This window comes from Coregonus lavaretus (assembly GCF_964263955.1).
Source record: "Coregonus lavaretus genome assembly, chromosome: 11".
NCBI lineage: Eukaryota > Metazoa > Chordata > Actinopteri > Salmoniformes > Salmonidae > Coregonus > Coregonus lavaretus.
Genome location: NC_139998.1, coordinates 47,177,796 through 47,307,157, shown reverse-complemented (window position 1 = coordinate 47,307,157; position 129,362 = coordinate 47,177,796). Strand labels below are relative to the sequence as shown.

General features: G+C 43.6%; 2 protein-coding genes across 2 annotated transcripts; both read right to left on the bottom strand.

Moving 5' to 3' along the window:
- Window positions 1–3,493: 3,493 nt before the first annotated feature.
- LOC311136800 (uncharacterized protein) lies at window positions 3,494–19,076 on the bottom strand. The gene is made up of 5 exons (XM_084171080.1): window positions 19,007–19,076; window positions 5,474–7,934; window positions 4,598–4,860; window positions 4,288–4,326; window positions 3,494–4,173 (listed from the first exon to the last, which is right to left on the bottom strand). Exons 2-5 carry the CDS (start codon window positions 7,791–7,793, stop codon window positions 4,084–4,086), a joined length of 2,712 nt encoding a protein of 903 aa, XP_084027206.1. The 5' UTR covers window positions 7,794–7,934; window positions 19,007–19,076; the 3' UTR covers window positions 3,494–4,083.
- Window positions 19,077–28,757: 9,681 nt separating this feature from the next.
- LOC311137114 (paralemmin-1-like) lies at window positions 28,758–88,436 on the bottom strand. The gene is made up of 10 exons (XM_084171453.1): window positions 88,350–88,436; window positions 64,994–65,039; window positions 51,175–51,255; window positions 40,522–40,643; window positions 38,443–38,551; window positions 35,054–35,075; window positions 34,859–34,936; window positions 34,302–34,379; window positions 31,233–31,364; window positions 28,758–29,433 (listed from the first exon to the last, which is right to left on the bottom strand). Exons 1-10 carry the CDS (start codon window positions 88,352–88,354, stop codon window positions 28,829–28,831), a joined length of 1,278 nt encoding a protein of 425 aa, XP_084027579.1. The 5' UTR covers window positions 88,355–88,436; the 3' UTR covers window positions 28,758–28,828.
- Window positions 88,437–129,362: the final 40,926 nt, after the last annotated feature.

Here is a 129,362-nt window from a genome sequence, read left to right as displayed (position 1 = left end):
GGAAGGGGAGGACCATCCTCAGTGAATTTCATAAAAATTGTAAAACATTAAAAAAGTTAACATTTTTTAGAGAAAACTATACTAAATATAATCACGTCACCAAATAATTAAGACACTATTTTGCAATGAAGGTCTACAGTAGCCTCAACAGCACTCTGTAGGGTGTAGCCGGAGGACAGCTAGCTTCTGTCTTCCTCTGGGTACATTGACTTCAATACAAAAGCTAGGAGGCTCATGGTTCTAACCCCCTTCCATAGACTTACACAGTAATTATGACAACTTCCAGAGCACGTCTTCCAACATATCAGAGCTCTTACAGCATGAAATGAAATGTTGTCCACCAAGTATCCGAGAATGAATCTAGTACTGAAAGCATAAGCTACAGCTAGCTAGCGCTGCAGTTGATACAATGTGGCGAGTAGTTAATTCAAAGAGAGAGGAAAACAATAGTTGGAACGGTTTTGAACAAATTAATTTCTTCCAAAATGAAGGGGGAGCAAGAGAGAGAGAGAGATTTCACTTTCAGTTTAACTTACTTAGCCAACAAATGCTACTCAAACACCCTGCTCAAACAGAGGGATGCTATGTTGGCTAGCTGGCTATGACTATCTAACACAACACTGGAACTCTTCCAAGTCAATGTAAGCTTTTGGATTTACTAAGTTATTGCCACCAGGGCCTGCCAGTGTAAGTGCTAAACTGCTGTACGCTAACGTTACTGCATGATTGTAGCGGGTTTACTAACGCGTTAGTTATATTAGCTATGTTGACTATGATGTTACTTTAGCTAATATGGTGACAACGATGTAGGCTCTGTGTAGCGGTTATGATATGGTTTGGCTTGGAAAAGTTTTTTTGCCTGGTCACAAACAGCTGATGTGTTGTGCATTGAAGTCCACAAGCGAAGGGGCAAGGTGAGAGGAGGAGAGCACATAGATGCGAGAAGCAATACAACGTGGCTGCTATGAAAGTTAACTGTGTTTATGCGTGATCAGGGGTGTATTCATTCCGCTGATTCTGTTGAAAAACATTGTCTTAAACAGAACAAAATTGGAATAAACATACCTGAATTTCTCCAATAGAAACTCTACTTTGCAGCTGTTGGACTAATGATTACACCCTATATCAGCTAGAAGCAGGCAATAGTGTGCAAGGTGGTATTGAATGTGTCACTGTCTGTCCATGTGTCAATCTGTCACCTCAAATTTTTCTCTCGACCTGTGTGCACCTACGTTGTAAACTTTCATTCATAGGCTAGGTTGTAGCAACCTCATGATTGGTACAGGGACAATCAGAGTATCATGCAGTAGCCTAAAGCTATCGCTGTTACATTGTACTGGGTGAATGGAATATGAATGACAGTCATCCAAAATGCTGTCATAGAAATAAGACCATGCTCATAAAAAAATATAAATCATCATCTTAAACGGCACTGACCCGCCACTGCTTTCAACTGAGTAAAGAACACTTTAATTTTATTTCAACTATGAAAGCGAGGCAAGATTAGGACCTGTGACCTTCTGGTCCCTTTCCCAGTGCCTAGTCCACTGCGCCAGTATGGGGATGGGCGCCACTCTTTCTTTTCACATATATAAAGCTGTTCAGTCATTCAGAATGTCAGTAGATTAGAAATGTGATTAGTTAAGCATGTTGGATAAGGTTGGGGGAAAAAAGCCGCACTGGTATTCAAACTGGCGACCTTGTGCCCTCCAACCTCCCTCCCTGAGAGCCTTTTCTATATTTGACTCTCACCTGTAAACTCCACATACTGACCTGTCACTCTTAGCTCTGCACAATGAGCTTTCATCCAACCAATAACATTCGTTCTGCAAGTGCCCTGGAGGCGGGGTTGCCCTCAGAAAAAGTTTGAGGTCGGGACTCTATCCGATCGTGGGTTATAGGCATTGCAGCTTTTTAAAGGCAATGTTCCTGCGTTCATGGAGATAATATTCACGGTCAAAGCTGCATATGTCGGCATTTACCTTTGTGGTCCTCTGTAGCTCAGCTGGTAGAGCACGGCGCTTGTAACGCCAAGGTAGTGGGTTCGATCCCCGGGACCCCATACACAAAAAAGAAATATATAATAAATTATGCACACATGACTGTAAGTCACTTTGAATAAAAGCGTCTGCTAAATGGCATATTATTATTATTATTTAAAAGCTGCATTGTCGATCGACCATACACGGTCGGATTGAATCCCAGCCGGGAATGAGGAAAAGTCAATTATTGGCCGTGTTCGAGAGCATCAAAACCGTGATGTATCATGGGTAAATTATGACTGATGGGTCAAAAATAAATATGTTGAGTAGTTATTTATGATGCAAGGTGATTTGTAGAACCATCAGTCTCGACTCGCTTAAAAAGTCGGCTGCAATGTTGAACGCGCCCATTCGTTCCTCAATTCCTTGTGTCCTCTGTCCTCTTTCTCAAAACAAATTGGAGGGGAAGGTCTCAAGGGGAGAGGGTTTGGATCTTTTCATCCATTGTGGTTTGTGTGGGGCCTAGCAGTTCCCTATACTACAACAGTTTTAAGATAGAGACACACTGATGCATGATTGCGGGTGAAATCGGGATACATCATTGTCCTTCAAACCCATGAAGTACAACTCAACATCTCTACTTTTTTTCAGACGAGTTGTATACTTACAATTGGACGATCATGTTAATGCAGGGTGGTGTAAATGGGGTTTCAACATTACAGCTGCACTCTCAAATCCCGTACAAGCAGTTCAATTGTCTGCCCAGCAGATGCCGACGTTTTACTCCATTTGATAGTTTGAGATTCCCTATAATTTGATCAACTTCATCTACAATGCGATTTGACATCAACGCTTGTATAAGTAGTGGAGGCCACCACTGCCACCAAATGTAGCAGAGTTGAATCTCTTATGAGATCTACATTATCTGGGCTATTTTCAGCAGTATCTCTTACCATAGTCTCTATAAAAAGCATATCTTGTCATGTTACAAACGGTCAGGTTTAGAGTGTGATCGAACTTGTTTGTCACTGAACTTACAGTAGCCGACTGGCAAGCAAGGAATCTTTCTAACTGTTCATTCATAATAGCACATTAATAAGGGCTCGATTCAATCCGTATCACGGAAGATGGCTCGATGAAAATTTAAAGGTACAGTCATTTCCGATTGAGCCGACATATGCAGCATTTTCTGTGAATGCAGTCAACTGCGTTAACATTGCCTTTCAAATTTCAATCGCGCTATACTGCAGATCTTTTGCGATACGGATTGAGTCGAGCTTTAAGAAAGGCAATAAGGACCTGACCGGTTTAGGTAAGAAGTCTTACACTCATTTCTGCTGTCAAAGCACATTCAGGTCAAATTAAGAACACAAACATACTGCTATCTGCTGTAGCTCTTTATTTTTATATTATTATATTAATTATCAGGCTAAAGTCAACATTTCTTGAAGACAGTACTGCAAGTGCTCCGTACTAAATACATCATGGATATCTGATGATGGTTTCTTGCTTGTTTTTGCTTTGCAAAGCACAACTGACATGACAAAAAAAGCTCCCTCCTTTATTTTCTATGCAGTCATTTGAAGGCAGATAGGCCTAATCAAAGTTACCTAGCAGCCAGTGACTGCCAGACTTAAAAATAACTCATACGCTAATGATTCGGACCTGCAACCTGACCATAGCCGTTTCATCCCAAAACAAGGCAATGCATTCTAAGCAGGCACAGAACTCCTTTTAAATTCCCTTCCGTTTACAATCCATCTCCGATGGCATTTGGAAAAAAAACTATGCCGCAGCTAAAACCTGTCCTGTCTTTATTAAATATTTTTTTCAGTTCACTTGTCTTTTTTCTTTTATAAATCGTGGAAGGTCACTTACTCTAGTCGGGGGCGATGTTCAGGTGGCTGATGTGGATGAACGGGGAGTTTATCACAAAGTGGACCAATCAATATGTCCAGCCAGTTTGGTAGTGTGTAGTCAGAGAGTATATTCATATGTGCTGAGATGGGACAACAACTTCCCTAAAATGCCTGTGTGTTGTTAATCTCGCTTCCTTTCTACCCTCTCTCACCATGCCCTCCAGGGGAGAGGGCTGGTGGACTCATTGGCCGTCCTCCTTGGTGTAGTCGCCAGCCTCCCACCGCAGTGCCCGCTTGTTTTTGTGCCTGGTGATGCGGGTGGCCTCCAAGACCTACAATGGAAGAAATAGCAGCAATGTTATATTGGACGTGTGCTCAAGGTCCTTCTCTGAGACAAATGACCAATGATTCAACGCACATCAACAGAGAGAGGAGCAACCACTTACCTCACTGTTCACATCATCAATGCGCTGAATTCCTGCATACTGCAGGAAACACAAAATAAATTTTCCAAATGGGCAACTAGCAATTATTGTAGTATACAAAACCTATGAGTTGAGAAATCTCACAAGATGTACTTGGTTTCTCCATCACTATCGGTACTCTTTTTTTTTGTAGGCGTATTGCATTGCTGTATTTCTTTCCAAACTGTGTGCCTAAATGTTTTTGTCTTATGTGTGTCTATAATGAATTTTCAATGTGTCTGTAGACATCAACAACACCATCTGTGTCCAACTACAGTCTTTTCTCACTTACAGCGTTCTCTTCCAGCTTCAGTTTGACTCTCCTCTCCTCAAAATCCTCTAGCAGTGTCTCGGTCAGGCCCTTTTGCGTGGGTGTCCCAGGGGAGCCACCTATCTCTGCCCATGGGCTGGCAGGCAACATAGGGGTAGCCCTGCTAACCACGGGGGAGGTGGGCCGTGGAGAGCCCCATGGCTGGGCGGTCACTATGGAAAAGGAGGGAAGTCGGGCAGTGGGACGAATGGAAGGGGAAAAGGGATCTGCGCTGTCTGTTTTATCTGGAGGGGGGAGGGGATAATGAGTTAACACATACATGCTTGTAATTGTGTTATTAATGATAGAGTACATTTGAAGTGTAAATTGAATGCAACATGAAACTACATAATGATAATTGTATTCTTAGCATTGTACACACTTCTGACTCCCTATGAAAATGGACACTGGTAGGCTAGACATTTTAGATTATCTTGCCATAATGTGATCTTAATCACTAAATGTCAGTGCATCAACTCTAAGGAAAAGCAGCAAAAACCTAACTGGAGTAATTATACAACAACCTCACAGCGATCTGTTTTGCTCCGTGTTAATGATTAATCATGGCTGGTAACACAGCTTTGGTTCCTCTGCCCATATATGACCAAAGTTCAAGTTCTAATTAAGCTTGTAATTTCCACCAGTCTAAGAAAGCCATCAGTAAACAAGACTGTAATGCTACATCCACTTAAAGCTAGAAATGTGAGGACATTTGACAGTTGATGCATGTAGAGATTTACTTAAATCAAGCCAAAAACATGTATAAGATATTGCCATCATTAATTATTCCTGTGTTACATTGTTTTGTAACGTTATGTAACTGTATAGATTTGTGTATGGATTAATGTACCATCCTACCTATCATTGATACTGGAGTGATAAAGGAGTAGGGCCGTCTGGCCAAGCTTGTCTGCTCTACAAGACGTGAAGGGCTCTCATAGAAGACAGAGTCTTCCTGTTCCTGTTCCACGATGACCCTTTGCGGGCTTTGCGATTGATATGTGTCTTTAGCGTCTCGTCCTACACAGTCCAGGTTTCCTTCCATAGAGGCAGACAGGCCACAGGATTCCCTGAGTTCCCGGAGCTCCTGCTCCCGTTTTAGATCCTGCTCAATCTCCTTCTGGATAATATCTGGAGCGTTTGTTCTTCGAGGTCGCAGGCCACCAGAATTCAGGTGCGCCTTCCAGGTTCGAATAAGCTTATCACTCGGCTCAGACCCCTGAACTGCAGAAGCGGTGGGTGTAGGGGAGGAGGGAGAGGACAAAAAGGAGGCTTCTTTAGCCGAGGAGCCTTTGGTTGGAACTGGCTCCTTTCTTCCCACAAACCACAACGGGTCATTTACTACTTCGCTGGTACTGGTCGTCTTCACCAATACTGTGACTTTAGAGCTTGCCGCCTTTGTGGTCTCATGGCCTTTAAATGTCCCACTCTCCTCTGGGAGGCTACTTGGCAGTACTCTGGTGAGGTCTTGGGACTCTGAACCCCAGCCTTTGCTGGTGGTATTGACGCTTGGAGTGGAGTTCATGCAGCTGATGTACAACTCCGTCTCTTCTGAGTGCCGGTGAGGGAAATATGGGGAAGGGATGCCTTCCATATTTGAGCTGCTACTCCTCACAATGACCCCGGGCGAAGACCAAGCCCTTTTCCTCTTCTCCTCTGCTCCAGATTGGTCCGGCAGCTCAAAGATCTTCTTCCTATCCTCCAGTTCCTGGGGAGTTCCCCGGTCGTACAGACCTGGGACCCTCCCCTGGTGCAGCAGGTCCTCTTCCCTCTGGCTGTCCTTCTCGATCTCGCGCTGGATGAAGAAGCTCACCCGATTCTTCTCTTTGGCCTTGACAGGTGTCAGTGGTGGTGCAGGCTGGGAGAGCAGAGACTTGGTCTTGATCTCCACCATCTCCTGGACATCGGTGTGCTTGATGCCCCGCAATTTCCGAAGGCTCTCCTCTCTCTCCTGAGCGATACGAATCTCCCTCTCAATGGGCGTCTCTCTGTAACCACTTGCCGGTTGGGTGGCCTTGCTTTCTGGTTGAGAGTTGTCGTTGGATGTGCTTCCATCACTTGTGTAGCCAACACTGGGGTCCCCTGATAGATCCTCCAGTCCAGAGTCAATGTCGTAAAGCAGGCTACTCTGCCTCTTGGTTACGTTCTCCTCTGTGCGGTATACTGTCACCTTTCTGCCAGTGATGACTTCCCCTTCATCCTGCTGTTTCACTGGGGTTGGACTTTGGTTCAACCATACCGTAGAGTGGTCTTCTTTTTTCGCACTCCTTGGTGATAGCAAGCTGTCTTCTGACTGCCACGGTCGTCCTTGTGGTTTTGGAGAGCTGGGACTCTGCAGAAAGGGGTTGAGCCTTGACTGTTCCATCTTTAGGAACTGCTCCCGTGCTGCGCTGAAGTTGATCTGCTCATTGTCAATGGTGCCAGCCTCGGCTGCTGGTGTGGGCTCAGATTTTCTACTGGTTGGACCGTAGCTCAAGCTGAACCCTTCCAGCAGCTTGTTGGGTGACTTGCTGAGATCCTGGGTTACCAGCGCACTCCACTGCTCCCTGTAGGTGGCAGTCTTGTTGGGGGCATGACCATGGATGATCTCCTGCCTAAGCTGCTTCTCCTCCTCCTCTGCCTTCAATTGGGCACCATTGTCTGTGTTCACCTGGTAGCGGGATTCCTCGTCCTCCTCGAAAAGACTCCCTGGCTTCTTCCCACCGGTGTACGTCTGCAGTTTGAAGCTGCTCTCCTCTTTCAGGGTGGCTTGTCTTTCCGGGGACACCATCCAGGCTTCATTCAGCTCCGCCTCGGGGCTTGCAGGATTGTCCACGAACGAGTAGAAGCCGCAATGGGAGCCCGTGCTGCTGGGACTGCTAGGGCTGCTGGCTTGCCAGTCTTCGCTAGTGATGCCACCGTTTTCCTCCGACACCGCCACCTGCCTGGCCTGCACCACCACGTCCCGGGATGACACCTCCTCCTGCTGGGAAGATACGACAACCGTGGACCGGGTGTGGTTTACGGAGATGCTGTCGAAACTGAAAGCAGAAGAGTTGCCATTCCTGTTGTAGGTCCAGCTCCGGTCCAGGCTGAAGGGCTCGTCGGTGGTGGGGCTGAGCATAGTGTGAAGATCTGTTACCTGCTCCAGTTTGGGTGACATGGGCTGCAGCAGCCACTTTCTGGGTGTGCTGTCCATGGTTCCTTGGGTTGTGGCGTCTTCCTGTGTAGACAGTGAGATTTCTGAGGCAGTAAGCTGGTGAGAGTGGCACACTATCAGGTCTCCCTCCTCCTGGGTCAACACATCCTGGTAATCATCAGATGCAGCAACTGAGAGTCTCTACAACCGATAGAAACAAAGAGGGAAATGGATCAAAACTTAAGCAACATAAGAATAAAGACAGATGAATAGTCAACGGGCAAATGTATCCTGTCAGTATCAACTGTCACGGCCCCTCCTCTGCAGTGCAGGGGCGGTTCCTCCTGCAGGCAGAGGAGGGTCGTTAGTGATTGGAGTTGGTGTGATTGGAGCCACCTGGGCTCCGGGTATTTAAAACTGCTTCACTAACCACTCTCTCTCTCTCTCCCTGCTCCTCCAGGTATGATCCTGTTTTGTTTGTTCCTTTGTAGGTTTACTTAGTTTCCACTCAGTCATGTTCACACACACACACACAGATTCATGCATCCATGCACCTTACCTACACCCTACATTATGACATTTCCACACCTCATTCCTTTTTCTTTGTTTTAAAGTTAGTTTTTGGTTTACAATAAAGAACCTTTTGATTGGCCTATACCTGTTCATGTCCCTATGAGCCGGCCTGTGACACAACCAATTAAACAAGGCTACCCCTGTCCTGATAGTTCTAACAATTAAACATAACGACATCTTAAAGACACTTTTGGAATAGCTACATCTTTGCATACAGCGACAATGGCTGTCATTCCCACTTCCCAGATATCTACAGAATATGGATTGCGCCACCAAAATGAAATTACTTGCATAACACTTTTCAGGGTTTTATGGTTTACAGGAATCTGTTTTAAAGGGGAAATAAAAACTTGTGCAAGAGAGGATGGCGTGAGATTTGCTGTGGAATGCCACTATCATTGTCAATAACATTTATGGCTTCAATGCAATGCCTACTACCTCAAGATAGTGAGACACCACCTTTACAGTAAACCTAGCTGATAAGGAGAGAGGTCATGAAACTCCTTATATTCAAACTGGTAAAATTTAGAACAATCCAATGTGTGAGATGGTCTCAAAGATACAGATTTTTGTGTTTGTCAAGAAGGTAAGAAATATTAAGTTGGTAACAAGACTGCAATCAGGTCAGATTTAAGTTGATTTAAATTGATCAATGAAACTAGAGTCAGGTAAGGAATCTTGTATTAACCTCAGGTGTTTTCAGCGTGAACCAGGAAGTCAATGTCGAAATGTCCCATGCATTTTACAGCATACAGTGAGGGGAAAAAAGTATTTGATCCCCTGCTGATTTTGTACATTTGCCCACTGACAAAGAAATGATTAGTCTATAATTTTAATGGTAGGTTTATTTGAACAGTGAGAGACAGAATAACAACAAAAACATCCAGAAAAATGCATGTAAAAAAATGTTATAAATTGATTTGCATTTTAATGAGGGAAATAAGTATTTGACCCCCTCTTAATCAGAAAGATTTCTGGCTCCCAGGTGTCTTTTATACAGGTAATGAGCTGAGATTAGGAGCACACTCTTAAAGGGAGTGCTCCTAATCTCAGTTTGTTATCTGTATAAAAGACACCTGTCCACAGAAGCAATCAATCAATCAGATTCCAAACTCTCCACCATGGCCAAGACCAATGGTGTCAGGGACAATATTGTAGACCTACACAAGGCTGGAATGGGCTACAAGACCATCGCCAAGCAGCTTGGTGAGAAGGTGACAACAGTTGGTGCGATTATTCGCAAATGGAAGAAACACAAAAGACCTGTTAATCTTCCTCGGCCTGGGGCTCCATGCAAGATCTCACCTCGTGGAGTTGCAATGATTATGAGAACGGTGCGGAATCAGCCCAGAACTACACGGGAGGATCTTGTCAATGATCTCAAGGCAGCTGGGACCATAGTCACCAAGAAAACAATTGGTAACACACTACGCCGTGAAGGACCGAAATCCTGCAGCGCCCGCAAGGTCCCCCTGCTCAAGAAAGCACATATACAGGGCTGTCTGAAGTTTGCCAATGAACATCTGAATGATTCAGAGGAGAACTGGGTGAAAGTGTTGTAGTCAGATGAGACCAAAATCGAGCTCTTTGGCATCAACTCAACTCGCCATGTTTGGAGGAGGAGGAATGCTGCCTATGACCCCAAGAACACCATCCCCACTGTCAAACATGGAAGTGGAAACATTATGCTTTGGGGGTGTTTTTCTGCTAAGGGGACAGGACAACTTCATTGCATCAAAGGGACAATGGACGGGGCCATGTACCATCAAATCTTGGGTGAGAACCTCCTTCCCTCAGCCAGGGCATTGAAAATGGGTCATGAATGGGTATTCCAGCATGACAATGACCCAAAACACACGGCCAAGGCAACAAAGGAGTGGCTCAAGAAGAAGCACATTAAGGTCCTGGAGTGGCCTAGCCAGAATCCAGACCTTAATCCCATAGAAAATCTGTGGAGGGAGCTGAAGGTTCGAGTTGCCAAATGTCAGCCTCGAAACTCTGCAAAGCAGAGTGGGACAAAATCCCTCCTGAGATGTGTGCAAACCTGGTGGCCAACTACAAGAAACGTCTGTGTCACGCTCTGGCTCCGGGACTGTGTATTTTGAGCCAGGGTGTGTTCATTTGGTTGTGTTGTATTTGGTTGTGTTTCATTGTTTGGTCGTGTGACTCCCAATCAGTGGTAACGAGTGTCAGCTGTCGGCTCGTTATCTCTGATTGGGAGCCATATTTAAACTGTCAGTGTTCACCTTAGTGTTGTGGGTTTTTGTTCCTTGTCAGTCATTGTAACGGAGGACTTCACGTTTCGTCGTTGTTTGTTTGTAGTGAGTACTTTAATTTAATAAAGTCATGTTCGCTCAACGCGCTGCGTATTGGTCTGCTCCTTTTCAAGACGTTCGTGACAGAAAAACCCACCAAGATGGGACCAAGCAGCGTGTCCAGGAGCCATCGCCAGGGAGATCCCTCACAGATCTCCTTCGCCTCCTGGACTGGGTCAAGCCGAGTGAGGAAGAGAAGGGCTTGACATTATGGCAGAAGGGCGAGAGGCTGGCGAGGGACATGGAGGCCTGGTCCACGGGTAGGAGAGACGCCCCGAAAATTTTTAGGGGGGGGCTCACGACGTCGGACCAGCGGGAGGCCGCGATAGAGCGGCCCAGTGGGTTGCCGGAGAAGGCCGCCGGGTTACGGGGGCCACTGGTCGAAGAGGGGATGGAGGAAGTAGAGGCACGGCGAGAGGTACTGGCGTGTGTTGCCAGTCCGGTCCGGCCCGTTCCAGATCCCGGTGTAGGACCAGTGGTGTGTGTCCCCAGTACAGTCCGGCCCATCCAAGCTTCCCGCACCAAGCCAGTGGTGTGCGTCGTCAGTCCGGCACGGCCCGTGCCTGCTCTCCGCATCAAGCCTGTGGTGCGTCTCGTCAGCCCGGCTCTGCCCGTTCCTGCTCTCCGCACCAGGTCTGTGGTGCACGTCGCCAGCCCAGTCCGGCCCATTCCTGCCACTCGTACCAAGTCAAGGGTGCGAGTCGTCAGCCGGATTCAGCCCATTCCTGCTACTCGCACCAAGCCAAGGGTGCGAGTCGTCAGCCGGATTCAGCCCATTCCTGCTACTCGCACCAAGCCAAGGGTGCGAGTCATCAGCCGGATTCAGCCCATTCCTGCTACTCGCACCAAGCCAAGGGTGCGAGTCGTCAGCCGGATTCAGCCCATTCCTGCTACTCGCACCAAGCCAGGGATGCGAGTCTTCAGCCTGGTGAGGCCTGTTCCGGCTCCACGCACCATGCAAAGGGTGCGTATCGTCTGCCAGGTCCGGTCCATTCCTGCCTCACGCGCCAAGCCAGGGGTGCGCGTCGGCAGTCCTGATCCAGCTAGCTGGGTCAGATCGGACTGGGGGCACTACGGGGGGATTGTAGTAGGGTGGTGGTCAAGCCCGGAGCCGGAGCCGCCTCCGAGGAGCAATACCCACCCAGCCCTTCCCTATTTGGGGTGTAGGCGCGGTCGGAGTCCGTGCCTTTAGGGGGGGGTACTGTCACGCTCTGGCTCCGGGACTGTGTATTTTGAGCCAGGGTGTGTTCATTTGGTTGTGTTGTATTTGGTTGTGTTTCATTGTTTGGTCGTGTGACTCCCAATCAGTGGTAACGAGTGTCAGCTGTCGGCTCGTTATCTCTGATTGGGAGCCATATTTAAACTGTCAGTGTTCACCTTAGTGTTGTGGGTTTTTGTTCCTTGTCAGTCATTGTAACGGAGGACTTCACGTTTCGTCGTTGTTTGTTTGTAGTGAGTACTTTAATTTAATAAAGTCATGTTCGCTCAACGCGCTGCGTATTGGTCTGCTCCTTTTGAAGACGTTCGTGACAGTCTGACCTCTGTGATTGCCAACAAGGGTTTTTCCACCAAGTACTAAGTGATGTTTTGCAGAGGGGTCAAATACTTATTTCCCTCATTAAAATGCAAATCAATTTATAACATTTTTGACATGCGTTTCTCTGCATTTTGTTGTTGTTATTCTGTCTCTCACTGTTCAAATAAACCTACCATTAAAATTATAGACTGATCATGTCTTTGTCAGTGGGCAAAAGTACAAAATCAGCAGGGGATCAAATACTTTTTTCCCTCACTGTACCTGCAAAATGGGAAGGCAGGTAGCTTAGTCGTTAAGAGCGTAGTGCCAGTAACCGAAAGGTCGCTGGTTCTAATCCCCGAGCCGACTAGGTGAAAAATATGTCTGTGCCCTTGAGCAAGGCACTTATCCGGAGCGACTTACATGAGCAATTAGGGTTAAAAGCGTCTGCTAAAATAAACATGTAACATCATCCAATACCTCAATTTTTTTTCGCAGCATGTCAACCCTCAAATGCATGGGAATTTCATATGAGGTTCAATCGTCTCAGTCAAACATCTTATCTATTTTTGCGAACTTTGGAGTTTCTGTATGGAAGATTACCAGATATATTGCTGTGATGTGAAGATCTATAAAACCATTCTGCTCCTGTCTTTGCCTAAACGTTCTGATTCATAATACATGGACAGATATATATTGGCATACTTTTTATGTTAGTCAAGATTTTATATTACCTTTTACTTATGGAGAGTTTCAGGAAACCACAGTCAAGTCATATTTGCACTCAATGGCGGGTGCAACACAAATGCAAATTATGATTATAGTTATTGACTATCAACAGTTTTTAATTTCTTCAAGCAGTGGTTTAATCTTAACCATCTATATGGTGTAACTAGAGTGTTAGGCTCCAATTCCTTTTCAAAGGGCCTACTTAGTCAGAGGATATCAGAAGAAGCATGATGAGGGAATGAGAGAGGAATGTGTTCACTCCTTTCTCACACAACTCATCTGGAGGTGGGAGTACTGGCACTAGAGCAGGATATTAGATACTCTCGGAGAATGAAAACAGATACCTTCTTCATTTAACAGCTGTATAAAAAGACAAACTACTCTGTCACACAAGGCAACTAGCTGTAATTCCTAAGAATCTCTATAACACTTTTGGCACAACGGCATAGCATAACATGCGGACTGCTATTCAAGCATGTGGGCTAATGAGTAAAATCTATAACCCCTGGAAACTTCCACTCTGTTCAACATTCTGTCATTTAAATAGACATAGACAGAAATATCCCTCATTTCACCATTCTCATCAGGGGCAGACTGGCCATCTGGCATTATGGGAAAATGCCTGATGGGCTGGTCCAATTTTAGCCTAGTGGGCCTGTCTATCTTGGTTGTTTTTTCCGCAAAATGATAATTATCTGGCTAATAATTGGGGACTCAAGGGAAAAAATGGGCCGGTGAGGGGGAGTCAAGGAAGAAATGCGTTAGAAATCCCAGGGCCGATTTTTGGTCCCAGTCCGCCCCTGATTCTCATCATTGTAACCCTGCTGACACAGATATGCACACATCAGCATTTACTGTAACTAATCATGTCAGGTGCACAATACTAGACAAATTGGCCTTTCAGGAGTAAACCAAGTCCAAACCTTCACTGAGATTCCAAGACTTTTGGCTCAATCCAGAATATGCTCTTCAGCAAATATACGGCCATTTTGAGTTTAAAATAACTTTATGGGGGGCGAGGACCATCTGAAAAGTACAGAGAGAAGTTTTGTGAAAGATGGTAATGCTAAGATAACCTAGATACGTAACTGCTCGTCAGTGCATTACATACTGTCCCAAGAGTTCTAAGGCAGCCTGAAGTGTGTGTGTGTGTGTGTGTGTGTGTGCGTACGTGTGACCACGTGTGTAACGGTGGACTGTGTACACCTGATAAGCTCTTTTTAGCGATACTTCCTGGTATCGGCTTTGCTCATTGGCTGAGAGAGGAGAGGAGCGATCTGTGGGGGACGAGATACACAAATCTCCTCGCCCCCCACTAATGTATTACCTCACACTGGTGCGTGTGTGTGTGTACATGTTTTACTATACTTGTGAGTACCAGAAGTCCTCACAAGAATAGTAAACCAACAAAAATTCTGAGAAGTGAGGACATTTGGCCGGTCATCATTTGTAAAAAGTATATTTTAGGCTTAGGGGTTAGGTTTAGAGTTAGAATTAGGTTTAGGGGTTAGGGTTAGAATGAGGGTTAGGGGTTAAGGTTATGGTTTAGGGTTAGGAGTTAGGGTTAGGGGTTAGGGAAAATAGGTTTTTGAATGGGAATCAATTGTTGGTCCGCAAAAAGTATAGTAAGACATACAGTGCCTTCAGAATGTATTCACACCTCTGGACTTTTTCCACATTTTGTCATGTTACAGCCTGAATATGAAATTGATAAAATTGAGATTTTTTTGTCACTGGCCTACACACAATACCACATAATATCAAAGTGGGGTTATGTTTTTCAAAATGTTTATAAATTAATTAAAAATGAAAAGCTGAAATGTCTTGAGTCAATAAGTATTGAACCCCTATGTTATGGCAAGCCTAAATAAGTTCAGATCATATAATAAGTTGCATGGACTCACTCTGTATGCAATAATAGTGTTTAATATGAATGACTGTTGTTGAATGACTACATCATCTCTGTACCCGACACATACAATTATCTGTAAGGTCCCTCAGTCGAGCAGTGAATTTTCAAACACAGATTCAACCACAAATAGCAGGGAGGTTTTCCAATGCCTCGCCAAGAAGGGTACCTATTGGTAGATGGGTAAAAAAACAAACAGACTTTGAATATCCCTTTGAGCATGGTGAAGTTATTAATTACACTTTGGATGGTGTATAAATACACCAAGTCACTACAAACATACAGGCGTCCTTCCTAATTCAGTTGCCGGAGAGGAAGGAAACCTCTCAAGGATTTCACCATGAGGCCAATGGTCACTTTAAAACAGTTACATAGTTGAATGGCTGTGATAAGAGAAAACTGAGGATGTATCAACAACATTGTAGTTACTCCACAATACTAACCTAAAGGACAGAGTGAAAAGAAGGAAACCTTTACAAAATAAAAATATTCCAAAACATGCATCCTGTTTGCAACAAGGCACTAAAGTAATACTGCAAAAATAATTGGCAAAGCAATTCACTTTTTGTCCTGAACACAAAATGTTATGTTTGGGGCAAATCTAATACAACACATTACTGAGTACCACTCTCCATATTTTCAAGCATAGTGGTGTCTGCATCATGTTATGGGCAATGTTCCCTCAATTTCTTTTTGGCACTGAGCAAATTTCTGGTCTGCTAAGCGCAAAGTTGAACATTGTGAAAATTCTGTGCAACTTCCGGCGCGTGTTTACTGTGAACTTTAAGTTACAGTTTTAACAGTGGTCAAGTAGGCTGCTGTGGCTATTTGATCATAATGTAGGCCTACAAGAGTGGCCTACCATAAAAAACAATGAAGAAAAATGCATCCCATATATTTTAACATGGACATAGCTGTTCTGTCAGTAGCAGCAAATGTGTGGTGTTCAGTGTAGGTCTACATTCCATGAGACTTTTGAAAAAAACATGCAGGGCTTGACATTAACCTGTTTATCCACTTGTCGTTCAGACAAGGAGGTGACTGAAAATGTTGTTGTTTGATGCAAGAAACCACTTAAAAAATGTCCATACCATTCATTATTAGAGAGAAACAGACAAATTATGCTACCCTCTTTCTATTGGCTACTTAGCTTATTCAATACCGTCTCGAAATACAACACTGCCCCTTTAAGACATAAAAAAGGTCTTTACCTGACTTGCTTTTCAAAGATGGCTAGAAATGCACACATTTTGTGCTCTTGTAGGAAGCAACCACCCCCATTGTTGACTAGAAATTATCTAGAACTGGGCTAATAACTCACTAACTAGCAAATAATATGATCAAATGTGCACAGGTGGCTACATGCAGCTCTCGTTTTGATACCAAAATAAGTGCATCTACTTGTGACCGCTCATGCTATAAACACAGTCCATTTCAAAGTGAATGGCACAGATCCATATATGGCAATGTCTATTTGCATATATGCCTACTGCAGCTCTGATTGGTTATGGCGCAACGGTCTGTGTAGAGTATGGGCCTGAGTCATGCCTGTCAATGCAATAGAATTCTACTCCAATGCACTCTGCCTACAAGAAAATCTCTTGCACAGTTAGCGTTGCATACTAAGTCTCTTGCATAGTTCATTTTGTTTCGGTATGTTACATTGGCTAATATTGCGTTGATTCGAGCACAGTAGAGCGAAACATTGATAGTGTTAACTAAAGGGGAAAACTCTAGAAAGTTCAATCTCGTGCTTCTCTGCGCTGGCTGATTATTTATTCTGCACAGCAGTCTGAGGGGAGCTGCGTGCCTGCGCATGCGTGCAGCTTAGAGGGAACATTGGTTATGGGTATGCTTTTCATCATTAAGGACTGGGGAGTTTTTTAAGATAAAAAAAGAAAAAGAATGGAGCTAAGCACAGGCAAAATCCTAGAGGAAAACCTGGTTCAGTTTGCTTTCCACCCAACACCTTTCAGCAGGACAATAACCTAAAACACAAGGCCAAATATACACTGCAGTTGCTACCAAGATGACATTGGATGTTCCTGAGTGGTCTAGTTACAGTTTTTACTTAAATCGGCTTGAAAATCTATGGCAAGACTTGAAAATGGTTGTCTCGCAACAACCAATTTGATAGAGCTTGAATAATTTTTAATAGAATAATGGACAAATATTGTACAATCCAGGTGTTCAAAGCTCGTAGAGACTTACCCAGAAAGACTCACAGCTGTAATTGCTGCCTAAGGTGATTCTAACATGTATTGACTCAGGGGTGTGAATACTTATGTAAATGAGACATTTCTGTATTTCATTTTCAATAAGTTGTTTACAGGTTTTCACTTTGTCATTATGGTGTATTGTGGGTGAGAAAATATATTGAATACATTTTGAATTCAGGCTGTAACACAACAACATTTGGAATAAGTAAAGGCGTATGAATACTTTCTGAAGGCACTGTAGCTGTGTGTGTGTGTGTGCGCACAAACTTACATTAGTCAACAAATGACCCTATTGTAGCATGGATTAGCTAAGGCCAAAGTCAAGATGTATAGACTCTCAAGATAATACAATAACATTTGTCCCTGTTATTACCTTTAGACGTATTCAAGTCTAATACATGTACTTCTTGACTGTCCAAAAATAAATGCCCAAATACATGTTGTCATACCCTACCCTACAGCTTACCAAGTATTCATGGATGCCAAGGGAAGTCAGGCTTCCCAAAACAATGGACCAATATTTTTATTTAGTCTCTCTGTGTTTTATAATTTTCCTTCAATTCGCAAGAGGCTGAATGTATCTCACAGGCGAAAGCATCCGAGCGAGCGAAACAGCGCCCCTCTGTCTCTCTACGTGTAGGCCATCTATCTGATGCTGTCTGGTCCAAACAAGTATGACATTGTTGCTTCCCGTAGCACTCAAGGCAAGGGAAGCCAGCAAGCATCTGGCCTCCCTTGACAAAAAAAGTATAAAAAATTAGCTAATCAGCGTTGAGCTAAACTGAGCGAGCTCAACTGTGAATGGTCCTGTCGCACCAAAGAAAAGTGTCAAGGGAAGCCAGCTTGGATTTGGCGTCACTCCTATCAAATCCCATTGAGAGCATACGTCATTGACAGAAAAACTTGAATTGTTGCATCTCGTTGTGATGTTGTCCTACAGTGGCTAGCTAGCCAGCTAGCTAAAATCAGAACCATGGACAGCCACATCATATTTAGCTTAAGTTGATTGGACTAAATCATTTTTGGTATCTTTTAGTTGTCACTGTATTTGACTAAGCAGAGGTGATTTGATGATGTTGACATGTTGAAATGGTGCTGGAATAATGGATGCAGCTCCTGTTTTCTTTGGGACATGCGGTAACTCTGTGGTTCTAAATCAATAGTTGTTTAGTGGTCCGAAAATGTTGGAAACATTAACTTGCTTGACCATGTTGTAGGTCATGTAACTGTCTGTTACTGTACATGCAATATGCTTTGTGGACTTCACTGGACAGAGGGTGCTATCCGGTTTTGTGATAAAACAAAGGTGTGGTTGAATTTATTCTGCCACTGTGTCTTCTTATTGTCTCAGCCTTTAGCCCTTATTATCACGGTCACAAGGCATATGAATTAACAGGTTATAGCGCAAACAACACAATTACCACAACACAGGTTGTAATATGTTTTGGTTTCCCCAGTGATTTTACCCACGCACCGCTACTGCAGCTTATGTCTGTTGACCATACAGATGTCAAACCAGTTTACATGTCTTGGAAGGACATCCATGCTAACTTCTCATTAAAGCTCTAATAATCAAAAAAATATAGAATTTTGTAAAGAAACAATGTGCTAGAGTGCTCCCATGGGTATAGGTTGTGTCGCTACAGAGACAGGTGTATGCAAGGTGCCACCACAAAAAAAGTGTATAGAAGTATACAAATATAGGATCTTAATTTGAGCCAGTTTGCTACAGCAGGAAAATAATCCTGCAACAACAGGAAATTTGAATAATTATTTTTGTATTGGTTGATACATTTTTCATAAGGGAAAATCAAGTCTGAAAACTTCAGATGCCTTTTAAAACCTCAAATACACTACAAGTTTTACATTTCCTGCATTGAAGGCAAGTTCTCATGCAAAAGGGTGATCAAATTAACAACCTTCATCTATAATGTAAGTCGCAATAATGCTATTGAAATACATTGAATTTGACCTGAAAACTGTACAGTACATAATTAAGTAATGAATCCTACCTTAAGCGGTATACAGCGAACAAGACCAAAAGTTTGTCTTCTCTGTCTGATGTCTTTCTCTCTCTCTCTCTCCCGGTCTCTTGAGCACCCTACAGCATAGGCAAAGTTCAGCCAATGTCATGTAAGCTAGTGGAGTCACACCCTCTCACAGAAGAGGGAGAAGTACATGAGACTGACAGACCGCTATACCAACAACTGGTAGGAGAGAAACCTTTTTACCTCTCCAAGGCCAAACTGTCAATCAAGAGGACCCAGATCACTCTTATAATAAACAATCGGGCCATAAAGAACTTAGACTATTTCAATGTGTACTGAAACAAAATAACTTGGGGCTCTATTCAATCTGAATCGCTGAAGCGTTACAGATAGCGTGCTAGAAATGTAAAGGTAATTTCATATTGATCCGACATCTGCAGCATTTACCGTGAATGCAGTCTCGACTAATGCATACGGATTAAATAGAGCCCCTAGAGTGGTTTTGTTGCAAGAGAAAACAGAATATTCTGGTAAGGTCGCTGAGTCCTTCCTCCCACCTCAGACAACCTCATTAGGAGAAGCAACGCTAACCTCCTGTAGTCTCCGTAACTCCTGGAGAGCTGCTGGGTGTGCAGGCTTTTGTTCCATCCCAGCATCAACACACCTGAATAAATGAGCTGTGGTCCAAACTGAAGACCGTGATTAGTTGATTATTTGAAACAGGTGGGTTAGTGCTGGACTGAAACAAAAGCCTGCTCACCCAGCAACTCTCCAGGACTGGAGTTGGAGAACCCTGACCAGAGGGAATGAGTAAGGTCATTTCCTGGTGAGAATCAGTGTCCCAGTGCTTTCAACAGAAGCTTCTCCTTCCCTTCATGACCACTGGCATTACTTGATATGTGGTGTTATGGACACGTATCCATTCCCTTTACCTATCACTGGTCTCACAAGGAAGCAAGAACAGAAAATAACACTGTTTACAAATACTGAGGCATCATCATTATCAGTCTTGCCTGTGAACTGTTACAGAAGCATGTTGAAGTTCACCTAAGAGGATGTCCCAGCCTTAGCTACAGTCCAGTGAAGAGCTTGAGTCATAGTGGCCTGTGTTCTAAATGTTCATTACTTTTTCAATCATTACCTGGGTAGAGGTGGAGCGCCCTCTCACCAGTCTGCTTCCTTTATGTTTTACAAGACAATTTAGCAATTGAGATTAATCTTTGCCAAGAGCCACTAACACTACAACAGGTGGGCTGGACATGACAGCAGGCAGGGCCAGGTCCGCAGTAGGTCGGAAAGCTTAAGGGAAAGAAACTTGTGTTTGACTCGTATGGCAAAAAAACATACACCTTTTCAAATATACCTTTCTATACCTCCATTCCACTTCTGATTGCTATAGTTTTTTAGGAAAATGTATTTAATGGTTTATGTGATCAAACCCAGCTAGTACAATAGATACTGATCTATTGTTTCTTGTAGTCACATTCATTTAGCCATTGATCTGAACAACCAGAGAGGTGGGAGACATCCGCTAAATAATTAATTCACCTGACCAGTGCTTATTGAGGAAATTAAACTACTTAAAAGTTTTGGGACGCGGCCAAAATAAGATAACATTTTTTGGGCCCAAGTACGTAGTAGAGGGCTTTCCATTTAGAATCAGAATCAGAGCAGAGCATTCAGTTTGGAGAAACGGGGATGTTCACACTGAGAATAGATTCACTGCTCTCTAGTGACTAGCATATGCGTGTACACTAATCATTACAGTATTTCAATCAACTTTATCACTCTGAATGAAGACGTATAATATGGATCTCAGTTTAGCTTACTAATGAAAATAAATGGTTGTGATTGTAGAGGTATATCTACTTTACATCGCTATTGTCATACATTTAGGAATCAAATGCGTGACAGATGTAACGTGACAGATTTTAAAGTGGGCACTATTGAGATGCTTTTAAATCAATGATGATCGGCGTAGTTTTGGCACAAGAGCATGGAAACCATGAGAAGAATCTAGGCTGTAATGGCGGTGGTACAAAAACTCAAACAATGAAGATCCAAAACTGTTGATTATTGGTTAATGAGGCAACATCTAGAATGATGTCAAGGCAAAACAAATTGGTAACAGGATTCTTTTTTGTTTCAACCACAACGGTCATTTTGTCTTTTGTGTTTGTGGTAAGGGTTGTCTTACCTTGGTCTCATGCTCCATGCTGTTACAAAGCACCTGCCAAGGAGGGGTGTACTTGAACATCCTGCAGAGTGTGTGTCTGTGTGAGAGAGAGCTGTTGTGTGTTACAGTGTGTTGGTAAATGTGTTCGGCAGCTCTCTGTGTAACAGGATCCAAGGTTAGGTGCAGGGGGCAATCAAGTTCAACTCAGGCCCTCTAAGAAGAGAGAGAGAGAGAGAGGAGACAGAACATTACATTTGAGGAGATTGAGGGCCTTCTTTTTTTTTTTAACTATAAAACATTGATTAAACAAACATTTTGGTGAAACTCATGGTTACCTATTTTGGTTATTAATTGTCTTTAATATTTTATTATTTCTTCATCTGGCAATTAAAAAATGTACATGCTTGAAAGGTTTCCATATCTTTGTACGCTTGGTATGTTTCTTCACCCAAACCTTTATTGCAGGCTAATATTTTTCAGCCACGATTACTGCAAACATTCACTGAACACACCTCACAACGCTTATAGGGAAGGACATTCAACAAGCACAGCACTTACACAAATGACTGATGATTGGCTGAGAGAAATTGATGATAAAAAGATTGTGGGGGCTGTTTTGTTAGACTTCAGTGCGGCTTTTGACATTATCGATCATAGTCTGCTGCTGGAAAAACGTATGTGTTATGGCTTTACACCCCCTGCTATATTGCGGATAAAGAGTTACTTGTCTAACAGAACACAGAGTGTGTTCTTTAATGGAAGCCTCTCCAACATAATCCAGGTAGAATCAGGAATTCCCCAAGGCAGCTGTTTAGGCCCATTACTTTTTTCAATCTTTACTAACTACATACCACTGGCTTTGAGTAAAGCCAGTTTGTCTATGTATGCGGATGACTCAACACTATACACGTCAACTACTCCAGCGACTGAAATTACTGCAATTCTTAACAAAGAGCTGCAGTTAGTTTCAGAATGGGTGGCAAGGAATAAGTTAGTCCTGAATATTACCAAAACTAAAAGCATTGTATTTGGTTCAAATCATTCACTAAACCCTAAACCTCAACTAAATCTCGTAATGAATAATGTGGAAATTGAGCAAGTTGAGGTGACTAAACTGCTTGGAGTAACCCTGGATTGTAATCTTTCATGGTCAAAACATATTGATGCAACAGTAGCTAAGATGGGGAGACGACTGTCCATAATAAAGCGCTGCTCTGCCTTCTTAACAGCACTATCAACAAGGCAGGTCCTACAGGCTAGTTTTGTCACACCTGGACTACTGTTCAGTAGTGTGGCCAGGTGCCAAAAAAAGGGACTTAGGAAAATTACAATTGGCTAAGAACAAGGCAGCACAGCTGGCCCTTAAAAGTGCATTTCAATCTCTCATGGCTCAAAGTAGAAGAGAGATTGACTTCATTGCTATTTGTTTTTGTAAGAAGTGTACAGGCTAAATGTACCGAGCTGTCTGTTTAAACTACTATCACACAGCTCGGACACCCATGCATACCCCACAAGACATGCCACCAGAGGTCTCTTCACAGTCCCCAAGTCCAGAACAGACAATGGGAGGCGCACAGTACTACATAGAGCCATGACTATATGGAACGTTATTCCACATCAGGTAACTGATGCAAGCAGTAGAATCAGATTTAAAAAACAGGTAAAAATGACCCTTATGGAACAGCGGGGACTGTGAAGAGACACACACAAAGGTACAGACACACGCATACATTGTGATATTGTTGTATGGTGGTATTAAACATTTTGTATTGTAGATATGTAGTGGTGTAACAATGTTATATGATATACTGTTTTATCTTTTGTTTAAATGTAATGTAAGTGCCTTAATGTGTTTGGACCCCAGGAAGAGTAGCTGCTGCCTTGGCAGCAGCTAATGGGGATCCCTAATAAATACAAATACAAGTCCCCAATTTTCAAAATAGATGGAGAATCATTCTCTCCTTACATTATATGATTGATTCTATAACTCACCTCCCGGTTCTAGACCTCCCCTCCTAGACCTCTGGGTTCTCCAACAGGTGTTCTTCATTCCACCCACGGCTCCTCTCAAGCAGATGATCTAGCACCGTCTGGATCTGCGCCCCCCCACTGTGTCAGGCCTAACAGCTGGGTCTCCGGGCTCCGCTGGTGTTGTGGTCCTGGGTTTGGCCCTGACCAGACCCCTCCCTGTTACCCCCACCCCCACCCCCCACACACAGTACCTGTCACTCGCCCCCCTCCTAAAACCCCCCTCAACCCCTGTCCATCAAAGCTGCTAGTGCAGAGGTATTGAGCGGTTGTGGTGGGGGAGGGGTGTAGCGTGACCGCTCCGTTGTGTTTTCCAGCAGCGGCCATGTGTGTGTTGCTGAGGGCAGGGGAATTGCATTGGAATGCTGCTGACCATCAAAAAGTGCCAAACAAAAGAGGAACATTCCGTGCACATGCTCTCACACACACACACACATACACACACACACACACACACACACACACACACACAATCCCACCTCTGCCAACAGTGACTGTGTAGCCAGGTCACTGTGTCAATGACAATGGCTGTGACAATGTTGCAGCAGCTCCTAGATTAGCAGTGTAAAAACATTGCATTTTGGTGGATAGGTGGACAGGACCTTTGCTCACAGGAAAGAACTGTGAGGATTTCACAATGCAGGCCTTCGAGAGCATTACAAAGCTTAAGGAGGATTTCAACTTTAGACTAAGAACTGAGGCTAAAGACACACACACACAAACACACATTCACACACACCTGCATACACTTTCACAAATATGTACTGATGGAGGGAAGAAATACAAAAACAGAGACCGAGAGAGACGTCACATTTTTATTTGTTGTTTCAAACACTTTCCTCTACAGCACTTTCCAGTTTGTAAGAAAGCAGACCTTCACAACTAACAAAGCATTAAGAAGAACAGCAGTGTGTGGACACCCACTCTATTACCTGGGCCCTTCACTGACTGACTGCCATGAGCACAGAGATCTAGGAGTCTACACAAGAGGACGAGAGAGCGACAGACATTTTGTTTTGCACAAGGACATTTATATGTAGATATTTATATATACATTTACAAAAAAGATGCCTGACCTGGGGCCAGACTACAAGGCATTTGGGGTTGTGTAGAGAGAGAGAAAGTCGGAACTGGAATGTAAATATTGATAAGAACCAACAGGGGGCGCTGTTGCAGAGCCAGAGTCATGAGGTAACCATGGCACCGGCAGTGCAGAGAGTGGGAGGGGCTAGAGTTGCCAGGGGCGACAAGCCTCACTGCCGCTGCACCAAGCTCAGCAAGAGGGAGGGGCCAAGGAAGGAGAGGTATTGGGTATTCAACAGGATCTAGGATCAGATTACCCTAGCCCCCAATCCTAACCTTAGCCATTAGGGATAAAAACAAATCTGACCCTGCATCAGTGGTTAAGAGTAACTTCCACCCACTGCTCAGTAGGTTAGGATGGATCAGCACTTTAGTGGATACATTCACTACCCTTCATAAGAACATAATTGGCATTCATTACCCTTCATTGACATTGACATTCGTTAACCTTCAAGCTCAAAGTTGTTGAAGACAGCAAAATCAACAGTGTGAATAGAGCAGAGAAAATGAACAGTGTCATGTTGTTTTCCAAGTCACTCTCAAAGTGAAAAGTAATTATTTCCTCTAAAGAAATGTTATGAAGGTGTTATGCAAGTCCTTTTTTAACTTAAGTGTCACCATATTTCATTGTGGATGGACAAATTTGATTAGGTTATGGTCACCAATGTTCTCTCTGACTCTAATGGTATGGGCGATTTCTTATACCAGGAACACCAGGGTTTCAGTTTGACCACCCTAAGTGCATTTGTACAGTCAGTTTGTGTTAGAATAAAGAGATGTATGACTGTTCATGTTTTTCCGTTTTGAGATGAATGTTGCGTGTTATCTTAAAATAAAAACTTTGAAAACAGAACACCTAGTTGCTGCTTCAAATAAGCTTGGAATGTAACCGATTAAACACTTCCTTGTTGAGGTGTGCTTGATGGGTCTAGCAAATTACTCTTGCTTACACTATTTCCTATTGCAAATAGAAATATCAGTGATTTTCTTGAAACACAAGCTGCAGAAAATACAATCTAAAATAATATCTAAACTTCGGCTGTCAGATATGACAGTATCAATGATTTAGCACCACAGAAACACACAACCCACATGTATCCATCCCAACATGTCATGTGCTGCCAGGTTGGCAGTGCCAACATATGAAATCTTCTTTCCACCTTTCATATTGAGCTTGACAAATCAAACTTATGCCAACAGCCACTGAGGCTGAGCCATATATATATATATATATATATATATATATATATATATATATATATATATGTGTGTGTGTAGTAAACTGTTAGCATGCAGATATTTAGGAAATGAAAAGGCATAATCTTATACCAAGGAAAGGATGGGCCATGGTTCAATGCTTGCCCTTTTAGATTTTTGTGTGATAAGCTGATGAACTAAAAGGCTGTTATCAGTGCTGCTGCAGTAGCTAGTCCTAAATGCTATACCTATATGATGATTTTGCTGATGTTAATGTTAGCAGCTCTCTTGCATAGATTTGGATCCAGCAGTGTGGGAATGTTACTCGACGAGGACTGGTCGTCAGCGATGCCTGAGTGAATTCGAAGTCAGTGTTTTTTATCGGACGTGTTCTAGACCAACACTACAGATAGTGTGACTGTCCTATAGAGCAGTGGTTCCCAACCAGGAGTACTAGGACCCCTGGGGGTACTTGGCCTATCCACAGGGGGTACTTGAGAAGACTCATGAGACCATAGGCCTACTGGTAAAATGTACATGGGTACTCCAGGCAGAGCAACATTTAGTTGGTGGTACAGTATCCGAGAAAGGCTGGGAACCACTCCTATAGAGTAACGCACATTTCACTGTACACTGAGTCAGCTTTTTATGCTCCTTGCTGGATGCTGAGCAGCATATTGAAGGACGTGTCGGCCTATCAATGATTGCCTTGCCCCTTTGAACAAGCATGAGGAAGTGGGATTGAAGGGGATTGGCAAAGTAGATTATTTCATTATATATTTTACATGATCAAATTGAAATTAATAGATGTTCCATTTGGTTTCTTTCTATAGTGCACTGTATTCTCCAACATAATTTTGACAAGGCTTATCAGACCTGGTTATTTTTAATCTATTGTCCATCATGTTCTTGATTTGAACCTTCACAAAGATGTGAACCCTTTAAATAACATATAGAGCTCTATAAATATCAATGGAAAGGTATAAATACACATGGAACAATATTAAAAGAGGAATGGCTAATATTACGCAAAGTTGGCCAACCTCTGGCTAAAGAGAGCTCACTTCTTGGACTCACTTCAAGATAAGGCAGACCATCTTTGGAAACAAAATGTTTGTTTTATTTCGGATGAGAATAATAATACATGGACCACGGTTACATATGAGCGTGTCAGTGAGTCGGTTGAAAAGATCTGACTCCTAGTTTAGCTAATCCAACTCAACTGACTCAACTCACCACTGGAAAAATACACTGGACAATGATAACATGACCCTCAGCTCAGCTGAAAATGTGGCACCAAAATGGCAAAAATAAGTAAGATGTAAAAAATACTATAGCTACAGGCACTCGTAACGCAGCTAACAAACACACACAAAAGCCGAGGGTAAGTAAAACACAGCTGTTGAAATGTAGCCACACTGCAAAAACATCTATTGTTCTCTGAAAATTTGGAGCGAAATTGACCACTCAGAGGATGGTGGGAAAGGATTCTGAAAACGTATTGGAATGTAGACGTTGAAATTCCCTGCTTTTTGCCTCAGGTCTAACATGTTGATAGATAGATACCAGTGAGGCTGCTGAGGGGAGGACGGCTCATAATAATGTCTGGAACGGAGCAAATGGAATGGCATCAAACACATGGAAACCATGTGTATGGTGTATTTGATACCATTCCCCCAATTCCGCTCCAGCCATTACCACAAGCCCGTCCTCCCCAACAAAGGTGCCACCAACCTCCTGTGATAGATACACAATGAAAAGTAGGCCTACTTGAACTGTTTTCTTTGGTTTCGTTGACAAATGACAAAACCAAGGCCTGACAGTAGAGTTCAAACAGGAAAACAGGAAACCAAGTACTCTTATAATGAATTTCCTCCCACACAGACTCTGAGGGGAACATATGACCCCCGACCCCCATCCAAATGGCACTCATCCTCAATGTCTGAATGCAGCAACTTCTTGCAGTATTTGCAACACAGTTTGGTAGGATATGCGCTGCCGTTTAAAACAACAGACTATGCTCTATGCACCAATTCCACAGTAGTTAATATCCAGCCAAAAATCTTCGGGACATTGGAAGGGCCTGTCCAGGCTGACCATCATTTAAAAACACAGCTGTTAGTAGCTAGGTCATAACATCAGGTGCCAGAGCTTGGATTATGTCAATGAGTTAAAGAAAAGTAGTTAACGTTATCACAAAGGCAGCTGTAAGCAACATTATTTATTTTAAAGGGGCAGTGGTATTCTGGGTAATGTAGTTAAGTGGGGGTGAACCACACAAACATGAAGCCTTACACAGGGGCATTCATTTCATCAGTCTCAAGCTTCGGTATGAATGACCTTCACGCATGTTATTAAATTCATTACTAGTGTTGTCGAACTAGTCTAGTTGATTTGGTTGCAGGAAAATCACCAAAAATAGCGTGGATCGTTTTTCTTCCAGAAAGAAAAGAGGTGATGGGGATTGTGGGTAGTGTAGTGTAGGATGATATAAGGACCAATGAGGTAATTTTAATCCAACACACACACACCCACACACATTCATGCATGCTCATACACACACGCACACAGTACTTCGATGTCATCAATATCACTGACGTCTCATTGCATGTCACTTCAAAATATCAGTGTTGTGTCTGTCTCAGACATTCCAAAGTCACTTTTATTTTCTTTTTTTTCTGGAAAAGAAAATCCAAGAGAATTCTCTCACATAAATATTCCAAGTGTTGAGAAAATTATTTCCCAGTTTTTATCTAAAATGCACTAGCACAGGACAGAAAAAACAATGAATACCATGCTTCTGTTTCCAGAGGGCATTTTCAAAAAATAAAAACGTCCAATAAATATATCTTTAAAATAAACAATGTATATATATATAGATATATAAAGAGATATATCTGTCCTTCATACAGAAAGTTAAGATAAAAAAATCATGGCGGTGTATAAGAGATGTCATTTCAAAAAAATGCTTGTTGGACAATGCTGGGTGAGTGAACAAACCCCTTCCTCTTTCCTTCTCTCTTTCTCTCCTTCTCTCCTTCTCTCCTTCCTTTTCTATCTCCTCTCTACCTCAGCAATCTCAAAGTATGAGAACGCAGGGATTGCTCACCTTGGCAACAACAAAAAACAAACAAACCAACAAAACCTGAAATAATAGAAAGGAAAGAAGTTAGAAAAATGTAATAAAAGACCTAAAACGTAGATGAAAATGAAGTCGGGAAACAACAGCCGGCTATCATAAGATAAAGAACATTTATGCCTTTTTTTTTTCGGGTGGGGGGGGGAGTTTTTGTTGGTTTTCATGACGTTATGGTTGTTGTTGGTTTGTCATTTCTCCTTGAAAAGTCAAGTTCCGGGAGGAATCACATGATGGTGCAGCACTTGCAAGGCTGCTTCTCCTTGTTGTTGAGCTCAGTAGCGCCCCCTTCTGGCTCTCCCCCTTTCTCCCCCGCAGAGGCCGTCTCCTGGGGGGTCTTGGTGGGGTCAGCGGCGCTGCCGTTGGGCGGGGGCGACTGCTCTTCCTTGGCGCCTCCCTCGGTGACGGTCACGGTGGCTGGAGTGGGCCCCACCATCACATTCTTGCCCTTGCCGTCCTCGATGACCACCAGCTCGGCCTTGACGGTGCCCTCCAGGCCCAGCACCTTGTTGGTCTCCGCCTCGTCCTCCACACTCTGGTAGCCCATGAACACCATAGTGACAGGGTTCTCGGCGCTGGCCTCCACCTCGCCTCCACCTGGCTGGGGACTGGCGCCGCCTGCCTTGGCCTCCATGCCTGTGATCTCCTTCTGGGGTGTCGTCTGCTGCTCGGCGGCCAACTCAGCGTCGGTGGGGAAGACGGGGGCGGTGGAGGTGGCGCCAGCGGTGGTGGCGTCGCTCATCATGGACTCGTCAGCTTTGTGGATGAGCTCGTCCACCTCGTTGGCGCTGAGCTGGTGGACCCCGTTCTCCCCGTTCACCTCGTGTACCACTATGAGAAAGAGAGAGATGGAGAGCGACAGATGTGTCACTAACAGAAGAGACTCATGAGGTGGATGGATACGACTAGGAGAGAAAGTTGAGCTGCAGTCTTCATACAGGAGGAGGTGGATGGATACGACTAGGAGAGAAAGTAGAGCTGCAGTCTCCATACAGGAGGAGGTGGATGGATACGACTAGGAGAGAAAGTAGAGCTGCAGTCTTCATACAGGAGGAGGTGGATGGATACGACTAGGAGAGAAAGTAGAGCTGCAGTCTCCATACAGGATGAGGTGGATGGATACGACTAGGAGAGAAAGTAGAGCTGTAGTCTTCATACAGGAGGAGGCCAGACTGATCCGTGGAGAACGGACACCAAATTAAAAAATATTCATTTTGGTCCGTGCGCGTGTGGAGTGTGTGACTTAAAACGCCTCCTCTTTTCTAATTGGCTAAACGGATGGTTATGTATCCTTCGGCCCATCAAAAGGTCAACTCATCTGAACTTTTGGTCCGTGAAAATGGATGGAAATTCTATAGACATCTCTGCTAACCATCAACTCCCATTGAGAAAGCATTGGAAATCACAGCTACGGATAAAATCAACGGGCCAGTCTGGCCTCGCCCTTAGCCTTACGCCAACACTAACTTTTGGCTATGCAGCAGAGGGTTCATTCTTCGGACCTTCAGGGCACTATCACCAACCTAAGACATGATGGGCTGGTTTCCCAGACCAAGATTAAAGCCTACCCCTGAACTAAAAGTATACTCAATAGAGAATCTCCATTGAGAGTGCTTTTTAGTCTAGGAATAGGCTTAATCTGGGTCTGGGAAACCGGCTCTAGAGGTCCAAACCTGACACTGCACTCCCAAAGAAGTGAGAGGACCAGTGGGGATGTGTTGGTTGTGGCGGGTGGGGTGTAGGGAAGGATCATGCCCAATACCAGCAGGTGAACTAAAACAGCTACAGGGAGACCAACAGGACCATTTCAAATTGGTTTTCAATGTATTGACAGTTTTTTGTACCAATACATAATAGCCCAAGTTCACATTCACAAATGTAACTATTGAATTAGAGTTATTGGCTGAAAAGCAGGTCTATAAGTAGGGATGGACTTATTGGTCACCCTGCAACACTGTGTCATGCTATGCTTAACTACAGATGTAGGATCTTAATATGAGCCAGTTTGCTACAGCAGGAAAATAATCCTGCATCAACAGGAAATGTTCATTATTATGTTGATTATAATGAATAGACATTTTTGTAGGGGTAAATACATTTTTCGTAAGGAAAAATCAAGTCTGAAATTTTTAAGTGGAAATTAAAAACTTCAGAAGCCTCAAATACACTACAAGTTAAACATTTCCTGCATTGCTGGAAAGATCTCCTGCAACAGGGTGATGAAATTAACATCCTACATCTGTATGTAGTCCTTTTGCTATATGAGAAGTAAAATCACGTTAATAATATCTACAGTCAATGAGTGGATTCATGCCAATCATTATATGAGACAGAGTATATGGGAAGCTTTTATAGCCAAGTGGAAATACATTATGAAGTTTATTGAACCACAAGATGTAGCCTATGTCTTTAACTGGCTACGATCAAACAAGCAATGTCTGTAATAACTAGAATTTTAGGTATACTTATCTCAGATTATATCTTAATCTTGTGATATTATTGTTATAAATTTGTTCTTGTACATAAAACAGTATTCTATCATAGCTGTTAACACTTCTCGTAAAGGCATTCACTTTGCATGTCTTAGCTGAGTGTCTCCTTTTGCTGTTGGAATCATGTTGGGAAATCACCTTTCTGGTAATCCTCATACACCTTGACCCCTTGCCCAGAGAGGTTAATGGGCAGTAGGGTGTTGGTGGACAACACCTTAGTCTCGCCCGTGACATTGTCCCTCTCAACGGTGATCTCTACTGAGTACATCGCTGGGTGCATGGGGTGTCAACGAGAGGAGACGTTAGGGCCCTGCAGAGGTGTCCTCTCTCACGCTCCCTCTCACACACACTCACAGTCATCCCAAACATCTATATGTTACAAACTACATAGCCAATCTCTCTCTCTCTCTCTCTTTCTGTCATTTGTACCACACAGCCACATCATCTCTCTACCACTATATATAAACAGGACTAGACACTCAGCAGTTCCACTAATAACCATTCACTATTCAATCACTTTTTTGTATTTTTTAAAGACAACCACTATACACAACAATGCTACAATGTTCCACTAAAAGCCATACTAAATCAGTCTATACTAGCCACCAATCAGTATGCCCATGTAACACCAACACACATAAAGTAAACATAACTACAATTCATGATATTCCTTTGACTGGGGTAGCTCCTGGATGGAAAAGGTAAGCCATATGTTTGCCGAATTACATGCACACCAGGTTGTAAGGAAAGCATGTACAAAATGCATGTCATTTGGATAATTATGCTATTACGCAACAGCTGAGACTGTGAAACTACTTTGCTTTTTGAAAGCAACACTATAATTTGTTGTAATGTGCACACTGTGTGTGAATCTAACGCTGCCATGACGACAGATAGAGAAGTTATACTTTTTAGCGGAGCTGCGTTGCCTTGGCAACATCGCATCATCTGATAATAACTACATATAGGGTATCTCCACACAACATAAATACTGTGAGAACTGAATACTCAGTATACCATCTCTTTACAAGCACTACTCTACTTTTTTTAACTCCTTTAGCCACAAATCACATTGAATGTCCACAAGAATGAATAAGAACAGACCAACACGCAGGCAGAGAGACAAACTCACACAAACTCATACACACACACACCCAAACAGATAGACAAACACAGAGAGACAGACAGTTGATCACTGTGAAGATTAGGACAGAAGACAAATGTTAGGGGAAAATACAGTACAGAAACACGACTGAGAGTGACAATAAATAGAGGACATGAAATACAGTATACCAAATCACTTCAGAGAATGCAACATGTTGTATGGCATTCTAATTGATTTTGTCTTCTCCTAAAGGTGTCGTGAGTACTTAGCTATGATGAAATACCCGAGTGGTCTGTCATTAAAATAGTTCCTCCCACGTGACTATGTGCTGGGAATACTGTTTAACCTTCCCACCCACACATTCACATTCACATAGTGTGCCGATGTATACTCAGGCACTACAGTACAGTCAGGCACTACAGTACATTCAGGCACTACAGTACATTCAGGCACTACAGTACATTCAGGCACTACAGTACATTCAAGCACTACAGTACATCCTTTTCACAGCATGGAACTGGTAGATGTATCATGTATCATGGGGTGGCAGGTAGCCCACCCATAACAGTCCCCTTGTATTGATCCCCCATAACAATCCCTCTATATTAATCCCCCATAACAGTCCCTCTATATTGATCACCCATAACATTCCCCTTGTATTGATCCCCCATAACAGTCCCCTTATATTGTATTGTTCCATATCAACGTATCTAGCTTCTAGATATCTAATGTATATCTATTATTTGTTTATAATAATACTAATTTGGGGGGTGTTTATATGTCTTGTTACACAGTTGTGGATGGACACTTGTACATGTGTGTAATGGAAATGTGTTTCATGCATATCCCAACTCCCCCTGAGACCCTGAAGGGAGTGGGGTATGTACTGGGTATAGTGATCATACTATGTTCCTTTCTTAGTTTATAGTTATTTAGCTGTTATATGATGGCCGTATTACACCATCAATGTTACCAAAACAAACTAATCCAGGAAAGCGTGGCAATTTGCATTTCATCCCAGCAGGTCTTGATTAAACCGAACAATAAGTAGCCCCATTCCACCCTCCTGCTCAGAAAGGGCTCTCTAGATGGGAGATGTATGGGGACCTGGGCTCAATAAGTAAAATAACTCATTAGTCACTGCCTCACTGTGGAGTACAGCCTTTCAGTGGAATCCCTCTCTCCTTTCAGGGCTACTGTGAGGCTGATGAAAGCGAATGTTTGATTAAAGGGGACAGATGCCCACATGTAAGGAGAAGGAGGAAGGAGGAGGAGGAAGGAGGGCCAAGGGCCCCGTTATGACACTGCTGAAAAGCCCCCTGGATAGGAGGTGAAGCTGTCCCCAGCCATCTGTAGCTGTTTGTGATTACAATATCCTGAGCTATACTGAGGTGTTGTGTATGACAGTGGGGTAAATTGTCAAGCGTTTCGGTATCATGTTGCTGTCATTCAATGAAAATGTCATCGAAATGAAGATTCGATGATGTGTTACATTAGATGTGATACTGCTGACAGCACTCTTGAGGAGCTACTGCCCAGCCATTCAAACTGCTTGTGTTTATAATAATGAGTTCCACGTCGGAGTTACGTATTGACGTAGCAGGTAGCCTAGTGGTTAAGAGCGTTGGACCAGTAACTGAAAGGGCGCTGGTTCAAATCCCCGGGCTGACTAGGTGAAAAATCTGTCGATGTCCCCTTGAGCAAGGCACTTAACCCTAATTGCTCATATAAGTTGCTCTGGATAAGCGTGTCTGCTAAATGACTAAAAATGTGCAAAATTATAGATTGTTTAATTACTAGATGGCAATGCCATTTTGTGCAACAAAATTCAGATTTAGGTTATGGGTTAATATGAGATTCTCTAACACTGTAATATCTATCAATGTCAATAATTATTTGGTAATGACAGTTTTTTTATTAGAAAAATCATAAATGTAACTAAATTATACAAAGCTGACATCAGATGTTGTACTCAGATCTATGTTAAGAGGCATCTATGTTTAAGACTTGAAAAAAGAAAAAAGAGAGTGAAAAAGCAGAATTTCTCTAAGATGTCTCTCTACAGTGTCTCAGTATGTGAGCTACAGGGTACCGAGACTCACCTGTTCTCATTATATCTGAGGCACCTCCGGACATGTCCAGACGAGGGCTGTTGTGCACTTTGAGCACTTCCTTGACCTCTATAAGCAGTCAAGGAAGTTGGGTGAGAAAGAGAGAGGGAGAGAGAAAGAGCAAAAGAGAGAGGAGAGAGAGAAAGAGCGAAAGAGTGAGGAGAGAGAGAAAGAGACAAACACAGAGGAGGTGCCCAGGTTTGGGACAAAGACAGATAAAGATAGAAGACTCCAATAGAATCTTATTGAGATGTCTTCCATTTCGGACAAAAATGGGCTCTATTGCATGTCTGATTGCACAGATACAATTTATATGATTAATATAATCAGTCAATAACGTATCAATTGACTATGAATCAATTAATATATTCCTGAATGAAACAAGGAATATATTCCTCTCATTTTGTTTTACATTGAAAGGAATAACATCACTTTAATATGCTTAGCATGACATTATAATCTAGAGTGAATCTAGAGGCAAAACATTTCTCTAAGATGTCTCTCTACAGTGTGTCTCAGTATGTGAGCTACAGGGTACCGAGACTCACCTGTTTTCATTATACCTGAGGCACCTCCGGACATGTCCAGACGAGGGCTGTTGTTTACTTTGAGCACTTCCTTGACCTCTATAAGTGGTCACCGAACAAGGAAGTGGGGTGAGAATGAGAGAGGGAGGGAGAGAAAGAGAGACAAACACAAAAGACTTGTGAAAGAGGAGAGGAATGAGGAAGAAGATGTGTTACCTTGCACAGTGCCTGCCGGAGCCGCCTGAGAGAGAGAGAGAGAGAGAGAGAGAAAGAGAGAGAGAGAGAGAGAGAGAGAGAGAGAGAGAGAGAGAGAGAAAAAAAAAAAACAGTATTTTAATCCATTCATCGTAGAGCATCAAACTCAGAAAATCCAGTGTCAAACCCAGAAAAGACATGATCAAACCCAGAAAACGAATGATCAAACCCAGAAAACACATGATCAAACCCAGAAAACACATTGTATGGTGTATAGAATGAGAGAGGGTGACCCTTGCGTCGGTGACTTGCTGGTGCCAAGGCACAGCATGATGATTCAATCACAATTTATGGCACTGTCCGGATGGATGGCCATATGTTTACACATCATAGGAATGAAGCACACCTACGCCCGCTGCTTTCTCCAGGCAGGAACGTTCCCCAAGGGTTACGGCGCCCTCATAGGAGTGAAGGCTGATGAAACTTGAGTTGACATAAATAAATGTAACTGTATGAATTGAATCAGGGGCGCAACTTTGGTATTAGAAGTGGTGGGGGGACGGGGGGGACGGGGACGACATAATATGAAAGTGAAAGTTGCGCCCCTGAATTTAATTTTCACGTTTGGATTATTTCAATAGCTCATAAAGAGCTGAACATTTTTACATGACACACTGTATTGTACGTGTTATGGATTTCTCTTTTCAGAGTTGCTGTTCTAAACTGTTTCGCCGGACGGCAGTCAGTTCAAAGCTGGAGCGGCACATTTATTTAGATTAAGTTGTGTTGATTAGATTAGGTCATGTTTGTGAAGTTGTATGCCTTTAGTTTCTATTGTTTCTGGCCAGTAGAGTGATGCTAATTATATAAGTCTCCCGAGTGGCGCAGTGGTCTAAGGCACTGCATCGCAGTGCTAGCTGTGCCACTAGAGATCCTGGTTCAAATCCAGACTCTGTCGTAGCCGGCCGCGACCGGGAGACCCATGGGGCGGCGCACAATTAGCCAGCGTTGTCCAGGGTAGGGGAGGGCATGGCCGGCAGGGATGTAGCTCAGTTGGTAGAGCATGGCGTTTGCAACGCCAGGGTTGTGGGTTTGATTCCCACAGGGGGTCAGTATGAAAATGTATGCACTCACTTAACTGTAAGTCGCTCTCGATAAGAGTGTCTGCTAAAAGGTAAAATATGCTTGGGGTTATGGAAATCGGATTCCGCCCTAGGTAGGGTGTCGTTGTAATCTCCTGGCTATACTTTGTAACGCCATAGTTGCAGTATATGCTATGTTACAGACTGATATATTTTTTACCTTATATTGAAGACTTATGGTATGCACTCTTTTGATAATTGTATTCTTATTGCATTACTTTTAAATTGGATGCATACAGTAGTAATATTCATACTTTAGGGTAATGATTGATGTAAAGGTCTAATGGTAAAGTTAATTGCACTACACATCGTATGCTTTCACCTTTCCTCCTCTACTCTAAACTTGACTCAATTAATTTAATTCTAGAGCTCTGTTCACTAGAATCAGCTCAAAGTATCTAGATATTGTTAATTGCATAACGGCTCTTTCTAGACACATGTACATTATAGTTATCTAATGGCTCTTTCTAGACACATGTACATTATAGTTATCTAATGGCTCTTTCTAGACACATGTACATTATAGTTATCTAATGGCTCTTTCTAGACACATGTACATTATAGTTATCTAACGGCTCTTTCTAGACACATGTACATTATAGTTATCTAATGGCTCTTTCTAGACACATGTACATTATAGTTATCTAACGGCTCTTTCTAGACACATGTACATGATAGTTTTCTGAGCCAGGCGATGCACAGGCTTGCTACCTTGCTAAAAGCACTTTCAGTGTAAACTTAAATGACTAAAACCAGATTTACTTTAATTTACTTTAAAACTGCAACATTTCCTCTCAGCTTCATGGCAGAATATGTAGAATATCAAGAAATGTGCTTTAAAACTGCAACATTTTCTCTCAGCTGCATGGCAAAATGTGTAGAATTGCAGGAAATTAGCTTTAAAATTGGCAACTTTTCTCTCAGCTCCATGGAGAAATTCGTAGAATGGCAGGAAATTGCCTTAAAAATGCAAACAATTGTCTACACCGCCAAGATGGGGGCCTCTAAAATGTTATCTGAAATTCAGCTGCGCTGACCGGACGACTGCACATCCTGCCACGCCCCTTGCCACGCCCACCACCTAAACCCCTTTTTTATCCAGAAAAAAACCTGGAATATAGAGTCAGATTAAAATATTATCAGGTTAGAATTTCTCCTACACTTATCTGTCTTCCTCAGAAAGTTGGAGTGGATTTTCAGTCCATTCTACACTGTAAGGTAAATGGCATGCTTTCCATTTTTAGAAAGAGCTTTGTATTACTGCAGCAAACTTCACCACACAAGTATAGAAGGTGGGTCTATTTCTGCAATATGAATCATCAGGAGCCACACAGTCGAATAGCATCCGTTTAAAAAAATACTATAAGATTGAGTGAAACGGTTCTACTGACAACCCACAGCTATGAGGTATTGGATTTGCTTCTTGAAGAGACACTCTTATTCAAAACCATAGCTACATAATGAATGAACATTGTGTCACATATTTAACATATTTCTTTGAAAACCGAGTTTGAGGGAAGGAACATATTTTCCATTGAGGTACGCCATAAAAAACATGGCCGACAAGGAAGCAAGAAAAACGATTGAGGTAGAAAGAGATGCCAAATTAAATAAGCACTTTCCCTTTGAGGAAAGCGGTGCCAGGATGGATGGTTTGAGGATGTGGATATTGACTCGTGAAGGAAAGAGCCAATGAGTTCAAGAGGGAGACAGAAGACACAGAGCATCTTTTCTAGCCATTGCTATGAAACCCCCATGCTAAAAGCTACCCAGTGTGTGCTGTCAATATGGACTTACCCTTTGGGCAAGAGCCCCCCTCCTGTCAACAACTGTTCCCCACACACTGCTTGTCAGACCCAGTGTCTGACTCTCCAGGCCCATCCGGACTGTCACTAATGATATTACTGATGGCATAATATCAAGATGGCATTTGCTCAAGTGGACATGTCACTGTCAGTCTATCACAAGGCCAGTTACTGTACACACAGTTTTTTTTTGCTTTCATTTATGGCCCAAAGCTTGCTCTGGCAGTCCGGCCCCCTAAACGTCCCCCGGTCCTCGATTCCCACTCTCCTACTTCAAACATGCCCCCCAACACACTCACACACACACACACGCACACACACACACACACACACACACACACACTCTCACACACACACACACACACACACACCCTAGGCAAATACTATTGTCTCCAATAGTGTGTGTCCCTGGTGAACCTGATGTGTCCAGCTGACTCGGGGTGGGGGGGGGGGGGAGACTCACTTTGTTGTCGGCTGTCTTGGCTTCCTCCTCCTTGGCTGCATCTGTCAGACTCTCTTTGGTGGAGGTCGCCGAGATGCCTGTCCCCAGCTCCTCCAGTTCCTGCTCCAGTCTGCAGAAAAGGGAGAAACGTGATCATTCACACACAGCCATGGTCAGTGACACTCACAAACAGTTTGAGAATGTGTTCCACACCATCTGTAGTATTCAAAAACAGTTTGAGATTTCTGTCTAGTCTATCTAAAATGTTTGTTTTTTGAGCAACTATGCACACAATGAAGGCTTTATAGTGTCAGAACATCTGAATGATTCAGAGGAGAACTGGGTGAAAGTGTTGTGGTCAGATGAGACCAAAATGGAGCTCTTTGGCATCAACTCAACTCGCTGTGTTTGGAGGAGGAGGAATGCTGCCTATGACTCCAAGAACACCATCCCCACCGTCAAACATGGAGGTGGAAACATTATGCTTTGGGTGTGTTTTTCTGCTAAGTGGACAGGACAACTTCACCGCATCAAAGGGACGATGGACAGGGCCATGTACCATCAAATCTTGGGTGAGAACCTCCTTCCCTCAGCCAGGGCATTGAAAATGGGTCGTGGATGGGTATTCCAGCATGACAATGACCCAAAACACACGGCCAAGGCAACAAAGGAGTGGCTCAAGAAGAAGCACATTAAGGTCCTGGAGTGGCCTAGCCAGTCTCCAGACCTTAATCCCATAGAAAATCTGTGGGAGCTGAAGGTTTGAGTTGCCAAACGTCAGCCTCGAAACCTTAATGACTTGGAGAAGATCTGCAAAGAGGAGTGGGACAAAATCCCTCCTGAGATGTGTGCAAACCTGGTGGCCAACTACAAGAAACGTCTGACCTCTGTGATTGCCAACAAGGGTTTTGCCACCAAGTACTAAGTTATGTTTTGTAGAGGGGTCAAATACTTATTTCCCTCATTAAAATGCTAATCAATTTATAACATTTTTGACATGCGTTTTTCTGGATGTTTTTGTTGTTATTCTGTCTCTCACTGTTCAAATAAACCTACCATTAAAATTATAGACTGATCATTTCTTTGGCAGTGGACAAACGTACAAAATCAGCAGGGGATCAAATACTTTTTTCCCTCACTGTATACACCCAGCTACAGAGCTCATCCACTGGGAATGTGATACACTGATATTTTTCATCTAAAATGAATTGCTCAGAGCCAAAGAGCAACCCGTGAACTATCCCTTTAAATGTCCTCATATTGTTAAATACCAAAAAAATACTCACTGGGGCCTTCCTGGCTATGGCCTATCTAACAGAATTAAGCGCTTATTTGGGATAGGGACAATAGCTTCTCCTTAGCATTATCCCATTCTGTATTCTCCCTAGCTCCGGCCTTGACAGCGGCCATTGTTAGCTGGCGTTGCTCATTGGGAGTTGTGACAGTTTAGTGCCTGTGTTGCCCCAGTCTGAGCCCCAATACAGCCAGCCAGCGCCAGCGTTCTGCCAGGGCTGGGCTGCAGCAGCCAGGAGGAATTTAATCAGTGAAATGGACTGCCAGAGAAGAAGATTGATGACACTGTTTTGCTATGAGTGAGAAAGAAAATGGTTGGATGGAGGAGGGAGGGGGTGGGGGCTCTTGGCTACTGGGTCTCCTTTATGTACTGGAGAGATTGATGAGTGCTGTTCCAGACGTTGTCTGCGTTCGTCTCTCCACCAGTGAGCACCCCCATTACTGCCTCTGCCATTCCCCCCACCCCCCACCCACTCTCTTAAGTCTGGCTAGTTTTGTCTAACTGGTATTGAGTGCTTTGCAGCATCTGATAGGCCTATACTCCTTTCCAGCTAAGAGTTCAACTTATGTCTTATTAAAATGTTTCAAAGAAACGTTGCATAAGGGTCTCAACCATAGCAAATGTGCTGCGCCACATTGCCAGAGAGCCGGCATGGCAAAATGAAATAGAGAGAACAGGAGATCAAGCTTTGACCATGTTAAGAGCAGGTTTTGCCTGGTTAAAGACTGGTGAACTAAATATATATAATTAATCCAGAAACATATAAAGGTAGTAGGTACACCAGTGTTCCTGGGTTGTAGACGTACCTAATGATGTTCTCCTCCATCCCCTTGAGCTTGACTTCATCCTCCTCCAGCTGTTTCTTGGCCTCGTCCTGCTCCGACCCAGCAGCTCCATCCAGCAACCATTTTTCCCTCAGGGACTTTTGCTGGACAGGACAGAAGAACATAGGAACATCAATCACAGAGTAATGTCTGATATAAAATCACTTTTTGCTGAAGTTGATGTTTCATGGTAAAATGTGTGAAAGAGATAGCACATTGTAAACTGTAAGTCAGGAGTGTCAAACAATGTTGGCCCCATCAGCAAAATTACATTGACAAGTGCACCTTTGCCATTTCTAGAGGACAGAGACCTTGGAAAATAACACTATGAGACACTATTGTCCCCCCCAGATGTTTTTAAAGATATTCTGATCTCTGGTTCATGGACTATAATGTGTAGGTGTATTAGCTTTGACATTAGCAACTGTTTCTTGTTCAGCTTATAATGCTTAATTTTAGGACTGTTTTGTGGACTGTTATCAGTCTATACACTCTCAGAAAAAAAGGGTACGGTTAGGGTACAGTATTGTTTCCCTACAAAAATATAAAAACACACATAATGAACAGTTGAAGTCGGAAGTTTACATACACTTAGGTTGGAGTCATTAAAACCCATTTTTCAACCACTCTACAAATGTCTTGTTAACAAACTATAGTTTTGGCAAGTCGGTTAGGACATCTACTTTGTGCATGACACAAGTAATATTTCCAACAATTGTTTACAGACAGATTATTTCACTTATAATTCACTGTATCATAATTCCAGTGGGTCAGAAGTTTACATACACTAAGTTGACTGTGCCTTTAAACAACTTGGAAAATTCCAGAAAATGATGTCATGGCTTTAGAAGCTTCTGATAGGCTAAGTTACATCATTTGAGTCAATTGGAGGTGTACCTGTGGATGTATTTTAAGGCCTACCTTCAAACTCAGTGCCTCTTTGCTTGACACCATGGGAAAATCAAAAGAAATCAGCCAATAACTTTTAAAAAATGATTGTAGACCTCCACAAGTCTGGTTCATCCTTGGGAGCAATTTCCAAACACCTGAAGGTACCACGTTCATCTGTACAAACAATAGTATGCAAGTATAAACACCATGGGACCATGCAGCCGTCATACCGCTCAGGAAGGAGACGCGTTCTGTCTCTTTGAGATGAACGTACTTTCGTGCGAAAAGTGCAAATCAATTCCAGAACAACAGCAAAGGACCTTGTGAAGATGCTGGAGGAAACAGGTACAAAAGTATCTATGTCCACAGTAAAACGAGTCCTATATCGACATAACCTGAAAGGCCGCTCAGCAAGGAAGAAGCCACTGCTCCAAAAAACCGCCATAAAAAAGCCAGACTACAGTTTGCAACTGCACACGGGGACAAAGATCTTACTTTTTGGAGAAATGTCCTCTGGTCTGATGAAACAAAAATAGAACTGTTTGGCCATAATGACCATCGTTATGTTTGGAGGAAAATGGGGTGGCTTGCAAGCCGAAGAACACCATCCCAACTGTGAAGCACAGGGGTGGCAGCATCATGCTGTGGGGGTGCTTTGCTGCAGGAGGGACTGGTGCACTTCACAAAATAGATGGCATCATGAGGAAGGAAAATTATGTGGATATATTGAAGCAACATCCCAAGACATCAGTCAGGAAGTTAAAGCTTGGTCGTAAATGGGTCTTCCAAATGGACAATGACCCCAAGCATACTTCCAAAGTTGTGGCAAAATGGCTTAAGGACAACAAAGTCAACGTATTGGAGTGGCCATCACAAAGCCCTGACCTCAATCCTATAGAAAGTTTGTGGGCAGAACTGAAAAAGCGTGTGCGAGCAAGGAGGCCTACAAACCTGATTCAGTTACACCAGCTCTGTCAGGAGGAATGGGCCAAAATTCACCCAACTTATTGTGGGAAGCTTGTGGAAGGCTACCTGAAACGTTTGACCCAAGTTAAACAATTTAAAGGCAATGCTACCAAATACTAATTGAGTGTTTGTAAACTTCTGACCCACTGGGAATGTGATGAAATAAATAAAAGCTGAAATAAATCATTCTCTCTACTATTATTCTGACATTTCACATTCTTAAAATAAAGTGGTGATCCTAACTGACCTAAGACAGCACATTTTTACTACGATTAAATGTCAGGAATTGTGAAAAACTGAGTTTAAATGTATTTGGCTAAGGTGTATGTAAACTTCCGACTTCAACTGTACCTGTAGATACCTTTTAGGGTACATAATCGAGTATAACGGTAAATTTTTGTAACCAATATTTTGAATATAAAGTTACAATCATCACACACTCTAAAAAAAAGGGATACGGTGAAGGTACATTTCTGTTTCCCAGGGTGGAGGTGTGGATTAGTGGGGGCGTGGCTTTCAGTTAGTTATTTTTGGCCAGCTGTGAGTGGAAGTGTTGTACGAGTTTAAGTGGTCTATGGTTATTTAAATAACATTTTGAGCATGTCCACTGCCAGTTCTGAAGTCTTCATAAAGGCTTACATAAGAGCATGTGACAATAATTAATAAGACCATGTGCTGTAATTAATATTGTAGCGACCTTAACCTAACACTGAGTGACCTTGTCAAGCGTAACGGACCTCTTGGTGAAATGGTTAAGGTGTTGGTTTGACAGTCGCTGGACCCAGGTTCGAGACCCGGTCAGGTGTGTCAGAAGTGGGATGGCGTAGAGGCGTGTACACGTGAGTGACTTGATATAGAGAAAATATTCATTTTTGCCACTTAAAAACAAACCGCTTTGTCACTGTGGTGGTAACCTAAAAAGGCAAATGTGTACCTTTTCTAAAGGTACGGTTTTGTACCTGTGTGAACTATATTGTACACTATTGTCTCTTTTAAGGTATGAACTGCAAGGGTACAACTATGTACCTACAGTATACAGTAACTAATGGTACATTGGACGTACCTTACAGGGTACCACTACAGTGACAAGTGGATCTACCCCTTTAAGTATAATTCTGAACCTTTTTTTCTGAGAGTGTAGGGATAGAAAGTCACACTATTAATACATTGCAGTTGTTGGAGGGACAGCGCTGTATTCTCACTATAGATTATCCTTTGGTGTTGGTATGCAATGTAATTGCATTTCAGGGGCTTAAAATTAGCTTAAGGGCTAACAATTACACCAAGGTTGCTGTATGGCTATGATGACTATTTATAAAATGATAAGAAAACACCCTTTAGCTGTGTTTTACAGGACATACCACGGGTTCTCATGTCTTGTTGCTTAAATATAGGCAGACTATAAGGCTAAAGGGCTACAACAGTTGCTTCAGGCAGAACCCAATATACTGCCACATTTAGCTCCTCGAAATAGGGCTTTATTGGACAATCCAATGCACTAGCCATGTGAATAGGAGCAGAGCTATTTTCTGAACAATCAATATGCATCACGGAATGGTCATTAACTGAGATCACTCCAGTCGGCTGGCTAAACTGACACCCAAAATAATCAAGTCAGCATGACAACACTAAAGCATATAAAATGTGAGAGGATCTTCATGAGAAAAAAAAACATGCACAAGTTATGCTAATGCTAACAAATAACAGGAAAAACACAGCATGTAGTCTACATCCAATTACTTGTACAATCTGACCCTATAAAACAACGCATTTTACTGCACCTCTCCGGTGTATGTGACAATAATATTTTCTTTGTACTTATTAGGGTAACTGTAGCTTCCAGCAGTTGGTCACTGTTACATATCTTTCCACAGAAGGTTTTACATGGAACCCAAAATGGTTTTACCTGGAATCAAAAAGCGTTTTACCTGGAACCAAAAAGGGTTCTCCTATGGGGCTGAAGAACCCTTTTTGAACTCTTTTTTCTAAGAGTGTACAGTAGCCCACTACACCCAGGGCTCACACGGAGGCATAGCCGCCCTCAGAATCATGTGGCATATCCCTGTTGGTGTGTGGATACTGGATATTGAGACCTTTGAAACAATGCTAACGTGAATATAACAGACAGATAACGTCATATATTATATTAGCTATAATGCTTATATATGGTATTCATATTAAAGGCCCAGTGCAGTCAAAAATGTGATTGTCCTTTGTTTTATATATATTTCCACAATATGTGGTTGGAATAATACTGTGAAATTGTGAAAATGAAGATAATGCCCTTTTAGTGTAAGAGCTGTTTGAAAAGACCGCCTGACATTTCTGCCTGTTTTGATGGGATGGAGTTTTGGCCTGCCTGGTGACATTACCAGGTGGTTAATTAGACCAATAAGAAAGAGAGTTCCAAAACTCTCAGTAAGGTTTCTTAATGGTTACCCAGAAATGATTTGATATTGCGATAAAAACGGCTGCATTGGGCCTTTAACTAATACCAAACACACCAAGACAGTCGTGAAGAGGGCACGACAATGCCTATTCCCCCTCAGGAGACTGAAAATATTTGGCATTGGTCCTCAGATCCTCAAAATGTTATACAACTGCACCATCGAGAGCATCCTGACTGGTTGCATCACCGCCTGGTATGGCAAGTGCTCGTCATCCAACCGCAAGGCACTACAGAGGGTAGTGCGTACGGCCCAGTACATCACTGGTGCCAAGCTTCCTGTCATCCAGGACCTCTATACGAGTCGGTGTCAGAGGAAGGCCCTAAAAATTGCCAAAGACTCCAGCCACCCTAGTCATAGACTGTTCTCTCTGCTACTGCATGGCAAGCTGTACCGGAGCTCCAAATCTAGGTCCAAAAGGCTCCTAACCCCAAGCCATAAGACTGCTGAACAGCTAATTAAATGGCTACCCAGACAGTTTGCATTGACCCCCCTTTTCTAACGCTGCTGCTACACTGTTTATTATCTATGCGTAGTCACTTTACCCCTACCTACATGTACATATTACCTCGACTAACCTGTACCCCCGCACATTGACTCGGTACCGGTACCCCCTGTATATAGCCTCGTTATTGTTATTTTATTGTAAATTTTTTTTTTACTCTTATTTTTCTTATAACTGAATTTTTGGTTAAGGGCTTGTAAGTAAGCATTTCACCTGTTGTATTCGGTGCATGTGACAAATATAATTTGATTTGATAATAGCTACCCCAACCAAAAGTCCTGAAGTGTAGGCCATTCATCACTGATAAGGGCAGGGCTCATCTGTAAAAGAGAGCTTGGTCTCAGCATGACTCCCGGTCCAAATAAAGGTTCAATATAGAAATAGGGCCATGCTATAGGCCAGCTATAGATTAGACAACACAATAACAAATATACATTTAATCCTGATGAAGACTTTTGTAGATCCCTTCATTGAATAATGAAGCTCACAATGTTACCGTATGGTTTTTAAAAAGCCCCCTCCTACTGTCAGCATGTGCTCTAATAATCCTTCATAAGAACATTTCAGATCAGTAACTAAGAAAAACTGAGCATTGTCTCTATTGGTAGTAGACATGTCATCCTCAAAGACAGATCATGTGCTTCGGCTGATAAAATCATAGTGTGTTGTCTGGCTGCCATCCAGTAAAGTGAATGGTTTCCTGGCATGCTACGCTAGTGACCTCACAGTGTACAGCAGGCCACTGACATTCTGGACTCCCCCAGATGGTAAATATCATGTCTTTGAAGATGCCACCTGGTGCTTTTCACATATTCAGCTACAGCACATATCTCTCTCTCTCTCTCTCTCTCTCTCTCTCTCTCTCTCTCTCTCTCTCTCTCTCTCTCTCTCTCTCTCTCTCTCTCTCTCTCTCTCTCTCTCTCTCTCTCTCTTTCAAAGAGCAGGGAAATATGTCACTGGGTAAATGTTCTTTTTGCAGCAATGAATGAGTCTCATGGCCCACCAGTGTATCCAGCGTAGAATAATATCACTATTCATTGATTCAATGATTCAACCACAGACAGGCAAACTCCATCTAACCCAACTATCTCATGACCCAACCATCTCACTCTTTAGCTGGTCTCTCTCTCTCTCTCTCTCTCTCTCTCTCTCTCTCTCTCTCTCTCTCTCTCTCTCTCTGTCTCTCTCTCTCTATGTCTCTCTCTCTCACTCTCTCTCTATGTCTCTATCTCTGTCTCGCTGTCTCTGTATCTCTTTCTCTCTTGCTAGTCTTGGTGCGTACAAATCATTATGTATTTATGTGTAAAGAGAACTCCTGTCATGATCAGTTTCCATATCCCTGCCACCTCTCTTTGATGCCACAGGGAGAGAAAATCTGCTGTCACAATCCTCTCTACTCTACCTCTCTAAAGTCTATACGCTCTCTCCTCGTCCTTCCCCTCCTTTCTCTCCTCCTCCTCCTTTCTCCTCTCCATTCTCTCTCTCTCTCTCTCTCTCTCTCTCTCTCTCTCTCTCTCTCTCTCTCTCTCTCTCTCTCTCTCTCTCTCTCTCTCTCTCTCTCTCTCTCTCTCTCTCATCCCTCTGCATATCCTTTCTCCCTGCCCCTCCCTCTCTCCCTGTCCCTCCCCTGGTGGACTCTATGATTGGGTGACATCATCGCCTGTTCACACCCTTCCACAGACACGCACGCACGCGCACACACACACACCGTCGACACGGTGGATGCAAGAGGACAGCCACAGCAGATACCGCACATGTGTTTGATTCATTGTTCCAGCGGAGCACGATGCCCCTTAAACAAACAACACACATACTGTAGATATGCACACTCATAGACACACACACACACACACACACACACTCAACAGTTAGCTTCACATTATACTTTTTTTTCTACAAATCAAACATGATCAGACAAGCAAAGTTATGTGCAAGACACTGTAATAGCTTCTCAATAGCCTTGTCATATTTCCAAATTGAAGTTGAACTGAATACAAATTGACAGAAAACTATAACTATAAGAAACAAGCTGCATATTGTGGTACTGTGAGTCCCAAATGGACATCCTTTCCTGTTTTACTGCCGTACTTCCTGTGTCCATCAGGGTTGGGGCCATTTCTATTTTTATTACTCAATCAACTCAGGAAATGTATTGAAATTCAATTAAGAAATCGAAAGAATCTTTATCAACAATAACGGTCCAATACAAATTGAGGAGTTGGATTTCAGTCCATTTCATTGATTGATTGGGAGGGCATTGACCTGTCCTCTCGCAGCCCTGTTGGCCATCCCCACGACCAATAGTCTATACTGTCCAAATCCCTGCACTAATCAAAAATAAATACAAATGAAACAACAATGTCTGCTATGAGACTGAAAAAAACAGAATGCACACACACTGGTCACTTAACATATACCATATTGATAAATGTTTTTTACGCTTAATGCCTGTTGTGTTTGCATAAAGAAGGGAGTTCTTAGCCCACTATTTGGAATGTGTGTTTATCCTGACGTGTCACTGCCGTTCGGTGGCCCACTCACCTGACTATTAGTGTCCTTGCGTGGTTTCCGTGGGGACCAGTCCCTTCCTCTAATCAGCAGATTGACCTTTCTAAACAAGGGAGCCATCGGAGCCCGGCTACATCAACATTCTAACACACTGTCAGGAACACACTCACGAGAGGGGACCAAACATTACACGATACACACAAGTCATCACTATTTAGCAGGTGTCTTTGGATGTGTCAGATTTGTATGTTTGTGTAGTTTTTATATTTCAATACTTGTATCAATGTAATCAGTAATCAGTGGTTCTATTTCTACACTGACTGTTAGGCAATGGGCCTTTGTAGCTCAGTTGGTAGAGCATGTAAAAATGTATGAACGCATGACTAAGTTGCTTTGGATAAAAGCATCTGCTAAATGGCATATATTATAATTACAATTATTCTCTATCACATTGGTCGAGAGGACCAATGGGGATTCAAAGACGTTATCATGGGCGGGGTTAGTGTGCGCTGTCAAATAATTTGACTGGGTTTGTCAAAAGTAGGGGTGTAGAATGATACAGGGCAGCTAGCCAACTGAACAGGCACACTGCTATTGGTCAGCCATACAGGTCTGAATTCACTCAACATTTAGCTTCCTGCCTCTCTCTCTCTCTCCCTATTTATATTCCCCCTCTATCTCTCTCTCCTTCTCTCTCTCTCTCTCTCTCTCTCTCTCTCTCTCTCTCTCTCTCTCTCACACGCTCTCTGTTTCTGTTTCTCTCTATTTATCACTCTCTTTCTCTAATATAAATAATATGCCATTTAGCAGACGCTTTTATCCAAAGCGACTTACAGTCATGTGTGCATACATTTTTACATATGGGTGGTCCCGGGGATCGAACCCACTACCCTGGCGTTACAAGCGCCATGCTCTACCAATTGAGCTACATCTGTTTCTCTCTATTTATTGCTCTCTTTCTCTCTCTATCTGCTTCTATCTCTACATATGTTTCTCTCTATTTATTGCTCTCTTTCTCTCAATTCCATTTCAATTTAAAGGGCTTTATTAGCATGGGAAGCATATATTTACATTGCCAAAGCAAAGGGAATAGACAATAAACAAATGTTATATTATTGGCTATGTACAGTGTTGTAACAATGTGCAAATAGTTGAAGTATGAAAGGGAAAATAAATAAACAGATAAATATAGGTTGAATATTTATCTCTCTGTTTCTATCTATCTATGTACCTCTCTCTCTCTCTCTCTCTCTCTCTCTCTCTCTCTCTCTCTCTCTCTCTCTCTCTCTCTCTCTCTCTCTCTCTCTCTCTCTCTCTCTGTTCAGTGTGCCTGCTGACTGGGCAGTTGAGCTCCATGGAAACTGCTAATGAATCCAGTTTTTGGATCTTATCTCTCTCTGGCTGGCCTGCCGGCTCTCTCTCTGCTCTCGTTGGGATAGCTGTATTAGCTGCCTCACTGATGACTATGTAGGCGGTCCAAATGGCACGCTGTTCCCACTATGGGCCCTGGTTAAAAGTAGTGCACTACTTAGGGAATAGATTGCCATTTGGAATGCATCCTATGTGGAGGCCTGCTACTATCCATTCACCCTCAGTCCATCCATTCAACAAACAAACATAAGAAAATAGAACAGTAGTAGAATCCAATATGGAGTTTGGTACAAGTTAATCTAATAAAAGGGTTTACTCTTGTTGTTTCAAAAAGTGAATTATAACTGAAGTGAATGGTAATTGTAAAGCGATGAAAGTGTATGTTTAAATGTTTCAGAGGCCACAAACTGCAGTATAAGAAACCGAATAAAAGCAAAAAGCAACGCAAGCAAAAGCGACAACGCCAAACACAATTTCCACTATACAAGAATGCAGCTAAACTAGCTGAAAGTACAGCAGGGCAAGACAATGCGCTGCATATTTAGCAGGGGAAGTGTGTTTTTTTCCTGCCTCAAAACAGGATGTCCTTTAAGCCAAACTTTTTGGTATTTTTATTCAGAGGGATTCTTCTTCTTCCGCTGTCTGAGCATAGGGCCTCCTCTGGCCAGCCATGTGCCTTCAGGACCCTTGAATACACACACAGACACACACACACAGACACACACACACAGACACACACACACAGACACACACACACAGACACACGCACGCAAACACACACATGCACACGCGCACATGAAGGCACTCAAACACACATGGACACACACACTTATGCAAACACACACACATGCGTGCACACACACATTCACCCTTTACTGATGCCCAGCGAAGGAGTTCAATTCTACCAGCCCCAGCCCTTTAAGATCCCAGAGTGCTCTCCTGCTGTGCCCATTCCATAGAGACTCCCCTCTACCCCTCTAGACTTTTAGGACTTGGTGCCCAGTTCCTGCCAGACCCTTGCAAACTCACTGCCAAGCCTTACTGGCACGGTTAACTACCCCACTAAAATCTGATGCATCAACGCAGCACTCATAAATAAACAATATATTAAAAGGAAAGGGCGTAGGAAACCATCATACTCAAGCCACCACACTCAGTGCAATTTCAGATATTGGATGTCGAGCTCCATCAAAAAAAAAACACTACGTTAAAATGTCTGAATAGCCTTACCAAAGCATGACGTACCAGAGCATGACTCTCTGATATTTAAGTGATACAAGAGGTAGAGATAGACGACCAAGACATTTGTTTTCCAGAGTCTCTGAGTTGCCATGACAACCACTACTGCAATCTTTTAAGTTCCAATAAAACTGAACTTTCCAATGCTCCTGCACCCAATTCCATTGTAATGTGTAGCCCACATAACTGTCCCCCCCAGTGTCCCCATCCCTCAGTTTCCCCCACCCCCCAGCGTCTCCCCACCCCCCAGTGTTCACCACCCCCCAGTGTCCCCCCAGTGTCCCCTACCCCCAGTGTCCCCCCTCAGTGTCCCCCCACCTCCCAGTGTCTCCCCACCCCTCAGTGTCCCCCCCCAGTGTCCCCCACCCCCCAGTTCCCCCCGTGTCCCCCCACCACTCTGTGTCCCCCAGTTCCACCCCAGTGTCCCCCCCACCCTTCAGTGTCCCCCCAACCCTCAGTGTTCCCCCGCAGTGTCCCCCACCCCCAAGTCCCCCCCAGTGTCCCCCACCCCCAGTGTCCCCCACCCTCCAGTCAGTCACCCCCCAGTGTCCCCCCCAGTTTCCCCCACCCCCCAGTGTCCCTCCACCCTCCCAGTGTCCCTCCACCCTCCCAGTGCCCCCCCACTTCCCAGTGTCCCCCCATCCCCCAGTGTCCCCCACCCCTCAGTGCCCCCCTGCCCCCAGTGTCCAATCCTGTCCCCCTTCTTACCTTGAGGTGTGAAAGCTGTCTCCTGTCGTCTTCCAGCTGCCTCTTCTTGTTCTCGATCTCTGTCTGCCTCTTCCTCTTCTCCTATTGGTGCATATGGAAAATACTGTCAGTATCAGGGTAGAATCAAATCAAATCAAATTTTATTGGCCACATGCGCCGAATACAACAGGTGCAGACATTACAGTGAAATGCTTACTTACAGCCCTTAACCAACAGTGCATTTATTTTTAATAAAAAAGTGAAATAAAACAACAACAAAAAAGTGTTGAGAAAAAAAAGAGCAGAAGTAAAATAAAATAACAGTAGGGAGGCTATATATACAGGGGGGTACCGGTGCAGAGTCAATGTGCGGGGGCACCGGCTAGTTGAGGTAGTTAAAGTAATATGTACATGTGGGTAGAGTTAAAGTGACTGTGCATAAATAATTAACAGAGTAGCAGCAGCGTAAAAAGATGGGGTGGGGGGGCAGTGCAAATAGTCTGGGTAGCCATGATTAGCTGTTCAGGAGTCTTATGGCTTTGGGGTAGAAGCTGTTGAGAAGTCTTTTGGACCTAGACTTGGCACTCCGGTACCGCTTGCCGTGCAGTAGCAGGGAGAACAGTCTATGACTAGGGGGGCTGGAGTCTTTGACAATTTTGAGGGCCTTCCTCTGACACCGCCTGGTATAGAGGTCCTGGATGGCAGGAAGCTTGGCCCCAGTGATGTACTGGGCCGTACGCACTACCCTCTGTAGTGCCTTGCGGTCGGAGGCCAAGCAGTTGCCATACCAGGCGGTGATGCAACCAGTCAGGATGCTCTCGATGGTGCAGCTGTAGAATTTTTTGAGGATCTGAGGACCCATGCCGAATCTTTTCAGTCTCCTGAGGGGGAATAGGCTTTGTCATGCCCTCTTCACGACTGTCTTGGTGTGTTTGGACCATGATAGTTCGTTGGTGATGTGGACACCAAGGAACTTGAAGCTCTCAACCTGTTCCACTACAGCCCCGTCGATGAGAATGGGGGCGTGCTCAGTCCTCTTTTTTTTCCCTGTAGTCCACAATCATCTCCTTTGTCTTGGTCACGTTGAGGGAGAGGTTGTTATCCTGGCACCACACGGCCAGGTCTCTGACCTCCTCCCTATAGGCTGTCTCATCGTTGTCTGTGATCAGGCCTACCACTGTTGTGTCGTCGGCAAACTTTTAATGATGGTGTTGGAGTCGTGCCTGGCCATGCAGTCATGGGTGAACAGGGAGTACAGGAGGGGACTGAGCACGCACCCCTGAGGGGCCCCCGTGTTGAGGATCAGTGTGGCAGATGTGTTGTTACCTACCCTTACCACCTGGGGGCGGCCCGTCAGGAAGTCCAGGATCCAGTTGCAGAGGGAGGTGTTTAGTCCCAGGATCCTTACCTTAGTGGTGAGCTTTGAGGGCACTATGGTGTTGAATGCTGAGCTGTAGTCAATGAATAGCATTCTCATGTAGGTGTTCCTCTTGTCCAGGTGGGAAAGGGCAGTGTGGAGTGCAATAGAGATTGCATCATCTGTGGATCTGTTGGGGCGGTATGCAAATTGGAGTGGGTCTAGGGTTTCTGGGATAATGGTGTTGATGTGAGCCATGACCAGCCTTTCAAAGCACTTCATGGCTACAGACGTCAGTGCTACGTGTTGGTAGTCATTTAGGCAGGTTATCTTAGTGTCCTTGGGCACGGGGACTATGGTGGTCTGCTTGAAACATGTTGGTATTACAGACTCAGTCAGGGACATGTTGAAAATGTCAGTGAAGACACTTGCCAGTTGGTCAGCACATGCTCGGAGTACACGTCCTGGTAATCCGTCTGGCCCTGTGGCCTTGTGAATGTTGACCTGCTTAAAAGTCTTACTTTTAAGACGGTCAGTTTGAGGAAAGACAGTCAGGGTAAAGAGGACGAATGGACGGAGTAGGGATGGTATGATCACCCTACGAAACATTGGCAACCTGTTCTACCCCTGTAGGTTCCTGTTGCTCAGTGGATTGGGGAATAGTGCCAGCAACACTAGGATCGTCTACGTTTTCTAGTAAACAGTGACAGAACAGTGAGTTATCAGTGAATGGACCATTACGGCATTAAATGCCCAGAGCAACTGATATTTGGCCTCATTTGTTTGTATGTTGGGCTCCTCAGCTGGAATAAAAAACAAAAACAAACTTTTCATCTACTAAAGACCAGTACTAACCATATTCAAGTGTGCACAGAAATATACACAAATACTTTTTATTCTCTCGTGTATTTACAGAGAGGCTACTGTGTCCAGACTGTCCATTCAATCTCCTCAGTAAATACAATCTACCACAGATCATAGCAATAAAGAAATGAAAGGTCCACACTGTTAGAAGAGCCACACTCCTGACACAGACCCTGTGGCTGTAGCGACCAACTACAGAGATAAGATTTACTAGGCCATTCCCCCCTACTAAGTACAGAGGAAACCATAGACACTCTCCTCCTAAAGAGCTGCCCCGTTCAACAATTACATACTCTGGCATGTGCTATGTCACAGTGTCCCTCCTTCAGGCTTGGTATTTGAATATGAAAGAGTTGTTTGAAAGGGCATTCTAGGCTGAACTTCATACAGTGCTGGATAAGATGACTAATCTAAATCAATATGTGCTCTATGTTGAGCATAGAGAAGGTTTGCTGGATAGAAATGGTTGATTTGAGGTTAAAGGAACACATGGCGTGACTAAAGTGTCCTCTCTTATGCCCTAAGATGACTTGGACTTCATATTCAACTTCCCAAACACACACGCACGCACATTAACACATGCACGCAAACACACACACACACACACGCACACACGCACGCACGCACGCACGCACACACACACATACACACATTTTAAATACTTTATTTTAATCCACAAATCATACAACATCAAGAAGTATTCAAACATTTCACAGTTCTGTGATACAAGGACACTTAAGGATACAAAAAGCACCTTCTTGTCCACACAGCTAGGTTGCCCATAACGGCTGAAACAGAGCAGTACCTTGCAAGTTACTTTGCCATAGTCTTAGACAGGCCTGCCATCTGAAGGCCACATACCGTAAGCCTATGTACATGGCCATCAACTTGCACTTTTATCCCAGGCTGTCCAAGCGTGATACGAGGGGCTGGTATTTAAGAAGCTTGTCAGCAAAGTTCCATGTAACAATCAAATGAGCAACCCACTTCCGAAATGAGCACCTCCCTCTGTCCTTCCCAACAACAACACACACATACACTCACACACACACACACACAAACACACAATGAGCCGTGCATTTCTCATTGTGCCAGGCAGAGGAGGCTCCTCAGAGGAGGAAGGGGAGAACCATCCTACTCAGTGAATTTCATAAAAATAAAAGTAGTGAAACATTTAAAAAAGTTGTCCTTTTTAGATACAACTATACTAAATATGTTCACATGTCACCAAATAACTGATTAAAACACACTGTTTTGCAATGAAGGTCTACAGTAGCGTCAACAGCACTCTCTCGGGTAGCACCATGGTGTAGCCTGAGGACAGCTAGTTTCTGTCCTCCTCTAGGCACATTGACTTCGATACAAAACCTAGGAGGCTCATGGTTCTCACCACCTTCCATAGACTTACACAGTAGTTATGACGACTTCCGGAGGATGTCCTCCAACCAATCAGAGCTCTTGCAGCATGAACTGACATGTTGTCCACACAATCAAAGGATCAGAGGATTAATCTAGTACTGAAAGCATAAGCTACAGCTAGCTAGCACTACAGTGCATAACATGTGGTGAGTAGTTGACTCAAAGAGAGAGAAAGACAATAGTTGAACAGTTTTGAACAAATTAATTTCTTAAAAAATTAAGGAGAAGCAGCAGAGACAGAAAGAGAGAGAGAGCAAGAGAGAGAGAGAGAGAGAACTATATTTAGTTGTATTCTTTTCACTTTCACTTAGCCTACTTAGCTTGCTAATGCAGCTAGCTAATTTAGCCTACTCAAACACCCGGCTCAAACAGCGAGGAATGCTATTTGTTAGCTAGCTGGCCAAGGCTATCCAACACTGGAACTCTTCCAAGTCAAGGTAAGCTTTCAGTTTTATAAATGTATTGCCACCAGGGCCCTCCGGTGCAACTGCTAAACCGCTTGCTGTACACTGTACTGCATGATTGTAGCGGGTTTACTAAAGCATTAGTTCTAGTAGCTATAACGTTAGCTAATATGGTGACAACGATGTAGGCTGTGTGTAGTGGTTAGCTTGTGTTGACAGCTGTTGTGTTGAGCACTGAAGTCCACAAGGGAAGGTGAGTGGAGGAGAGCACGTACATACGAGAAGGAATTATACAACGAGTTATGATGCTGTTTGTATGTGGCTGCTATGAATGTGAACTGTGGGTTATCAGGGGTGTATTCATTCCACCGATTCTGTTGAAAAACAATTCCTAAACGGAAGCAATCGGAACAAAACGGTGATAAACCTACCTGAATATGTCCAATAGAAACTCTCGTTTGCAACTGTTTGGACTAATGATTACACCATAGATCAGCTAGATGCAGGCAAGAGTGTGCAAGGCGGTATTGAATGTGCCACTGTCTGTCACCTCGATTACTCCAATTTGTCTCTAGACCTGTGCACCTATGTTATAAACGTTCATTCGTAGTCTTGGTTGTAACAACCTCATAATGGATATAGGGAACATTTGAGTAGTAGCCTAAACCTATCGATGTTACATTGAGCTGGGTGAATGGAATATGAATGACAGTCATCCAATATGCTGTAATAGAAATAACGTCATGTTCATAAATGTTTCTATTGTTTATACATTTTATCCCTAAATTTAAACAGCACATACCGCCACTGGTGGCAGGGTATTATGTTAAAAAGATCTGGCCATACTCTGCATGACTTCCTCTCTGTCTCCAGACAAGCCAGCTCCAAGCCAGCTCCAAGCCAGCTCAAGCCAGCTACAAGCCAGCTACAAGCCAGCTACAAGCCAGCTACAAGCCATAGAAATACAATACACCTGCCAAGCCTGCTATAAGCCTGCCAACTAAAACCCAATCAAAGACAATCCACTTGTCCCAACATCCAGGCACTTGTTTATCAGAGAATAATTGGATAGGTGTGAGCAATATTGTTGAAGCTATCAGCCTATTAGATGGCAAGGTGCAGCTATTATTGGCAATACCTATTTGATTCTTTCAGATTTAGAGGAAGATTGGTGGCAATGGGATAAGGGCTTTTTTTTTTTTAAACAACAACAATATAAAACAAAGACAATACGAATGGCCGCTCCCATCAGTGGGTGAGCTCGCCCCCACCCACCCCGAGATGCCAGCAGGGCGAAGCCCCCACCCACGGCCCAAAGGGATTTTCCAAGGGCGGAAAGGACCAAGCCTCGCCCGACGCCCGGGAAGGCATTGAAGAGAGCACACCCATAACCACCAGGACCGACACACACTGAGGGGAACACTGAGGGGAACACTGAGGGGTGGGGGGACAGTGGGGTGGGGGGACACTGGGGGGTGGGGGGACACTGGGGGGTAGAGAGACACTGGGGGGTGGGGGGACACTGGGGGTGGGGGAACATTGGGGGGTGGGGGGACACTGGGGGTCGGGGAACAGTGGGGTGGGGGGACACTGGGGGGTGGGGGAAGACTGGGGGTTGGGGGACACTGGGGTGTGGAGGAAACACTGGGGGGTGGGGCACACTAGGTGGTGGGGGAAGACTGGGGGTTGGGGGACACTGGGGGGTGGGGGGACACTGGGGGTGGGGGAACACTGGGGGTTGGGGGGACACTGGGGAGTGGAGGGACACTGGGGGGTGGTGGGGAGGTAACACTGGGGGATGGGGGGAGGGGACACTGGGGGGACACTGAGGGGTGGGGGGACACTGGGGGGTGGAGGGACACTAGGGGGCGGGGGGACACTGGGTGGTGGGGGAACAGTGGGGTGGGGGGACACTGCGGGATGGGGGTAGACTGGGGGTTGGGGGGACACTGTGGGGTGGGGGAACATTGAGGGGTAGGGGGACACTTGGGGTGGGGGAACACTGGGGGGTGGGGGAACACTGGGGGGATAAGGTAATAAGGTATTGGCTGAGCTTTTCACATGCCCATGTGATAGCCAACGCCTCCTTCTCCACTTGTGCATACCTTTACTCTGTGTCGGATAAGCTTTGTGAGATGTATGCTACTGGACGTCATTCCATGTTGTCTTGCATCTGTGTGAGGACCGCCCCAAGCCCAAACGATGATGCATCTGCTGACACCTTTGTCTTAGCGTGGGTACAGTACTGGGCCAGCACTCTCTGTGAGGTCTCCTTTGATTTTGTCAAACGCCGCCTGTTGCATGTGACCCCATGACCAGTCATTCTCTTTGGCTTAAAGTCTCTCAGGGGTTTGGTTGTGTCTGAAAATTGTGGGAAGAACTTACCCACATATGTGGCCATGCCTAAGAAGGTCCTGACTTCAGCCATGTTCTGGGGGATGGGCATGTGATGGTGCTGATCTTGTCTGGCTCTGTTCCAGCTGCACTGTGTCCCAAGAACAAGACCACTGACTGTGCGAAAGTGCATTTTTCATTGAGTTTCAGGCCAGTCTCCTGGAGTCTGGTCAGAACTGCTGTAAGTCTTTCATCATGTTCTGCTCTGTCCTGTCCGCACAAGAGCACGTCATCTATGATGCCCCTCAGCCCATCCAACAGCTGGGACATGCGTCTTTGGAAATGCTCAGAACCAGAAGCGATTCCAAATGGCAAAACGTTGAAACAGTACCGGCCAAACGGTGTTATAAACGTTGTGAGTGCCCTACTGTCTGGTGACAGGGGTATCTGACAGATGCCTGAGTGGGCATCCAGCTTTATGAAGACCTGTGAGCCATCCAACTGAGCCAGCGACTGCTCCACTGATGGTAAGATGTGTCTCTCTCTGCCGAGTGCCTCATTCAAGTCAGTCATGTCGACACAGATCCTAATGTCCCCATTGGCTTTTGGGACCACCACCATCCCTGCACACCAGTCAGTGGGACTCTCCATTTTAGACACAGACCCAATTTATTCCATCCTCGCCAACTCTTCTTTTACTTTGGCCAATAAAGGGATAGACACACGGCAGGGGGTGGTAAGGGCATAGGGGACGGCATCCTCCTTCAGGCGGATTTTGTAGTTACCTTCTAGTCTTCCTAGGCCAGAAAACACTTTGGGGAATTTCTTTTTGAAAACCTTCCCTGGGTCCTCCAGTTCGCTCACTCTCTCAATGAGTTGCAATGCATCAATTGCTGGCAGCCCCAGCAACGATCTGGCCAGAGAGTCAATGACGAAGACAGGCTGGATGGCACTTTTGTCTTTACTCTCCAGTTTACTCACCATCTGCCGTCCCACTGGTAATATCTTATTACTGGGCCCGTACAGTTTTTTGTTTGTAGGGAGCAAAGGGCCATCTCTACTGTAGCTATACAGTAGCGAGCAGGCCTTCCTAATTGACCTGGCCCAGGTATCCTGGATGGATATCGATCTCATTCCGTCAGTAGAGGATGCCTGGTTGTTCTTTAAAAGTGCTTTCCTCTCAATCTTAAATAAGCATGCCCCATTCAAAAAATTCAGAACTAAGAACAGATATAGCCCCTGGTTCTCCTCAGACTTGACTTCCCTTGACCAGCACAAAAACATCCTGTGGCGTACTGCATTAGCATCGAATAGCCCCCGCGATATGCAACTTTTCAGGGAAGTTAGGAACCAATATACACAAGCAGTTAGGAAAGCAAAGGCTAGCTTTTGCAAACAGAAATGTGTATCCTGTAGCACTAACTCCAAAAGGTTTTGGGACACTGTAAAGTCCATGGAGAATAAGAGCACCTCCTCCCAGCTGCCCACTGCACTGAGGCTAGGAAACACTATCACCACCGATAAATCTACAATAATCGAGAATCTCAACAAGCATTTTGCTACGGCTGGCCATGCTTTCCACCTGGCTACCACTACCCCGGCCACCAGCTCTGCACCCTCCGCTGCAACTTGCCCATGCCCCCCCCCCCCCCCCCCCCCCCCCCACAAATCACCCTTTTTTTCTAAAAATAGCCGCAGAAATTGTCGCAACCCCTATTACTAGCCTGTTCAACCTCTCTTTCGTAACGTCTGAGATCCCCAGAGATTGGAAAGCTGCCGCGGTCATCCCCCTCTTCAAAGGGGGTGACACTCTAGATCCAAACTGTTACAGACCTATATCCATCCTGCCCTGCCTTTCGAAAGTTTTGGAAAGCTAAGTTAACAAACTTATATAAGATCACCGACCATTTCGAATCCCACCGTACCTTCTCCGCTATGCAATCCGGTTTCCGAGCTGGTCATGGATGCACCTCAGCCACGCTCAAGGTCCTAAACGATATTATAACCGCAATCGATAATAGACAGTACTGTGCAGCCGTCTTCATCGACCTGGCAAAGGCTTACGACTCTGTCAACCACCGCATTCTTATTGGCAGACTAAATAGCCTTGGTTTCTCAAATGACTGGTTCGCCTGGTTCACCAACTACTTCTCAGATAGAGTTCAATGTGTCAAATCGGAGGGCCTGTTGTCTGGACCTATGGCAGTCTCTATGGGGGTGCCACAGGGTTCAATTCTTGGGCCGACTCTTTTCTCCGTGTATATCAATGATGTCGCTCTTGCTGCTGGTGACTCTCAGATCCACCTCTATGCAGACGACACCATTTTGTATACATCTGGTCCTTCATTGGACACTGTGTTAACAAACCTCCAAACGAGCTTCAATGCCATACAACACTCCTTCCGTAGCCTCCAACTGCTCTTAAACACTAGTAAAACTAAATGCATGCTCTTCAATCGAACGCTGCTGGCACCCGCCCACCCGACTAGAATCACTACTCTCGACGGGTCTGACCTAGAGTATGTGGACAACTACTAATACCTAGGTGTCTGGTTAGACTGTAAACTCTCCTTCCAGACTCACATTAAGCATCTCCAATCCAAAATTAAATCTAGAATCGGCTTCCTATTTCGCAACAAAGCCTCCTTCACTCATGCTGCCAAACATGCCCTCATAAAACTGACTATCCTACCGATCCTTGACTTCGGCTATGTCATTTACAAAATAGCCTCCAACACTCTATTCAGCAAATTGGATGTAGTCTATCACAGTGCCATCCGTTTTGTCACCAAAGCCCCATATACTACCCACCACTGTGACCTGTACGCTCTTGTTGGCTGGTCCTCACTACATATTCGTCGCCAAACCCACTGGCTCCAGGCCATCTATAAATCACTGCTAGGCAAATCTCTGCCTTATCTTAGCTCATTGGTCACCATAGCAACACTCACCCATAGTATGCGCTCCAGCAGGAAAATCTCACTGGTCATCCCCAAAGCCAACACCTCCTTTGGCCGCCATTCCTTCCAGTTCTCTGCTGCCAATGACTGGAACGAACTGCAAAAATATCTGAAGATGGAGACTCTTATCTCCCTCACTAACTTTAAGCATCAGTTGTCAGAGCACCTTACTGATCACTGCACCTGTACACAGCCCTTCTGAAATTAGCCCACTCAACTACCTCATCCCCATATTGTTATTTATTTTGCTCATTTGCACCCCAGTATCTCTATTTGCACATCATCTCTTGCACATCTATCATTCCAGTGTTAATACTAATTGTAATTATTTTGCACTATGGCCTATTTATTGCCTTACCTCCATAACTTGCTACATTTGCACACACTGTATATATATTTTCTGTGGTATTTTTGACTTTATGTTTTGTTTTACCCCATATGTAACTCTGTGTTGTTGTTTTTATCGCACTGCTTTGGTTTATCTTGTCCAGGTCGCAGTTGTAAATGAGAACTTGTTCTCAACTGGCTTACCTGGTTAAATAAAGGTGAAATAAATAAAACAAAAATAAATACAGACTAGTGGGGATTGATGTCACTGCTGCCCCTGTGCCTAGTTTCAATGGCACAACCTCCCCATTGAGTTTAATGTCTGAGTGCCAGCCAGCGTTGTTTTCCCTGACTTCCCCCAGAAAGATGCTGTCCTACTGTGACTGCTCCTCCTCCTCATGCTGATCAACAGACCGCTGAAAAGTGTCCTCTCCTGTGACGTTTCCATCATTTGCTGGGCAATCTTTCCAGCTGTGGAAAGGGGATTTCCAAACATTTGCGACAAATACTTGAACTGGCTACTGGCGCTGTCTGTGATTGTTTTCTCCACGTCTGTCTCTGTTCTGTGTTCCCCTCTGTTTTTTTTTAGCACTTTAGGAAAATGCATGTATTTCCTCACTGCATCGACTACTGTATTTCCTCACAGCATCGCCTGCTGTTTATTTTACTGTCTCACTTTGCCTAACCTGGTTTACAGCTTTGGACAAGGTAAGCTGTGAATCCAACTGTAACTTTTCAGAAAGTGAGATATTTCTTATTCCCCACTACAATCCGATCTCGGATCAGTTCTTCCCTGAGTGCACCAAACTGACAATGTTCCGCTAGCTTGTGAACAGCTGTGATAATGCTGTCAGCGGTTTTACCCTGCTCCTGTTTGCGCACATTAAACCTAGCTCTCTCAAATACAATGTTGTATCGCCATAGGAAATGCATTTCAAAGCAGTCTTTAACGGCACTGTAGTTACATTTCTCTTCCTCAATCAACGGTGAAACATTTAATATATCCTCTGCTTCATCACCCATAGAGTAAATCAGTGTATTAACTTGAAATGCCACATTTTTCACATTTAATTCTGAAGCTACTCTGTACCTTTCAAAGCGCCTGATCTATTTTGGCCAGTTTTGAATGTCCATACAATCAAAATTCTCAGGGGGATTCGGCTGCTTCAGCCACACCCGTTGCTAACAGGTGTATAAACTCGAGCACACAGCCATGCAATCTCCATAGTCAAACATTGGCAGTATAATGGCCTTACTGAAGAGCTTAGTGACTAGAGTGTGCAAAGCTGTTATCAAGGCAAAGGGTGGCTACTTTGAAGAATGTCAAATATAAAATATATTTTGATTTGTTTAACACCTTTTTGGTTACTACATGATTCCATATGTGTTATTTCATAGTTTTGATGTCTTCCTTATAATTCTACAATGTAGAAAATAGTAAAAAATAAAGAAAAACCTTTGAATTAGTAGGTGTGTCCAAACGTTTGACTGGTACTGTATATGTTTTATTGTCACATACACCAGATAGGTGCAGTGAAATGTGTTGTTTTACAGGGTCAGCCATAGTACTACAGTGAAGATGGCTGGCCTGGTGTCTCAGTTGGTTAGAGTGCAGAGTTCATAACACTACAGTTGTGGGTTAAATTCCCATGTAGGCAGAATAACTGTGTTCTTAAGCTAAATTGTTTTATTAGCGTTATGGATGACATAGGGCATACAAATAGAAGAGTGGTGAGAAATATGGGAAATGCCAGGGGTGTTGAGGGTATTGGCATGAGGCTGTATTGGAAGTGAGTGTTTGTTAGCATTGTTTTTTACAGTGCCCATTTAAACTGTGCAGCCTGCAGCACTGGCCTTGGCTAGGTCTATCTGTAGGTTTTGCTCATGCAGCATTATTGAAAAGGGACAGAATTAAATTGAAAGAATGAGAAAAGGAGACAGAGAGGGAGAGAGAGAGAGAGAGAGAGAGAGAGAGAGAGCGAGAGAGAGAGGGAGAAGGGGAGGGAGAAAGAGAGAGAGAGAGAGAGAGAGAGGGGTAGAGATGGAGGTAGAGATGGAGACAAGTGAGTACCTCTCTCCTCTCTCTCCATCCAGGCAGAGTTATAATAAGGCAGAATCTTTAAAGATAAATTAGTTTATGTGTGTGTGTGTTTGTGTACAGTATGTGTAGGGCAGATTAAGACATAGCGAAAAAAGATAGTTAGAAGGAGAGCGAGATAGAGGGAGAGGAGAGAGAGAGTTTGGGGTGTCTTTGGAGGAAGACGCTGAAAGACATGGGCTTAGGGATCAAAGGTTTTAATTCTCCTTCCCAGTTGGTAAGAATGAATGATTAAAGCCACTAAAGATGAACGCTCGAGAAACACTCATGGAACACCTATGGAAAGCTCAAGACGTAAATGAAAGTGGAGGAGGAAATCTCCAATAAAATCCATCAAACCCAAGCCAGTCCATCTACTACTGTATATACAGTGGGGGAAAAAAGTATTTAGTCAGCCACCAATTGTGCAAGTTCTCCCACTTAAAAAGATGAGAGAGGCCTGTAATTTTCATCATAGGTACACGTCAACTATGACGGACAAAATGAGAAAATCACATTGTAGGATTTTTAATGAATTTATTTGCAAATTATGGTGGAAAATAAGTATTTGGTCAATAACAAAAGTTTCTCAATACTTTGTTATATACCCTTTGTTGGCAATGACACAGGTCAAACGTTTTCTGTAAGTCTTCTTTCACACATTGTTGCTGGTATTTTGGCCCATTCCTCCATGCAGATCTCCTCTAGAGCAGTGATGTTTTGGGGCTGTCGCTGGGCAACACGGACTTTCAACTCCCTCCAAAGATTTTCTATGGGGTTGAGATCTGGAGACTGGCTAGGCCACTCCAGGACCTTGAAATGGTTCTTACGAAGCCACTCCTTCGTTGCCCGGGCGGTGTGTTTGGGATCATTGTCATGCTGAAAGACCCAGCCACGTTTCATCTTCAATGCCCTTGCTGATGGAAGGTTTTCACTCAAAATCTCACGATACATGGCCCCATTCATTCTTTCCTTTACACGGATCAGTCGTCCTGGTCCCTTTGCAGAAAAACAGCCCCAAAGCATGATGTTTCCACCCCCATGCTTCACAGTAGGTATGGTGTTCTTTGGATGCAACTCAGCATTCTTTGTCCTCCAAACACGACGAGTGGAGTTTTTACCAAAAAGTTATATTTTGGTTTCATCTGACCATATGACATTCTCCCAATCCTCTTCTGGATCATCCAAATGCACTCTAGCAAACTTCAGACGGGCCTGGACATGTACTGGCTTAAGCAGGGGGACACGTCTGGCACTGCAGGATTTGAGTCCCTGGCGGCGTAGTGTGTTAGTGATGGTAGGCTTTGTTACTTTGGTCCCAGCTCTCTGCAGGTCATTCACTAGGTCCCCCCGTGTGGTTCTGGGATTTTTGCTCACCGTTCTTGTGATCATTTTGACCCCACGGGGTGAGATCTTGCTTGGAGCCCCAGATCGAGGGAGATTATCAGTGGTCTTGTATGTCTTCCATTTCCTAATAATTGCTCCCACAGTTGATTTCTTCAAACAAAGCTGCTTACCTATTGCAGATTCAGTCTTCCCAGCCTGGTGCAGGTCTACAATTTTGTTTCTGGTGTCCTTTGACAGCTCTTTGGTCTTGGCCATAGTGGAGTTTGGAGTGTGACTGTTTGAGGTTGTGGACAGGTGTCTTTTATACTGATAACAAGTTCAAACAGGTGCCATTAATACAGGTAACGAGTGGCGGACAGAGGAGCCTCTTAAAGAAGAAGTTACAGGTCTGTGAGAGCCAGAAATCTTGCTTGTTTGTAGGTGACCAAATACTTATTTTCCACCATAATTTGCAAATAAATTCATTACAAATCCTACAATGTGATTTTCTGGAGAAAAAAATTATACATTTGTCTGTCATAGTTGACGTGTACCTATGATGAAAATTACAGGCCTCTCTCATCTTTTTAAGTGGGAGAACTTGCACAATTGGTGGCTGACTAAATACTTTTTTTCCCCACTGTAAGCATATTAAGTGTTGCAATCGTTTCCCTGCTCAGTAATGTCAGAGTATGCAGTAGATTATACTGTATAGAAAGTGTTTTGAGGGTGAGAGTGTAGCATGATGTGGCATGATGATCTCATCACTTACCGCTATAGCCTGGATTCTCTCCTGCTGTGACAGCGCCTCAGACATCCTGCCAGAATGAGAGAGAGAGAGAGGGAGAAAGAGAGGGGAGAGAAAGAGAGAGAGAGATATGGTTAACAAGAAACCCAACGGACAATTGGCCGTGAAGACAACATTCTGAAGACACAGCCAGTCTAATAGGTTTGTGGTGGTCTTGGATACTATGGGTCTCTTTGCATTTAAAACATGTTGATGTTGAGAAGTATGGGTAAGGCCAAGTTGCATTCCTTCCACCCATTGTTACCTTCATTACAAACTATTAAGTTGCTTTCACAAACAGGCATTAACAAGCATCTCCCTCCCTCTCCTTCTCTCTCCTTTGATTACAAACACACAGGAGTAGCCCCATGTTGCCAAAGCACTGAGTAAAATGAATACCAGTCAGTAGCACTTCATAAATCGGGGCAGGGGGGGGGGGAGAGATCTGAATTTCATCCTCCCGTCTCATTGACAGTTGTAAAATCTCATTCCCACAGGTCAAGCATTTTACTAGAGAGAAAACACATGTATGCATCTATGCTTTCATACCTGAGGAATTCAGAACATTTGCAGATCAGTGCCATGGCTGCTTAGCTTTCCTACACAGATTATTTCCTAGATACACTCATAGTATGGTTAATAATCATATGATTATGGTTAATAGTCATACGTGTATGGTTAATAATCATACGTGTATGGTTAATAGTCATATGTATGGTTAATAATCATATGATTATGGTTAATAGTCATACGTGTATGGTTAATAATCATACGTGTATGGTTAATAGTCATGTGTATGGTTAATAATCATATGTATATGGTTAATAATCATGTGTGTATGGTGAATAGTCATATGTGTATGGTTAGTAATCATATGTGTATGATTAATAGTCATGTGATTGATTTATAGTCATGTGTATGGTTAATAGTCATGTGTATGGTTAATTGTCATGTGTGTATGGTTAATAGTCATGTGTGTGGTTAATAGTCATGTGTGTATGGTTAATAGTCATATGTGTATGGTGAATAGTCATATGTGTATGGTTAATAATAATATGTGTATGATTAATAGTCGTGTGTATGATTTATAGTCATGTGTATGGTTATTAGTCATGTGTATGGTTAATTGTCATATGTGTATGGTTAATAGACATGTGTGTGGTTAATAGTCATGTGTGTATGGCTAATTGTCATGTGTATGGTTAATTGTCATGTGTGTATGGTTAATAGTCATGTGTGTATGGTTAATAGTCATGTGTATGGTTAATTGTTGTGTGTACGGTTAATAGTCATGTGTGTGGTTAATAGTCATGTGTGTATGGTTAATTGTCATGTGTGTATGGTTAATTGTCATGTGTATGGTTAATTGTCATGTTGTTAATAGTCATGTGTATGGTTAATAATCATATATATGGCTAATAATCATATGTGTATGGTGAATAGTCATATGTGTATGGTTAATAATCATATGTGTATGATTAATAGTCATGTGTATGATTTATAGTCATGTGTATGGTTAATTGTCATGTGTATGGTTAATAGTCATGTGTGTGGTTAATAGTCGTGTGTATGGTTAATTGTCATGGGTGTATGGTTAATAGTCATGTGTATGGTTAATTGCCATGTATGTATGGTTAATAGTCATATGTGTATGGTGAATAGTCATATCTGTATGGTGAATAGTCACATGTGTATGGTTAATAATCATATGTGTATGATTAATAGTCATGTGTGTATGATTTATAGTCGTGTATGGTTAATTGTCATGTGTGTATGGTTAATAGTCATGTGTGTGATTAATTGTCATGTGAATGGTTATTAGTCATGTGTATGGTTAATTGTCATGTGTATGGTTAATAGTCATGTGTATGGTTAATAGTAATGTGTATGGTTAATTTTCATGTGTATGGTTAATAGTCATGTGTATGGTTAATAGTCATGTGTATGGTTAATAGTCATGTGTGTGGTTAATAGTCGTGTGTGGTTAATTGTCATGTGTATGTGTGTATGGTTAATTGTCATATGTATGGTTAATTGTCATGTGTATGGTTAATAGTCATGTGTATGGTTAATAGTCATGTGTGTGGTTAATAGTCATGTGTATGGTTAATAGTCATGTGTATGGTTAATTGTCATGTGTATGTTTAATTTTCATGTGTATGGTTAATAGTCATGTGTATGGTTAATTGTCAGGTGTATGGTTAATAGTCATGTGTGTGGTTAATAGTCATGTGTATGGTTAATAGTCATATGTATATGGTTAATAGTCATGTGTATGGTTAATTGTCAGGTGTATGGTTAATAGTCATGTGTATGGTTAATAGTCATGTGTATGGTTAATTGTCATGTGTATGGTTAATAGTCATGTGTATGGTTAAATGTCATGTGTATGGTTAATAGTCATGTGTATGGTTAATTGTCATGTGTATGGTTAATAGTCATGTGTATGGTTAATAGTCATGTGTATGGTTAATTGTCAGGTGTATGGTTAATAGTCATGTGTATGGTTAATAGTCATGTGTATGGTTAATTGTCATGTGTATGGTTAATAGTCATGTGTATGGTTAAATGTCATGTGTATGGTTAATAGTCATGTGTATGGTTAATAGTCATGTGTGTGGTTAATAGTCGTGTGTGGTTAATTGTCATGTGTATGTGTTTGGTTAATTGTCATGTGTCCCGAGTGGCGCAGTGGTCTAAGGCACTGCATCGCAGTGCTAGCTGTGCCACTAGAGATCCTGGTTCGAATCCAGGCTCTGCTGTAGCCGGCCGCAACCGGGAGACCAATGGGGCGGCGCACAATTGGTCCAGGTAGCTCAGTTGGTAGAGCATGGTGTTTGCAACGCCAGGGTTGTGGGTTCGATTCCCACGGGGGGCCAGTATGAAAATAAAAAAGAATAATGTATGCACTAACTGTAAGTCGCTCTGGATAAGAGTGTCTGCTAAATGACGTTAATAGTCATGTGTATGGTTAATTGTCATGTGTATGGTTAATTGTCCTGTGTATGGTTAATAGTCATGTGTATGGTTAATAGTCATGTGTATGGTTAATTGTCATGTGTATGGTTAATAGTCATGTGTATGGTTAATTGTCATGTGTATGGTTAATTGTAATGTGTATGGTTAATAGTCACGTGTATGGTCAATAGTCATGTGTGTGGTTAATTGTCACATGTATGGTCAATAGTCGTGTGTTTGGTTAATAGTCATGTGTGTGGTTAATAGTCATGTTTTTGGTTATTAGTCATGTGTATGGTCAATAGTCATGTATATTCAATAGTCACGTGTGTGGTCAATAGTCACATGTGTGGTTAATTGTCACGTGTATGGTCAATAGCCGTGTGTATGGTCAATAGTCGTGTATTTGGTCAATAGTCATGTGTGTTTGGTTAATAGTAATGCGTGTGGTTAATAGTCATGTGTTTGGTTAATAGTCATGTTATGGTTAATAGTCATGTTATGGTTAATAGTCATGTGTATGGTTAATAGTCATGTTATGGTTAATAGTCATGTGTATGGTTAATAGTCATGTTATGGTTAATAGTCATGTGTATGGTTAATAGTCATGTGTATGGTTAATAGTCATGTTATGGTTAATAGTCATGTTATGGTTAATAGTCATGTTATGGTTAATAGTCATGTTATGGTTAATAGTCATGTTATGGTTAATAGTCATGTTATGGTTAATAGTCATGTGTATGGTTAATAGTCATGTTATGGTTAATAGTCATGTTATGGTTAATCTGGTCTAGAGCTACAGTAGGACCCTATAATTAGTTCACATCACTGACTCCTGATTAAGAAACAAATACTGTAGTAAAGAAAGTAACACCTTGTATATAGAATTTAATAGGTGGAATAATGCCAAAAAATGACGACCACACAAATCGCTGATTCATTGGCAACAGCACAACTTATCACTACTCACACACATTATTTTATTTAAGAAAACCATCAAACTTATTACCACTCTCTCAGCACCTTCAAGAAAATAATGATTTATCAAATAGATACCATCGATAATTTTGTAGAACAGCCACCTCATATTTTCTTATTTTGAGATCTTTGTGGGGAAATAAGGATGCGCTTGAACAGTCATCAATCAAACGAGGAAATTCCATTCATTTTAAGAAACAGAAAGAAAGAAATTAGAACAAGGGTCATTGAACAAAGAAAATATTGATGTCGGGCAATAATATGCTGTATTATGACAATGTTTCTCCATCGCATGCCAGGCTAATTGATTCCAGAAGTGGTCCCCACAAGGCATCTTGCCGTGATGCAGTCTATCCATATTTTCACACATTCATACACAATAAAACACATTAACACACAGTGAATCCCATATGGTCCCACTTTACATGAAGTGCCCTATAAAACCTATGTACAGTATTTACCTGGTACTGTAGGCTACAGTATATGTTATTACAAAGTACTTACAGCTGTTGTCCTGTTTGCGGTTTATGTTATTACACACATTTGAATCTTTATATGAATTATATTTGTAACCAAACTCAAATTAATTGTAGCTAAGTCTACCCTTAGTCCAGAACTGTTTAACCGAACCATACATTGTGGCTACCACAGCAGGACCATGTTATCAGAGTTATACAGGATTGGTCCTCTCTCTGGCCAGTTAGACTTTGACCCTGGACTCATTTTGCTCCTGCATGTTCCAGAAGATTATTGATCTGCCATGTCTATTGTGCAGCCACCCTTATCTCTAGGCTCCTGTTCTCATCTCTGATAGGTCAGTGTAAGAATGCCAAAAGGACTTCCTCTCCTTGACTTTTCACCCCAGAGAAAACACATCAAAAGGACAATCAAGCCACAAGCAGCAAATGGCCAGTAGCTTAGTAGAGTGAGTGCACTATTCCAGGTGGCAGGTAGCCTAGAGGTTAAGAGAGTTAGACAAGTAACTGAAAAGTCGCTGGTTTGAATCCCCGAGTTGACTAGGTGAAAAATCTGTCGATGTGCCCTTGAGCAAGGTACTTAACCCTAATTGTTCCTGTAAGTCGCTCTGGATAAGAGTGTCTGCTAAATGACTAAAATATACTCAAGACTCCTTATCCAAAAGCACTGTCGACAACCACGGTAATGCATCGCCACTCTGGGTCTAGTGTGCTAGCCAAGATGGCTGGCACTGTAATGTCATAATAAGCTAAATAACAGTTAGACAAGTCGAGCGTGAAATAGTACAAGAGACAAGCTGAGGCTCAAGCTGGCTCAATATAAGCTTTTTTCACAATCGTTTTTTGGGGTGGTTGAAAATTGAGGAATTCTTTCCTGGAGGAGACTGCAGGGGATCAGTGTCGAGAGAGAGAGAGAGCATGCCAATGTTTCCCCTCACTTTCACCACAGAAAGGTTGCAAAAGCCCCCCGAAAAACTGCCAGACTTCCAATACCAAAATATGACCTCAAACAAGTGGAGGATAACTTGTTACGGTGGGGGTTAACAACCCTCCCTCCCCCTTACTCATTGTAGTCAAGGTAACAGAAACCTCAAACTGCAACACAGTGTCTGACAGGGGGGTCCACTCCACAACAAGACAGCCACTCTTCATGTGCTCTTAGAATGTCTGGGAAGCCTCAGAGCTCCTTATCAGAGCCCTCTCCATAGGGAGAGGAGAGGGAGAGGAGAGGTATGCATGCATCCCACCCTGACACCACCACCACCAGTAGCAGCACCATTCCATACAGTCCCTGACTGGGGGTGTGTTGATCAGGAGTGTCTGAACCAACCCCCCCTCTGATAGCCCCGTTTGAAAGATGAGATGTACAGCATGCCATGAGGGAACGCAGGAATGCCTGGCCTCCGCTACAGCCCTTCTCCACCGACCCAACACCACCGCTACCCCAACATGTGTTTCTCATCCCCCAGGAACCACCCCACAGCCCCCCCCCCCCCCCCCACCCACCCACCCACCGCACATACTGTAACACACACCAACTGTAAAAATATCATGCGTTTTTAAGGGCTCATAAGTGAAATATGCTTGGCTGCTTGGCTTACAGTGGACAGTGGTATGAGAAGCTGAGGGGGTAAGCAGAAAAAGGGGAGAGCAGGAGGTTATAATTTACTACGAGGGCCTTTTTATTTTAACAAGGCGAGCCAGCAGAACTCAGCCTAGGACCATGTGTACCAGGCAAAAGAGAGGAGAAAATGTTTTATTGTTTCAAGTTTCAAGTTTTATTTGTCACATGCACAAGTACAGTGGAACGCTTACCTTGCAAGCCCTACCCAACAGTGCAGTATTCAATATCAAAATAGTAGAACTAATTTATGTATTTTACCCCGAGAAATAAGAAATAAGAGAGGAAGCTATATACAGGGTCAGTGCCAGTACCACATTTACTGGAGTATTGAGGTAGATATGTACATGTAGGCAAGGATTAGGAGAAAGTGATTGGTAACAGGATGAATAATAATAACAATAGTAAACAGCATGGCAGCAGCATAAGTGGTGGGTGGGTGGGTGTGTGGTGGTGGTGAGTGTGTCTATGTAAGTGTGAGTGTGTGGGTGAGTGCAAGAGTGTCAGTGTAGGTGTGAAAAGTGACTGGTAGCAGGAATATATAAATACTTATGGTAATATATGAATGGTAATATTCTATATACATGTAAACAGGAGTAATAGTGACCAGTAGCAGGATAAATAGATAGATACTAATGGTAATGGCAATCAATAATAAATGAACAGCAGTGTAGTGGTAGTAATACATCTAATCAATAATCATTTAGCCTTATTGCCAGGGGATAGAAGCTGTTTAGGAGTCTGTTGGTCTGAGCCTTGATGCACCGGTACCGCCTGCCGGACATAAGCATGGAGAACAGTCCATGTCTCGGGTGGCTGGAGTCTTTTGAAAAATGTCGGGCTTTTCTCAGACACCGCCTGGCATGTACGTCCTGGATGGCTGGGAGCTCACCCCCAGTTATGTGCTGGGCCTTCCGCACCACCCTCTTTAGGGCCTTCGGGTCGAGGGTGGTGCAGTTGCCATACCAGACGGTGATACAACCAGTCAGGATGCTCTCGATGGTTCAGCTGTAAAAGTTCCTAAGGCTCTTAGGGGCCATACCAAATCGTTTCAGCCTCCTGAGGGAGAAGAAGCACTGCCGTGCCTTCTTCACGACTGTGCTGATGTGAGAGCAACATGTTAAGTCCTCAGTGATGTGGACACAGAGGAACTGGAAGCTCTTGACCCTCTCCACTGTGGCACCATCGATGTGGATGGGTGTGTGCACCTGCCCCTGTTTCCTGTAGTCCATGATCAGCTCCTTGGTCTTGCTGACAATGCCAGGTCTCTGACCTCCTACCTGTAGGCTGTCTCATCGCTGTTGGTGATCAGGCCTACCACCTTCATGTCGTCAGCCAACTTGATGATGGAGTAGGATGTCGAGCGTGGCCACACAGTCGTGGGTGAAGAGGGAGTACAGGAGGGGGCTAAGCACATACCCCTGGGGGGCCCCCGCGTTGAGGGTCAGCGTGGTGTTGTTGCCTACCCTTACCACCTGGGGGCGGCCCGTCAGTAAGTCCAGGATCCAGTTGCAGAGGGAGGTGTTCAGTCCCAGGGTCCCGAGCTTGATGACGAGCTTGGAGGGCACTATGGTGTTGAATGCTGAGCTGTAGTTTATGAACAGCATCCTCACATATATATTCCTATTTTCTAGGTGGGAGAGGGCAGTGTGGAGTGCAATTGTGATTGCTTCGTCTGTGGATCTGTTGGGGCGGTATGCAAATTGTAGATGGCTGTATTGTCTGGGGAAAACGCCTGCTTGCTGCTGTGTGCCCAGTCAGCAGCTTTGGACTGACAGGCCGTAGAGGAGAGAGAGGGAAAGGACAGGACAAAGCCGGCTACCATCACTGCTGCCTTATCTGAATGCTATATAATACTGTAGCACTCTCTAAGACACTGCATAAACAATGCTAGCATACACACAGTGATACATGCTTTACACATCAGCCCCAGCTAGACCATATCCACCATTATAAATATGTATGGGCTTTCTACCAATATGTATGGGCTATCTACCAATATGTATGGCCTATCTATCAATAAGTAAAGGCTACCCACCAATATATACGGTTTGATGGAGGCTGTTGGAGTGGCTACAGTACATCAGGAGATGAACTAATTAATCTGAGTGGAAACCTTTAGAGGGCGAGTGGGGGTCAAACTGTAGTGGTGAATCTATTACGTAACCTTGCATTATTCACGTGAAAAATCAACAGTCTAGACAGGATTTATTTTGTTCCTTCCCAGCTGCAGTTACTCAGTGCATTCTTTGATAGCTCTGGATTCTCTAAAATGAAGATCATATCTCTCTGAGCATTCACATGCTAATTTTCTCACTGTCACATGCACATTTTCATGAAGTGCCAACAACGGCAGAGGGGTTCAGGTTTTGGTCAGCCCTCAAAGAGAAGCTTGTTCCCCTTCCACAGACACGGCTTCGTTTTCATTTTTAAAAAATCCCATATAAATGTTTCATAAAAGCGTGAATTGTTGCGTTGCCCAATATTAGCCCTTGAAGCTTTTCGTCATTAGAGATAGGCTGATGAATGTATCAATATGAGGCCAAGCAAAATGTCCATGGTAAACCGCTGTGGGAATGTTCAGACTTCCAGCATCAACACATTTGGCTCTAATGCCTCTGGGGGTATTGCAGAGCACTGGCCAATTTCACTCATGAATACTGACCATAAACTGGTGCATAATGTCCAGCCCTTTTCATTACGCTTGAACATTTCATTGGAGGTGAATCTGAGGGCGCTGTGACCTGATGTGTGTGTGTGCGCGTGCGTGCGTGTGTGCGTGTGTGTGAATACCTGTGTGTGCGTGCATGTGTGTGTGAGGGTGGTTGTATGTGGGTGTATCCCAGAAGAGGGCCTGTCAAAGCACCAGTGAAAATGCACTGCTGCAATAAGCTAAGCTCCATAGGGGCATACAGGAGCTATATACAGATGGAGGGGGTGGGGGGGAGCTTAAGGGATCACACCTAAAATATGACAGGGATGCAGCAGATGACAGACAATAATGCAGGGGGTCTATAATAGTGACTTTAATAGTGATATTAATAATGATATTAATAGTCACACCAATGCCATCACTTAATACTACACATTCTTAGAAAAAAGGGTTCCAAAAGGGTTCTTTGCAGAGGGATAGGGTTCTACCAAGAACCGTTTTGATCAGAATAACCCTTTTTGGAAGACAAGGGTTCTTTGTAAGGCAAAGGGTTCTACCTAGAACCTTTAACATCCTAAGAACCGTTTTTGGAAGAAATAGTTATTTGATGATTCTTTGGGAGGCAAGAATAATTATTTGGAAGGCAAGAAGGGTTCTACATAGAACCGTATATAATATTTCCCAGCATGCTCTACTGCAGTGAGATTTTCAGAATGTTTAGTTTTACTGTAATATCTGTGTTTTTGTATTTACATTGATTGGTTAATACATTTTATGCTACACAAAAATAAATAACATACAGTTTTCTAAATGAATCCAATCTGTTGGATTTATTGCACCCGTAATTTAGATGGTTGTTCAAGTTTAGATGGTTGAGGTAGTATCAGTATTCAATCTTCCCTACCCTGTCAGTCATTCTGAATGCAGGATGCGGGTGATTAGCAATTCCACTTGTTGGATATCCTAACTCTGGCTGGATTCCAATCAATAGGAATTACACATCACTTTGCCAGCCAGCATAATGTGACTTGCAGGCCTGATGTGACCTGTAAACCAGGAGATTCCTAACACCAGGAGATGGTCTACACTCGGTTTGTTGTTTTTATGAAATAATTTTTATGAAATAATTTTTAATCATAGCTAAAGTTTGTATTGCTACGCATTCCGTGACGCGGTCAGCCTTTACAGCTGGGACCGCAAGTTTGTGTCCCAGATTCCTGTTAAGTAGCAGCTAAGTAACAGTTAGCTGCTAGCCATCATGAAAACGGAGCAGGCTAACACTAGCAGTGCTAGCCGACCAGTGTTTTTATCCACAGCTGGGCACAAATGCTTCTGGTGTAAGAGGATTTCTACACAATCACAAGATGAAGGTAAGTCGCTCTGGATAAGAGAGTCTGCTAAATGACTAAAATGTAAAATGTAAATAAGGTGGAACTGGAAAATGGACAGGGATTTGTCTGCCCTAAATGCAACACCATCAAGCAGCTTAGGGAAGAGATCCTCTAGCTGTTAGCTGCGAGAAAAGGATAACCTGCTTTCTAACCGACCTTGCTGTAACCCAGGCAAACCGAATCTCAGTTTTAAATGCCTCTTATAGCAAAGCTGTTGATGAGTCGAGTGGTGTACTTAGAAATCAGCCCATGGGAGACTGGACACTCGCAAGGCATAGGAGATCGGGGAGGCAGTCTGGCCACCCTTCATCTATCCGAGAAGATCCGATCCAGCTAAAAAACAGCTTTGCTCCGCTTGAGACAGACCTACCAGCCCCGGGAGTCAGCACGGATCCTGGGTGTATATCAATAGCCGGCGGCAGCCCAGTGGCACTCTCCCCGCGGCCGCCACAGTTCAGCAGGTCGCTTCCCCATCGGATTCCATCACGACCACCATCATTGTGGGCAGCTTGATGCTGAGAGATTTTGGCCTGCCTACGATCTGTGGACCGACCAAGGTCCTCTGTCAACCCAGGAGTCCGTGTCCATGACATCAGCGCCCTTCTGCCCACAGTCTGGTAGTGCTCCAGTTCTCCCTGTCAGAATAAGCAACAGAGGACTTGGAAAGCATATCAACTAATGCGTAACCTAATTTATGTTCCTTTAACTCCGCCTTCTAGTGAGTTTATACAACCTGTCATCTCCTACCATTCTGATAGATCGGAGACTGTCAGAAAACGTGGTTGTAACGTTAATAATTTGGTTGTTATTCCATTGGTTACCTCGAGGCAGATGCCCCAAGGGACAGAGTGGCCCACACTCATTGAATATGGCGCTTTCAAATGTTAGAGCAATCACAAGGAAAACCTTTCTAGTGAATGACCTCATTAGTGAGCGCAAAGTTGATTGCGTGTTTCTCACTGAAACATGGCTGTCATCAGACTGTAGTGCCGCTTTTATTGAAATCTCCTCCCGGATTACAGTTTTTCATACTATCAGAAAAGGGAAAAAGGGTGGGGGGACAGCCTCTATTTTTACTAATGCTCTCAGCTGTAAGGACATTTCTTTTGGCGACTTTGGGTCTTTTGAGGAACATGCTATACTGTTTAAATGTCACCAGTGCTGACCATAACCCTGTATAAGCCATCAAAGCACTGCCCCACTTTCTTTATTGATTTATCTGAACTATTGTCCTTGAGAACTATGATAAAATCATTGTGTTGGGCGATTTTAATATTCATGTTGACAAAGAGACTGACTCCAAGGCCATTGAATTTATTAATCTTTTTAGCTCTATGGACTTTATCCATGTCACGGAATCAGCCGAGGCTGCCCCTCCTCCTTGCTCGGGCAGGCTTCGGCGTTCGTCGTCCCCGGAGTACTAGCTGCCACCGATCTATGTTTCGGTGTTTGTCTAGTTTGTCCTGATTGTTTTCACCTGTTTCCCATTATGTTATGTTGTATTCCCTTTATAACCCCCTGTCTCTCATTGGTTATTGTGTGTGATTGTTTTCCGTTAGGTCGGCAGTGCTGGTTGTATGGATTATTGTTTCTCCCTGTTTGGAGTTTTGTTTTGTACTTTCTTTACTGTGTTGAGTAAAGTACGTTCTGCCAGTAGTTCGGTGTCCTGCGCTTGACTTCGTTTCCCGCATACACGTCACCCTGACAATCCAACTTGTTACTGGGCCCACCCATCACCACGGCCATACTCTGGATCTGGTTATTACCAAGGGGCTCTCTATTGACATATCCTCTATTGTTGATGTTGCTTTATCTGATCACCACTGTGTATTTATTACTACCTTGTTGCCCATAGCACAGGGTAATACTGAACGCATTATTAAGAAATGCAGTCTTACCTCTAAAGTTGCTACAGAGTTTATTGAGTGTATGAACAATACTCCACCACCTATTCTGCCTTCCTTTAATAGCAAATTAAAGGGCAACCATTGATGCCATAGCTCCATTAAAGTTGAAAAAGGCCACATCCAAACAGAGAGCCCCTTGGATGAGTGAGGAAAGTTGCAGGTCCATTATGATATTCTGAGAGAGCAATTTGGCATATATAGAAATGCCAGACAGGTTCATTTTTCTAACTTGTTCACTATTAATCAAAATAATTTGGATGTGCTCTTCTTGACCATTGATGGCATGATAAATCCTACCCCCGCAAACCTATGTGAACTTTCCTCCACATCTAAGATAAGATAACCAACAACAAGCAAGACCTGATGAGAAGTTTGATGATATGTGCCCTAGCCTACCATGCAAAGGCACTATGGATTTATTTTGTCAGGAAAGTGATATCACAACTTAAGCCTTCTACCTGCCTCCTCGATCCTATCCCCACCACCTTCTTCAAACCAGTTTTTAATTGCATATCTGAAGAAGTGCAAGCTATTGTTAATCACTCCCTGTTCACAGGCACTTTTCCCCACTGCACTAAAAACTGCTATGGTGAAACCCCTTCTGAAGATAATTAATCTAGATGCTTCAGCTCTTAGCAATTTTCATGCCCACCACAACACAGAGACAGCCTTAGTTAAAGTGGTAAATTATCTTAGAGCCAACACAGATGCCAAACAGCTCTCTGTCCTTGTACTCTTAGATTGAAGTGCTGCATTCGATACTGTTGATCATGATGTCCTTCTGGACAGACTGGAGAGGCCTCTCTGGTCCAGTTCGAAATTGGTTAAGGACCTATTTAACCGGTCAAGCATTTTTGTCACCCTTGGTGAACATATTTCAGAGAAAATACATATCACATGTGGCGTTCCACAAGGTTCGATTTTGGGTCCGGTACTGTTCAGTTTATATATGTTACCCCTTGGCAGCGTTATCAGAAAGCACAGCATTGACTTTCACTGCTATGCAATCGATACACAACTTGATATTTCTGTGTCACCAGAGGATTTTAGCTCCACAGATAAATTATTAGACGGTATAAGTGGTTTAAATACTTGGATGGGTCACAACTTCCTCTAGCTAAATCAAGACAAGACTGAGGTACTTATTGTTGGTGCCAAAGCACAGAGAGAGAATCTAGCCGCACATTTTAATTCACAGGCAATAAAGATAAAACACCAGGTAAAAAACCTAGGTGTTATTTTAGATTCTGAACAAAATTTTGAATGTGACCAAAATAGCTTTTTACCACCTGAGAAACATTCCCAAGGTGCGGCAGTTTCTCTCTCAGGCTGATGCAGAGAGACTCATCCATGCTTTTATTAGAAGAAGGCTTGACTATTGTAATGCTCTCCTGTCTGGTCTACCCAAGAAAGCCATTGGTCAACTGCAAAACATACAGAATGCTGCAGCACGGGTACTGACTAAGACCAGACGGTGAGCACACATCACACCGGTTTTAAGGTCTCTGCACTGGCAGCCTGTGAGTTTTAGAATTAATTTGAAGATTCTTCTATTGTTTTAAATCAATCCACGATTGTGCACCACAATACATGTCAGATGTGCTTTTAAGTTATGTACCCAGTAAGTCATTCAGGTCCTCTGGCACTGGCCTTTTAACTATCCCAAAGCCTAGGACCAAGAGGCATGGAAAGGCAGACGTTAGTTATTATGCCCTCAGCCTGTGGAATATCCTGCCAGAGAACCTGAGGGGGGCCGAAACTGTGGACATATTTAAAAGCTTTTCTTTTCCTTAGGATGCTTTATAGTTGTTCAGTTTGTGTCATTCTTTAGTTTTTTACGTTATGTTTGTTGTGTAGTAAATATTTCAGCTTTTATTTTCATTGTTTTTTATTAGTTTTTTCCTGTAAAACACATCCATGTCTGAAATGTGCTGTATAAATAAAGCTTGATTTCATTTGATTTGACCACTGTGTTAGGGTATAACTAGGGCCTCAAAAAAGGCCTTATGATCCAAAAAAGGCCAGATGTCCCTTCTGTCTTCAAGAGAGCGAGAGTTGCACCCCTCCTCAAAAAACCTACACTCGATCCCTCCGATGTCAACAACTACAGACCAGTATCCCTTCTTTCTTTTCTCTCCAAAACTCTTGAGCGTGCCGTCTCTAGCCAACTCTCCTGCTATCTCTCTCAGAATGACCTTCTTGATCCAAACCAGTCAGGTTTCAAGACTGGTCATTCAACTGAGACTGCTCTTCTCTGTGTCACGGAGGCTCTCCGCACTGCTAAAGCTAATTCTCTCTCCTCTGCTCTTATCCTTCTAGACCTATCCGCTGCCTTTGATACTGTGAACCATCAGATCCTCCTCTCCACCCTCTCCGAGTTGGGCATCTCCGGCGCTGCTCACTCTTGGATTGCGTCCTACCTGACAGGTCGCTCCTACCAGGTGGCGTGGCGAGAAACTGTCTCCGCACCACGTGCTCTCACCACTGGTGTCCCACAGGGCTCAGTTCTAGGCCCTCTCCTATTCTCTCTATACACCAAGTCACTTGGCTCTGTCATATCCTCACATGGTCTCTCCTATCATTGCTACGCAGACGACACATAATTCATGTTTTCCTTTCCCCCTAAGAGGGATATATACTCTAGAGTCTGGTGTCAGTGAGAGCAAGGACAATGACACAGTTCTGTGTGTGGGAAACAAAACAAAAAAAAGAGAAATATGTCCGCTCAGCTTGATTAGATTAGGCAGGTAAAAAGTTCAAGGGAAATGGGAAAATGAGTGAGCACAGGTGCAGAGTCACTTCAAATACTGAGAGATGTGTTCTGCTTTGTTGATGTGGTCTGGGGATTTCTACTGAGCTTGGTGCTATTCAAAGTGCTTCATAATAACAATTTGGAAACCAAAGCATAAACCAAACAGTTTCCTCAGCAAGATACTTGGTCAAATATGACAGAATGATGCGCATACTTTTAAAACAAATGCAGTGTTAGTGCAGAGGCACCTATGCTCACTAGCAATGTAATTATACACAGCGATCGGTACATGAAGCCTAGGCTATTATTTTCCACTTTTATCTGAATTCAGAAATGAAAGAATAAGACAATGATAAAAACAAAAAAAAAACATTCGCTTTTGGATCAAGCCCATTTTACGCTTTCTCTGTATCCTTCCTGATAAAAAACAGCTCATTGAGAATAAGGAATCTGAGGCATCTATTCTGTATTCCCAAAGAAATCAAACACACAAATGAGCTGAAACAGATGTTTTTCCTCTCAGGCGGAGAGTATGTCTAGCTGGGCCTGCCTAGTTTACTCTGCTGTTTCCACTGTTAGGTCTTCAGTTCAAAGCCAAACACTTCACTGGTCAGGCTTTCTGTTTTGAAAGCAGGGCTGAGTATGTCTTGCTGTCACGCCCAAAAAACAAAACAAAACATGCGGGCGGGCGGGCGACAAAGAGAAGCTTTGAGGCTTCATGACCGATACTACTGTCCCTCACAATGACAGGAAATATTCTGCAGAGTCTGCAAAAAGAAGCACTAGAGAGCCTGATTTGCCCTGATTCTCTCTAGTCTGCAGTGTAATGTGCTCGAGGCCAACGGGCATATCCTGTGCCTCGTCACATGGAGGGAGACGTGTGGGACACAGACACAGTGACAGACTGGGTGGGGTCACATCATGCAGACTGACAATGAGCCAGTAAAAGAGAAGAGCTTGGGGGGTTTTCTATCCCCAAACACAACACTGTGGCACTTCCTCCAACACCCCTCTACAAGCAGCAACAGAAGGGAGGGGCACAGAGTCAGACACCACTACTAATCTTTAATAAATTGTCTTGCCCTGCTGGCTTGTTGAGAATAGGGTGGGGTACTTGCAATGAATACTCATAAATCTAGTCTTTATTTGGGTTGGTAATATAGCTCATTTTAGTGTCCTTTTGACTTACGACAGCTTATCTGGTCCTACAGAATCAAAGCTCAGCTATTGGATAATATGGTTAACCATTACGTTGACCTTGCCGATTTGGATTTTGTTGTTAAAACATTACATAATCAAAATGTGTTGTTGACAAAATAATGAAAAGGGCTGTCTGGTTCCTCAATAAGTAGATACAATTAAGCTAGTTGTAGTTGAACAAGTCATTGCATGTATAGATTATTTTTTACTTGACGTGCGACATGACTTGAAGAAACTTGTGAGTCGACTTGACTTGCTCTTAGAATGCGCGACTTGGACTTGACTCGAGACTCGACTCCGAATAGTAATGATTTGGTCCCACCTCTGGTAAGCCATTACAGTGTCACTGCCGGTTTCAAAACCTACAAACAACAACAATGAAAGAAGAGAAATGGAGACAGACGATGATGTAATGCCATTAACTACTAAGCCTCATGGGAAAGGTGTGGCCGGTGTTGTGGCTGCTACTGTCAGTGCACTCTGTACCCTAGGCTAGGGTTGCAAAATTCCTGAAAAGTTCCAAGGGTTTTCATAAATCCCAATGGGAGGATTCCCAAAATCAGGAGTGCATAAACAGGGAAAGAATCTTTCAACTGGGAATCATTCAGCCGTGATTTCTGAAAAAACTGGGAATTTTGGGAAACTTTCCTGAATTTTGCAATTCTACCCAAAGCTGGCCTGTCTTCTTTCCCTAGCCCCGACCACTATCTCCACTGGACAATAGAGACTCCAACTCCGAAGCAAACCCTAAACAGGCTAATGGGACGTGCCCTGATAAGGTCCACACAGATAAATAATCCCAGCCCAATAAAATCATGAGGAAATGTCACCACTGACAAGTTCAGGGCTCAGGGATTATTAGCTTAACCTTTTAGCATGAAGACCAAGGAGGGGAGAAGACAGAGGAAAAGATCCCAAAGCTTTTGCTGATGGATGAATTTGCAGCATGGCTTTGAGTAGATTACAGGGTGCATTTTGTAAACCGAAAGGGAGGCATTGAAAGCGCTACACTCCCAAATCAGATCCGGTTGTCACGATATTTGACCTTTTACTATTGTGTATTTCAAAAGGAAATTGTACCCATTCCAAAATGCTCTTGAATGCTTTTGTCTAGAAATAGTTACAATTGTTTATTGTTCAGGAACAGTGTGTGTTGGTTTGTTGTCTAATCTCAAACTTTGGCGATCAATGAATCTGTGTTAACGTGTGGGTTTACTTGGTCTCATCCTGTTTGGACAACAGGATGGGGTGTGACACTGTGAACCATTAGAGTCTGTAATAAAAGTCTATTCGCAGCCACATACATTAGTGAGAAACACACAGAAAACAGCCCTCTGAGTATGACAATGCATATGAATGTCATGTGAATGAATATTGCTCCTGTAAGTCGCTCCGGATAGGAGCGTCTGCTAAATGACTCAAATGTAAATGTATACTGAACAAAAATATAAACGCAACATGTAAAGTGTTGGTCCCATGTTTCATGATCTGAAATAAAAGATCCCAGAAATTGTCCATATGCAAAAAAAGCATTTTTATCTAAAATTGTGTGCACAAATTTGTTTACATCCCTGTTAGTGAGCATTTCTCCTTTGCCAAGATAATCCATCCACCTGACAGCTGTGGCATATCAAGAAGCTGATTAAACAGCATGATCATTACACAGGTGCACCTTGTGCTGGGGCCAATAAAAGGCCACTCTGAAATGTGCAGTTTTGTCACACAACACAATGCCACAGATGTCTCAAGTTTTGAGGGAGCATGCATGCTGACTGCAGGAATGTCCACCAGAGCTGTTGCCAGAGAACTGAACATGAATTTCTCTACCATAAGCAGCCTCCAACATCGTTTTTGAGAATTTGGCTGTACGTCCAACCGGCCTCACAACTGCAGACCACGTGTATGGCGTCGTGTGGGCCAGCAATTTGCTGTCAACGTTGTGAACAGAGTGCCCCATGGTGGCAGTGGGGTTATGGTATGAGCAGGCATAAGCTTCGGACAACGAACACAATTGCATTTTATCGATGGCAATTTGAATGCACAGAAATACAATGATGAGTTCCTGAGGCCCATTCTGAGGCCCATTGTGAGCCCCATTTTTAAAAAGAAAGTTATCTGTGACCAACAGATGCATATCTGTATTCCCAGTCATGTGAAATCCATAGATTAAGGCCTAATTAATGTATTTCAATTGACTGATTTTCTCATATGAACTGTAACTCAGTAAAATCTATAAAATTGTTGTATGTTGCGTTTATATTTTTGTTCGGTATAAACATAGCAAAAATGTAATATTCTGGTGCTTAAAACGAGATGACAAAGGTCATTACACGGCTGTATTCAGTCTGCTCAGTTGACTGTGCGACGAGAAAACAAATATCTACCACTGATCTAATGGGCTTTGGTATTTAAGTCTAGTGCTGAGGCCTTACAGGGGGCATGGCCCACTATCTAGTCATCATTCAGGGGGGTATGAGCCGCTTAGAAGCAATGTGACCTTGCCTGCACGAGTACCAATGGAAGTCCTGCACTGTAAATGTTTTCCAATTATCATTTAGCATACGCTCTTATCCAGAGCGACTTACAGGAGCAATTAGGGTTAAGTGCCTTGCTCAAGGGCACATCGACAGATTTCTCACCTAGTCGGCTCGGGGATTAGAACCAGCGACCTTTCGGTTACTGGCACAACACTCTTAACCACTAAGCTACCTGCCGCCCCTGTTATGACACACAGCGGTGGTGCACTGAATGTCCACTATACCCTGGGGCAAAGTAGCTGTGACTGGGAGAGGGAGTGGGAGTATAGCAGATTTGAGAGGATAAATTGTGTTTGGTTATCAGCGAACGGCTGATTGGAAAACTATTGAGGCCCTAAGGCTATCACAAAGCACCGTACAGAGGACACTCAGGATTGGTTCTAACAAAGGTCAAAGTAGGACATGGCATGACCTTGTGACATGAATTAGCAGAAAGTAGGAGTGACATAAGCGCTTCTTCATAACAGGTCAATGATCATGTCAGACTTTCATACTAGGCTAACAGTTTTTAGCGTCCAGGCAAAGGACACTTAACTCACCTCTTTAGTCCATTAACACTCAGATAACACAGTTGTCTGTGCAAGAGTACAATGAGAAATATACTGTTCACATAATACTGTTAAAACAATACAAGATCATAACACTTGTCTCAGGGCTGGAAGTCACGAATGAAGTGTGGTCTCAAAGATCTCAAAGTCAAATTGATCAAATAAATATTTCAGACAAATGCTAGAACTTGGGAGATATTTTTGCTGAAAGTAAATCCCATAAGCATCATACTGTTATTGTATATAATGTTCAAGTAAATGAGAGTAAATCAAAGCTCTTAAAGGGATGGTTCAACCATACCTTTAAAGGCTGGATGATGGCATTTATGGTGGAGACAAACAAGAAACAATCAATAACTGGCCTTTCGTTGAATAACTGAGTGTAGATGTAAATTATATAAATGTATCAAAGCCTTGTTTGTAGTCATAGTCTATCTCTGTTTTTAGAGGCCAAACCTTTCTCCAGAGCTGTCGGCCACATAAAGCACTACGCTGAGATTAACACATTTTTGTTGTGCAATTCTGTAAAGCTGTTATTAATTAAAAGGACTCTAACAAACTGTCCGGCTGACAGAAAGAATGCTGCCATGGTTTCTATGGAGACCTTCCCTGCAAAAAAATAATCCGGGGGGACTAGTTGCTGAGCTGGGGAAAAAAAGCAACACAAAATCAATCTATACTCCTCGATCTTGTCCGATTCCCGAACCCTTGGAGTTGTTACCAGTGTAAAACCAGTGAAAGCAAAAGTACAGAGTGGCAGTGGCACAGTTGGCTGACGACTCAAACTGAATTATTCACTGCTCTTTGTTCGCTACATATTTCAGTCTGAAACTGCCATCGTTGAAGTCGTTTGTGGTGACGTCAAAATAAGGGGTGTTGTACAAAACAAAGTCATTAGCAATTGGATCATCTCTAACCAATCAGAGTATCAAAGCCAATGACAAATATTTAAAACGCTGCTTTACCCACGTATGTTCTGGCTCTGGCCCAACCCATCAGTTTCTAGGACCAATCAGAACTGTTAGAATGTGTTTGCATTCCAGAAATAGTTGGGGAGGTACTCAGATCCAGACTCAATGTGGAGAAGAAACTAACTTCTGTGGACGTAGCATATGGCCGGAGCAAGGAGTTTGGGTAGCCAGGCTAGTTGCACAGTACATTGAAACATATTTACCACTATGTGTTAAAACACAACATGAAAAGACTAAAGGCTTTTTAGTAGCTTTGTAGGGCTACTACGCATATATTACAGCTATGTATCTACAATGTATATACAGTGCATTCGGAAAGGATTCAGACCCCTTGGCTTTTTCCACATTTGTTACATTAAAGCCTTATTCTAAACTTGATTAAATAAATAAAAATCCTCATCAATCTACACACAATACCCCATAATGACAAATTGAAAACAGGTTTGTATACTTTTTTGGAAGTTTATTAAAAGTAACAAACAGAAATACCTTATTTACATAAGTATTCAGACCCTTTGCTATGAGACTCGAAATTGAGCTCATGTGCATCCTGTTTCCATTGATCATCCTTGAGATGTTTCTATAACTTGATTGGAGTCCACCTGTGGTAAATTTAATTGATTGGACATGATTTGGAAAGGCACACACCTGTCTATATAAGGTCCCACAGTTGACAGTGCATGTCAGAGCAAAGACCAAGCCATGAGGTTGAAGGAATTGTCTGTAGAGCTCCGAGACAGGATTGTGTCGAGGCACAGATCTGGGGAAGGGTACCAAAATGTTTTTGCAACATTGAAGGTCCCCAAGAACACAGTGGCCTCTATCATTCTTAAATGGAAGAAGTTTGGAACCACCAAGACTCTTCCTAGAGCTGGCTGCCTGGCCAAACTGAGCAATCGGGGGAGAAGGGCCTTGATCAGAAACATGATGCTCACTCTGACAGAGCTCCAGAGTTCCTCTGTGGAGATGGTAGAACCTTCCAGAAGGACATCCATCTCTGCAGCACTCCACCAATCAGGCCTTTATGGTAGAGCGGCCAGATGGTAGACACTCCTCAGTAAAAGGCACATGACAGCCCGCTTGGAGTTTGCCAAAAGGCAGCTAAAGACTCTCAGACCATGAGAAACAAGATTCTCTGGTCTGATGAAACCAAGATTGAACTCTTTGGCCTGAATGCCAAGCGTCACGTCTGGAGGAAACCTGACACCATCCCTACGGTGAAGCATGGGGGTGGCAGTATCATGCTGTGGGGATGTTTTTCAGCATCAGGGACTGGGAGGCTCGTCAGGATCGAGGGAAAGATGAACGGAGCAAAGTACAGAGAGATCCTTGATGAAAACCTGCTCCAGAGCACTCAGGACCTCAGACTGGGGCAAAGGTTCACCTTCCAGCAGGACAACGACCCTAAGCACACAGCCAAGACAACGCAGGAGTGGCTTCAGGACAAGTCTCTAAATGTCCTTGAGTGGCCCAGCCAGAGCCCGGACTTGAACCTGATCTAACATCTCTGGAGAGACCTGAAAATAGCTGTGCAGCGATGCTCCCCATCCAACCTGACAGAGCTTGAGAGGATCTGCAGAGAAGAATGGGAGAATCTCCCCAAATACAGGTGTGCCAAGCTTGTAGTGTCATACCCAAAAAGACTCAAAGTTGTAATCGCTGCCAAAGGTGCTTCAACAAAGTACTGAGTAAAGGGTCTGAAAACGTATGTAAATGTGATATTTCAGTTTTACATATTTTTTTACATTTGATAACATTTTCTAAAAACCTTCGTCATTATGGGGTATTGTGTGTAGATTGATGAGGGGAAAAAACAATTTCATTCATTTTAGAATAAGGCTGTAACGTAACAAAATGTGGAAAAAGTCAAGGGGTCTGAATACTTTCAGAATGTACTACTGCTATTGGCTATGTATCTATAAAGACTAAGGCTAAATACCACTCTTTGAAGTCAGTTCAAACGGCCCTGAAGTGTCATGGCCACCACCAGAGACATACATGTGTCTGTGCGCTAACCCTCGACAACATGACCCACACCACAGTGTCACACTGCCCTCCACTGCATGAGGTCTGGTCTGCCCCAAAGGCTACGTTGAATGTGTGTCACTGTGACTGATGGATGACAGAGGGGGACTAGGACACCACTGGCTGTCTTGAGGATCACTCTTGTGGGCTGACTGGGATGAGGTAACTTATATTGTCCTTCTTTCAAGACTGCTGGAATATTCCTTGTATAATACTGTAAGATTTGTACTATACTGTATCTAATCATATGTTATTAAGATTGGAATAAACCCAATGGATGTTGAGAAAAAGTGAATGAGGACCGATGCAGAGAAGAGAGGAAGGGGAGGATGAAGAAGGAGGAGTGGAGAGATGGCAGGGAGCGGATCTGTAACATTCTCATGGCCATAGGCTCCTATTGTACTTTCATGTATCCCTTTATCTTTTGTATGAGTCAGTCACTGACACTTAGTCAGCCCTAATGACATAGGGATAAAACACTAGTCATGTTTCCTAGAACACATGTCTATGGCATCAGCTCACTCAGCCATATTGGAACAGCCCATTTCTGTCAACACGGGAGAAAATGAACGCCTGCCCTAGCACCTACACATGCACGCCCACCGCTGACACAATTAGAGCAGGCACGGCCCTCTGGTACCGTTATCTCCTGCTCCCTGATATTTCCATAAAGCGCGATATGCACACCGCAGCACTATAACATTCAGGAACCCCATATACAGCGCGCTATTATTCAGGAACATGCATTACACATTCCCCATATTGATCCCCGAAAAATTCAAACCTCACTGAGAGCCTAAATCGACAGACAATTACGCATAGTATTTTTGGTTGCCCATTCAAATCCACGGTAATTACACATGGGGACATATTATCGAGAGTGGTTATTTAGGGCAAATGTTTCATTTCACTTGACTCCCCAGCTGTTGCTAGATTATATGCTTTACATAGACTGCCGATTGATCATGCGGTTTTGCCGTAGTCTAGATATGGGTCCAATGTCTTTCACAGCATAAGCACAAAAGGAGGCTATTTAAAAAAAGCCGACAAATAAAAGCAATGCATGTGAATACCATTCCATAATTTTTTGTCTGCCTATTGATGTTTGAATGTATAATCAAACTATTCACTCAGCCCAATAACATCCTATTTTCACTGTTTCCAAAAAAGAAATCCCACAGTGCACTCCCCAAAAAGGCACACAGTGCAATTGGCTAGAGTGCATATTTGTCCCCCTTTTGCAGGTGTGGCAAAAAGGGGGGAAATCGTTCAAATTGAGCACGCCCAATGCAACACATGCAGTTAAAGTCAAAAGGCTACTTACTCCATGTTTCACTACCGGCCCGTTTCACCAACTCCGCTGTATTCGACTGAAAGGTGTATTTTGCCTTTATTATCAACAGGAGTAGCTAGTCTTTCTCAGTGCCCACTACCATCAATTTTGGTCTACGGACCCCCTCCCCTTCAGTCAGAGCGGTGAAGTCGAGAAATCGGCGGTGTCCCTCCCCTGTAGCTGGCTTTGGTGGAGAGCAACGCGCGTCCCGCAGATTTGGCAACACACAACCCTTTAAATCAGCGGCCAAAATAATTATTCGCCTTTGCTAATGCGTTCAAAATAACTTCTAAACATTCCACAACGCTGCTCCCACCATTCCCTGTTTTATGAGGATGTCTTTTGTTCAGGGTTTGAGCTCATACGCCGCAATGTTGTATCGTTTGTTCCCAGCGCGCGCGAGTGAGGTGAGGAGATACGCCCCCACATGAATAGAAAATAAGAAAATACTGTGTAGTCATGGAATCGATATAGCTCGACTATAATTCTCACACTGGACATATCAATGAATGTATTATTTAGGAGATGAAAACTGTTAAACATGGAAACTGTTAAACATAGGCTACCTTATGCAATGATGTACAGTGCATTCGGAAAGTATTCAGACCCCTTGATTTTTTCCACATTTTGCTACATTACAGCCTTATTCTAAAATTGATTAAATCGTTTTTTTCTCTTATCAATCTACACACAATACCACATAATGACAAAGCAAAAACAGGTTTTTATAAATATCACATTTACATAAGTATTCAGACAATTTACTCAGTACTTTGTTGAAGCACCTTTGGAAGCGATTACAGCTTCAAGTCTTCTTGGGTATGACACTACAAGCTTGGCACACCTGTATTTGGGGAGATTCTCCCATTCTTCTCTGCAGATCCTCTCAAGCTCTGTCAGGTTGGATGGGGAGCGTCGCTGCACAGCTGTTTTCAGGTCTCCAGAGATGTTTGATCGGGTTCAAGTCCGGGCTCTGGCTGGGCCACTCAAGGAAATGTAGAGACTTGTCCTGAAGCCACTCCTGTGTTGTCTTGGCTGTGTGCTTAGGGTCGTTGTCCTGTTGGAAGGTGAACCTTCGCCCCAGTCTGAGGTCCTGAGAGCTCTGGAGCAGGTTTTCATCAAGGATCTCTCTGTACTTTGCTCCATTCATCTTTCCTTCGATCCTGATGAGTCTCCCAGTCCCTGACGCTGAAAAACATCCCCACAGCATGATGCTGCCACCACCATGCTTCACCGTAGGGATGGTGCCAGGTTTCCTTCAGACGTGACGCTTGGCATTCAGGCCAAAGAGTTCAATCTTGGTTTCATCAGACCAGAGAATCTTGTTTCTCATGGTCTGAGAGTCCTTTAGCTGCCTTTTGGCAAACTCCAAGCAGGCTGTTGTGCCTTTTACTGAGGAGTGGCTACCGTCTGGCCACTCTACCATAAAGGCCTGATTGGTGGAGTGCTGCAGAGATGGTTGTCCTTCTGGAAGGTTCTCCCATCTCCACAGAGGAACTCTGGAGCTCTGTCAGAGTGACCATCGGGTTCTTGGTCACTCCCTGACCAAGGCCCTTCTCTCCCGATTGCTCAGTTTGGCCGGGCGGCCAACTCTAGGAAGAGTCTTGGTGGTTCCAAAATTCTTCCATTTAAGAATGATGGAGGCGACTGTGTTCTTGGGGACGTTCAATGCTGCAGAATTGTTTTGGTACCCTTCCCCAGATCTGTGCCTCGACACAATCCTGTCTCGGAGCTCTACGGAGAATTCCTTCGACCTCATGGCTTGGTCTTTGCTCTGACATGCACTGTCAACTCTGGGACCTTATATAGACAGGTGTGTGCCTTTCCAAATCATGTCCAATCAATTGAATTTACCACAGGTGGACTCCAATCGAGTTGTAGAAACATCTCAAGGATGATCAATGGAAACAGGATGCACCTGAGCTCAATTTCGAGTCTCGTAGCAAAGGATCTGAATACTTATGTAAATAAGGTATTTCTGTTTTCGCTTTGTCATTATGGGGTATTGTTGTGTAGATCGATGAGGTATCTTTTTTATTTAATCCATTTTAGAATAAGGCTGTAACTTAACAAAATATGGAAAAAGGGAAGGGGTCTGAATACTTTCCGAATGCACTGTATCCTAGGCTACTCACCTATTAGCCTACACTACAGCATTTAAAGTCGTCTAGGCCCTATCATCAAAGAAAGGAATGGTACCATCATTGAGAGGGCTATTAAGGTTTTTTTCTACTTTCTCCCATAGTGTGAAATATACTTAAATAAAGTTTGATTTGAGTTGATAGTGCATTATATAAAGAGTTATGTGTGCTACCTTAAGCCAGAACTACATTAAAATGTGTCCTTAGTCAACCTGCACTGTTAACAGATTATCATATCCATAACTGCAAATGATTTGGCTCAGAGGACATTGAAGTTTTTTTTCTCTTTAATCTAACAGTCATGGGGAACCATGAATACTGTCAAATTGTTGCTGGGGTAAAACAGATGGCACTTTGGACATAGACAGTGTTACCTCCAGACAAGAGGTTCCCAAACGTTGTTCCATCAACTTCCATGGACCAATGGTGATCTGCCAGGTGCAAAGGTCTAAATGATCTGTGTGATGGCTTTCAACTACTTTCATTGCAATTATATATTATTGAAACTAAAGACTCTTAAAGGGGCAATCTGCAGTTGCTACATCCATTTTTGGACTTTAGATGTCATGATTTATACCCATTGGTTTTTGAAGAATATAACAACTGTCATGCCCCATCAGAACCCAAAATATAAGCTTGTAAACAAAGTCAATGTAAACAAATACTATATAGCCTCAAAACATGGTTAAAACTATCAAATTGATGTTATTGATATCCATAGCTCTGTCTTTGAATTTGAGAGTGGTTTCATTTGTCTTGCCCCATCCCTCAGCTTTTTACTGAAACAGGGGTGGGGGAAGACACTTTGTTATTGTTTCAACTTCTGATTGCCGCTTTAATATGACCATTGCTCTCTTATGCCATTGCCCACTTTAGGCCTGCCAGTGCTATTGTTTATGGTGCGACACTTTGTGACACTGATTTCAGTGATTGATGAATTGATAACTGGACTCCAGTAGCAGAAATAGGTCACTTAGGTCATAGGCCTACATGTGGAATGATCTCTAGGCTAAATCACTGTTGTGGGAAATTGGTTTGAAGGGATAGTGCACTCAAAAACTGTATTTTAATATTTTGTTAATTGGCCCACTGTTAATAGATAGTTTAATAGTTTTTGAGTGAACTATCACTTAAGTAGGACTACATGTTTCTCTCAACGATCAATACACATGTGTATGGAGGGGGTGGAATTAAGCATCTCAAATTATTGGTATAATAATGATTCATTAATGTTGATAATATGATGTTAAAGTCATATTAGTAATTAAACATTTACAGTTGAAGTCAGAAGTTTACATACACTTAGGTTTGAGTCATTAAAACTCGTTTTTCAACCACTCCACAAATTTCTTGTTAACAAACTATAGTTTTGGCAAGTCGATTAGGACATCTACTTTGTGCATGACACAAGTAATTTTTCCAACAATTGTTTACAGACAGATTATTTCATTTATAATTCACTGTATCACAATTCCAGTGGGTCAGAAGTTTACATACACTAACTTGACTGTGCCTTTAAACAGCTTCTGATAGGCTAATTGACATCTCAAAGAAGAAGAGGGCTCCAGGCAGCCGAGCGGAAATGGAGGAAAACTAGACTCCCTGCGGACCTGTCATCTTTTCACTCACTCCTCTCTACATTCTCTTCCTCTGTTTCCGCTGCTAAAGCCACTTTCTACCACTCTAAATTTCAAGCCTCTGCCTCTAACCCTAGGAAGCTCTTTGCCACCTTCTCCTCCCTGCTGAATCCTCCTCCTCCTCACCCTCCCTCCTCCCTCTCTGTGGATGACTTCGTCAACCATTTTGAAAAGAAGGTTGACGACATCCGATCCTCATTTATTAAGTCAAATGACACCACTGGTCCTGCTCACACTGCCCTACCCTATGCTTTGACTTCTTTCTCCCCTCTCTCTCCAGATGAAATCTTGCGACTTGTGACGGCCGGCCGCCCAACAACCTGCCCGCTTGACCCTATCCCCTCCTGTCTTCTCCAGACCATTTCCGGAGATCTTCTCCCTTACCTCACCTCGCTCATCAACTCATCCTTGACCGCTGGCCATGTCCCTTCCGTCTTCAAGAGAGCGAGAGTTGCACCCCTCCTCAAAAAACCTACACTCGATCCCTCCGATGTCAACAACTACAGACCAGTATCCTTTCTTTCTTTTCTCTCCAAAACTCTTGAGCGTGCCGTCTCTAGCCAACTCTCCTGCTATCTCTCTCAGAATGACCTTCTTGATCCAAACCAGTCAGGTTTCAAGACTGGTCATTCAACTGAGACTGCTCTTCTCTGTGTCATGAAGGCTCTCCGCACTGCTAAAGCTAACTCTCTCTCCTCTGCTCTTATCCTTCTAGACCTATCCGCTGCCTTTGATACTGTGAACCATCAGATCCTCCTCTCCACCCTCTCCGAGTTGGGCATCTCCGGCGCTGCTCACTCTTGGATTGCGTCCTACCTGACAGGTCGCTCCTACCAGGTGGCATGGCGAGAATCTGTCTCCGCACCACGTGCTCTCACCACTGGTGTCCCCCAGGGCTCAGTTCTAGGCCCTCTCCTATTCTCTCTATACACCAAGTCACTTGGCTCTGTCATATCCTCACATGGTCTCTCCTATCATTGCTACGCAGACAACACACAATTCATTTTCTCCTTTCCCCCTTCTGATAACCAGGTGGCGAATCGCATCTCTGCATGTCTGGCAGACATATCAGTGTGGATGTTGGATCACAACCTCAAGCTGAACCTCGACAAGACGGAGCTGCTCTTCCTCCTGGGGAAGGACTGCCCGCTCCATGATCTCGCCATCACGGTTGACAACTCCATTGTGTCCTCCTCCCAGAGTGCAAAGAGCCTTGGCGTGACCCTGGACAACACCCTGTCGTTCTCCGCTAACATCAAAGCAGTGACCCGATCCTGCAGGTTCATGCTCTACAACATTCGCAGAGTACGACCCTACCTTACACAGAAAGCGGCACAGGTCCTAATCCAGGTACTTGTCATCTCCCGTCTGGATTACTGCAACTCGCTGTTGGCTGGGCTCCCTGCCTGTGCCATTAAACCCCTACAACTTATCCAGAACGCCGCACGCAGCCCATCTTGTGTTCGACCTTCCCAAGTTCTCTCATGTCACCCCGCTCCACTGGCTTCCAGTTGAGTCTCGCATCTACTACAAGACCATGGTGCTTGCCTACGGAGCTGTGAGGGGAATGGCACCTCCTTACCTTCAGGCTCTGATCAGACCCTACACCCAAACGAGGGCACTACGTTCATCCACCTCTGGCCTGCTAGCTCCCCTACCTCTACAGAAGCACAGTTCCCGCTCAGCCCAGTCAAAGCTATTTGCTGCTCTGGCACCCCAATGGTGGAACAAGCTCCCCCACGACGCCAGGACAGTGGAGTCACTGACCACCTTCCGGAGACACTTGAAACCCTACCTCTTTAAGGAATACCTGGAATAGTATAAAGTAATCCTTCTCCCCCCCCCCCCCCCCCCTTAAAAAAGAAGAAAAAAAGTGGTTGTCCCACTTGCTATCATAAGTTGAATGCACCAATTTGTAAGTCGCTCTGGATAAGAGCGTCTGCTAAATTATGTAAATGTAAATTTGAGTCAATTGGAGGTGGACCTGTGGCTGTATTTCAAGGTTTACCTTCAAACTCAGTGCCTCTTTGCTTGACATCATGGGGAAAAAAAGACATCAGCCAAGACCTCAGAAAAAAATGTGTAGACTTCCACAAGTCTGGTTCATCCTTGGCAAGATGCTGGAGGAAACAGGTACAAAAGTATCTATATGCACAGTAAAACGAGTCCTTTATTTACATAACCTGAAAGGTCGCTCAGCAAGGAAGAAGCCACTGCTCCAAAACCGCCGTAAAATAGCCAGACTACGGTTTGCAACTGCACATAGGGACAAAGATCGAACTTTTTGGAGAAATGTCCTCTGGTCTGATGAACAGAAATATAACTGTTTGGTCATAATGACCATCGTTATGTTTGGAGGAAAAAGGGGAAGGCTTGCAAGCCGAAGAACACCATCCCAACGTGAAGCACGGGGGTGGTAACATCATGTTGTGGGGGGGCTTTGCTGCAGGAGGGACTGGTGCACTTCACAAAATAGATGGCATCATGAGGAAGGAAAATAATGTGGATATATTGAAGCAACATCTCAAGACATCAGTCAGGAAGTTAAAGCTTGGTCGCAAATGGGTCTTCCAAATGGACAATGACCCCAAGCATACTTCCAAAGTTGTGGCAAAATGGCTTAAGGACAACAAAGTCAAGGTATTGGAGTGGCCATCACAAAGCCCTGACCTCAATCCTATAGAAAATGTGTGGGCAGAACTGAAAAAGCGTGTGCGAGCAAGGAGGCCTACAAACCTGACTCTGTTACACCAGCTCTGTCAGGAGGAATGGGCCAAAATTCACCCAATTTATTGTGGGAAGCTTGTGGAAGGCTACCCAAAATGTTTGACCAAAGTTAAACAATTTAAAGGCAATGCTACCAAATACTAATTGAGTGTATGTAAACTTCTGACCCACTGGGAATGTGATGAAATAAATAAAAGCTGAAATAAATCATTCTCTCTACTATTATTCTGACATTTCACATTCTTAAAAGAAAGTGGTGATCCTAACTGACCTAAAACAGGGAATTTTTACTAGGATTAAATGTCAGGAACTGAGTTTAAATGTATTTGGCTAAGGTGTATGTAAACTTCCGACTTCAACTGTACATGTAAATTCTCTTAAAAGTCAGCTAATGAGAAATGGTTGTATGTTTTACATATAGATGTGTAAACTCAACAAAGAAAGATGACTCGTGATACAATGAAATCAATGAAATATATTTACTCCAGTTAAATTATGACCTGCATCCTTCACTACATTTCATAGGCCTGGAAATAGCTGTGAAATAAGGAAAATAAACACGTGTATAACTCAGCTTCATTATTTTCAGACATAATGTTCATCATATGACACATTGAGGTTACTGGTTCTTATATTAAAGGCTCCTACAGGGTTGGATTCTCCTCTTGGATCTAATGCAATACTGTTTCGCAGTGACCATCAATCAACCAAGACATTCCATTTAGTGTAGGAGATTGCCACCTACTGGACACTTGTAGCACCATCTAAAACAGGGGCTCCTGCAGAGCTGTCTGGTGTGCACATTGTTGTTCCATCCCAACTATAAAACACCCAGTTCTAGTAATTAGCTGCTCATTAGGACCTTGATTTGCTGAATCATGTGTGTTACTGCAGGGATGGAACAAAAGCCTACATGCTGTAGCTTTTCAGGAGTAGGGTTGGCCTATTGATAAACAGTGATTATATTGATTAAACCATTGTGCCTGTAGATGGGGTAAGAGCCCAACTCCTGTGAAAACATCTTACTGTAAGACAGACTTGCACACAGACAGTCTTCAAATGATTTTTACCCAAGCATGACGCACAAATAGGAGAATGCACTTATTGGTTGTTGGTAAAAGACTTCAAAGAGCATGCAAAGCCGTACTATATAAAATCAGATCATTTTCACCCAGCACTGTTGTAAAGCACTAATAGCCATTGTTATTCTGCAGTGTTCCTTTGGTTTAGTCTTGCCAAATATCTACACCTATCAACAATCACATGGTTTCCATTCCCCCAGTAATCTTATCCGTTGCTGTAATGCAGCTCTGTGCTGTGAGGAAAACCCTGTCTACTACCTGCTGCATGCTGCATCCAGCTCCACCACCACCAATGATCCCATCAAAGGATGGGACAGAAAGCGGCTTTACATGTTGTGGTGACTGTCTGGCTGCTCGCTGGGGCCAGCCCATACAGAGGATCAGACACCAAACAAACCAAATTGGCTGTTCACTGTGTTGTGTTGGCTGCAAAATAGAAGAGCTGATCATTTAGTGGCAAGCGTAGTTGCATCAGATTCAGAACATATAGGCTACCAGTCGAGATGCATCAGATTGTCTTGCGATAGATAACAAGTCATCTTCTGGGGTTTGATGAGCATAGCTAATGTGTCATTATTTCCACTTAAAACACTAAAACATATCTAACCCAACAATGTCCACCAGAATAGTAATGTTAGTCCACTCTAAATCAGAGAACCCAGACAATAGTCCCCTGTAGGATAGCTTAAACTTAATTTCCCCCAGACAAATGTTGCATACTTGAGGGGGGAATCGCGTCTCTATGCGATGACTAGTACAATGCCTAATGTCTGCCCCCCCCCTCTCAATTCAATAGGGCTTTATTGGCATGGGAAACGTGTTTACTTTACCAAAGCAAGTGAAATAAACAATAAACAAAAGTGAGAGGACACAAAATAACATCAACAAAAACCTATTATAAATTAACAGTAAACATTGCACTCACAAAGGTTGTAAAATGATAAAGACATTTCAAGTGTTACATTATCAGCTATGTACAGTTTTTTCGCAATGTGCAAGTAGTTGTAGTACGAATAGTAGCAGAAGATAAATAAACAGATAAATATTGGTGGTATTTACAATGTTGTTTGTGCTCCACTGGTTGCCCTTTTCTCATGGCGGCCTCTCTCAATAGCGAGGCTATGCTCACTGAGTTTTTCTTAACTCAGGATCAGTCACAGTGGTCAGATATTCTGCCAGTTATCTTTTTGCTTTCTCATAATTTGGTTGGGTCTAATTGTGTTGCTGTCCTGGCTCTGTGGCGTCTGTTTGTGTTTGTGGACAGAGCCCCAGAACCAGCTGCATGAGGGGACTCTTCTCTAGGTTAATCTCTCTGAAGGTGAGGGCTTTATGGTAGAATGTGTGGTTGTTATGTGAATTATTAAACTATTTCAGTGTCTCTGTGCGTCTCCCAAAAGCTTGTAAGTCTTTTGGGATTTAAGTAACGGACAGAGTCCCGATCTGCATAGTCAGAGATATTTATTCATTGAGAATTCTGCCATCACAATTTCAGAGTCCATCTTTTATACTCATACGTCATACAAAAAATCCTGCCCCCCCCCTGTAGGCGGGCTGTAGTTTTCCACTCTAAAACTGCTCTCCTGACCATCAGTTCACACACACACACATATACACACATGCATACACACATACTGTACATACACACACACTTTCTTATCATAGCCTACTACCTGCATTCCTCAGTTATTGCCGTTCTCACAATATTCTGCACCATTTTTTCATACTCATTAAAAAGCCTAACAGTTTCTCTACTCCCTAAATTATCAGTTGCCTTTGTTGTCTGGCCTAACTCTTACTAACATTGCTAAATAGTGGCTCAATGCCATAGTCTTTACTGGTCCTACACTCACACATTTCTAACACATTATACACAGTTTCAGGGTGTAATAATTAGTCATTAATAATTAATCTATCAGTGGTCATCGATTCCTTTTAGGTGGTTGTAGAATTTAACAGCGCTTCTCTGGATTGTGATAACTAGTGGGTATAGTCCTAATTTTGCTCTGCATGCGTTGTTTGGGGTTTTGCATTGTACACAAAGTATATTTTTGCAGAATTCTGCATGCAGTCTCAATTCTGTGTTTGTACCATTTTGTGAATGATTGGTTGGTGAGAGGACCCCAGACCTCACAAACATAGAGGGCAATGGGTTCTATAACTTCCCACGGGGGGCCAGTATGAAAAATGTATGCACTCACTAATTGTAAGTCGCTCTGGATAAGAGCGTCTGCTAAATGACTAAAATGTCAAAAATAACTGATTGAAGTATTTTTAGCCAGATCATAATTGTGATGTTGAGTTTTATGTTTCTGTTGATGTTGTAGAAGGCCCTTCTTTCCCCTTGTCTCTTAAATCGTTCACAGCCTTGTGGAAGTTACCTGTGGTGTTGATGTTTAGGCCGACATAGGTATAATTATTTGTGTGCTCTAGGGTAACGGTGTCTAGATAGAATTTGTATGTGTTACCATAGCCGCGGGAAGTAGTGGTATTGAGGGTGCTGCATTATCCTCTGAAAAAACGGAATAAAAAAATATACAGTACCACTCAAATGTTTGGACACACCTACTCATTCAAAGGTTTTTCATAATTTTTACTATTTTCTATATTGTAGAATAATAGTGAACACATCAAAACTATGAAATAACACAAAAAAGTGTTAAACAAATCAAAATATATTTTATATTTGAGATTCTTCAAAGAAGCCACCCTTTGCCTTGATGACAGCTTTGCACACTCTTGGCATTCTCTCAACCAGCTTCATGAGGTAGTCACCTGGAATGCATTTAAATTAACAGGTGTCCCTTCTTAAAAGTGAATTTGTGGAATTTCTTTCCTTCTTAATGCGTTTGAGCCAATCAGTTGTGTTGTGACAAGGTAGGGGTTGTATACAGAAGATAGCCCTATTTGGTAAAATACCGTCAATATTATGGCAAGAACAGCTCAAATAAGCAAAGAGAAATGACAGTCCATCATTACTTTAAGACATGAAGGTCAGTCAATACGGATAATTTGAACGTTTCTTCAAGTGCCGTCGCAAAAACCATCAAGCGCTATGATGAAACTGGGTCTCATGAGGACCGCCACAGGAAAGGAAGACCCAGAGTTACCTCTGCTGCAGAGGATAAGTTAATTAGAGTTACCAGCCTCAGAAATTGCAGCCCAAATAAATGCTTCACAGAGTTCAAGTAACATACACATCTCAACATCAACTGTTCAGAGGCGACTGTGTGAATCAGGCCTTCATGGTCGAATTGCTGCAAAGACACCACTACTAAAGGACACCAATAAGAAGAAGAGACTTGCTTGGGCCAAGAAACATGAGCAATGGATATTAGACCGGTGGAAATCTGTCCTTTGGTCTGATGAGTACAAATTTGAGATTTTTGGATCCAACCTCCGTGTCTTTGTGAGACGCAGAGTAGGTGAATGGATGATCTCCACATGTGTGGTTCCTACCGTGAAGCATGGAGGATGAGGAGTGATGGTGTGCTTTGCTGGTGACACTGTCTGTGATGTATTTAGAATTCAAGGCACACTTAATCAGCATGGCTACCACAGCATTCTGCAGCGATATGCCATCCCATCTGGTTTGCACTTAGTGGGACTATCATTTCTTTTTCAACAGGACAATGACCCAAAACACACCTCCAGGCTGTGTAAGGGCTATTTGACCAAGAAGGAGAGTGATGAAGTGCTGCATCAGATGACCTGGCCTCCACAATCACCCGACCTCAACCCAATTGAGATGGTTTGGGATGAGTTGGACCGCAGAGTGAAGGAAAAGCAGCCAACAAGTGCTCAGCTTATGTGGGAAGTCCTTCAAGACTGTTGGAAAAGCATTCCTCATGAAGCTGGTTGAGAGAATGCCAAGAGTGTGCAAAGCTGTCATCAAGGCAAAGGGTGACTACTTTGAAGAATCTCAAATATAAAATATATTTTGATTTGTTTAACACTTTTTTGGTTACTACATGATTCCATCTGTGTTATTTCATAGTTTTGATGTCTTCAAATCAAAATCAAACAAAATGTATTTGTCACATACACATGGTTAGCAGATGTTATAGCGAAATGCTTCTAGTTTCGACAGTGCAACAATATCTAGCAAGTAATATCCAACAGTTCCACAACAAATACCTAATACACACAAATCTAAGGAAAGGAATAAGAATATATAAATATATGGATGAGCAATGTCATTATCAGAGTGACATAGGCTAAGATGCAATAGATAGTATAGAATACAGTATATACATATGAGATGGGTAATGCAAGATATGTAAACATTATTAAGATAGTATAGAATACAGTATATACATATGAGATGGGTAATGCAAGATATATAAACGTTATTAAGATAGTATAGAATACAGTATATACATATGAGATGAGTAATGCAAGATATGTAAACATTATTAAGATAGCATAGAATACAGTATATACATATGAGATGGGTAATGCAAGATATATAAACGTTATTAAGATAGTATAGAATACAGTATATACATATGAGATGAGTAATGCAAGATATGTAAACATTATTAAGATAGTATAGAATACAGTATATACATATGAGATGGGTAATGCAAGATATATAAACATGATTAAAGTGGCATTATTAAAGTGACTAGTGTTCCATTTGCTAAAGTGGCCAGTGATTTTCAAGTCTGTATGTAGGCAGCTGTAATGAATACTCGGACAGAGTGGTAAGATCCAATCGCAGAATAGCGATGCTTTATTAAAGTACAGACAAGGGAAAGGCTTAATCGTGGTCGGGCGGGCTGTGGTCAAAACCGGGCCAGGCATAGACAGGCAGAGGTACCAAAGGAGCGGGCTTAGTCGTAGTCGAGGTCACAGGCACAGGATCCGAGAACGGTAATCACTGGGGTAGACAAGTAGAGGATTAAGCAATACGGGGAGTCAACTAACAAGGCACTGGTCGGATACACGGGTAATCAAAACAACAAACTCTCTCTCTCTCACTCGGAACAAAACGCTTAGCAAGTCACAATGGAACAATACCTCGCGCCGACTGAGCTTCTGAGCACACCTTAAATCCTATACTAATTACTGACAGGTGTGCTCAGAACTCAGGTGAATCAGATCGAGTCTGATGACTCCCCCTCTCAGTAGATCGGGGAAGTGTCAGACTCTGTCTAGATCCTGCCAAACCCCGATCCCTTACAGTATCCCCCTCCCCAGGGCCGGCTCCTGACGGCCTTCTACCTCTACCGGGTGGTCTTCCTCTGGGTCGGGATCCTGGATGATCTGGGTGCTCAGCGTGGAAAGTGGCCTTGAGAGCGGGATCCAGTATATCCTTAGCCGGAACCCAGGACCGTTCCTCAGGTCCATATCCCTCCCAGTCCACGAGATATTCGATGCCCCCTCGTCTCCGTCTTGACTCCAGTATCTCGTGGACTGTATAGATGGTGTCCTGTTCATCCTCCAAAGGTGGTGTAGTAGGTTGTTGAGCGATTGGTGGATACATCGGGCTATAATGGACAGGTTTCAGCAGGGAGACGTGGAACGTAGGGTTTATCCTGTAGTGTCGAGGGAGGAACAGACGGTAGGTAACAGGTACATACATTTGTTTAGCTGTAATGTTCAAAACGGGAGTCTCACTCACCGGTTTGGCAGTTCCGAGGCGATATCCTGAGGTACGGTTAGTTCGTACCGGACATTGACGCACGAAATGACCCGACTGACCACAATACAGGCATAGTCCGTCTTGCCGACGTTGTTGTCTCACCGACCCTTGTAGAGGTGACCGTCCCAGTTGCATAGGTTCCTCCTCAGATTCTCTCCTCCGCTCTGTCGCTTGCATAGGACCAGTGATCGATGGCTCCCGAACTGTGGATGCCTGGTGTTGCACTATAAGATTATCAATAGAGATGGCAATTTTGATAAACTCATGTAGCGTAGTGATATCTCCTCGACAAGCCAACTCAGTCTGTACGTCTTTGCGCAGCCCTCTACGGAAAACTGTGAGCAAAGCAGTCTCGCTCCATCCGCTACCGGCTGCTATAGTACGGAACTCTAAAGCGTAGTCGGCTACTGTGCGACGGCCCTGCTGAAGTTCGCATAGCTGATCTCCCACACTACGCCCAGATACTGGGTGGTCGAACACCTCTTGAAACAGTCTCTTGAACTGAACTTCCTCATTCAGCTCGGGGACCTCAGCTGCCCAAAGCGCAGTAGCCCAATCCAGTGCTCTTCCCGTTAGCAGAGAAATCATGAAATCCACTCTGCTACGGTCATCGGAAAACATGGAATGATTATACGACGTATACAGGGACATCTGGAGTAGAAACCCCTGACATTTGCCAGGTTCCCCGTCGTACCTTGTCGGTATAGAAATCGGAGGTGCATGACGAGGACTGACCGTACTCGGGGTGATGCCTTCCGCTGCACCAGCGTTGAGTAGCTGTAGGAGTTCATCCATGCGTTTCTCCTGTATCTCCCATCGCCTCTGTAATTCCGCTGGATCCATGGTAATGGCGAGGTATTCTGTAATGAATACTCGGACAGAGTGGTAAGATCCAATCGCAGAATAGCGATGCTTTATTAAAGTACAGACAAGGGAAAGGCTTAATCGTGGTCGGGCGGGCTGTGGTCAAAACCGGGCCAGGCATAGACAGGCAGAGGTACCAAAGGAGCGGGCTTAGTCGTAGTCGAGGTCACAGGCACAGGATCCGAGAACGGTAATCACTGGGGTAGACAAGTAGAGGATTAAGCAATACGGGGAGTCAACTAACAAGGCACTGGTCGGATACACGGGTAATCAAAACAACAAACTCTCTCTCTCTCACTCGGAACAAAACGCTTAGCAAGTCACAATGGAACAATACCTCGCGCCGACTGAGCTTCTGAGCACACCTTAAATCCTATACTAATTACTGACAGGTGTGCTCAGAACTCAGGTGAATCAGATCGAGACTGATGACTCCCCCTCTCAGTAGATCGGGGAAGTGTCAGACTCTGTCTAGATCCTGCCAAACCCCGATCCCTTACAGCAGCAGCCTCTCTGTGCTAGTGATGGCTATTTAACAGTCTGATGGCCTTGAGATAGAAGCTGTTTTTCAGTCTCTCGGTCCCAGCTTTGATGCACCTGTACTGACCTCGCCTTCTGGATGATAGCAGGGTGAACAGACAGTGGCTCGGGTGGTAGTTGTCCTTGATTATCTTTTTGGCCTTCCTATGACATCAGGTGCTGTATGTGTCCTGGAGGGCAGGTAGTTTGCATCCGGTGATGCGTTGTGCAGACCGCACCACCCTCTAGAGAGCCCTGCGGTTGTGGGCGGTGCAGTTGCCATACCAGGCGGTGATACAGCCCGACAGGATGCTCTCAATTGTTCATCTGTAAAGGTTTTTGAGGGTTTTAGGTGACAGGCCAAATTTCTTCAGCCTCCTGCGGTTGAAGAGACACTGTTGCGCCTTCTTCACCACACTGTCTGTGTGGGTGGACCATTTCAGTTTGTCAGTGATATGTACGCCGAGGAACTTAAAGCTTTCCACCTTTTCCACTGCTGTCCCGTCGATGTGGAGAGGGGGGGTACTCCTCTGCGGTTTCCTGATGTCCACGATCATCTCCTTTGTTTTGTTGACGTTGAGTGAGAAGTTATTTTCCTGACACCACACTCCGAGAGCCCTCACCTCCTCCCTGTTGGCTGTCTCATTGTTGTTTTAATAAAGCCTACTACTGTTGTGTCGTCTGCAAACTTGATGATTGAGTTGGAGGTGCGCATGGCTACGCAGTCATGGGTGAACAGGGAGTACAGGAGGGGGCTGAGTACACACCCTTGTGGGGCCCCAGTGTTGAGGATCAGCGAAGTGGAGATGTTGTTTCCTACCTTCACCACCTGGGGGCGGCCCGTCAGGAAGTCCAGGACCCAATTGCACAGGGCGGGGTTGAGACCCGGGGCCTCAAGCTTAATGATGAGCTTGGAGGGTACTATGGTGTTGAATGCTGAGCTATAGTCAATGAACAGCATTCTTACATAGGTATTCCTCTTGTCCAGATGGGATAGGGCAGTGTGCAGTGCGATGGCGATTGCACCGTCTGTGGATCTATTGGGGCGGTAAGCAAATAGGGTGATAGGTAAGGTGTCTCCCCCCACCCCCTACAGGTTTATCTTTGGTCTCTTTGTTGCCTCTCTGATTAATGCCCTCCTTGCCAGGTCTGTGAGTTTTGGTGGGCGGCCCTCTCTTGACAGGTTTGTTGTGGTTCCATATTCTTGAAATGTTTTAATCATGGATTTAATGGTGCTACGTGGGAAAAAATTTTATAACCCAATCCTGATCTGTACTTCTCTACAACTTTGTCCCTGACCTGTTTGGAGAGCTCCTGGTGGTGCCCCTTGCTTAGTGGTGTTGCAGACTTATTAAGGGGCTTCATAGCAAAGGGGGTGAATACATATGCACACACTACTTTTCTGTTATTAATTTTTTAGAATTTTTTTCACTTCACCAATTTGGACTATTTTGTGTATGTCCATTACATGAAATCCAAATAAAAATCCATTTAAATAACAGGTTGTAATGCAACAAACTAGGAAAAATGCCAAGGAGATGAATACTTTTGCAAAGCGCTGTAATTATCAGATTCAAGTTACAAATGTAAACACTCAAATAGGCCCAGTGTAGTAGTGCACCGGGCCTTTACTAGTCCTGTCTCAGCGGTCCGATATAGACGTCTTCAGCGACGGCAAAATGAAATATCTGAAAAACATCGCAGCACACCCATCCCCAAACTACTTCCCAATATGTTCCTGGCTACTGGACCTTTTTTGGAACAACGTTATTTTTGTCATACTGAGATTCATTGTCAGGGCCCAAGTCTGACAGAATCTGTGTAGAAGAACTAAGTGCTGCTGTAGGCCCTCCTTGGTTGGGGACAGAAGCACCAGATCATCAGCAAACATTTGATTGAGTCCAGTAGGGTGAAGCCGTGTGCTGCAAACTGTTCTAGTGCCCTCGCCAATTCATTGATATATATGTTGAAGAGGGTGGGGCACAAGCTGCATCCTTGTCTCACACCATGGCCCCGGGGAAAGAAATCTGTGTGTTTATTGCCAATTTTATGTTGGAGTCTGCTTTTTATGATACCGCAGAGGATTATTCTGAGATTGCTGTTGACGCAGATTCCACTGTAATTATTGGGGTCATATTTGTCTCCACTTTTGTGGATTGGGGTGATCAGACCTTGGTTCCAAATATTGGGGAAGATGCCAGAGCTGAGGATAATGTACAGTGGGGGAAAAAAGTATTTAGTCAGCCACCAATTGTGCAAGTTCTCCCACTTAAAAAGATGAGAGAGGCCTGTAATTTTCATCATAGGTACACGTCAACTATGACAGACAAATTGAGGAGAAAAAATCCAGAAAATCACATTGTAGGATTTTTAATGAATTTATTTGCAAATTATGGTGGAAAATAAGTATTTGGTCACCTACAAACAAGCAAGATTTCTGGCTCTCGCAGACCTGTAACTTCTTCTTTAAGAGGCTCCTCTGTCCTCCACTCGTTACCTGTATTAATGGCACCTGTTTTAACTTGTTATCAGTATAAAATACACCTGTCCACAACCTCAAACAGTCACACTCCAAACTCCACTATGGCCAAGACCAAAGAGCTGTCAAAGGACACCAGAAACAAAATTGTAGACCTGCACCAGGCTGGGAAGACTGAATCTGCAATAGGTAAGCAGCTTGGTTTGAAGAAATCAACTGTGGGAGCAATTATTAGCAAATGGAAGACATACAAGACCACTGATAATCTCCCTCGATCTGGGGCTCCACGCAAGATCTCACCCCGTGGGGTCAAAATGATCACAAGAACGGTGAGCAAAAATCCCAGAACCACACGGGGGGACCTAGTGAATGACCTGCAGAGAGCTGGGACCAAAGTAACAAAGCCTACCATCAGTAACACACTACGCCGCCAGGGACTCAAATCCTGCAGTGCCAGACGTGTCCCCCTGCTTAAGCCAGTACATGTCCAGGCCCGTCTGAAGTTTGCTAGAGTGCATTTGGATGATCCAGAAGAGGATTGGGAGAATGTCATATGGTCAGATGAAACCAAAATAGAACTTTTTGGTAAAAACTCAACTCGTCGTGTTTGGAGGACAAAGAATGCTGAGTTGCATCCAAAGAACACCATACCTACTGTGAAGCATGGGGGTGGAAACATCATGCTTTGGGGCTGTTTTTCTGCAAAGGGACCAGGACGACTGATCCGTGTAAAGGAAAGAATGAATGGGGCCATGTATCATGAGATTTTGAGTGAAAACCTCCTTCCATCAGCAAGGGCATTGAAGATGAAACGTGGCTGGGTCTTTCAGCATGACAATGATCCCAAACACACCGCCCGGGCAACGAAGGAGTGGCTTCGTAAGAAGCATTTCAAGGTCCTGGAGTGGCCTAGCCAGTCTCCAGATCTCAACCCCATAGAAAATCTTTGGAGGGAGTTGAAAGTCCGTGTTGCCCAGCGACAGCCCCAAAACATCATTGCTCTAGAGGAGATCTGCATGGAGGAATGGGCCAAAATACCAGCAACAGTGTGTGAAAACCTTGTGAAGACTTACAGAAAACGTTTGACCTGTGTCATTGCCAACAAAGGGTATATAACAAAGTATTGAGAAACTTTTGTTATTGACCAAATACTTATTTTCCACTATAATTTGCAAATAAATTCATTAAAAATCCTACAATGTGATTTTCTGGAAAAAAACATCTCATTTTGTCTGTCATAGTTGACGTGTACCTATGATGAAAATTACAGGCCTCTCTCATCTTTTTAAGTGGGAGAACTTGCACAATTGGTGGCTGACTAAATACTTTTTTTCCCCACTGTAGAAGTAAAAAAATAGGCCATTTGAATTTGTGGTCTGTATATTTTATCATTTCGTTTAGTATACCATTAACACCAAAGGCCTTTTTAGGTTGGAGAGTTTGTTCTTTGTCCTGTAGCTCATCCAATGTAATTGGAGAATCCAGTGGGTTCTGGTAGTCTTTAATAGCTGATTCTAAGTTTTGTAAATTACCATGTATATGTTGCTGCTCTTGGTTCTTTGTTATATGGCCCAAAAGGTTGGAGAAGTGGTTTATCCACACATCTCCATTTTGGATAGATAACTCTTCATGTTGTTGTTTGTTCAGTGTGTTCCAATTTTCACAAAAGTGATTTGATTCTATGGATTTCTTCAATTACATTGACATGCTATTCTTTATTCTTTCTTAGTGTATTTCTGTATTGTTTTAGTGTTTCAGCATAGTGAAGGCATAAGCTAAGGTTTTCTGGGTCTCTGGGTTTTTGGTTGGATAGGTTTTTCAATTTCTTTCTTAGGTTTTTACATTCTTCATCAAACCATTTCTCATTGTTTTTAGTTTTCTTAGTTTTTTTGCCTGAATTTCAATGTGATATGTTAGCTAATAGATCAAATATACTGTTAATGCTTCCTACTGCTAAGTTTACACCTTCACTATTGCAGGGAAACATTTTGTCCAGGAAGTTGTCTAGGAGGGATTGGGTTTGTTGTTGGCCAATAGTATTTTGGTAGGTTTGTACAATACCTTCCTTCCATCTATAGCATTTCTTAATAGCATGTAGTTTATTCGGCTTTGATGCCTCATGTTTGAGTATTGCTCTGTTCAAGTAGATTGTGATTTTGCTGTGATCTGATAGGGGTGTCAGTGGGCTGACTGTGAACGCTCTGAGATACTCTGGGGTGAAGTCGATGATAAAGTAATCTACAGAGATGAGCTATAGGTGTACCTACCGTAGGAGTCCCCTCGAAGCCTACCATTGACTATGTACAGACTCAGCATGACACAGAGCTGCAGGAGTTGTGACCTGTTTTTGTTGGTTGTTTTGTCGTAGTTGTGTCTAGGAGGGCATATTGGGGAGGGGATACTGTCACCTCCAGGTAGGTGTTTGTCTCCCTGTGTGCTGAGAGTGCCAGGTTCTTGTCCAGTTCTGGCATTTCGGTCACCACAGACTAGTACATGTCCCTGGGCCTGGAAATGGTTGAGCTTCCCCTCTAGGATGGGGACGCTGTCTTCATTAAAGAATGGAGATTATAGTGGGGGGATATAGATAGCACACAGGAGGATTTTTTTCTCTGTTGAGATAATTTCCCTATTTATTTCTAACCAGATGTGAAATGCTGCTGTATTAATTAATTGAATAGAGTGGGTTATGTCTGATCTATACCAAATTAGCATAAACCTGAGTCCTGTCCCTGTTTCGCTCCTGGTAGTTTGGTGGATGGGACTACCAGCTCTCTGTAACCTAAAGAGCAACCAGTGGGTCCATCTCCTCTATACCATGTTTCTTGTAGGATGAGAATGTCTGTATTTCCAATTTCTTTGGTGAAGTCTGGGTTCCTGCTATTTAGGCCAAAAGCAGGTGATTGTATATTCCAGGATGAGATTGTAAAAGCTTTGTGTTCCATAGTGTCCAGTGTTATTATTCGTGTGGCTTGGTTTCGGACCATTAGGTTTGAGAAGAGCATGCTGAGCATCTGGTGAATGCCTCTTAAGTCACAGGATGGGACTTGGTTGGGTGTAGGAGTGGGGGTTGGGCCTGTTTGCCAGCTCACAGCCTGTGTGGCTGTCATGTTGAGGTACTTGCTGCAAGGGTGGGGGGCATGGGGGCAGCAGGGGCATAGGCCTGATCTGGGGGGCCTATATAGGGTGTGGCCGGCGTTGGTTTGGGGGAGTGTCGACTGGTTGGGGTGGGGGTGTGGCTGGTGGTGCTGTGGTCTGGGTGTAGGTCCTCTGGGTGCAGGTCTGGGGGGAATCTCACAGGTCTGGGAGGGAGTCTTGCAGGTCTGGGCAGGGTGCTTATCGCTCTGTTGCTCCTGTGTGAGGTGCTGGGGCTGTGGTTGAGTGCGATGTCTTTCAGGGTTCTGGCAAAGGTGGGGACCACACGGCCTTGTAGATGTGTACCTGGTCATAGAGGCTGTCCAAATCCAGGGTGCAATGATGGGCCAGGTAAACATTGGGTTTAGAGGCACAGTCAAAGGAAATGCTTGCATTCACCCGTTGTATGGTGGCAGGGTGAACATATTTTTGTGGTAGCAGGGAGGAGATGACCACTCATGTGTTAGGGAAAGTGGAAGAAGCTTTTTCAATCACTCCCTTGAGTGCTGTGGCCACCCTTTCTTCCTGGACCCTCGGGTCATTTGTTTTGTGCCTGTGTGTATTATTAGGATAGGAGTAAAAACAAACAAAAGATAACTATTGTAAAATAGATTGTGTCTGTAAAATGTATATAGTGTGTATAAGCTGGAAGTATAAGTATAAGTGTTGTTGTTCATTAGTTTACTCCAATTAGGGGAGGGGTGGTAGGGTTATTGGAAAATAATAAAGGAAAATATATTTTTAAAAGATGTGTATATGTACAGTGCCTTGCAAAAGTATTCATCCCCCTTGGCGTTTTTCCTATTTTGTTGCAGTACAACCTGTAATTTAAATTGATTTTTATTTGGATTTCATGTAATGGACATACACATACGCCCGGAAGCGGCAGGTGAAATCCTCGTAGCGGACAGTTCTCAAGTCTATTCCTCCCCACTCGGCATTGGCCCATTCAAGCGCCTTCCCCGATAGACAGGAGATGAGGGCAGACACGCTCACGTATCCCAAGGGTACCGGGTGAATGGTGGCCAGGTAGAGCTCTACCTGGAGGAGAAATCCCTGGCACCCGGCAGGTGTACGGTCATATGCCCTCGGGAGCGAGAGCCGAATCCCACTGGACCCAGATGGCGGAGTGGTGACCAGTGTTGTAGGTGGTTGAGTGGTTGGAGATGGTGATGGGATACCACCTCTCTCCCATCGTTCCATTGTCTGGAACACTCGTTCCATGGTGACACCGAGAGTCTGAATCATCATCTCTTGTCATTGGACTCGTTCCTCCATCGTCTCGGTTAATCCGGCTGTTCCTGCTGACTCCATAATGGTGCGTGTTTCTGTCATGAATGTCTGTGGAATGCGGTAGGCCAGAGTCAAGCGCAGGACACAGAATGAAATGAAAATCTACTTTACTGTATAGTAAAGAAACAAGCAAAACCTCCAACACAGGGAGGAGCAACCCGCTCACAAACGACACTCGTAACAATTAACAAACACGCACAACACACAGTGGGAGCGAACAGGTTAAATAGGGAAGGACATAATACATAATGGGAAACAGGTGTGCAACACTAGACAACAACCAGATGAACATAGAAACATAAAACATAGATCGGCAGCAGCTAGTACTCCGGTGACGACGAACACCGAAGCCTGCCCGAGTCAGAAGGAAGGGCAGTCTCGGCAGAATCCATGACACTGTTTCAGTCTTCCAGAGATTTGAGACTGGGACGGAGGTTCACCTTCCAGCAGGACAATGACCCTAAGCATACTGCTAAAGCAACACTCGAGTGGTTTAAGGGGAAACGTTTAAATGTCTTGGAATGGCCTAGTCAAAGCCCAGACCTCAATCCAAATGAGAATCTGTGGTATGACTTAAAGATTGCTGTACACCAGCGGAACCCATCCATCTTGAAGGAGCTGGAGCAGTTTTGCCTTGAAGAATGGGCAAAAATCCCAGTGGCTAGATGTGCCAAGCTTATAGAGACATACCCCAAGAGACTTGCAGCTGAAATTGCTGCAAAATGTGGCTCTACAAAGTATTGACTTTGGGGGGGTGAATAGTTATGCATGCTCAAGTTGTCTGTTTTTTTGTCTTATTTCTTGTTTGTTTCACAATAAAAAATATTTTGCATCTTAAAAGTGGTAGGCATGTTGTGTATATCAAATGATACAAACCACCCAAAAATCAATTTTAATTCCAGGTTGTAAAGCAACAAAATAGGAAAAATGCCAAAGGGTGAATACTTTTGCAAGCCACTGTATATATATATGAACAGTGTCAGTCAAAAGTTTGGACACACCTACTCATTCAAGGATTTTTCTTTATTTTTACTATTTTCTACATTGTATAATAATAATGAAGACATCAAAACTATGAATTAACACATATGGAATCATGTAGTAAACAAAAAAGTGTTAAACAAAAAAAAAAATATTTTCTATTTGAGATTCTTCAAATAGCCACCCATTGTCTTGATGACAGCTTTGCACACTCTTGGCATTCTCTCAACCAGCTTCACCTGGAATGCTTTTCCAACAGTCTTGAAGGAGATCCCACATATGCTGAGCACTTGTTGGCTACTTTTCCTTTACTCTGCGGTCCGACTCTTCCCAAACCATCTCAATTGGGTTGAGGTCGGGGGATTGTGGAGGGCAGGTCATCTGAAGCAGCACTCCATCGCTCTCCTTCTTGGTCAAATAACCCTTACACAGCCTGGAGGTGTGTTGGGTCATTGTCCTTTTGAAAAACAAATGATAGTCCCACTAAGCCCAAATGTCCCAGATGGGATGGCGTATCGCTGCAGAATGCTGTGGTAGCCATGCTGGTTAAGTGTGCCTTGAATTCTAAATAAATCACTGACAGTGTCACCAGCAAAGGACCATGACACCTCCTTCTCCATGCTTTACGGTGGGAAATACACATGCGGAGATCATCCGTTCACCCACACTGCGTCTCACAAAGACACGGCGGTTGGAACCCAAAATCTCCAGACCAAAGGACAAATTTCCACCGGTCTAATGTCCATTGCTTGTGTTTCTTGGCCCAAGCAAGTCTCTTCTTTTTATTGGTGTCCTTTAGTAGTGGTTTCTTTGCAGCAATTCGACCATGAAGGCCTGATTCACACAGTCCCCTCTGAACAGTTGATGTTGAGATGTGTCTGTTACTTGAACTCTGTGAAGCATTTATTTGGGCTGCAATTTCTGAGGCTTGTAACTCTAATGAACTTTTCCTCTGCAGCAGAGGTAACTCTGGGTCTTCCATTCCTGTGTCAGTCCTCATGAGAGCAAGTTTCATCATAGCCCTTGATGCTTTTTGCGACTGCACTTGAAGAAACTTTCAAAGTTCTTGAAATATTCCGTATTGACTGACCTTCATGTCTTAAAGTGATGATGGACTGTCGTTTCTCTTTGCTTATTTATGTATATATATATGTATATATGTATGTACGTATGTATGTGTATATATACAGTGGGGAGAACAAGTATTTGATACACTGCCGATTTTGCAGGTTTTCCTACTTACAAAGCATGTAGAGGTCTGTAATTTTTATCATAGGTACACTTCAACTGTGAGAGACTGAATCTAAAACAAAAATCCAGAAAATCACATTGTATGATTTTTAAGTAATTAATTTGCATTTTATTGCATGACATAAGTATTTGATACATCAGAAAAGCAGAACTTAATATTTGGTACAGAAACCTTTGTTTGCCATACGTTTCCTGTAGGTCTTGACCAGGTTTGCACACACTGCAGCAGGGATTTTGGCCCACTCCTCCATACAGACCTTCTCCAGATCCTTCAGGTTTCGGGGCTGTCGCTGGGCAATACAGACTTTCAGCTCCCTCCAAAGATGTTCTATTGGGTTCAGGTCTAGGCCACTCCAGGACCTTGAGATGCTTCTTACAGAGCCACTCCTTAGTTGCCCTGGCTGTGTGTTTCGAGTCGTTGTCATGCTGGAAGACCCAGCCACGACCCATCTTCAATGCTCTTACTGAGAGAAGGAGGTTGTTGGCCAAGATCTCACGATACATGGCCCCATCCAGCCTCCCCTCAATACGGTGCAGTCGTCCTGTCCCCTTTGCAGAAAAGCATCCCCAAAGAATGATGTTTCCACCTCCATGCTTCACGGTTGGGATGGTGTTCTTGGGGTTGTACTCATCCTTCTTCTTCCTCCAAACACGGCGAGTGGAGTTTAGACCAAAAAGCTATATTTTTGTCTCATCAGACCACATGACCTTCTCCCATTCCTCCTCTGGATCATCCAGATGGTCATTGGCAAACTTCAGACGGGCCTGGACATGCGCTGGCTTGAGCAGGGTTACCTTGCGTGCGCTGCAGGATTTTAATCCATGACGGCGTAGTGTGTTACTAATGGTTTTCTTTGAGACTGTGGTCCCAGCTCTCTTCAGGTCATTGACCAGGTCCTGCCGTGTAGTTCTGGGCTGATCCCTCACCTTCCTCATGATCATTGATGCCCCACGAGGTGAGATCTTGCATGGAGCCCCAGACCGAGGGTGATTGACCGTCATCTTGAAGTTCTTCCATTTTCTAATAATTGCGCCAACAGTTGTTGCCTTCTCACCAAGCTGCTTGCCTATTGTCCTGTAGCCCGTCCCAGCCTTGTGCAGGTCTACAATTTTATCCCTGATGTCCTTACACAGCTCTCTGGTCTTGGCCATTGTGGAGATGTTGGAGTCTGTTTGACTGAGTGTGTGGACAGGTGTCTTTTATACAGGTAACGAGTTCAAACAGGTGCAGTTAATACAGGTAATGAGTGGAGAACATGAGGGCTTCTTAAAGAAAAACTAACAGGTCTGTGAGAGCCGGAATTCTTACTGGTTGGTAGGTGATAAAATACTTATGTCATGCAATAAAATGCAAATTAATTACTTAAAAATCATACAATGTGATTTTCTGGATTTTTGTTTTAGATTCCGTCTCTCACAGTTGAAGTGTACCTATGATAAAAATTACAGACCTCTACATGCTTTGTAAGTAGGAAAACCTGCAAAATCGGCAGTGTATCAAATATTTGTTCTCCCCACTGTACAAAAAAAATATATTGGTGATTGGAAATGATGCAGACATTTACATTGATGGAAGCTACAATCTATCTTCAATATTAAAGCTGATCTACCCCCTTAAAAAAATAAAATAATAATAATAATAATATTTGTGGCTCACTATTTGGCGAGCACTGACTTGCTGTCGCACTGTTTTGATCAATTTGTTATAATCCATTTATTAATGGTAGATAATGCATTTACAAATGATTAAATAACCATTAATAACGTAATTACAAACCCTTTATAAACCCTTTACAACTGGAACCTTATTGTAAAGTGTTACCAATGTGGGTGCATATTATGTGTGAGCAAATTATGAAGTGAGTGTTTGTGTGTGTGTGTTGGAGTGTCCAACTACGCTCTCACAGTCTCATGTCAGAATTAGACGTTTAGCCATGTTTCTCAAAGGTAACATTTCAAAGTTGTTGCAAATGTCACATTTCAAAGTATTTAAGGTTAAGTTTAGGCATTAACTCAGAAATCTTAATGTTAGGCATTAACTCCGAATGGTTAAGGTAAGGGTTAAGGTTTGGGATAGGCTTAAAACAAAAATCTCAAAAACAACTTTCTATCACTGGATTCGAACTTGCAACCTTTGAAATCAAGGTGGGCCCTCCTGTAGCTCAGTTGGTAGAGCAAGGCGCTTGCAACGCCAGGGTTGTGGGTTCGTTTCCCACGGGGGGGGCAGTATGAAAAATGTATGTACTCACTAACTGTAAGTCGCTCTGGATAAGAGCGTCTGCTAAATGACTAAAATGAAAATTTAAATGTTACCCATCCCCGTCCACAACGCCCTAGCAAAACCGAAACCTACAGCGCTCACTGTTGCCCCTAGTGGCCGGTTTCCAAGTCATCTCCTGACGGCCTCAGACATGGATGGACGTCGAATACTGACTTGTGACCTGGCTGGGAGTGTGAGTGTGCATTAGTGTGTAGGGCCCTGTGAGTGTGCATAAACACAGTGTAAAAATCCAATCAAATACAAGGGCCAATTCAGATAGTCTGTATAGTCATTTAGTTAGCTATTTAGTTAGCTATTTAGTTAGCTATTTAGCAGTCTTATGGTTTAGGGATGGAAGCTGTTCAGGAGCTTGTTGGAGTCAGACTTGATTCACTGTTACTGCTTTCCATGCGGAAGGAGAGAGAGCTTGGGTGGCTGGAGCCTTTAATGATTTCCCAGGCCTTCCTTTCACAATGTCTGATATACATTTTTTACATTTACATCATTTAGAGGTCCTGGATGGCAGGGAGCTTGGCCCCAGTGATGTACCAGGCTTTACAAGCATTTAGCTACACCCGCAATAACATCTGCTAAACACGTGTATGTGACCAATAAAATGTGATTTGATTTGGCTGTCCGCACCACCCTCTGTAGCGCCATGCGATCGAGGGCAGTGCTATTGCCATACCAAGCAGTGATGCAACCAGTCAAGATGCTCTCAGTGGTTCAGCTGTACAACTTTTTGAGGATCTGAGGGCCCATGCCAAACCTTTTCAACCTCCTGAGGGGGAAGTATTGTGTGTCCTCAGTGGGTGTGGGGGATTGTCAGGATGGCTATTAGGGGGGCTGACAGGGGGTGCTAGGAGGGGGTGGGGTCTGATGGGTTGGTGGGTCCTGTCTTGTCTGTCCTGCGTGTGGTCGGGGTATGAAGTGGGCTGTTCTGTTGGCTTCTCTTGGGGGATGGCCAGCTCTCTCATGAGTTGTTCATTGTCGCACCTCAGCTTTCTCACCCCCTCCTTCAGGACTCTCCCCTCCTTCTCCAGCCGGGCTGTTTTTCCTCTCCCTCCTGATGCAGTTTTGTTACCACAGTCCAGAATGCAGACACGTCTCTCTCCCTCTTCAGCTCTCCGGGGATGGTTGAGGGGGTGTTGTTGTATTTGTATTTGTATTTATTATGGATCCCCATTAGCTGCTGCCTTGGCCTACTCTTCCTGGGGTCCAAACATATTAAAGTACTTACATTACATATAAAACAAAATATAAAACAGTATATCATATGACATTATTACACCACTACCTATCTACAATACCATACAACAATATCACAATGTGTGCATATGCATGTGTCTATACCCTTGTGTGTCTCTTCACAGTCCCCGTTGTTCCATAAGGTATATTTTTACCTGTTTTTTTTATCTGCTTGCAGTTACCTGATGTGGAATAGAGTTCCATGTAGTCATGGCTCTATGTAGACTTTGCGCCTCCCATAGTCTGTTCTGGACTTGGGGACTGTGAAGAGACCTCTGGTGGCATGTCTTGGCCGGTCTGTTAGGGCCTGTTCTGTCTGGAATGTGTTGAATTTCTGTTTGAGCTCTACGAACTGTGTGTCTTCCCGACACACAGATTCTCCAACAGCTTGCACACAGCCCCTGAGTTGGTATGGCAGTTGCCGTGGTAACTCGACATGTCTCCATTTGCTCAGATCAATGGGAAGGTTTATGTGCAAGCCCCTGGAAGCCCCTCAGCTCAGAGGGAATGGTGGAGAAGGAGCGGTGTGTGCGTGTGTGAGTATAAGTGTGTGTGCGTTTATGTGTGTGTGGTTTTGTGCTACACTGAGAGGATGCCAAAAGGACAAATGGAGGAGGGTGTGTGTATGTGTGTGTGTGTTGGGGGAGGGGGGGTTGCGGTTGCTTCATGGCCCAGCGGATGCTCGAAGGGTCCCTCTCTCCTACTCAATTTTGACACTTCAGTTCTCGTTGCGAGAAAGGGATTTTATTGTTGCGCATGGGAATCAATGAGGGATTTCATTGTTGCCCAGTGCAATCAGTAACTATCGGTAATTGCCATTTGATGGGTTGAGCGTCAACGGGCACCACAAGCACACTGCAAGATGCAATATAAGACCATTCTCAACACAGAAGGTAGGGCTTACAGGCTTGCAAACACAGAGCATACAAAACTATGTAGAGAAATGACATTTTATTATATTGTATAGGACGTTACTTTATATGTTGGAACCACAGGTAGGAAAAACGTGACAAGACTCAAGATACAGAATTGGACAGAAATTGTCAAATGACAAGTCAATGTTTTACACACATAAAATTTGGCACATGAGCTGTGTCTACTGTTCATAGTTGTTTACTTGCACACTGCCAGCAACTGATTTTGTAATTTGGTTGAACTGTCCCTTTAATCCACACAATCTGAATCCTCTTTTTGTCTGTGTTGCCGGCGGTGAAGATCATAACGAACTATCAAAGGGTGTACTGCAAGCCTGATTAATCATGCTGCTGCAAATTAAGAGCTCCGAACCTGTCATGCCAAAAAGTGTCCTCCTGCTAAAAAGTGTCCCCCTGCTAAATAGTGTCCCCTTGCTAAAAAGTGTCCCCCTGTGTTATGATGAGTTTCTGGTATTGAGGAGTTCAAGATGCAAGAATTTACTTAGACATTCTGTGGAGATTTTATACCAAGTATTTATTGAATCACAAGCTCGTTGGTTCATCTAACAAACAGACATGGCTTTGCCCTTCGTCAGTTGAACTCCCTAACAAAGAAGACAGTCTACCTTATATACCCTTTTGGTCCTCCTTCCTTTCACATACATCTGGTAACCATCATAGCACTCCCTTTCTCTGTTATCTACCTTGACATAATGGAATGTAGACTTCATGGCCCCAAACCACTCATCTCTTAACTCTTCCTCTGTCCTCACAACACTATGACATGACATCATTATACCATAAAAACATCATATCAATCCACTCTTTTTTTTCTTCTTTTGTGGTAAGTGACATGACTTAACCCCAACAATTCACATATAACTTTATATAAAATACAATATTCTCCCATCAGTAGTACATACATCTCTGAATAGATCCTAAACTATGCTAGATAATTGAGAATTGATTCCTTCCACCTTTCATACCTGAATCCAACTCGATTCTCCATTTATTTTAATCAACAAAGGTATACATTCTCAGTCATCTATCTTATGTGATATCAAACCTCTCAAACCCCTATAAACTCAGTCTGAGTAAAAGATAAACACATAATTAACTACTATATATTCATGCTCATAATCTATGTAGTCAAAACCTTATTTTTTATATATATAAGGACCAATCCCACATAGACATCCCCTCTTTTAAAATGATCCCTTTTTCTGATACACGCAATCAAAAAAAAATACATACATAGAAATAAATTGTGACCATCATGACATCATCCCCACAAATACAAACATCAATGACACTTTGTAAATTACATGGATATTACAATATATGCAAATGAATATATCAAAAATAAAAATAACTTCAGTCTTCTTCATCCATGTTCAGTCAGAGGAACCCCAAGCTTTTCACTGGTCACTTGGGGCGCTATCTGAACCACTGATATTCATCTTCTTCCTGTAACCCTTAATTCCATGGCATACAATTCCAATTTAACATTCCCATACCTCAATCAACATTATCAATGGAATCTGAACTAGAACAAAATGACAAAGAATAATAATTATTCCTTTCCCTCCTTGCATTAACATTAACTGACACATCTCTAACTGTAATAACTGGCATGTTAGTAATCGTTTGTACAGATCTTAAAATCAATCCCCGAAAATGTGAAAACAACACCCCATAACTATTGCTACAATAATGACTATGACCACTAGAGGACCTATAATGCTTGCCATCCATGTTCCTATGGAATTACCACTAAAAAAAAAACTCAACTGCATTCAAATTACCACATCCTCCTAATCTTAATATAATATCATCCAACTTCCAGAATGTATACTTATATTATCATACATTATAAACATTCATACTTCAATTATGACTTTCCTCCTCCTGAAAATAAATACAGATCATTATCTCAATGCATTCTTAATACTATCAATTTAGCAGTGTATATACCTACTACCCAACTTATCAAATTTAGATAAATCCAATTTTATTATCAACAAGCAACCCTTTTATTCCACCCGGCACTTAAATCTTCTGGCGTCTCTTCATTATGTTCTTCATACATCTTCATATTCCAAAATGACTTTCCCAATAAAATGTCACAACTACAATGTCCCATTCGATTCACCACCAACTCCACATCTTCAATGTCATGTCCATTTGCCAACCATTATACCAACAACATGAGAAATGTTGCATTTGAACAGATCTTTCTCCATTCTCACTCAATGGTGGACTCCTTTCCCACTCCTTCGATATGAAAACATGAGAAAATCCTTTTATATCTTCGATTGTTTGTTGTAGACCAGTTGCATGTAGAAATTGTATTTTTTACAAAAACGTCTTCAACGCCTCTGATATTCATCTTCAGCCGGTTCATAGTTTGTTACTTTTACTTATTTAGGTTCACACCATGCTATGCCAAATTATCCCTACTATGCATCAAGATACCATCTGTATTTACCTCACTAGAAGACAAAAAACACGACAGTTTAATTGATTTCATTTCTAAACCAATAAATCCCTATAAACATTCACCATATGACAAATTATTATGCTTTAACAATTATTCCTAATACCAATTCCTAATATACTTCCCAATTTCTGTTATATAAACCCTTTAAATACATATAACCGAATGGAATGACATTCAATTGATTCCTGAAAATCTGGAAAATCTTGAAATTATTGGAGGTCTATAGCTCTGTTCCTCCACTGAGGTACTCAGCCATAACCCACATCTCATCATTATCCTTCATCTGACATCGTCCTCCATCACCTGATAATTGTCATCAACAGTATCCTCATCTCTAATCGTCAATTTCATCGTAGCCTTCTGTTGCATTGGTTGACATGATACCTGTTCAATCTCCCCTCTATCCATACCTCCTTTTGTGTAGACTGTGTGATGATGCATGAACCTTCTTCCTTCACTAGTTCTATGATCATCTTCTCCATTTATCACCATCTCTCTGTGGATTGTGTCCTTCTATCAGCGTACCAATTTTCCCTGCTTCCAAAAACACACAAACAAAACAAAACAATGCTCCGCCGAAGCAGTGCCATCTTCCTCCTCTTCATTAGAAAAGTCCTACAATGGTACATACATATCTAGGAATCTCTCTCTCTTACTTGCCCCTCCATCAAGGTAGCCATCAACACCTATTACTAACCTTCCCACTTGGGTGTTGTCCATCAATGACTTCATTAATCCTTTACCACCACATAGTCTCCAAGTTGCAAAAAATGTCCAGATTCTCCTGGTAGGTCTGTCAGAGGAGCCTTCACCTTTTCGAAAGAAAGTCTGGATAACATAGTTAGTTGAGACACAGCATGCTTGTCATGAGCCTCTCACTCCACCGGGTTACCACCTTAATTTTCTTCCACTCTGCTCACCACTCTCTCTACTCAGCCTAACTAGCTCCACCTGTCCCTGCTCTGCTCTGCTCTAATTACTCTGCCAGCTGCGCTGCATTAACCACTACCTCTCCCAGTATTTAAGGCCCTGTCTTTCAGCTCTCCGGTGTCAGATCGTCTGCAAAGCTCTCACCCGGAACCTGTTTGCTCGCGCTTCTGGCTCACCCTGGTTTTGTGACCCCGGACCTGCCTGATTTTTGGATACTCTTCTGCCCCAGGAGATCCAGACCTGCTTCTGCCATAACGACTCCTGACTACTCTTCTATCCCGGTAACTCTGACCAGCCTTCTGCCTTGCTACTACGTATTTTGGATTTCCCTTGAACTGTACTGCTGCCTTGTTTCATTCCGCCCTGTTGTGTCTGTGTCTCCCCCCCCCAGGACTTCTGGACCACCCACCACCGGCTTCATAGGACGCATCGCTGCCACTGGGGGGGGCACAGACCCAGCACATTGGACGGGATCCCTGTCACCCCTGGAGCCTTCATTCACTCCCTACTTCCCTTTTCCCTTAAGTTTTAATAAACTTTCTGGTGTGACGCAATTGTGGTCCTCTGGTCGTCTGTCTGAACCGTGACAGTACGATCTGACCATTATGGACTCAGCGCACACTTTCCCCGACATGGAAACCGATGAGCATGAGCAGCAGTTCCAGCAGCAGCAACAACAACTCGCCATGATCATTCAACTCCTCACCAACCTTACCCCAGCCAGTCTGCCCACCAGCCCTGCCCCCGAGTTACCTGCCCCGGTCATTGCAGCCGCTGCTCCGGAACCCAAGATTGGAAACCCCGAGCGGTGCAACGGCGATTCAACCCAGGTCCGGCCATTCCTGACTAGCTGCCGACTTCAGTTCTCCTTGCAGCCAAGGACCTTCGCCACGGAGGGGGCTAAAGTTGGGTATGCCATCACTCACCTGACGGGCCGAGCTCGACTCTGGGGAACAGCAGAGTTCGAACGTCAAACCCCCGCATGTGCAACCTTCGACCTGTTTGCTGAGGAGATGCTGAAGGTGTTTGACCTGGATTCACCAACCGCAGAGGCGTCTCGTGAACTGTTCAGTATTCGACAAGGCAGACGTACAGTCGCAGACCATTCCATCGACTTCCGAACCCTGGCTAGACGAAGTTCTTGGAACACACCATCGTTGGTGGACGCGTTCTTCCATAGTTTGGCTGACTATATCAAGGACGAGTTGGTCTCCCATGAACTGCCTTCCACTCTTGATGAAGCCATCGCACTGACTGTCAGGATCGACAGAAGGATACAGACCCGTCGTCGTGAAAGGGGGCGCCAAGGTCCACCTACTACCGGCATTCGGAGAGATCCGACTGGGCTCCTGTCATCTACTACCACTCACCCAGGTCAGCTTGATCAGTCTGAGCCTATGGAGATTGGGCGAGCCTCTCTCACTCCTGCAGAGCGCCAGCGCCGCTTCACCTCAAACCTCTGCCTCTATTGTGGAGGTGATGGACATCGTGTGGTAACCTGCCCTTTAAAGGGCCGAAGCTCACCGGGCATAGGGGGAGTCCGGTTGAGTTCAATGACCATCCAGTCCTCCGACCGCAAACCCCTGCTGCAAGTTCACCTCCGCCTCTCTGACTCAACTCACACCCTGGCTGCTCTGGTGGATTCTGGCGCCGAAGCCAACATAATGGACATCAAGCTGGCACGCCAACTGGGACTGGAGAACCTCCGTTTGACACCTCCTATTCCTGCCCGGGCACTGGACGGACACTTACTCGGATCGGTCACTCATGTCACGGCCCCGGTCTCGATGGGTCTGTCCGGAAACCATCAAGAAACTATCCAGTTTCACCTGCTCCCCTCTCCAGGCCAACCCCTCATCCTGGGTTACCCATGGCTCCGCCGGCACAACCCTCAGCTCGACTGGGTGACCGGGGTGATCAGGGAGTGGGGAGAGGACTGCCACCGAACCTGCCTGCTTGCTGCCGCACTACCCCCTCGGCCAGTACCTACTAACTCCGCTCCTGACCTCTCCAATGTCCCAGAATGCTACCATGGTCTCAGAGAGGTGTTTAACAAAGCAAGAGCCACATCTCTGCCCCCTCACCGACCGTACGACTGTGCCATCGACCTCCTCCCTGGAACAGCCCCTCCTAAGGGTCGTCTTTATTCGTTGTCTGCTCCTGAAAGAAAGTCCATGGAGGACTACATCAATGGCTCTCTGTCCGCAGGATTAATCCGTTCATCTTCATCTCCTGCTGGTGCTGGCTTCTTCTTTGTGGGGAAGAAGGACGGATCTCTTCGCCCCTGCATCGACTACAGGGGACTCAACGACATCACAGTGAAAAACCGTTACCCTCTGCCTCTGCTCACCTCTGCTTTTGAGTTGCTCCAGGGAGCCACTGTTTTTACCAAGTTGGATCTCAGAAACGCTTACCACCTAGTGCGGATCCGGGAGGGAGATGAATGGAAAACCGCATTCAATACACCAACAGGCCACTACGAGTATCTGGTTATGCCTTTTGGCCTCACCAATGCTCCTGCTGTGTTCCAGGCTCTAGTGAATGATGTACTGCGGGACATGTTAAACAAGTTTGTCTTCGTTTACCTGGATGACATCTTAATCTACTCCAGAAACCTGTCTGAACACACCCGCCATGTCCAGCAAGTCCTTCATCGTCTTCTGGAGAATTCCCTCTACGCCAAGGCAGAGAAATGTGAGTTTCACGTCAAGACAGTGGCCTTCCTGGGGTACATAGTGGCAGAGGGAAGTATCCAAATGGATCCTGCCAAAGTATCAGCAGTCACTTCATGGCCAGTTCCGGAGAACAGAAAGAAGCTGCAACAGTTTCTGGGGTTTGCTAACTTTTATAGAAAGTTTATCCGGAACTACAGTACCGTTGCTGCCCCTCTCACTGCTCTAACCAGCACCAAGCAACCCTTCACCTGGACCCCAGCAGCCGACAAGGCCTTCAGTACCCTCAAGGTGAGGTTCACCTCCGCTCCCATCCTCCAGATGCCTGATGTGGACCGGCAATTCATTGTGGAGGTGGACGCCTCGGATGTGGGAGTGGGTGCTGTGATTTCTCAGTGGGCTGCGGAGGATAGGAAGCTCCATCCCTGTGCCTTTTTCTCACGTCGGTTGTCCCCCTCTGAGTGCAATTACGACATAGGGAACCGTGAGCTGCTGGCTGTGAAGCTTGCCTTGGAGGAGTGGCGTCACTGGCTGGAGGGGTCCACCATTCCATTTCTCGTTTGGACCGATCATAAGAACTTGGAGTACATCCGCACGGCCAAACGGTTGAACTCCAGGCAGTCCCGCTGGGCCCTGTTCTTCACCAGGTTTAATTTCACTCTGTCATACCGGCCTGGATCACGCAACACCAAGCCAGACGCCCTCTCCCGTCAATTCCAGAAGGATGACACCCCCTCCAAGGACCCTGTGTCGATTCTGCCTAGTCCCTGCATCGTTGCAGCTCTGACCTGGGCTGTTGAGGAACAGGTGCTGGAGGCTCTCCGTAACCAGCCAGGTCCCAGCACTTGCCCAGCTGACCGCCTTTTTGTCCCCGAAGACCTGAGGTCCCAGGTCGTTCAGTGGGGACATGACTCCCGCCTAGCTTGTCACCCTGGCTCCACCCGCACTTACAACCTGCTCGCCCAGAGGTTCTGGTGGCCCTCTCTGAGAAAGGATGTACGGGAATTCGTCCAAGCCTGCCCCATCTGCAACCAACACAAGTCGTCCTGCCAGCCCCCAGCCGGATTGCTGCAGCCCCTGCCTGTGCCCAGACGTCCCTGGTCTCACATCGCCCTTGACTTTGTCACGGGGCTGCCCCCTTCAAGTGGCATGACCGTCATTCTCACCATAGTTGACCGTTTCAGCAAGATGGCACACTTCATTCCCCTCCCCAAGCTCCCAACCGCCAAGGAGACCGCCCAGGTGGTCCTGGAACACGTCTTCCGGATCCACGGACTGCCAAAGGATGTTGTTTCTGACCGTGGTCCACAATTCTCCTCCGCTTTTTGGAAGGAGTTCTGTCACCTGCTGGGAGCCACAGTCAGTCTGACTTCCGGATTCCATCCCCAATCCAATGGGCAGTCAGAGCGGGCTAATCAGGAGCTCGAGAAGGCACTGCGATGCATGACTTCACGCAACCCCCACTCCTGGTCGCAGCAATTGACATGGGTGGAGTACGCACACAATTCCCTGACCTGCTCTGCCATCGGTATGTCCCCTTTCCAATGTGTTTATGGATACCAGCCTCCTCTATTTGCCAGCCAGGAAGAGGAGGTTACTTGCCCATCTGCACTTGCTTTTGCCCGTCGATGTCGCCGCACCTGGTCACAAGCCCGAGCCACACTCCTCAGATCCGTTGCCAGCTACACTACCGGGGCCAACCGTCGGAGAATTCCTGCTCCCACCTACCATGTTGGTCAAAGGGTGTGGTTGTCATCAAAGAACCTGCCACTCAGGGTGGAGTCGCAGAAGCTGGCACCTCGGTTCATTGGCCCATTCCCTATCATAAGAGTGATTAGCCCAACTGCTGTCCGGCTCCAACTGCCTAATTCCCTGAGGGTGCACCCCACTTTCCATGTGTCTAAGATTAAGCCCATCCATGAGAGTCCGCTGGTCCCTGCTGCGCCTTGTCCTCCGCCTCCACGGCTCGTCGATGGTGGTCTGGTTTACACCGTCCGCCGCCTGCTTCGGTCCAGACGGAGGGGTAGGGGTCTCCAGTACCTCATTGACTGGGAGGGCTATGGACCTGAGGAAAGGACCTGGGTGCCAGCTAGTCGGATTGTGGATAGGACTCTCATCACCGCTTTCCACCAACGGCATCCTGATCAACCTGCAATCCGTAGGGGCCGCCCCAGAGGGGTCCCTAACCGTCCTGCCCGCTCGGCTTCCTGTCCTGTGCCTGATCCTGTCTCGGGACCTGTCCCATCTCCCGACCACGGCCCTCCGGCTTCCTCCGAGGATGAGGACGTTCACTCGGACCGTTCGGAGGAGTTCTAGCCCTCCTCCGGCTCCCCTCCTCCCGCCCGGCGTGGTGTTGCTCTTGGGACTTCTGGGGCCGTCCCTTGGGGGGGGGGTTCTGTCATGAGCCTCTCACTCCACCGGGTTACCACCTTAATTTTCTTCCACTCTGCTCACCACTCTCTCTACTCAGCCTAACTAGCTCCACCTGTCCCTGCTCTGCTCTGCTCTAATTACTCTGCCAGCTGCGCTGCATTAACCACTACCTCTCCCAGTATTTAAGGCCCTGTCTTTCAGCTCTCCGGTGTCAGATCGTCTGCAAAGCTCTCACCCGGAACCTGTTTGCTCGCGCTTCTGGCTCACCCTGGTTTTGTGACCCCGGACCTGCCTGATTTTTGGATACTCTTCTGCCCCAGGAGATCCAGACCTGCTTCTGCCATAACGACTCCTGACTACTCTTCTATCCCGGTAACTCTGACCAGCCTTCTGCCTTGCTACTACGTATTTTGGATTTCCCTTGAACTGTACTGCTGCCTTGTTTCATTCCGCCCTGTTGTGTCTGTGTCTCCCCCCCCCAGGACTTCTGGACCACCCACCACCGGCTTCATAGGACGCATCGCTGCCACTGGGGGGGGCACAGACCCAGCACATTGGACGGGATCCCTGTCACCCCTGGAGCCTTCATTCACTCCCTACTTCCCTTTTCCCTTAAGTTTTAATAAACTTTCTGGTGTGACGCAATTGTGGTCCTCTGGTCGTCTGTCTGAACCGTGACAATGCTACTTCAACCTTTCTTCTTATCATTCCTGATAAGCCTTTTAGATTAGGAAGTGCACACTCTTTTTTTTTTCTTTTTTTTTTCTTTATTTATTTGTATTTATTATTCTTTTTTTTATTTTATTTTTTATTTTATTTTTTTTGGGGGGGATGGATCAGCTTAATATTGCAGATAGATTGTATCTTCTATCAATGTAATTGTCTGCATCACTTCCAATCCCCCATGTTTTTTTTTATTTTTATATATATATTCCCCTTTATTACTTTTCAACCCCACCATCCTTTCCCTACTTGGAGTAAATTAGTGAACAACAACGCCCAGGCCTCTACTTCCGGTCTATACTTACTATCTACACCTTATGGACAGAGTTAATTTTACAATAATTCTATATCTATATATATATATATATATATATATATATATACATATACACATATACATACATACATATATACATACATACACATACATATATATATATATATATACATACATACATACATATATATATATATATACACACATATATATATATATATATATATATATATATATACATACATATATATATATACATTTATTTTTTTGCTCCTGAACTTCTTCTACTCTCAACCTCTCCGATCATTTTCATGATGTCCATCCGGTTTGCTTCTAAATGCCATATCTTTCTAACTGTGCTCTTTCCCAAAAGCTCCCAACATACAACCTATATACTTATTATGGACACAGTATGCTTACATTATTAGCTATCTTTGTTATTATTTGTTGTTATTTGTTATTAGTCCCATCCTTCAACTCTATTCAATACCTCCCATCTATCTCTTAACACCATCCATATAGGATTTCTATTTGCCATATATATTTCAACCATACTGTGATGTTTTACAAAAGTTCTGAACCTTTCTATTCTCATTGCTTCTACAGATTGTGAATTAAAAATAAACATTTTTGCTAAAAGTATTATTATATTATTGATTGATTGACTATGACTTTTCAGATCACCCAGTAATGCTATCTGCAAGGTTAGTTCCAGGTAAATATTGCAATCCTTTAGCCATTCCTGGACCTGTGTCCAAAAACAAGCTACAAATGGACAGAACCAAAACAAATGATCTAATGATTCTATCTCTTCACAGCAAAATCTGCAGAGCTGGGAAGATTGTATCCCCCATATAAATAACATTCTATTGGTAGCAAGAATTTTATATAATAATTTAAATTGAAAGATTCTAATTTTTGAATCCGGTGTCGTTTTGCGTGTCAGTTCATAAACACTATGCCATGGGATCGGTACGTCAAAGATCTCTTCCCAACTATTTTGCAATCTATATGGGACTGCTGTCAATCCTTTGGTCCTTAAGTGAAACTGATATACTTTTTTATTTATCACAGTTTTCCTTAACAAATTATGTTCTTTAATGCAAGGCCGACAGACAAGTTCCTTACTTTCTCCCCCTTCAACTTTCCTCTTCCACTTTTGCGGTAAGGCTGCAATTATTTGGTTGTAATTTTGGGTAGAGCAGACATTTCCATATGTTTTTGTTAGCTGCATGTGCGACATAACTCCACCAGTCCTACCGATGATATCATTTACGAAGATTATACCTTTTTTAAACATTCTGTCAAAAAATAAAGGTTTTTTGTCAATTAGTATATTTGAATTTAACCACAATATTTGTTGCATTATTTGTTCTGTCGTTTCTGGAGGATTAAATTGAAATTGCAACCAACTTTCTATGGCTTGTTTTAGAAATAGTGACATTTGGGAGATTATTTCCTTTTCAAATAACTGAAAGTGAGAGGTTGTAATCTGAATAAAGGGAAAAAGGCCTTTCTTGAACAGTGGGTGAGACAATCTTACTAATTTGCTTGAGAACCAGTTCGGATTTAAGTATAACTTTTGGATGACTGAAGATTTTAGTGATAGGTCTAATGCTTTAATATTTAATAATTTCTGTCCTCCGAATTCATATTCATTATATAAATATGCTCTTTTAATTTTGTCTGGCTTGCCGTTCCAAATAAAATTGAATATTTTTTTCTCATATAATTTAAAAAACTGTTTGCTAGGCGTAGGCAAGACCATAAGCAAATAGGTAAACTGGGATAATACTAAAGAGTTAATCAGGGTGATTTTCCCACAAATTGACAGGTATTTTCCTTTCCATGGTAGTAAGATCTTATCTATTTTTGCTAACTTTCTATTAAAATTTATTGAAGTGAGATCATTTATTTCCTTTGGGATATGTATTCCGAGTATATCCACATCACCATCAGACCATTTTATTGGTAAACTACATGGTAATGTAAAAATTGTATTTTTTAGTGATCCAATACGTAATATAGTACATTTGTCATAATTTGGTTTTAATCCAGAGAGGTTAGAAAATGTATCTAGATCCTCTATGAGGCTGTGGAGGGATTCTAGTTGTGGATCTAAAAGAAAACATGAATCATCTGCGTACAATGACACCTTTGTTTTTAAGCCCTGTATTTCTAATCCTCTGATATTATTATTGGATCTGATTTTAATAGCTAACATCTCGATGGCCACAATAAATAGATATGCCGATAGTGGACAACCTTGTTTCACTCCTCTTGACAGTTTGAAACTTTCTGAGAAATAGCCATTATTTACTATTTTACACCTAGGGTTACTATACATGATTTTGACCCATTTTATAAGAGATTCTCCAAAATTGAAATGCTCCAGGCATTTATATATAAATTCCAGTCGAACTTTATCAAATGCCTTTTCGAAGTCTGCTATGAATAGCAGGCCTGGTTTCCCATATTTTCCATAGTGTTCTATTGTTTCCAATACTTGCCTTATATTATCTCCAATGTATCTTCCATGTAAAAAACCTGTCTGATTAGAATGAATAATATCCGACAATACCTTTTTAAGTCTATGCGCTATACATTTTGCTAGGATTTTTGCATCACAACACTGAAGTGTAAGGGGCCTCCAATTTTGTAAATGGACTGGATCTTTATATTTTCCACTTGTATCCTGTTTCAGTAATAATGAGATCAGACCTTCTTCTTGAGTGTCAGATAATCTACCATTTACATAGGAGTGGTTAAAACATGCTAATAACGGTCCTCTTAGTATATCAAAAAAGGTTTGGTATACCTCGATTGGTATGCCATCCAACCCTGGAGTTTTCCCGGACTTAAAGTCTTTAATTGCATCCAGAAGTTCCTCCTCTGTAATTTCACCTTCACATGAGTCTTTCTGTGTGGCTGTTAATTTGACATTATCAATAGGAAAAAAATCTCTACAATTAGCTTCAGTTAGAGGAGATGGAGGCGACTGAAAAGAAAACATATGCTTAAAATACTTTGTTTCTTCCTTCAAAATATCATTAGGTGAATTATGGGTGACTCCGTCAATTGTAACCAGTTTCATTAAGTTCTTTTTGGTAGCATTCCTATGTTGAAGATTAAAAAAGAATTTTGTGCATTTTTCCCCATATTCCATCCAGTTTGCTTTATTTTTATAATATATTACACTTGATCTTTCTTGAATACGTTTTTCAATTTCTTTTTGTTTTTCCTCTAATTTATTCTGAGCCTCTATGTTACAGTTTTTATTGCCATCTATCTGTTCTGTTAGACTTTCTATTTCCTTTCTTAGTATAAACTCTTTCTTCTTATCATTCCTGATAAGCC

Bases quoted from the DNA above. Each gene is read 5' to 3' on its own strand.
- LOC311136800 (XM_084171080.1), bottom strand. From the start codon at position 7,793: ATGGACAGCACACCCAGAAAGTGGCTGCTGCAGCCCATGTCACCCAAA. The intron at 4,327-4,597 runs GTAAGTGAGAAA...TGTTTCCTGCAG, and splicing joins TGAAGCTGGAAGAGAACGCT to TATGCAGGAATTCAGCGCAT. The intron at 4,174-4,287 runs GTAAGTGGTTGC...CTTCCATTGTAG, and splicing joins TTGATGATGTGAACAGTGAG to GTCTTGGAGGCCACCCGCAT.
- LOC311137114 (XM_084171453.1), bottom strand. The intron at 35,076-38,442 runs GTGAGTCTCCCC...CTCTCTCAGGCG, and splicing joins CCAAGACAGCCGACAACAAA to GCTCCGGCAGGCACTGTGCA. The intron at 29,434-31,232 runs GTGATTTCCCAA...TCTTTCTCATAG, and splicing joins GTATGAGGATTACCAGAAAG to TGGTACACGAGGTGAACGGG.